The following is a 133,718-nucleotide window of genomic DNA, read 5'->3' as shown; positions in this document are numbered from 1 at the left end:
TAAATATTCTACATTTTATGTGACTCAATCGATTTCAATGAAACTGATTTATTTTATTCCTTTTAACTGTAAGGTTTTTGTTTTAACTCAAACCTCTTGCTTGTAGACTTTTGACCATGCAGTAGGCCTACCCAAACAAGGACGTATGTTTACATGTGCGTGTCGTGTGAATGCTCGCTAAAAAATCGCACGCGGTAAAGGTGACAGACGGCTGGCGCCCTTAACCAGGGACCCGCGTTTGCAGCGCTCTGTGAAAGGGGCTTAAGGGACAAAAAGTACCGAAAAGTTGCACAATTTTTCTTTGTTTTCCTCCACCTTGACTGTAGGAGACTGTGGCAGGACCGTTGGGGATTGTGTCTTCAATTGAAACTGTGGCAATCGAAGTTGGCATAGCTTTAATCGATCACGGAAACGCTTCGGACATAGTAGTTGCTGAGGACAACCTGAGTAAGTGCTTGTTTACATCCTTTATATTTGCATCTATCTGGCAAGGGCAAGTTGGATTTGTGCTCTTTTGTGAAAGGGGCTTTTTTTCAACACATGATGACCCAGCAATCCAGCTCTAGCCGTAGTTGAGCCACAGCCACCAAGATCCAGGTAACTGACCTTGTTTGTTGTCTGTTATTTTCAGATGGAGTTATTGCCTTAAGGGGGAAAGCGGAAGTTAAAGATAGCGGTTACTCAACAACTTTTGACAGTAAAGATGACTCATCTGGAGTGGCGACTGAAATCACTATAGCCAATACCCAGTTTGAAGAAAACGGTGCCATAAAGGCTTTGCCAGGTAAGTGTAAGACTGTTTTCAGTGTTAAGAAATTGTTGGACGAATTTGTGTGCTTTGAGATAGGAATAAAAGACTTCTAGCTAGAAGTCTTTTATTATTTTAGTGAGAAATTACCTCTCTCTCTCAAAAACTACGTTACTTCAGAGGGAGTCGTTTCCCACAATGTTTTATACTATCAACAGCTCTCCAATGCTTGTACCAAGTCAGTTTTTTTAATATTTGTTTTGAGTAATTACCAAACGTGTACCTTCCCTTTAAGTATCTAGAAAATGTCTTCACAAGTATCCAGAAATTCCCTCACAAATATCTACCAAATGCATTCACAAGTATCCTAAATTCCCAGATAAGTATCTAGAAAATGCCTTCCACAAGTATGCAGAAATTCCCTCACAACAATCTAGAAAGTTCCCTCACAACTATCCAGAAATTCCTGGATAAGTATCTAGAAATTTCCCTCACAAACTATCCAGAAATTCCTGGATAATGATCTAGAAAATTCCCTCACAACTATCCAGAAATTCCTGGATATGATCTAGAAAATTCACTCACAAACTATCCAGAAATTCCTGGATAATGATCTAGAAAATTCCCTCACAACTATCCAGAAATTCCTGGATATCTAGAAAATTCCCTCACAAACTATCCAGAATTCCTGGATAATGATCTAGAAAATTCCCTCACAACTATCCAGAAATTCCTGGATATCTAGAACATTCCCTCACAACTATCCAGAAATTCCTCGGTAGGTATATATAAATTCCCTCACACTTATCGGGTGGCACGTTTGGCTTGTGCGTAAAGCGCTTGCCTCTCACCAAGGTGACCCCGGTTCGATTCCTGGTCGGGGCCATATGTGAGTTGAGTTGTGCGTTGGTTCTCTGCTGTGCCACGAGGGTTTTCCAGACTATCCGGTTTTCCTCCCTCGGGAAAAAAATCAAACACTTTCGATCTTGGCTGTGCTCCGTGGTCATAATGGGTTGATGTGGCTGGCAGCTGAATGCACCCTTGCATGCCTGCTTCTCGAACACGTTGTAGCCGCGTCCTTCGCAATTCAGCTCTTAGCTGCGAGTAAGGACGATTAGCCCCCCAAATTATTATTATATTATTATAAAAATTCCCTGGTAAGTATCTTGGAAATGCCTTTACTATCTGGCCTACTAATAACTTCTTTCAAGTATCCAGAAATTCTCTGGTAAGCTGAATTGTTATTTAGTGCAATTTGTTTGTCTGTATTCTTTACAGCGAATAGCAGTTTGGTCGTGGTGGTACTCAAGTTCAACAGCATTGAGGAATTGTTGGTCAAAGAAGATGTTGAGGACCAGACACCGGGAAACAAACGACTCGCTAGCAGTGTTTTGTCAATTCAGGTGGTTGCGGATGGTAAACCTCAGTCGGTACCCCTTTCCTTTAAACTGGGGCATTTAGAGGTGAGCAAGCAGTGTAGTGTATTGCTGAAAAAGTCTAACCTATTAGTAATGTTGTTATTATTATTATTACAGATGAATTGTATATGGCGTCAGTGATCGCCATCTTGGATTACAAACATTGGAAACAAGCACTTTATAAATTTATTATGATGAACACCATTAACCAGTTTACTTTTGGTTTAACAAATCTTTTCCTGCTAACTTTATGGCTTTATTTGTTGTAAAATGTGTGCAAATTTTGGTGAGTCAATCAGCGTTGAATTGCTAGGGGTAGGTGACAAGATATGGGCCCAATCTCATAGAGCTCTAAGCACAAAAATTTACTTAACTTGAAATTTCTTTCTTGATAAAAACAGGACTACCAACCAGATTTTCACCTGATTTTCAGGATAAGCATACAACAGCTGACTACTAGTAACAAGCAATATGCAACATGTATAGAAATTTGGTTGGTAATCTTGTTGTTATCAATTTTATGCTAAGCAATTTTTTGTGCTTAGCAGCTCTATGAATTGGGCCCTGGTGTGCTGCCCACAGTAGCAAGACTGCCCTTGTACTGATGTCCCGCTTGACTAAATAACTGCCAATGGTCTTCTATTTTGAGACTTAAGCCTGGTTCACACTTCCTGCAAATGCGATTGAGAAGCGAATGTTGACGTCACAAAAATCGCAACGAACATTCGCAGCAGTTCAGCTTCATTCAAATCACTTGCGAATATCGCTGCGAAAGGATAGTTGTTACGTCAAATTCACATCAAATTCGCTTCGCATTCGCCAACACTGGCAGATGCGCTGATCTAGCCAGAGCTGTAGCCAACGTTGTCGAAGTGAAGATATGGCTCGCGGCTAACCGTTTGCACTGCCTAAAATGCTCACCGCAACATAGATAGTTTGACTTCCATGGCATGGCCAAGATTTTTCGACGTCAATTGAATTGGGTCAATTCATGATTCTTTTGTAGAACACAAAACACAATGTCCACAGATTTACATCTAACTTGAACAGTTTTAAGATTATGATAGTTGAAAGCTTCCATTAAAAAGTTACTAGCTGAGGTGCTGCAGTTTTTGAGAACTTAATAAAACAAGTTACAAAAAGAAAACTTGTCTTAGGAGACGAAATTTAGCAGGAAAAATGTATTTTTGTGACATTGTTTTACTTATTTCTAAAGCTACAACACCTCAGCTTTCCACCATTATTATCTTCAAACAGTTAAAGTTTAATGTAAATCTGTGTACATTGTGTTTTGTGTTACAAAAATACCCAAATCCTTTTAAATAAAATTCATTATCATACTGTATAATCAAAATATTCTGCTAATTTCTTTAAACAGCCTACAAAAGAGGAAAAACCAAAGTGTAACTTCTGGGAACCGGTACTTTCTTCGTAAGTATAAAAGAATTAGAATAATAATAATAACAATAACTAGAGATGTATGTATAGACTGATCCATATGGCAAGTGCTGCACACCGCGGCTCCATTTCCTTGACACTTGCAACATGTGGTTTTATACACAGAGATAGGTTTCCACGTTTTCTTTTTAACTTTTTATAACAAAACATAACATAACAATTAAAACTTATAAGGCGCTATTCCATCAAGATCATAGCACACTAGAAAGAAATTAACTTGGAAAAAGGTGAATCTTTACGAAAAGGTGACTTTACGAAAAGCAGATAGAGTATTAGATTCCCTAATGGCAGTTGGGAGATCGTTCCAAATCATTGGCTCAGCCACACTGAAAGCCTTTTGATCTAGAATTTTGTTTGCTCGGGGAACATTCAAGCGAGTGATGTCAAGTTTGGACCGAAGAAATCGTGGAGGAGTGTAAAGTGACAGTAAAGTGGTAATATAATGATGTGTAGTTTTGTTAAAGCATTTAAAAACGCGAAGAGCAATCTTAAAATGGATTCGTTGTCTAATTTGTAGCCAATGAAGTTCCCTAAGTGATGGGGTACACTAATATGTTCCCTCAAGGGTGTGGAACATGTTAAACAAGCTGGACTATTTTGTAATCTTTGAACTCTGTCCAATTCATATGACGTTGCACCAAATAAAAGGAGATTGCCATAGTCAATACAAGAGAGGACTAAAGCTCTGACAACATAAAGGAGAGTATCCTTAATATCCAGGTACCGTTTGATTCTTCTTAAAGCTACGTAATTGATAATTTATTGATTGGCAGAGGCTACAAACTTGCTTGCTCATTGTGAATGAGGTTTCTTTGTCAATAATTAACACAACTTCCCTGACAGGCCTGATATAGTGGCAAAATCCACCTAAAAAGACATTCAAGGCGCTTTAGAATGAGCTTCATACATGTAAATGCCGTTTTAATTATTCTTATTTGTCCGCAGTGATGGGGACAGTAGTAAGACTGCCGGGAACTGGAGTGACGCAGGATGTACAAAGGATGCGCTTGCTTCCTCAACCCACGCTACGGTCTGCAACTGTGACCACATGACTAACTTTGGTATTCTGATGTGGCTCGGTGATTCAGTGAGTTTTACACGTACTTTTAAGATTTACTTTTAATACGCTTTGCATTGGCATAAAAATATACAAATAGATAAATGGATCTGGATGTATAAACTGTTTAAACTGTGGATGTATCGCCTTGGGGATACAAAAAGATATATTTTAATAATCTCTGAAAAAAAACCCCAAAAAACTGCCAACCTGGTTGTCTTATAAAATGTGTTGTGCGGCCGTTTTGCAAAAGTCAAAAAGGCAGGACGCTAAACTTGTTATTTTCTTCATTGGCCCAAACACCAAGTTTTATTTGTATTCTGAGTATGTTTAGCCAAATCAATTTGAAGAGCTTAACAATAAATCAAGTCTCATAAGGGGTTGATATGATTGATTCGATTTAATTTGATTTGATTTAATTCGGTAAAGTGGCTTTTGTGCCTTTCAATTTTAATTCTTACCTTTATTTTCTAGTATTGTCATTCAAATTAAATTTCGGCTTCTGGCCACGACTTTTGAAATGTTCTAAAATAATAATTTAATAGTAAATAACAAAGCAATTATGTATTAAACTTTGACCCTTTAGCCACCGAAGGATACCACAGCACTCGACACCATTTCTCAGGTTGGATGCTACGTGTCGATTGCTGCATTGATTGTGGCTCTAGGACTCCTGTTATACCTCAAGTGAGTAATCATAAACACCCGTTTTGTTTGATTCTTATTTATTAATTTTGTTTTTTTACCCATACACCGATGTGTGTTAGCACTGTATACTCGGTACTTCGCCGAGTCTTGTGAAAAACTATCACATGCATTTTTATACTCACTCACTCACTCAGTTGACCCAAGTTGTCGCGTTGCAGCATGTTTGAGTCGGGCTCTATGGCTGACACGCCAAACAACTTTATCCTGCATACAGCTGATTAGCACCTCCTTGTTGCATATAACTCGAGTGGGATTCGAACCCATGACCCTAGCAGCCCCAGAGCAGTGTCTCACCAACTAGACTACCGAGATTGCCCGGTAGCTAAAGGCTTGAAAAATACTTTCATACAAAGCTTAGTAAAAGTCAAGTTGGATTCAAAACTGTGCATGGTGGATAGATATCGAAAAAAGTTTGCAGTAACACCACGTAATGACTCTATCTGAGTGAGTTGGGGGGTGGTTCTGAAAAGAACTGTTGTTTTAACTAGATGTTTCGATCAGTATGCTCTTATCATCTTCTGGAGAAAGCTGGACTCTGATGCTGCATGCGCCTAAGTACTATTGATACGGATTAGCTTGGTTAGTAAAAGTCAACGAACTGCCATTTGAATGACACCCCCCCCCAATGCTTATTTCAATTGAAGTAAACTACATATTTAAAAGTATTTAACCCTTGGTTCTTTCCAGAACCGGCACTACTCAAAAGAACTTTCACATGGTGTTACCGCAAACCTCTGTTAGATATTTTAGAGTTCTTAAAATCCCTGAAAAAAAAATCAAAAGGCAATTTGTCCAGGTTGTTGAGTATTTCTTTTATTGAAAAATAGACAATGAATTGCATTTTCAATGATGTTAGTTACTTTTCTGAAAAAAGGAACATTACAGAATTGTTTTTGCTGGCAAAACAGTCGCTGGCAGTGTAAGCACTTTATGTAATCCATCATATAAACTGACAAACTTGTAAAAGTTTGTAATTGATCGGCCATCTGGCTCACAAGAGAATAGTGACAAACTGGTTTAAAATTTTGCACTGCAGCAATGCCCCAAAAAAAATGAATAAAACGCTCACTGAGCGATAAACTCCAAATTAGATTATTTATTTCTCATTAAGTATGACATTTCAGACAGAAACATTTAAGGGATGTTTGCTACTATCATCATCAATAGACCTTGTTAGTTTTACGTAAATCTGTGATCTTCACGATTTTTGTTTCTTACCAATTCTTTTTATGTGAGCAATACGGCCAAAGGAATTTCCCATGCAGGAACAATAAAGTTGTATTGTAACGTATTGTATTGTAACGTTCCTTTAAACCTATCCTGCACAGGTCGTCATTGTCATCAGAACGCATTATTATCCACATTCACCTTATGAGCGTCACCCTTGTTGCGTTGACCATCTTTGTGCTTGGTATCGGGGCAACTGATAATGAAGTAAGTAAAGATTAATTCTGATAGAGTCATTAACGGTTTATTTATTCAAAAATATTTTTAAAAAATACACTGGCAGTAAAAAAAACTGAATTCCGGTCTTTGTTTACAATTTGTCAGTTAATACAACAAAAAGGCAGTGACATGTAATACAACTTAAAAAGCAAAAAAACATTAAAATGCACAAACGACATAAGACCCCAAAGGTCACAAGGCAAAAGACCCAGAATTGCACAAAAACATCTAAATCACAGAACAGTCCCTAACCAGGTCTGGAAAGCACTGCACATGAACAACTGTAAAAAAAAAAAAAAAAAAAAAAAATGGATTGGGTGGAGAATTAGGTCAACTTTGAGGTTTGATTGAACTCCTGCGTTTGGTATTTATGCTTAATGCAGGCACTGGATATGTTTGGTCATTGTCAAGCAACAGTAGATCACAACATCTGCATAAAATAACAAAATCTGTGATAATGTTGACTTCATTAGTCATCGAAGTTGCAAAAAATTAATGAAAGAAAAAAACACCCTTTTTAAACAAAATTGTGTGCTTAATGATGTATAATTAAAGGCTTCAGGCCCGAAGTCTTTTGATATTTGAGTGACAAATTACCTTTTTCTCAATGACTGCGTTACTTCAGAGGGAGTCAATTCTCTTTACATGTGCCTTCTTCGTTGGGCCAACAACATTCATGTAATCTTTCTTAGTTACTTGGGGAGTAAACCACCCTTGGCTTTTGCGGCGACACTCCAGAGGTTTTTTCATACACAATGTCAACCTTCGTGCATTTAAACCTCTGGGTGAAGAGAAGCAATTTAAAGCATTTTGCTCAAGAACATTAGTGCCGTGACCTGGTGTCAAAGGAGGCAAATGTTTGGACGATAGTTGTTCTTTGTACGTGAAAAGTTGCACGTTGGTGTAGCGTTTCGCATTATGCAAGGGGTCTATTTGCTATCATGTTTTTTTTTTGTGTTTTTTTTCATTCGTTGCAGGTATTGTGCAAGGTGATCACCATCGCCCTTCATTTTTTCTTCATGTCCATGTTCAGCTGGATGCTGGTGGAGGGAATCCACCTCTATCGCCAGGTCATCTCCGTGTTCGAGAGCGAGAAATCACGCTTGTGGGTCTACTTTGCTGTCGGATGGGGTATGTTGATATTCAGTATTTATTTTATTACACACCCAATAGCACAAATAAGTCCGCTATATGTGAGCTATAATAACAATAGGCAGTCCCTCAATGTCAAGGAAGATGTTCTCCACAGTTAAACAAAGTTATTAGGGTTGAGATAGTTGGTGCCTAAGGTGGCTCCGTCGATGACTCAGAAGTCCGATCTGTGAGCCACATACCCTCTAGCAGATGTCACAGGTTGTAGTTAAACGGAGGGTTGGACCATGGAGATGTCTTTCTCATTCCCAATCCTTTCTCAGCTGTCGCTTAGCGGTTGCCTGAGCAAGACGATGTGTTTCAAAGGTAGCAGTGCCTCAGTGCAACTATACGACCTTGTCACATGGGGCCAATTTCATAGAGCCACTTAAGCAAACAATTTGCTTAAGCATGAAAATAGCTCGCTTATTTTACACATGTTACTCGCCAAAATTTCATGACATATACATTGCTTGTGACTGGTATTTAGCTGTTGTTTACTTAGCATAAAAATTTAGTGGAGTCTTGGCCGGTAATCTGATTTTATTATGCCAGGATTTTTTTGCTTAAGCAAAATTTTGTGCTTAAGCAGCTCTATGATCATGAGGCAACTTTTTCTTGCAACTTGGAGGCAACCAACTGCAGTGCATGCAATTGGAACACTTTGGTAGCACAGGAGTAATTATTCAAAACAATGCCTTACAATCCCAAAGAAAAAGATTTGAATATTAAAATGTGAATGCCTTTCCTTCATGGAGATTGTCTGGAACTTATTGTCTGTAAATTGCCTGTGTGACATGGCCCCAAGACTCCAATATTATTATTTTTTATTATAACTAGTGTTGCATGAAAGATGCTCATTCCAAAAACATGATAAATTTGTGCTGCCCATTTAAAGGCACTCTTGACACATTTTTTATTTGTCAAAGACCAGTTATTCTCACTAAGTGTATCCCAACATTATGTATAAAATAACAAACCTGTGAAAATTTGAGCTCAGTTGGTCATTAAGATTGCAAAAAAATAATGAAAAAAAAAACCACCCAAAACTTTGTTGCACAAATTTGTGTGCTTTCAGATGCCTGAGAAAGACTTCAGGCCTGAAGTCTTTCTCAGATTCAAATATTTGAGTGAGAAATTACCTCTTTCTCAAAAATTATGTTACATCAGAGGGAGTCTTTTCTCACAATCTTGTATACTTTCAACAGCTCTCCATTGCTCAATACCAAGTAAATTTGTATGCTAATATAAATTTTGAGTAATTACCGAGCTTGTCCAGTGCCATTTATGCTCTAGTCTGGGGGAGTTGTTCAAAAAAAATTGTTTTCCGTTGATTTTTTTCATTTAGGAATCCCTGTTGTTGTTGTGATTATTGGAACCTCCATCTTCATTTCTGACTACGGAGTAAACACAACGTGAGTACATTTATTATTGGACTCTTACAGTCTTCCGATGAAGGACAGAGTAAACTGGCTGAAACATTCATCTTAGAACCACCAAGAACTTAGTAGAGATCTATCTACATGGTGTCACTGCAAATTGACTGACGTTAAAAAGCCCTCTTCTGGTCACTCACAGGCCGGAGGGGGAATAGACGTGCACTATTTACCGAATTATACCAGTTCATATGTGATTTCTAGCACACCTCGGTCTTAAACGTGAAATAAGAAAAGAAACTTGGAATAGAAAGGAATTTTTGTAGTTGTTGTTTACAGTTCATGTCTAGAGAGGGCGCTGTAACCAGTCAAAAATTAAAAGACTAGTGCCCGCTCGGGCACTTTTCCCGGAAAACATGCGCGCCCGATCACTAGACTATATTAGTTCACCCCACGTGACCTTTTTTCAGCCAATCAGAATACAAAACAAGCAAGAGGTGTTTTATAAATTTGATTAATGACTTGTACAATTACTTGCTTGGTCACAATGTACCGCTTTAATTTGAATTCCTCGGACTATAAAGACAGTTGCTGTGTCAAATGGTTCGGGGCAAGCTTTTTTATGACGACCTCCAGATGAGCAAACCCTGGTACCATTGTGACATACATATCCATTCAGAATCGTGTATGGGTGTTCACCGTCTCTTATATGTTACTAAGCAAAAGCTTGCACCTATACAATCATGTGACAAAGCAACTGTCTCAAACGTCTGAGGAATTCAACCAGTTTCTAAGTTTCAGCGAATGTTGCGAAGAAAGTTATTCACCGTCGATTTTCGTAAGCATCGGTAACATGGTAAAGCATTCGTAAGCGTTGGCAACAATCGTAAAGGCATTGGCAAGCGTTGGTAAGCATTTGTAATATACATGTATTGGTAAGGAGAGGGCCGACTGAGGACGATCGAGGGGTGAGACCGAGATGAGAATATTCACTATCCCGCCGCCATTTTGGACGAACTCAACACGAAATTCAAATATTCATCTTCGCAAGAACATTTGCCACTCTGTGAGAGCAGCATTACGAAGTGCTTCCTATGGGTGTTCACCGTCTCTTATATGTTACTAAGCAAAATCTTGCACCTGTACAATCATGTGACATAGCAACTGTCTCAAATGTCTGAGGAATTCAAATTTAAGTGGTAGAAGCAGTCATTGTACCAGACAATATTCAAATCTATCGCACAATTTGCTTATTGTTATTCCACTATGCAAACCTTCTACTCTTATTTTACATTTATTTATGTCTCTGTAGTGTTATGATGTTTTGAAGTTGGGTTTTTGGGGTCAAAATTTGCTGAGTTGTTGTTCGGCAATTTGTTTGATTTGATGAAGAATATCCTTATGCTACTCTCACACTAGGGAGAATATGCTAGCGAATGTGCTTACGAACGGAAATATTTAACAATCGCTCAAACTTTGCAACATTCGCCGTGTCCTCATGAGTGTTGGTTACAAATTCGGTATGTTCACAAGTCATTGTCCACCTCCTTACGAAGATCGGTCACTTTATGCTGCACTCACAAGGCGAATATGCTTGATAATATGCTAACAGAAGGACATATTTGACAATCGCTCAAACTTCGCAACATTCGCCATGTCTTCGTAAGCGTTGGTAACAAATTCGGAACTTTCACAAATTATTCCCCACCTCCTTACAAAGATCGGTCAATTTAGAAACCGGTTTCTAAGTTTCAGCGAATGTTGCGAAGAAAGTTATTCGCCGTCGATTTTCGTAAGCATCGGTAACATGGTAAAGCATGCATAAGCGTTGGCAACGTTCGTAAAGGCATTGGCAAGCGTTGGTAAGTATTGTAATATATTCGTAAGATATTGGTAAGGAGAGGGCCGACTGAGGACGATCGAGGGGTGAAACCGAGATGAGAATATTCACTATGCCACCGCCATTTTGGACGAACTCAACGCGAAATTCAAATATTCATCTTCGCAAGAACATTCGCCACTCTGTGAGAGCAGCATTACAAAGTGCTTCCTAAATTTCAGCGAATGTTGTGAAGACGGTAATTCGCCATTGATTTTCGTAAGCATTTGGTAAGCCATTGGTACTGTTGGTAAAGCGTGCGTACTATGCGTTAGATATTGGTAAGGAGAAGTTTAAGGACGACCGAGAACATTTCACTATCAAATCGCAACTTTTGGGCGAATTCATAGCGAATTTCAACTATTCATATTCGCAAGAATGCTCGCCCAAGTATGACAGTAGCATTATGTAAGCTGCTTTACCATACTTGCTTTGTCCTTCGGCTGGGACATAAAGCGGTAAGTCTATGTATTTGGATTGGTAGTGCACGAAAAGAACCAAGAACATTTATCATGGAAGAGTATGGGTTAAACCCAGTGTTTCTGGTTCACATATCAAGTACCCTTGTTTACAGGTTGTTTCCTCAGGCTTGGGAGCTACAGTGAAAGAGTATGGGTGAACCCCAGTGTTTGTTTTTTCCTTAGGCTTGGGAGCTACAGTGAAAGAGTATGGGTTAACCCCAGTGTTTGTTGTTTCCTTAGGCTTGGGAGCTACAGTGAAAGAGTAGGGGTGAACCCCAGTGTTTGTTGTTTCCTTAGGCTTGGGATCTACAGTGAAAGAGTAGGGGTGAACCCCAGTGTTTGTTGTTTCCTCAGGCTTGGGAGCTACAGTGAAAGAGTAGGGGTGAACCCCAGTGTTTGTTGTTTCCTCAGGCTTGGGAGCTACAGTGAAAGAGTATGGGTTAACCCCAGTGTTTGTTGTTTCCTTAGGCTTGGGAGCTACAGTGAAAGAGTAGGGGTGAACCCCAGTGTTTGTTGTTTCCTTAGGCTTGGGAGCTACAGTGAAAGAGTAGGGGTGAACCCCAGTGTTTGTTGTTTCCTCAGGCTTGGGAGCTACAGTGAAAGAGTAGGGGTGAACCCCAGTGTTTCTGGTGCACATAGCAGGCACCCTTACTTACAGGTTGTTTCCTTAGGCTTGGGAGCTACAGTGAAAGAGTATGGGTGAACCCCAGTGTTTGTTGTTTCCTCAGGCTTGGGAGCTACAGTGAAAGAGTAGGGGTTAACCCCAGTGTTTGTTGTTTCCTTAGGCTTGGGAGCTACAGTGAAAGAGTAGGGGTGAACCCCAGTGTTTGTTGTTTCCTTAGGCTTGGGAGCTACAGTGAAAGAGTAGGGGTGAACCCCAGTGTTTGTTGTTTCCTCAGGCTTGGGAGCTACAGTGAAAGAGTAGGGGTGAACCCCAGTGTTTGTTGTTTCCTCAGGCTTGGGAGCTACAGTGAAAGAGTAGGGGTGAACCCCAGTGTTTGTTGTTTCCTCAGGCTTGGGAGCTACAGTGAAAAAGTAGGGGTGAACCCCAGTGTTTCTGGTTCACATATCAAGTACCCTTGTTTACAGGTTGTTTCCTTAGGCTTGGGAGCTACAGTAATTATTAGAGAAACACGTTGCCTTGGATCGGCCGAGTTGGTCTTTGAAAAGCGTTTGTAACCGTTTTTTTAAAAATGCATATGGGTAGAAAGATGTTGTAAAAGTAGAATACAATGATCCACACAAACATGCCTCGAAATTGCACCGTTTTCATTTTACCTCGTCGACTAACCCGGTCGCCGGCCATTTATGGGAGCCGATTTTCTACCCTCCGCCAAGGTAGTAGTAAAAAAGCCGGACAGTTCTTTTCGAAACTGAGAAGTCCCGAACAATCCGAAAAATCTGCTTCGTGGTAGTAGAATATATAGCAAGACAGTTCTCTGAAGAACAAACACTACCTGGCAACCCACAAAATAGTAATGTTTTTGTGTTTCTTTTACAGGGCATGCTGGTTGAATCCTGCCGATAGTATCTGGGTTTTCATGGGACCCATAATTCCGACAATTGCGGTGAGTATTTTAAATTTAGAGGGTTGGGTACTATTTGCAGGACGCAAAACACAATGTCCACAGATTTACACTAAACTTATGTGGTTTGAAGATAATAATGGTAGAAAGCCCCTTATTACTTGCTGAGGTGCTGTGGTTTTTGAATAATTAGTAAAATAATGTCACAAAAATAATTTTTTGTTTCAAGGAGACAAATATAATTGTACTTATGTACATGCACCTCAGCAAGTTTTATTTTAAGGGAAGCTTTCTACCATTATTATCTTCAAATCGTGTATGTTTAGTATAAATCTGTGGCCATTGTGTTTTGGTTAATCCTGTATGAATGTAGACTATTTCATATATATACAATAAAACTAACTTGTGGAAATTTTGTTTCAAAAGGGGGTAGCTTTTTTGAGCTATTGATATTTGTCACGGAAACCTGAAGCGGTTATGTCCACCCACCAAGAATAGTCTGTAATTGGAGACTTTCCAACGCTAGGTGGCAGCAGACATACCGGGTAAATTTCCATTGTTTACGTAGTTCTGAACATGCGCATAATTCTGAGAACAATGGATTTACCCGGTAAGTCTGCTGCCCTCTATCGTCCCAGAAAGTCTCCCATTGGAATATGCAATCTGAGAAACAGGTCTACATAGAATGATTCTGAGCATTATTTTAATCCTTTCTCTGTTACAGGATCTATGTACTTTTTGTAGGACAAAAAAACACAATGTCCACAGACTTACACTAAACTTACTCAGTTTGAAGATAATCGTAGTAGAAAGCTTCCCTGAAAATATATTACTTGCTGAGGTGCTGTAGTTTTTGGGAAATGGGTAAAACAATTTCATGAAAATTAGTTTAGCATCTAAAAACGTATTTTCATGACATTGTTTTACTCATTTCTCAAAAACTACAGCACCTCAGCAACTAATATTTTAAGGTACGCTTTCTACTATCATTATCTTCAAACTGTGTAAGTTTAATGCAAATCTGTAGGCATTGTGTTTTGTGTTACAAAAAGTACCAAAATCCTTTAAGGAGAATGGACGATAAAGTGTAGATTCGTGAATAGAATGTACGATCAGAAGGCGAGTACATTGTATCCACGAATCTACACTTTAGAGTCTATTCTCTGGCTTAAACTATTTCCCCCATTGGTTGATAACAGTTTCAATGAATTGGGTTTCTCAGTAGTAACAACACTAGTTAGTCTATCGTATAAGTTAACAAACGATGGTCGGTCACATTTTATAAATATTTTACAACATATAGAGGCATTCTTTAGTGCTTGCAACACTATCTGAGTACAACGTCAGTTTGCTAAGCTAACAATAAATTGTGTTTTTCTAAACTGGAAAAGGTTCTTGTAAATTGAAAGATCACATGTATTCAGCTATAGCCAATGTTTTGTTGCACTTCATCCCATCTTTCAGTTTGGAAAGACAGTAGTTTTCAAGCTGAACTATTGTAATGAAAATACACTCAACTGTAGATTATGTTACGAATCTACGCTTAAGTGTAGATTCGTAACGATCATTATTTTGATCCCTTTCTTTTAGAAGGGAATTGTTTCTCAGAATGCTTTACATTTAGCAGCTGTAGTGCTTTCAACTGTAGATTATGTTACGAATCTACGCTTAAGTGTAGATTCGTAACGATCATTATTTTGATCCCTTTCTTTTAGAAGGGAATTGTTTCTCAGAATGCTTTACATTTAGCAGCTGCAGTGCTTCCTACCAAGAAAGATTCGGAGAAGGTGTTAATCTGGAAGAGCTTTATTTAGGGAAAATAATCAAACACCTCTGATAAATAATTTCCTTACAATTTTGATGTGGTGCTGTTGTCGTATGTCTGAAGTCTTTATTAAAATTTTGCTGTTTTTCTTTTGTTGATATTGCTCTTAATCAATTTGCTCTCATAAATATGTTGTAGTATTAATACAATTTTAAAATTGTGATGTGTTTGTTGTGGCTTGGCACCTCTGAAAAACGGTGTTTAACTGAGAGGTTTCCCCAGGGTAAATAAGAAAAGAAAAAAAAAAACGAAAAAAAAAACGTGTTCTTGCCAAACAACTTTTGAAAGTTCAAAATATGCTGGACCAGTTTTGTGAAATTCTTACAAACAAATTTCAATGAGGATTATTGTACTAAACTTACTAAATTGTATTTTTCCCCTGAAGGTTAACCTTGTGGTGCTGATCATGGTGTCCCGTATTGTGATGTCGGCTTCGAAACTTCAACAAGAAAAACCAGCATTTAATAGTGTCAAGTAAGCCTTTTATATGTCTGAGTGATGTACAGGGTGTCTCAAAAAAAAGTATAGACTTACAAAATAAATGTGATGTGATCAAGCTAGATGAGTCGTATGTCGGCAATATTATTACGGAGAAACAAGTCAAAACAGGACAACAGGGGGTAACATTTTAATTTTTTGTTGTAGATTCAAGTGCCAAAATGTCTCTATTTTACATTGGTGACTTCCTTTCTGATTAACAACATCATCAAGGGGTTAAAATTAGCATAGGAATAAAGTTAGCTGATGTACATTGTGAGAGACAGAAATCAACAAAAGCTTGAAAACAATGTTTGCGAAGGTTTGTTACACGGAAAGTTGTGCACACAAGTTCTCTAAAATTTCCTGTCATCTCAACGGCAAAAATAATTCAAAAGTGATTGAAAACAATCACAACATACCTTTGAAAATGAATACGAGTGTCTCTGTTACCTACAGATAACTTCTGCAACTTAAAATCCTTTTTAAAAATTCAATCACATCACTGTATTCTTTGTTTATAAGATAAGTTTATCACCAAAACCCCTTTCTCTTTGTTTCAGTCACTCATAACTCTTGGTGTTCTCCTTTCACAACTTTTGAACAAAAGGTTGTATGAACATGGAGTTTTCAAAGAAGTAAAGCATACATGTAGCTTTTGCACTTTTCAGATGTATAAACATTTTTTTAAATGACAAGGGTCGACAAACAACTCATCTTGCTTGATCGCATCACGTATGATTCTGGGGAAAAAGGTTTATATGTATGGATAGCTTATGGACTCAACTTTTATATGACACAAAAAAGTTGTGATTGGGTGAGCACTGCTCATTTTTATAAAGGGTATGAAAATTACGTTGCGCAGTAATTAGCCTTCCAATTTGTGAGAGGTAAGTCCTGTGGAGCTTACAAAATTCACTCCAAGATGTCGGCTACTTATTCTTTAGTGAGCAGTGCTCACCCAAGCATTAATTATTTTTCAGACTTTTTGGTGTCATATGAAAGTTGAGTCCATAAACTATCCATACATCTAAACCTTTTCCCCCGAATCATGTATTTTTTATTCGGCAGCCATATCAAAAGTGTTTAGTTTTTTTTGAGGCACAGTATTTTATTATTTTTTTCTTTTTCTGCAGTGAAGGCTGCCCATGCTTTTATCAGCCACAGTCTGGTATAAGAATCTGAGGCTTTGACATTGCAAGAAAGAGTTTGATACGTTATCCTTAATTGTGGCTGTAAATTAATCTAAATAGCCGTGGTATACAAGTAGTTGTAAACACACTCACTTAATCATTTTATAAAAATTTGCAATTCAGTTTGATTGGCACTTTGTGCACCAAGGAACGACTGATTTACGTGTTGTGGCTGAGTGTGTTAGAACACCAGATTCAGACTCTAGTGTTTCTGATCAGCCGAGTTTGGGTTTGAGTCGCTGTCATGACACCTGTGTCCTTGAGCAAGATACTTAACTATTATTGCTGCATCTTTCAGATGGGACAATAAGATGTTTCAAAAGAATTTTTTTAATTTGGTCTACAACCAACTTATTTTGGTGGACAGCATCAACATTTGTGTCCTTAGAAAGACACTTTAGTAAGACACTTTTTACTTGTATTCAGCATTCATAAATACCCCAGACAGTTTCTCCATTTTGATTGGTTGAGAGGACATCACGTGGGGGTGTTTAAACGGATGATATAACCACAGCCAGAAGTGTTTAAACACAGTTAGCCTATGTGTGGTCACTGAATCAGCATAAGGAGTGCACAACTTGGATTACTGACATAATAACCTTGATCATCTCTTTGTACTTTAACCAAGCAGAAAGCTGAATTTATCCCCGAAAGTTTGAGGGTTCTGAAGCTTGGTGGGTTTAAACCACTATTCATAAAAACCGCTGACAGTTTCGCTACTCCTAATTGTATTTTTTAAAACATTTTTTAACAAAAGGGCATTTGTGAATGGGAATAAAAGAGTGGTTACTCATTCTTAAACGTTCGTTTAAAACCTTGCAGGGTCGTTGCCGTGCGCTATCACACGGCAACGACACTGCCGGTTTTAAACGGCCGTTTAAGAACTCGTTGCTACCCTTTTATTCCCATAGTTTAAAACCTCTTCACCACACATTGATTCCCTAGTTGTAAGTCATGCCTGTATGGCTATAATTACTACTGTACTTTTTGTTTCTTCCTAGGGCTGGGTTGCGTAGCTCTTTGCTTCTGCTGCCAATCATGGGAGTCACCTGGATCTTCGGCTACTTTCAGGAGTTAAACGAAGTCTTTCAATATGCATTCGTCACTCTGAATGCTTTTCAGGTATTTATCTGCATTACTAAATGCCGGCTTCATATTTCTGGATCCCTCCCTTAATCCTTTCCCTCTTTTTTTTATATATAAATGGATATGCATTTGTTTGTTCTTGTTTATGCCTCTGAAGAAGATCCGGTTTGGATCGAAAGCTAAGGCCGTCTACCCTACTAATTATATAATAATATTAATAATAGGGGCAACGGGTGATACCACTACACCAACCTGACAGCCCAAATTGTTGTTTGGACTCTGGTTTCACTCAAAATCTTTTGTGAGCGGATCATTGTTGGATTTTTTAAAACAAATTCATAACTGATTGGTGTAATGGACGGAAATGAAAAATCTTATTTGGGAGAAAAAAAGTAAATTGAATTGAATTGTCATGCACGTGTGGGCTATTCTTGTCAGGTAGTTCTTATTGTTGCTAAATTAGTTTTCATACATGTTACAGGCCTTGAACTAATCTAGAAGGAGCACTTTTCCTCGGATAAGGGGCACTTCTATGAGTAAAATGTAAATTTGTATTGGAACCTTGCAGAGGGCACCAACGCAAAAGCACAGGGCCCAATTTCATAGAGCTGCTCAGCACAAAAATTTGCTAAGCATGAAATTTCTTCCCCGATAAAAACAGGATTTCCAGCCAAATTTCCACTTGTTGCATAGTGCTTGTTACTGGTATTCAGCTTTTGTTTGCTTATCCTGAAAATCACATGGAAATTTGGTTGGTAAACCTGTTGTTATCAAGGAAGAAATTTCATGCTAGGCAATTTTTTGTGCTTAGCAGCTCTATGAAATTGGGCCCAGGTCACCGCGGCAATTGCTGTGGGTGCTGAGGGTTATTTCGAAGCCTGCTGTTGTAATAACTCAAGTTATATTTTGTTTAATACTTTTTCAAATTCTGTGTTTTTGTAGGGGTTCTTCATGGCCCTGTTCCACTGCTTCATGAGTACTGAGGTATGTAAAGACAATAGTTGTTAAAGGCAGTGGACACTATTGGTAATTACTCAAAACAATTATCAGCATAAAACCTCACTTGGTGTTGAGTAATGGGGAGAGGTTGATAGTATAAAAAATTGTGAGAAACGGCTCCCTCTGAAGTGACGTAGTATTCGAGAAAGAGGTTATTTTCCACGAATTTGATTTCGAGACCTCAGATTTAGAATTTGAGGTCTCGAAATCAAGCATCTGAAAGCACACAACTTCGTGTGACAAGGGTGTTTTTTTTCTTACATAGTTATCTCGCAACGCCGACGACAAAAAGACACTGGACACCTTTGGTAATTGTCAAAGACCATTCTTCTCACGTGGTGTATCTCAACAAACGCACAAAATAACAAACCTCTGAAATTTCACGAGAATAATGGGAGAAACAGCACCCTTGTCGCACGAAGTTGGGTGCTTTCTGATGCTTGATTTCGAGACCTCAGCTGAGGTCTCCAAATCAAAACAAATACTTTACTGAGAAATTACTTCTTCCTCAAAAACTACATTACTTCAGAGGGAGCCGTTTCTCACACTGTTTTTTTTTGTTATCAACAGCTCACCATTGCTCGTTATCAAGTAGGTTTTTATGCTAAAGGTTATTTTGAGTAATTACCAATAGTGTCCAACGACTTGACCAGGGAGGATCGGACTTTTGAGAAATGACAAGTGCTTTCCATCTTTTGTTTGTGAAGCTATTTCTGCCGAAAGCAAGGCAAGAAATTGTTGTCATTTTACAATTTGTGTCACCCATGTTTCCTCGCACCAAATTATCTAATGCATACATTGAAAATGATTTTGTTGTAGAAAGTACATCACCACATTTTCTTTTAATGCAATTTTACTTTCTGTTGTTATTTTTCAGGAAGAAAGATGCCAAAATACATGTAGAATGAGATATACTTTTTTTTCAATTAAATTCAAAAATGGTTTATTAAAACATGTCTCGCAGTTAAAAACTGAGTTGCACATGTCAACATCATGTTAAAAAAATTACATCAAATAGAAATTACCAAAGAAAAGGATATTAAACAAGATATTAAGTTTGGTTGAGCTGCATGTATAGCACCCGTATTCAAAAATTTGGCAATAAAATCTACACAATCATATTTTTTGAAAGTTTCACCCCTGTTGGCATAATTTGGCTCGTTTCTCTGTACTGATATTTCTGACAAACAACTCACTTAGCTTGATCGAATCACACTAAACTTCTTGTCTTGTCATTTTCTTTGATATTCGCAAGCTTCAGCCATGATGCCAGGTTTGCAAACTTTTTGTGTTGTGGGACCATGCAATATCAAGTTGAACGACCTTTCGACTGTGTTCTTTCTCTGTGACATTTGATACTCCTGACCATCAGCCGTGTCTCGGATCAATGCATAGTGGACAATATTTTGATTTATTCTAGGGGAGATCTGTGCTGGGCGACACAATGTATTTTGCTCAGAGTGCAGGGCTAAAACTTGTGGGTTCCGGCAGGCCAGCCCAGCACACCGCCCACCGTGGCTACAACACTGCTCCAGGGATTATCAAAAGGAGACAAGTCAACATTACAATGTTCCTCCTTAAATTTGGAGCATGGTTTCAGACATTTTAGTAAGCGATCACTCTCACACCTGGAAGGGCATAGCAAAGTACTCCCTTATGCTTTCAGGTGTTAGTGCTTAAATTTGGAGCATGGTTTCAGACATTTTAGTAAGCGATCACTCTCACACCTGGAAGGGCATAGCGAAGTACTCCCTTATGCTTTCAGGTGTTAGTGCTTAAATTTGGAGCATGGTTTCAGACATTTTAGTAAGCGATCACTCTCACACCTGGAAGGGCATAGCGAAGTACTCCCTTATGCTTTCAGGTGTTAGTGCTTAAATTTGGAGCATGGTTTCAGACATTTTAGTAAGCGATCACTCTCACACCTGGAAGGGCATAGCGAAGTACTCCCTTATGCTTTCAGGTGTTAGTGGGGTGCAGTTCTTGTCATGTAGTCGTTGTTAGATACCGTCGAATGATTGTGTCTTTTTTAACAGGTTAACAACGCCCTCAAACAGAAGATCCGACGTGTGAAGGACAGCAGCATGGGTGGCGCCTCATCTGTGGACTCGGTAAGAAATCTCAAATTTTGTTACAGCTTTCCTCCCAAATCATGAATTTCATTTACAGCATCTGATCGGAAAAAAACCCAAATTGAAGTATATATGTCCTTTGAATCCTGACGGCCTTGCTAACACAGGGCTTTTGAACTGACATGGTACGTGAACATAAGCTGGTGAAGCAAAAAAGAAAACAAAGCATGAAAAACAAATAATAACGGGTCCTCATTTTTTATAACCACGTTTCGAGGGGAGCTTGCATTTTTGCGTGGACTTGATTTCTTTTTTCATTTTTGATGTTTAAACAAATGCCATTCCTAACCCCAGCTCCATCCTAAATGCCTCATGACTGCTGACAAAGCCCCACTGTACACGGTTATTTCACCATTGGACATCGGAGATGATCTTCTGTATGACATGAAATAGCTGGGTGAGTGAGTGGTCAGTCTCTGATCAAAATCAAATCCAAAAAAACTCAAAACAAAACAAAATCAGCTAAAATTTCTGGAAGTTTTTTTGACGAAAAACTTGTTGCTGTGTCGGTGTACGTGACAAAATTTCTGGTGGTGCACATTTTTTTAAACACTTCACTACTGTCTTTGTTCACGCCTTCATTCAGCATAATATACATCACCAGCAATTTCACTTGCCATAGTATTTTTTTTAGTAGCGTGGTTTTTTATGTGACACTTACACCAAGCCAAAAAATTACAAATTACGATTTGCTGCAAATCACACTTTTAAACTTGCTTTTTAATTGTTGCTTGAGAAATTCAGTGGTAAAAAAAAAACACACCTACAAATTGTGTATAAAAGCAGAGATTGCATTGAATGCATTTAGCATGGAGGCTGGAGCTAAGGCACACACACTAGCCATGTCTGAAATGGTTGTTGAATGGCTGTGGCTTAAAAGACTGAATTAGTCATCGCGACTTTATTTCTGCCCATGTAGCGTATCGCCAAACATGACCAATTCAGACACGGCTTCTTCTATTCTCCGCTTTATCTCATCTCTGGCACATCCACAATGGGGGCGACGGGTACAGGTGGGGGTCGGGGGACAGGGATGTCTATTTATTATGAGGCTTGCGACCCACAAATATATAAGATTAATATATTTCATCTTTATCCCTTCCCGATCCCCCCCCCCCCTCTAGAAAAACATTTTAAAACAAAAGCAAGAAGGAAGATTTAATGCACACAGAAAGGTGACAGTAGATTTTTAGTGGTCTATCACTAACCAAAATCACAGCTTCATTGAAAAAAAAAAAAAATTTTGAAAACAACAGAAAGAAAGAAGAGTTATTTCACATAGAAATATATCAGTAAATTTTCTAAGTGGTCTATCACAAACAGAAATGAAAACTTCTTTGAGCAACGCCTCTCTGAGCCCCAAAATAATTTCCCTACCCAACTTGCTTCTCTCTGGTTCCTGCAGTCCAAAACAAATTCTTCATGGTGCAGTTGTGTTTGTTACAGCACCAGTCTGAAAACTGAATCTGATGGTCGGACCCCTTGAATATGACACATAAGGATGTGTCCGAAACGAAGACGTCAGCTAAAGCTACGGCTAGATCGTATGTGTCTGCCTATTCTTCAACACAGGCAGATGCACTGAGCGAGCTAGCTGTAGCAGTAGCCGAAGTGGCCGTTTTTGGACACGACCTACATGAAAGCATACACACAGCACCCTCATTGAGGTCAAAAGAAGGCTCATGATTGGTTGGCAGTTGTATCTGGTCCATGTGTCTTAAATCCAAGCAATAAATGTGACTGGCTTTAGCAAAACCCTAAACTTTGACTGAAAAGGGGATTTTTTTTGTATTTATCGTGAAAATTTAAAGTACTACCAAACTACTGCCAGAATCTAGAGAAAAAGCTCTAATGTGGTGACATTCTTTGAATCTGAAATTGGTCCCAGGGGTCTATCTTTGCATGGCTCAAGAGAAGGGAAGTTTGGGGTTTTGTAGAGAGGGGTTTCAAATGGATGTGTCAGGGGTAGCACAATAGGGATTAGTGAATTTGTCTTTGTCCACAAGTTATAGTTCTACGCTTTACAAGTCAGTACGCTTCTTTTGCTTGTTTGTTGTCGATGCTGTTTTGATGTTTAGGAAGCCATTTACAATTATCATCATTTTCAGTAGAACCTTATTATAATGTCAGAAGAGTGAACTCTACTCCAAATGTAAGGGGAAAACTTGATGAGTTGTCTTTTCTCTGATTTCAAAAGTCTGTTGTTTTCTTGTTTGGAAAATTTTGTCTTCTTCTTTTGGGGGGGACATGATTTGATTTATGGTTGAAATCATACTGAGGAGAATTAAGTTTGAATAGCTCTAGAAATAAAAAGAAGTTCTTTGGAAAATTATTTTTAAGGATACTGACCAAAGTGTATGGTTCAATTTTGAAAGTGATGATAACCTTTGAACGGTCTCTTACTCTGTGAGTAGTTACCAGGGGTCGATTTCCCAAAGGGATAGAACCAGTAACTGTTCATACATGTAACTTAGTACTTGTCCTATTTCTTAGCATTGCCTAGGACTAGTCCTAAGTTAAAAATAGTATTTTGAAATCGACCCCAGGGTCACAAATTCGTTTTGAAAAAAACCCATAGCAATATTTCAAAGTATTTTTCTACTTGACCACAGCATGCAGTGGTATAGTTGAACACTTTTCTCTTGAGTAGTAGTTACTGCACAGCAGTAGGGTGTTGAGTAGTACTCGACTGCAAGTACTTGGGCCCTCGACTGTGAGTTGAGGTTACTGAGTACCGGAGTGCCGAGTTATCTGATGGTTGCCCCTTTCATATAGAGAGACCAGGGGTGGATTTCACAAAGAGTAAGGACTAGTCTTATCTTGAGTTAGGACGAGTACTTAAGACTAGCCATGCGTTTTTAACATCTCCTAGGACTAGTCCTAACCTAACTCTTAGTGAAATCGACCCCAGGGACCTATTTCACAAAGATACTGATCCTACCTGTGAATCAATCTTAAATTGCAATGTGTGATGTTACAATACATATTACTATGGTAATGTTGAGAACTCATCTTAAGATGCGTCTTCTTGCTTTGTGAAATCGACCCCAGCTAACCGTATTATTTGTTTTGCTATTTTTGGGGGTCAAGTTTTTGTTTACTATTGTCAAACTGAGCATTGACAAGGGACCATTTTCTTAGCTGGCACAATTTTGCTAACTAGAATAAGGTTACCAGCTAAAATATCATATCACATTCACCCGCCTTGACTGGTTTCCTGCTAAGCAAGAAAATAATTATGCAAAATGTTCTGCTTAACAAGCTTAGTGTGTAATTCAAATTCGTAGCACTGCTAACGTAATTAAGCTGAAGAAAGGCATGCTAACCGTTAAGTGCTGCTTACTGTAAACAAACTGATTGATTTAACAATGCAGAGGCCCTGAAAAAAAATGCAAGCTTGCTGCTTAATTGCTAACCTATGAAACACACTTTCGTTTATCACATTTTCCCGCTTGAATTATCAGACATACATGTATTTGTTAAGAGTTAAACAAAAACAGCTATGCGAAATAGGGTGTTGCCAGTAATTGCCTGTGTGCTGTTCAGAGTGAAAACCAGCAGGAAATTTGTATTGGAACTTTGCAAAGGGCACTACAGCAAAAGCACAGGGCACCACGGCAGTTGTGGGTGACGTGGTGAACAAGGCCGTATCAGAATTGTTGGCTACGGCTAGGGCTATGACTGTTTCTAAGGACGTCCTGTACTCGGCGTGGTGATCCGGCCGTAGCCGTAGCCAAAAATTCAGACACAGCTTGAAGCTACATGTAGGTGACATGAGCTGCATGTGCCGACTACATTGCGCATTATAGTAACCATCAAAATATGATGTCAACATTGCTGCTTATCTCCAAGTCCCTTTTTATAAAATATGTAACTTTTTTATCGCCTGTGCACACTAACAGTACTTGGGCCAATTTCATAGCACTGCTTATTGGTAAGCAACTTTTCGTGCCAACTATAGCAGAAATTTTTGCTTAAGCGTCAGCAATGATATCAATAGAAAATCATAGAAAGCATTATATGATAGCAAGAAAATTAGGCCATTGGCTTTAAAGGCAGTGGACACTATTGGATATTACTCAAAATAATTATTATAAAAGTAAAACCTTTTTTGGTGACGAGTAATGGGGAGAAGTTGGTGGTATAAAACATTGTGAGAAATGGCTCCCTCTGAAGTGCCATAGTTTTCGAGAAAGAAGTAATTTTCCACGAATTTGATTTCGAAACCTCAAGTTTAGAACTTGAGGTCTCGAAATCAACCAAACAAACGCACACAAACTTCGTGTGACAAGGGTATTTTTTCTTTCATTATTATCTCGCAAGTTCGATGACCGATTGGGCTCAAACTTTCACAGGTTTGTTATTTTATGCATATGTTGAGATACACCAACTGTGAAGGCTAGTCTTTGACAATTACCAATAGTGTCCAATGCCTTTAAACAGGTTCACCATGGATTTGCATTGTTATGTCATTCATTTTCATACAGTAAAATCGTCAGAAGGTTAGGCTGTGTCCGAAATGGCAACTTTGGATACAGCTACTAGATCAGCGCGTCTGCCGGTCTTAAAGAATAGGCAGATGTGCTAAGTCGTTAGTGTTTCACTAACGCAGCTCTTTAAAATAACCCTGGTTCGCAACATAAGGGAAGATTGTTGCTGTTGCAAACTGCGCACCAACCAAAATGACCTGTGGTATAAATTAAAAATGTTTTGGCCCTAGAGGTTCCTCATGCCTCTGAGATTGACTCTGCGCTAGGGTTTCTGCATGAAACTAAGGAGCAACAGTGTCTCTTCTTGTCTTTAAGGTGCTTTTTTGTGTTTTTGCCTCTCTCTGCTGTCCTTTATTTGTTGCTGTATTTTTACAGTTATTAAAGGGGGGCACCAAAGTGAAGTTCACAACTTTTTTGTTCATTAGGTCTCGATGAACATGAGAAAAAAAAAAAAAAAAAAAAAAAAATCCGACATTGGAGCTGCTCTTTAAAGATATTGCATTATTGGTTCGGAAAAGATAATTTTGTTCCTAGCCTCTTGTTTTCAACGATCACAATCTGCAACCAAATTTTGAAAACTTTATTAAGCATGGTAGTGATGTATGTCAACGGGGGATTTAAATGTATACACAGCCACTGGGCTTATCATGATTGGAGTTTAAAACAAATAAATCAGGAATTTGGGGGAAAAATTTATATTGTGGTTTTTTGGGGGACAAAGACTTCTCATGACAATTTGTAGTGATGAAAGGTTAATCAATGGAAGGATTTATTGTTATTGCCATTACATACTGCGGGGCCTAATTTAATGGAGCTGCTAAAACAGACAATTTTACTGTCCAGTTTTCAAGCAAAACTTAGCAGGAAGCTAGTCAAAAACGGTGTGTGTGATAGGTTACTTTGGCTGGTAACCTTGTAAGCAATAATTGTTTTGTGCTTAGCTACTTTGTTGTGCATTTAGCAGCTGTATGAAACTGACTGGTTTCCGTCTTAGTTTTTGCTTAGCAGAGAATTGCAAAACAAACTTTGTTGCTTAATCAGGTCTATATGAATAGGGTTGGAACTCACTCTCTTGTTGATGATTCTAATAGTGCACTTTTATTTTGGTTTTTGTTTAGCAATCGCACAAGCCAGCAATGTTTACGAGCGGAATAAGAAAAGTCAAGGTCTCCCCATCACAAACGGACGACACGGATGGTTTCTAATGCACAGGTTTGATGTTTTAAAATAGTTATATAATATATCATATCTAAAGAAGGTCCGGTTTGGATCGAAAAGCTAAGGCCATCTACCCTATTAATTATATATCATATCTAACCGTAAGTAGAATCATATAGGGTACTGTTTATTTTTTCTTGAATAATATAATATATATACTTAAGTAAAGTTGTTGTTTTAAGAAGTATGGTTTTTATTTGAGGAAACACATGAAGTAGTGTTTTGTGATTTGGAGCCATCTTTGATGGAAGGAAGTACATCGTATGGAGTTCTGAATTGAAGCGGTACTCTTCTCTTTTTTTTTACCCCTCAAAAGAGTACGGGCAAAGCTACAGTGCTTTATAATACTCAATTGATAGTTTCCGCTTGATGCCGTGCAGTGTCAATTCAGCCATCTTTAGCAGCGATTTTAGTCATTTTTTTGGAACGCACAACTATGCATTATGGGACTATTCTGCATGCAGCAATCGGCATGCAGGAGTTAGGCCGGATCCGAATTGGCGGCTACGGCCACGGCTACGGCCGGATCGCTGCGTCATCATGCATTTAAGTATAGGACGCCGTTAGGAGCACCCCTGGCAACAGTCGTAGCTGCAGCCGTTGCCACCAATTTGGACACGACCTTAAACTTGTGAAGCCTTGGTTGAAGTACTTGGCGACTTGGACAAGCCGGAACGCTTGACATTGCCCTTGTACAAAATCAAAGATGGCGTCTATCGGGAACTGTATCTATAGACTGAGCTTCACCCTTTCTTGTGTGGCCAGTCACAGCCACAACTGAGCAAATTAAACCTCTAGAGAACATTTATTTCAGTATATGTATCACACATACATGGCTAAAGCTAAACAATTTATACCCATTAGAGGGCGGGGGGGGGGGGGGAGTCAAGCCTGGAATTATACAAAGGCCACAGAGGCCCTGGTCTTAGCCTTGGTACCCCTTCAAAAGTTTCCCATTGACTCTAGGATATTCCAAAGCGCCGTCTTAAAACGAAAACGGCCGCTCAAAGATGATTTGGAATAATTGTCAAGTCAGGACCCAACTTTTGCTTTAACTTCTTTTCGTTTCGTGGAAAAGGGTCAATTTTGTGACTGTTGCAGTAGTCATTTCAGACTTTTATTTTAAAATTCAAAAGACTCGGCCTTTATTTTAAAATTCAAAACCAACCATTCAATATATCAATTTCAAAACCAACCATCCACAATCTTTATATATCAATGTGAAGAACTCCATTAGGTGTACAGCTGTACAGAAAGAGAATTTTAAAGTGTGTGTTATGTTGAGAGGTTTTTAACTCGGATTAGTGCATTTGTTCAGTACTGCAAGGTCCTCTTAATAATTTGTTTGAATTTCATTGAAGTTGGTTCAATATTGCAGAAGGCTTGATGACTTCTTGACAATTTGCTCGATTTTCATGAAGTTAATTCACACATTCCAGAAGGCTTGGTGTAATCTTGACAATTTGTTGGATTTTCATGAAGTTAATTCACACATTCCAGAAGACTTGGTGTAATCTTGACAATTTGTTGGCTTTTCATGAAGTTGGTTGCAGAAGGCTTGGTGAATTCTTGACATATGAGAGAGAAATTTAATTAATATTATTAGTGCGTCCGAACAGGTTGTTTGAAACACATTTCAGAAGGGCTTGGTGAACTCTTGAGAGTTTGTTTAGATATCATCAAGTTGGATCATTATTCATTGCAGAGGGCTTGATGAACTCTTGACGATTTGTTTGAATTTTTTTAAAGTTGGTTCAGGATAGTGTAGAAAGCTTGGTTAATTCTTTACAATTTGTTTGATTTTGATGAAGTTGGTTCAACACATTTCAGAAGACTTGGCGAATTCTTGGCAATTTGTTTGAATTTTATGAAGTTGGTTCTACAACTGCAGAAGACTTGGTGCCTCTTTGATACTTTACTTGAATTTGATGAAGTTGGTTCAACACATTTCAGAAGGCTTTGAGAATTTTTGACAGTTTGTGTGAATTTGCTTAAATTTGAGGAAGTTGGTTCAATCAAAAGGCTTGATGAATTCTTGACAATTTGTTCGAATTTGTTCATGAAGTTGGTTCAACATATTGCAGAAGGCTTGGTGAATTCTTGACAATTGTTTTGAATTTCATGAAGTTTGTTCAACACATTCTTTTATGAATTCTTGACAATCTTTTTTAGTTTCTTGAAGTTAGTTTAACACAGAAGGCAGAAGGCTTGGTGAATTCTTGGCAATTTGTTTGAATTTCATGGATTTGGAGCAACATATTTTAGAAGGCTTGATGAATTGAGTTTGCTTGTGATGTCATTTCAAAGGTAGTTGTTTTGCAAAGATAAACATAACTGCATTTGCGAGATAAGCAATACTGTGCTATTTGATTTTTTAACTTTACCCAGATTTAGAGCCATTGTTTAAAGGAACACGTTGCCTTGGATCGGTCGAGTTGGTCTTTAAAAAGTGTTTGTAACCGTTTGTTATAAAGTGCATATAATTAGAGAGATATTTTAAAAGTAGAATATAATGATCCACACAAGTATCACTCGAAATTGCGTGGCTTTCCTTTTACTTTGCAAAATAAATGGCCGACCGCTGGAAAAGAAAAACCACGCAATTTCAAGGCAGATTTGTGTGGATCATTGTATTCTACTTTTAAAATATCTTTCTAACCATATACATTTTATAACAAACGGTTTCAAACGCTTTTCAAAGACCAACTCGACTGATCCAAGGAAACGTGTTCCTTCAAATGAAATTTTAAATAAGAATCTTACAGTACTGAGTGGACAAGGCATGGTTTCCTCAAACTGCATATAATATTGTAGCTGTTGACTAGAATACTTTGAAACACTGCTTTGCAACAATGTTTCATGTGGATAAAAAATAAGAACGTGAGGCCGTGTCCGAAACGGCGACTTCGGCTACAGCTACGGCTAGATCGCGCGCGTCTGTTGTTCTTCAACACTGGTAGATGCGCTGATCTAGACGTAGCTGTAGCCGAAGTCGTCGTTTCGGACACGGCCTTATTGTAATATACTGGTGCGCAAATATAAACCAAATGTGTGTGGTATTGATGCTTTCATGCTGTTGTTGCTTTTAGATTTATTTAAAGAAAATGTGTGCTCAGTAAACGTTCATAGTTTGTGGTATGGTCTTTGAAAACGTTTTTGAAGCAAACTTATCTGATAGTCAGCAAACCTTTACAGCTTTCAAACAACAAACTTGATTTAATTGCTTATTTGTGAACAAGCTCTGTTTTTTAAATTATCAGAATCTCATAAAAAAAATTAAAAAAACATCTTATGAATTCGGTTCCAAATTCAAACTCTTGAATTATTATTAATAACAATAACAACAATAAAGGAGACTTGCAATGCCATGCCTGTCATATGGTGACACTCCTGGCGCAGAAAACCCTAACTAAGCTTACATCTTGGAACCATATACAAATAAACAGAAGGTGAAACAACTGTTTAGAAGAGATTGGTTTTGAGTTCTTTCTTGAAAGTCAGGTAGGAAGTCTTCACTGGAGCACTTTAGCATTAGGAAGTTTGGGTAAACCCTTCTACGAATGTTGTATACTGATTATCTTGTCAAAAAGTTCAGTGTTTGCGAATTTATTTAATTGCATAAGTATATATTTTTTGCACCGAATGTAAATACACAAACCATATATTTAAATTTAGAAATACCATTAGCCAAAAATTGTCTTAGTCCATTTTAACATTTTACTTGACTTAAAGGCAAAGTATATACCTTTGGTTTTTTTAACCGTTCGATTGTTTAACCTATACACTAAAACTAACATGTGAAAACTTTACTTTCAAAAGGTCTCGTTTTTGAGATGTCCCCAAAAATCTGGAGTGGTTATGTCCACGCAAAAGAAAATCTTCAGTAATGCTTCTCAAATTCAAATATTAGGGGCAAAAAACTGATATCTTTCTACACAATTATTCACCTTACGTTGAAGTGAAATGTTTCTCAAAATTCTCTGTACTATCGAAATCTGCTATAGGCTTTCTAACCAAATGTTTTTATTGCTCTTGGTTCTAAGAGAGATGACCAAAGGTATACCTTTCCTTTTATACTAAAACCAAATCCTTTATTGACACCCATCTTGGGTTTTAGATACTTCAAAACCACCATTTTGTGATTTGTAAACACTTTAACGCAATCGAACAACATGACATGCCAAAATTACACAGTATTGTAAAAAGTCAAATGTTTATTAAGAATATAAATAAAAAAAACGGAAATCTGATTTCATTCAACATGTCTTTGATGTATATATGATCATGTATACCATACAAGACTTTATTTGTATCAACTGTTTGTACTATTGTAAATGCAGTTCAAGCTTTTGGAATTAACAAAGTAATATCTGTAACATTTAGCTAGCTTTAAAAAAAACTTCATGTTAGTATTTTTCAGAGGTTACTTAGTCCTCTCTCAATACATTTTAACCCTATCAACCCCTAAACTCTTCAAAATCCAACGACAGTTACTGTTTTATTTTGTTGGATTGAGGTTAACTAAGTGTGGTTATTATGAGATCAGGCATATACACCATCAACATCCAACCGTTTGGGTGTTTAGCTACCATTATTTGGTGTTGGATTTTGTTAGAGTGAGGAAGGATTGTAATAAATCACTCACGGGATCAGGCATACCTCCATTATCAGAGTCCAACAGTTTGGGTGTTGAGCTACCATTTGGTGTTGGATTTTGTTAGAGTGACGAAGGATCTTAGTAAATCACTCACGGGATCACGTACACCTCCATTATCAGAGTCCAACAGTTTGGGTGTTGAGCTACCATTATTTGGTGTTGGATTTTGTTAGAGTGAGGAAAGATCCTGGTAAATCACTCACGGGATCAGGCTTATACCACATCTGAGTCCAACAGTTTAGGTGTTGAGGTACCATTTTACCATGTTGGATTTTGTTAGAGTGAGGAAGGATTGTAATAAATCACTCACAGGATCAGGCATACCTCCATTATCAGAGTCCAACAGTTTGGGTGTTGATGAGGTACCATTATTTGGTGTTGGATTTTGTTAGAGTGACGAAGGATCTTAGTAAATCACTCACGGGATCAGGCTTATACCACATCTGAGTCCAACAGTTTAGGTGTTGAGGTACCATTTTACCATGTTGGATTTTGTTAGAGTGAGGAAGGATTGTAATAAATCACTCACAGGATCAGGCATACCTCCATTATCAGAGTCCAACAGTTTGGGTGTTGAGGTACCATTATTTGGTGTTGGATTTTGTTAGAGTGACGAAGGATCTTAGTAAATCACTCACGGGATCAGGCTTATACCACATCTGAGTCCAACAGTTTAGGTGTTGAGGTACCATTTTACCATGTTGGATTTTGTTAGAGTGAGGAAGGATTGTAATAAATCACTCACGGGATCAGGCATACCACCATTATCAGAGTCCAACAGTTTGGGTGTTGAGGTACCATTATTTGGTGTTGGATTTTGTTAGAGTGACGAAGGATCTTAGTAAATCACTCACGGGATCAGGCTTATACCACATCTGAGTCCAACAGTTTAGGTGTTGAGGTACCATTTTACCATGTTGGATTTTGTTAGAGTGAGGAAGGATTGTAATAAATCACTCACAGGATCAGGCATACCTCCATTATCAGAGTCCAACAGTTTGGGTGTTGATGAGGTACCATTATTTGGTATTGGATTTTGTTAGAGCGACGAAGGATCTTAGTAAATCACTCATGGGATCAGGCTTATACCACATCTGAGTCCAACAGTTTAGGTGTTGAGGTACCATTTTACCATGTTGGATTTTGTTAGAGTGAGGAAGGATTGTAATAAATCACTCACAGGATCAGGCACACCTCCATTATCAGAGTCCAACAGTTTGGGTGTTAAGGTACTGTAATGGTGTTGGATTGAAATCATTCAAAGTCTAACTGCATGTTTTTGCTTGATTCTTTTTACCAAGGACTGAACTTAATATTATGCTTTACATTAGATCAATGGAGTTGGGGTTGATTTTAGAACTAGAGGGCGTACATATAAACAACCAAAGACCCAAATACCCATTGCACAAGCACTAACTGTTGAACTAGGTGCATGCTGGTCTAGCATGCTGGTCTAGCTAGCGATCAAACTTGATCGCTAGCTAGACCAGCATGCACCTCATTCTACTCCTAACGCATGCGTACCAAGTATTTGCGATAAGGTCTATTAAGTGAAACGACCCAACAGGAAGCATTGTTGGCCATTGAGAAAATGGTGATGACCCATCGTATAACACAAAGTCATGCACTAGTTCACACAACCACCATTTTGTAAGTGGACATCTCTATGGATGCATCCGTTTAGCTTCCCTGGGTCGACCCGGTCTGCCCCAGGTGCGTTCAAATAGCTTTGACGTCATTCCAGGGGCTCACCCGGGTCAGCCCCTAGTGCGCTGCTTGCGGAGTGGGTCACTTGGGGGCTTGCCCCGTCACCACGTGAGCGGTGAGTGATCGTTCGTTTAGCTCTTGTCAGGGGCTCACCCGAGGGAGCACCTCAGGGTCGACCCAGGGAAGCTAATCGAACACACCCCATGTTATTGACCCGTAGGGATTCAGCTTGTGTATTATAGAGTGCCCCCTCTAGTTTTAGTATTTAACTCTATGGGTTAAATTGATCTTGTAAAACAATAATATGAATCCAGCTTTTTGTGCTGTGAGCAAAAAACAAAATACACACATTGTCTGGTTCTCAAATTCAAAGTGAGATCACAGTGCAAAAAAGATGATCAAAACCTGTTGTACATGTAGCTGCTTTATTGAGAGAAGTAATTGTTTGTAATGTGTTGATTTTAATAAATTAATGGATTGATCTTAATTAATTATATTGTATTATGGTAACCCACGCTCTGCTGTCATAAATCTGGAATGTTCATTTACTATTGGTTTAGGTCTCATAATTCAAAGTAGTCCCATAGACATGTACCTACCTTGTAGGAAATACTTTATGTTAAAGCGCCTTGAGCGTCACTGAGTGAGACTCTGCATATTGTCAGTTTCCATAAACATTGTTCAAATATAAAACTCACGCTATAGTATGAAAGAAGAAAATGCAACGAACTGGGTCCAATTTCATGGCTATTGTTAGCAAATTATCAGTGCTTGTAGAAGCAGGGAATTCTGCGCTTATGTGAAGCGCACTTCACAGGTTAGCAAGAAATTTTGGCTTGTGTGTGCGTGTGTACTCCTCATTTACTAGGCATTCTACGCTTACACATCTAGTGCAGAAATTCGGCGCTTGCAAAGTAAGCGAAGAATAGTTATCGTAAGCGCAGAGTTTGACGGTAAGCAGAGCCATAATTTGGGCACTGGTAGATAGTGACTGCAGAGCCGACGGGTTACCTGTTTTTAAATATTTTGTTTTATTATCAAGGTAATCCAATGCGATTTAAACCTTGTTAATTAATGAATTGCCAATCAGTGCCTTTATGATCGAGTAGCAATAATTAATTAATGCACAGTTAATCTTTTTTTCGCACTGTAATTATAAGCTTATGTATCAATCAATGATGAGTCAATGTTGCCATGATGGTAGTAGTTTTTGTATATCATCGGGTATTGAAGTTCTTCTAACCTTTGGTAGAATGCTATCCTTCAACCATGTATTGTGAATATTATTAACTCTTTTAGTAATTGGATATACCAAGCACTCATAGAGGTTTAAAAAAAATTCTATACCCAACCGCTTCATTAAATCCCCATGTATACATTCCATGCTAAATTGCTCCATTGTTCCCAACTATCAAGATTTCTAATCTGATGTACAGCTTATGATTGAAGTAAACTTTGTGGGGTCTGGTTTACCACTGACATTTTACCAAGCTCCCCCCCCCCCCAATTTACCCCAACCAGGCCCGTATGCTTCGGGTTTGACAGAGCAAGGGCACCAAGGCTCCTTTGTGAAGAGCACTCCATGAGAAAATTGTAAATTTCTGCTGGAGCATTTCTAGGGCACCTAGGCAATGACGAGGGGGCAACAAGGCAATCGCCATCAGGCCTGCCCAATACCATTCCATTAAACAATTTTGCATGTACCCTTAGATACCATTCCACTAATCTATCTTTTATACTTACTGATATTGATATATTATAGTACCAAAGTATTTACCCCTTGCATGACATGCATTTCTCCTCCCCACATTGCTTGCCTACCCACAGGGATGTTAAATTTAAGACTTTTATCTGAAACTCAGACTTTTCAAACCAGTCTTGTGAGGAAAATCAGCTGTTATTTTTGTCCACAAGATAAGAATTCCTACTCTTTGAACTACTTTTCTTGTTCCGAGAACATGTTTCTCAGAGTTCTGTGAACCCTGAGCCCCCAGGGGCTACTAAAAGGTAGACATGCCAACATTTCAATATCCGTCTATAATTTGGATGGCACATGAGGCATTTTTTGTCAACAGTGACCTTAACCCCTGTACATGTACATAGGAAGAAGAAAAAGCAGCATAGCTTGGTATTTAATTAGTAAATAAATCAAATCATTGACTGATGCAAAAGCGTCATGTACATCTTTATCACATTTTGCACAACAGTAATAAGTAAAAGAAGAAGAAGAAAAAAAAAGGTAATTTATATACTTATGATAAATGTTGCACATAAAGATGTATTGCTATTGTAAAAAAAAAAAATATGTACACGAGGTTTTGCTTGTAAGAATTTACTGTGTACACTATTGGTATTTGGTATGGCACAATGTATATTATTTTCATTTCGTGCTAAAGGTACTGGACACGTCAGGTTGTTAAAGACCAGTAGTCTCACATGGTGTATCCCAACATATGCAAAAAATAACAGAAGATTTGGGCTGTAGAGATTTGGGCTCAACTAGTCATCGAATTTACAAGATAATAATGAACGAAAAAACACCCTATTTGCATTACTTTGTGTGCTTTCAGATGCATAATAAACGGCTTCATGCCTAACTTGTTTTATTGTTTGAGTGAGGAGAAAAAGAACTAAAAAACACACCTATTTTGAGTAATTAACAATAGTGTGCATGCCTTTAATGAGAATCAGACGAAAATGTTGAAGAGCATTATGAACGTACAAGTCTCGCTCATGTTGAATGTTTTTATTTTAAACAGTGCACTGCTTGGGAATTAATTTAATCGCGCGCGTAAATAAAAGAGCATCACTGTTTGAAAACGCGCGAGATTTGCACAATCCGTTTGTAGTCGGGAACATAAAAGGGAATTATGGTCGTATACGGGCTAGCTGTGGTCAATTTCAACAAACTTACAGACTCAAATTTGCTAAGCACAACACAATTCTGCTCAGTTGAATAGGATAACCGAGTAAAATATAATGACGCATGCAACTGTTCCCTACATGGTGTTTTAGCTGGTAACTGCTTAGCAGGATTATTCTGTGTTAGGCACCAAAGCAAAGACCCTAAAATAACAGGAAGAAGAACTATAGAAACTGACACACAGCCCATTTTATGTAAACATGGGTTAATAAAAGAGGACTAAGCCTACTATAGTATGGACATGAATGTAGTAACTTTATTCTAAATAATTGTAAAGAGTGGCACCTTTCCTAAATATTACAATCTACCAATAGTGTATTCTGTTTAATGCCTTTGTAAAATGGGTCATTAGCACCAAAGTTGGAGACAATAAAAAAGCGCTTCGAGTAAAGCCCAGAGATTAAGGATTTACAGTGTGTTAATTGAACTAGTGCTTAAAGGATCTATGTAACTTTTGTAGGACAAAAATCACAATGTCCACAGATTTACACTAAACTTACACAGTTGGAAGATAATGATAGTAGAAAGCTTCCCTGAAAATACTATGTGCTGAGGTGCTGTAGTTTTGGGGAAATGAGTAAAACAATGTCATGACAATAATGTTCATCTCATGAGACGAAAATTATTTCAACCATTTACAAACGTATTTTCATGACATTGTTTTACTCATTTCTCAAAAACTACAGCACCTCAGTAAGTAAGATTTGAAGGGAAGCTTTCCACTATCATCATCATCAAACCCTGTAAGTTTAATGTAAATCTATGGACATATTGAACAAGTATCCAAATCCAACGAGTGTCGGGAAAGAATTTCACATTGATAGTCTATATTCAGACTGTCAATTTTCCATGTCATTAAGAAATTTGGTGCCATTTTTTTTAAAAAGCAATTACATTTTTGCTAACGTACTCTCTTAATGTTAAAGAGTGAAACAGCACTCTTTGAAGAGAGCCATATGAAAGACAAATCTTTTTCGAGTGGTCTTCCACCCTTTGAGATTGAAGTTTGCATCTTTTTGAGTGATTTTTCACTCACTCCTGGAGTGACACCCCCTCTAAAAGAGTAAATATACCACCACTTTTTATGAAGAGCCATATATGAGGGACAGCTCGAAATGTGAAGAGTGGTGTTTTTCACTATTTTACATTTAGAGAGTATTGCATGAAGTAATACTTTACAGAGACACAAGTCCAGATGGCGAGATTAATTCAACTTTGTTTTAATAAAAGAACTGTTCATCAAAATATATCAAAAGTTAAAAGTACGCCACAAAGACTTTAATTTTAAACCCAATTTTTGATGGAACTCCCTTGATGCTCGCATGGTGATGGTGTACCCCCTATTGTGTAAATCTTTTAGAGGTTTTTAAACAAGATGAAAAGGATGTCTTTATTAACTTTTCTTGTCGGGGGGGGGGGGTAATACACTCTGTCACTTATCGAAGATGGTACATCCATTGAATTAATTTCGCCGTTGCTTACTTCAATAGCCTTGATCAAAATAAATCCCGTTATTTTCTTGAAAACGCATTTACAACTAACGAATTTTGGCAAAAATGTTCACAAGTTAACTACAGATTATTGAAGCAAAATGGTGCGAAGTAAAACAAACACTTGAAGGAAAATTATAGAATTTGATTTTGCCGACACAACAAATATTTTAAGGGATGTTATCTAATATCATCACAGACCGCGTAAGTTTTATAAAAATCTGTGATCTTAAGACGATTTGTTTTCTAAGTGACCAATTCTGTAATGGTCCGAAGTTTCGAACACTTTCCCAACCAACGGCCGCAACTTACATAAAGGCCTTCATTTTACACCATGCCCGATATATGTGGCAGAGGGCCTCCAATTAACGGTAAACACATTCTTCCCCTCTTGTAATGAACCCCGTGAAAAACCAAGAATTCAAAACATTCCTAGAACACAATATAGGCACATTTGAAGGGGAGTTCATCGTGCATGGAGCACCAATCTTCCCATTTAATGTTGGTCTGTAGTTAGACATCATGCTTCATTTTGTTTTGTATTTAAAGCATCTGTTTGGATGAAAGTATCATTACATTCCGTGACAATACAGAGTTATATAACCCTTCCATTCACTGCTCCCCGCGTCACTCTCCTCCCCCAAAATGTTACATTCCACGCTTACGTCACACGACGCCCAACATACGACGTGCAGTGATGTTGTTCGTTTCAGTAAAACTCACACAAACTCAAACAGGCCGCATATATTAGCCACGCCGCCATCTTTTGCTCATGTGGAATTATTGTCGACTGGACCAAACAAGAATGACTAAACCTTCTGCCATGGACAAATTCATGTACTTGTGCGACCAAAGAACGAACTGGAAACAAGGAAAACCGAGGATTATTGTGGATACTGGATGGAATACTAAACTTTATATACGACCGGATTAGGAAAGGCAAGCATGTCGGAAGTTTTTCATCCATGTTACAGTGGACTCCATCCCACCATGGCGGAACGGACCCACCCATATGCAGCGACTGTGAAGGTAGTGTTAAAGTTTTCTTTTGGACGGGGGGCACGTATAAAATAATGTGTCCTTAATGTTCACGGTGAGAATGGTGTTTAGCCTGCATGCAATTTGTGTATAAAAATGTATTAATGCAAAGTAGGGGGTTCTGAGAAATGAGGTTGTATAGGGATTCGCGAGGATGGATAACCTGCAGGTTAAAATTGAATTCTGTAAAATCTTTGAAACATTTTTAGTGTTTACTATCTTTGAATGAAACCAATCTGCTCATAGGCGGCTCAAGTATTATTCGGGTATCATTAACAGTGGTACCACTATAATTAGTGGTGGCTGTAATTGATGCGGTAACAACACTCCATTCGTCATGATGCTTTAAAAAATACAGTATAGGCCTAACGAAACTGTACTTACTGTGATGATGTTGGGCAATTTATTATCATAAAGCTTTTTGCCTTCGTACTAGTATAGCCCCCTCTTTGTTCAAGTTACAAAGCTAACTGTGAAGTTCGTAATGTCGTAAAAATAACATGGCCATAATTTAATATTTAAATATTACATTTAGTATGTTTTTTTTCGGAACCGTTCAGAGTTTTAATTTTCTATAAATGTACATGACGTATACAACAAAACTTCGTTTTAAAAATGGTAGAGTTTGTAAGATATAATGGAGCGGTTTAGTCTTCACAGGAAGAATAATTCATCGATGGAATACACAATCTGAGAAACGTTTCTTACTGGCGTTTCTTAAAATCAATAAAACGGATATCTTTTTCGAGAACCACATTATTTCGGAGTGATATGATTGCTAAAAATGTTTTACACACACAAAAGCTTCAGCTGTACCTTCCAACCATAAGTTTGTATTGCCAATAATTTTAAGGCAAAGATCCATATTCAGAACTGGGCATACGCCCAATGCAATAGTTTTAACTTAAAAGAACCCAGTGACAACACTAAGCCGGATTCGAACACGGGATTCGAACCCATGACCAAGAGTAATTTCCTTGAAGGAACATCAGTTTTACATTTTGATATTATGGGGCTCGGTAGTCCGTTTTTAACTTAGACTTTTTCTACGTTTTTGTCATGCTGATTATGAAGGACCGTTGTCTTAATTATTTTGCCTATCAGATTCAGCCTATACTGCGCACTCAAGAACGTTCATTCTACGTTTACATCCGTCCCTTACCGTCACTTTAATCAGACGTCAGTCTGATAGTATTTAGGTTTTCTTGAAAACTCGTAATATTTAGGTTGCTATACCTAGACGTTGTGCTGACGTGGTGGTTAGGTTCTCTCAATGTGTAACATTTAGGTTGCAAACACGATCTTAGTTATTTGGCCCTATATTCCATGTATAAAAACATGATATGTCTTTATAAAGTTGTCAAAGCCTTGGAAATGCCAAACGAATTGTTCGCAGTCAAATTTATAATATTTGTTTCACCGGTGGTGTTTGATGAGCCCTGTACTGACTCGGTACTGGGTACTGACCCATTAATGCACAGGTGGAAAAAAAAATCAACAACCGTGAAGTGGGATTCGAACCCACGACCAAGAGTATTCCTTGCAGGAACATCAGTTTTACATTTTTTTTATGACATGGGGCAGGGTAGTCCTTCAGTGTCACTATTGAATTTATACTTTTAATTTTGTTGTCATGTTGATTATAAAGGATAAGTGTCTTAAGTTTGTGGTTTGATCCTCTGTTCTTGAAGCCCCGACTATTAGCAAGGCAATGTCGTCAGGAAAGCCTTAATTGGTTTTTGTTTTTGCGGATATTAGTTTGATGTAAAACAATCTCTTGAAACCAAAGAATACATGCGATCGTCATTGAGCATTCTTTATTGGGTTTAGTTGCAGACCAGCTCAAATGTGTGGTGATGTTTCTTGAACCGTTCAGATTAGACTTGTATCATGCATTATACCACCATGCCCCATTAAGATTTGTAAGATAAATCGTCGTCCCTGTTCTCAGTGCTTAACTTCATTGCAGTTTTTCTGCGAGCTGTTGGCATTGTAATATGAAAAAGCTTTTAGTGTAAAGTTGACACACCGAACCTTGGAATTGTCCTTAGTACATAGTTGGTTGGATGTTTCCACATATTTTTGCGTATAATTTATTCGCAAGACATTTATTTATTCGCATTGTTGCCGCTACGCGGCGCTATATGGTTTTTGATTTTTCCGAATATGATTTTTGATTTTTCCGAACCAATAATTTGTGTGATTTTTCATAATGTTCTACTTTTAAAATACATCAAATGACAATGATCTATATGTCGTTGAAAACTGGAATGTTCCATTCAACTCGGCTCCATTCAACTAGACAACAGTTTTGTACTATCGTTTTCGTTTTGAAACAGCATCATTATCGGAATTCGTTCAGAGAAAATATTTGTGAACAAAAAAAGAATCTTTTATTGGAAACCGGGGGCCGTGCAGATTTAATAACTGACGAGTTGTGGTGATTACTTTGCAAGGATATGACGAAAAGAATGAATGCCTTAAAATAGCATTGAATATTATTTAGTAACTACTGCTGATGTAGGTCTATATGAAGACTACAAGAAAGTATCAAAACAAACTCTCAACAAATTATTTAGGTAGATGTAAGAGTACACATTTATTTGAGATGCTTTATCTAATCTTTTCAAGTTCTATTGAACTATTGCAACTTTTAGGTTTCAAAAGTCTTAAACAACGTGTACAATATTGGTAATAACTCAAAATAATTATTACCATAAAACCTTACTTGGTAACGAGTTATGGGGAGAGGTTGCTAGTATAAAACATTGTGAGAAACGGCTCCGAAGTAGTTTCGAGAGAGAAGTAATTTTCCGCAAATTTGATTTCGAGACCTCAGATTTAGAATTTGAGGTCTCGAAATCAAGCATCTAAAAGCACACATCTTCGTGTGACAAGGGTGTTTTTTCTTTCATTCTTATCTCGCAACTTCAACGACTTAATTGAGCTAAAATTTTCACACGTTTGTTATTTTATGCATATGTTGAGATACACCAAGTAAGAAGACTGGCCTTTGACAATGATCAATAGTGTCCAGTGTCTGAACGCCCATCAGCCACCCGGTACCATGTGCCAAAACAGTTTTATATTATCGTTTTCATCTTGAAACAGCATCATTATCGAAATTCGTTCAGAGAAAATATTTTGGACAAACATATTCTTTCATTGAAAATCGGGGGGCCGTGCAGATTTAATAACTGACGAGTTGTGGTGATCTCTTTGCAAGAATATGACGAAAAGAATGCTTGCTTTAAAATAGCATTCATAAATACCTCAGACAGTTTCGCTATTCCTATTGGTGGAGAGCGCGTCACGTGGGTTTGTAGAAACCTTTGTTTATGACCGGTAAAAAGTGTTAATTCATGGGCGTGACACGCGACCTTGCACAGATCTTAAAAGAACAGGTCTGTTCTTTTAAGACAGTTTCTTCATTCCCATTGGTCGAGAGCAACGTCTGAAACAGTTGTGCCACATCACGCGATACGCGCGACGCGCACAGCATTCCCTTATAAGGAGTTGTTTACCCGAGGGCGGCGGAGGGCTTTACCATTTCATAGCTGGAGGGGTGTGGGTTGAACAAATCACATAACAATTAAAATTGTTGTATTTATTTTACTTTTTGACCAAAAAGTGATGATGTTTTTTACCAAAAAGGTATTTATGAAATGGAATCAAAGTGTGTTGAATCGGTTTCATCTAGTGGTTTAAACCCGCCGAGGCCTGGTTCTTTATAATTTACCTTGACTTCGTCTCGGTAAAATTATCAAGAACCAGGCCTCGTTGGGATTAAACCACTAGTTGAAAACCTCTTCACCACACATTGATTCCCTTATTGATCATTCCTCAGTAACTACTGCAGATGTAGGTCTACATGAAAACTACAAGAAAGTATCAAAACAAACTCTCACAAAATTATTTAGGTAGATGTAAAAGTACACATTTATTTGAGATGCTTTATCGAATCTTTTCAAGTTCTATTGAACTATTGCAACTTTTAGGTTTCAGAAGTCTTAAAGCCATTGGACACTTTCGGTAAACAGTATTGTCCAAGGCCCACACTGGGTGTATCACAACTTCTATATCAAATAACAAACCTGTGAAAGTTTAGTCTAAATCGGTCATCGGAGTCGTGAGAAAATAACGGGAAAACCCACCATTGTTTCCGCACGTTTCGCCGTGTCATGACATTTAAAACGTTTTAAAATTGTTTTAAAGTCTTCTCAAAAAGTAAAGCATTTCATGGAATAATATTTCAAGGGAAGTCTTTTACCATTACCTTCTGTAAACCCTGTAAGTTATTTGTAAATCTGTGAACTTTTTGTTTTCTGTTCCGAAAGGGTCCAATGGCTTTAAAGGCAGTGGACACTATTGGTAATTACTCAAAATAATTATTAGCATAAAATCTTACTTGGTAACGAGTAATGGGGAGATGTTGACATTGTGGGAAACGGCTCCCTCTGAAGTAACGTAGTTTTCATAAAAAAAGAAGCAATTTTCCCAAAATGGTGGAAATGGTACTGTAGAAACTTATTTTGAGGAGGTGCTTTCCGCAAATGCTGAATTACCATTTCACTGATAGTGTGCTTTACTGCATTATATATAAGGATGTAGACTAAAAAATTATTTGATACCAACAAATTTTAACTTCAACAAAATGATTATTTACAAAACGAAGTTCATAATTATTTACAGCATGATTTATTTGTTCGTGTGTATTTGTGAAAATCTTGTGTGTAGTATGGTTTGCGGTAATACCATGTGTGTATCTACTTGCCAGGTAGAGTTTGTTCTTAGAGAACTGTCTTTCTTTACTCTACTACCGAGGAGTAGATTGTTCGGGTGTTCGGGAGACTTTTCAGTTCTGAAAAGATCTGTCCTGCTTTTTAACTTTTACCCGGGCGGATGAGGCTGGGACTACTACTTTAGCTTATAGGATCGCAATTAACTGTACTACCGCGGAGTCATTTCTTAAATTGGTCTCTCAAAGTACCATTAAGTTTCTGAACAAAGCTGTACGGCATAATATAGTAGGCAAAGTAGCCAAGTAAAATAACACAATTGTTGTTCAAAAGATGCATTATTATAGGCTGATCATTTTGCGCGCCACTTTTTCGTAACATTGTCTTATGAAGGCCGTTTTATAGTCGGTCGCGCGATGGTCGCGCGACGGAAATCTTGCGCGCAACCCTAAGACTGAGGCCTAAAAACCTCAAAAAAGCCTCAAAAGAGTTGAAAACCGATTGTTACAAAATGCATGATTAGAAAAATGTTTTAAAAGTAGAATATAATGATCCACACAAATATGCCTCGTTTTCCTTATACGTCGTGAATTAAAGGCAGTGGACACTATTGGTAATTACTCAAATTAATTATTAGCATAAAACCTTTCTTGGTGATAAGTAATGGGGAGCTGTTGATAGTATACGACATTGTGTGAAACGGCTCCCTCTGAAAGGCCATAGTTTTCAAGAAAGAAGTAATTTTCCATGAATTTGATTTCGAGATCTCAGATTTAGAACTTGAGGTCTCGAAATCAACCATCTAAACGCACACAACTTCATGTGACTAGGTTTTTTTCTTCTTTTATTATTATCTCGCAAGTTCGATGACCGATTGAGCTCAAATTTTCACACGTTTGTTATTTTATGCATATGTTGAGATAAACCAACTGTGAAGGCTAGTCTTTGACAATTCCCAATAGTGTTCACTGCCTTTAACACGGCACGCCATTTTGTGGAGTCCAAGTTTTTGACTCCATAAAATGGCTGACCGTGTTAGTTCGCAAAGTACAAGGAAAACCACCATAGAGCTATATATATTGACTAGAGCGCTAACTATATATAGCTCTATGAAAACCACGCATCTTCGAGGTTTGTGTTGATCATTATGTTCTACTTGTTAAACATCTTTCTAGAGATCGATTTCATAACAAACGGTTTCAAACGCTTTTCAAGGACCAACTCGACTGATCCAAGGCAACGTGTGGCTCACGCCAAAACAATGTAGAGCTATGTTACATTGAATAATACTATATTTTAAAATTTCATTAAAAAAAACTTATGAGCGACCCCTTTTCGACACTTCACGGATCCGCCATGTGCTTGTGGAGCTTCGACTTCATTTCTATTGTACTTATTAACATGCTTGGATGAAAGTGACAAAATAGAGAAATATATAACATTTTCGATTCCCTGCTGTCCCCAACTCGGGGCTATACACGCAAAAGGACTGCCCGTGCAAAGGACGAATATCGCACTGCCGTTTGTGGCTGGGGGTCGCCCGGTTAAAAAAAATGCTTCATACAAGCAACATGAGTTCCGAAAGTATAATAAGCTGTTTTGTATCATAGACAATTAAATTTCCAAATTTCAAACTCGTCAAAATCCAAGAGAAATGGATCGCTCTAATATAATGGTTAAAAGTTTTCCAAAAGTTCTCGGTAAAAGTCAGATGTTTTTGAAAAACACAAATCAATTCGTATGATAATATTTGAACAAAGTTCAAGAGTATTGTTTTATTGTAGAGCTTCAAGTGTTTAACCGGATTTTCATAGTGCATTTCTTGACTGGAATGTTATCGTTCCACGATGACCAACGCATCCCTCGGACCCGTTGGTCTGCGTGAAACAAACCATTTAAGTTAGAATTGTAACAGGACTTGTACCACCATGCCCCAGCGGTGGTTGCCGCACAGTTCGCATCCGGTTTCCAGTCATTGTCTCTATCTTTAGTAGTGAACATCTTTCCATTGTGAGATATGTAGAGAGAGTCCCCTGCCGTACTCTCCACACTGTACGAGTCAAGATGCAGAGTGAAGTTGTCTCCAGAAATCCGGAACTGTCCGTATTCTGCGAATGCCGTTTTATTTTGCTCGCCTTCTAGATTGACCATCAACCGCCATGAGCCAGACCCATCAGTCAGGGCGCGTAGGTTGTCGTTTCCCAGCCAGAATTCATTAGCCAAGCTCCCAAAGCCAACTTCGTACTCTGTCCAGTTGCGAAAGAAATCCACACTGCCGTCTTGACGCCGTTGGATGACGATCCACCACGCCCCGTCATCGGTGTCCATGTTGCAGTAGACTTTCAGGCCGCTGTCAAACCCGGTCGGGGTGATAGTGTAGATACCACTTGCGTTGTAACCCGCCTGGCGTAGTTCCTCGCAATCCCTTTGCCGGGGCAATGAGGTGAGAGATGATGAAGGATTGGGGTGTACATCTTCGCTCTGGTCTGTAGGCTGCGAGAACAGAAATGTGTCTAAATCAGCATCAAAGTACGCACTCCCGTAACGTGTAACCAAGCCATTAGGACACCGAGCTCTGGTTTTGTTGTTTAACTCACACAAACGACTGTCCATGTTGTAGTTGACGGACTGGCACAGAGGGTCAGCATGGCAGTAACTTACGCAGAGAACATGTGATCGAGTAACCGTTTGTCGATAGGGAACATGTCGTAGTTCTTTATGAATTGCAGATAGAAAGTTTTGATTTCTTGTCCGTGGGTAACATGCGATCGGCGCACCAGCAGTTACTTGATGATGAGTTGAACACTCCAGAACAATCATACACAGTGAGATAGAAGTGATTACGATTTGTAGTGCCATTGTGACGCAAGCTGAATCATGTTCTTCGGAGATACGAAATAAAGTTTACAGAGCCTTTTGATACTAAAATTAAATCAAGATTAGTAGTGACATCATGACGCAGGCTGAAAATTGTTCTTCATAGACACGAAAGAAAGTTCGCAGAGCCTTTTGATGCCGAAAATCATAAAACGTTTTGTAGTGCCATCATGGCGCAAGCTGAATCATGTTCTTATTGGAATGAGGTTTGCAGAACAGAGCCTTTTGATGCTGAAATTCACAGAGTAGAGACTTTATGGACGTGACTGTTGCGTTTCTTAAGTGGAACATGGCCATGGGCTCTTAATATTGCTGAAGGATACTAATATACCATTAGAGCAGCTAGAAATAATTCAATTGCTTCAGGTGGACTGGACACATATTCGCGGCGCTTCGGTATTGACGTATATTATAGGCATCGTCCCTAGAAACGACATTACAATTAAGTTCTATAAAGTGGACTATAAAGTGGCCATGAGGTTGCTGGCTTCATCGAAATTTCTTTTAAAGGCACTTGACACTGTTTGTAAGCACTGTTGGCATAAAAACTTACTTGTTAACGATCAATGGAGAGCTGTTGATAGTATAAAACATTGTGAGAAACGGCTCCCTCTGAAGTAACGTAGTTTTCGAGAAAGAAGTAATTTTCCACTAAGTATATTTGCATTTGATTTCGAGATCTCAGAATTTGATTTTGAGGTCTCGAAATCTAGCATCTGTGAAAGCACATAACTTCGTGTGACAAGGGTGGTTATTATTATCTCGCTCGACGACCAATTGGGTTCAAGTTTGTACAGGTTGGTTACTTTGTGCTTATGTTAAGAAACACCACGTGAGAATACTGGTCTTTGACAATTACCAAAGGTGTCCAGTGTCTTTAACGACAAGTTACTACGTGTGATTTTGTTCGTTACCATATGTAGACCGAGGACAAAGCGGTTAAAGGGAGAGCAAAAGGTATCCATTCTAAAGACTTCATTGGTTGTTCTGTAATAATGACAAGTTTAGGCACGTCACAATGTGCGATGTTATTCGTTACTTTATGTAGACCATGTGTAGACCGAGGACAAAGCAGTAAAGGGAAACAAAGGGTATCAATTCTAAAGACATGAAGTGCTCTGCAAGGAAGTTCGTGTAAAGTTAGTAGGGAGCGAGATTGTCAATTACTGGAACAAAGGAAAGAACAAAAGATGTCCCCACAGTGATGTAAACAATAGAATGTGCGTTATTTTTCTGTGTTTGAATGTAGACCCTAGCAAAAATAAGTTGTCAAATTTGTTATGCATAATCAACATGAGACGTAGCTTGCAGAGTAATCTTAAAATGCCTTATTACTTATGGGAAATTCAAGTTTGATGAAACAACACCGCTACACCAGAAGGATATATAAATATGGGCCATATTGCATTGTAGTCATATCCTATACATTGGACCAACAATCACTATAAAAAAAAAATGGTGTAGTTACGGCACTTTACCTGGCACCCTAGCTGCCAGGTAAAGCACTGTAAATTTCACGGATACTTTTTACAGTGTAACTGCTATATAAAAGGCACAAGATCAGCGCGCATATCCAATAAAAGAATTCGGTTTGACAAGACAAGTGATGTATTTTAAATCATGACGAATACAGACACGAGGAAGTGCACTCTGCGCATTGACTTTATAATTATTTAATTATTTAGTTACGTTATCTTTAATGAGGGCAAACTCCGATCAGCGTCCAGCACTGCTTCCCATGGAGACCCCATGCACAAAGACCGTATTAGTGGAATATGTTATATCCATAGAGCTATATATATTGCTCTATGGTGATATCATACTACATATTACACCATCCAAGTTGTTGGAAAAAAAGAAAGACACCATAGTCTCCTTTAAAAAGAATTTGAGATTGAAAGACACAGATAAATCAAAAGGAAGCAGAGGTATGTTACATATGTATGTATGTTGTATGAACAAAAGGACTTAAACAACTACTAATTTGTGAATTTGAGGTTGAATGTACTCCCTGACATGCTTTGTGAAACACTCAATAATTAGCAAGCTTTTAATGGTAATAGGAGATCACTCCAGCATGTCTTGGCTCCTGGAAGGAACGTTTGGCAATCTCCGTCATTATGGCCGAGTGACCGATATTATTACTGCTATTGGTTCTTGTATTATAAGAATGGGTATTAGTCTTGGATCGTATACCAGTCGACAAAATACTCCCAGAATATTAAAATACCCAGCCCGCTTATATTAAAATACCCAGCCCGCTGGGACAAGCATTATCCCAGTATATAAATAACTCACATGTACATGCAACATAATATCAATCGGTGCCCTGAATTATGTTGAAGATAAAACAATAGTAACAGGATGAGATAATAATGTGAGATAATATGTTGGTTGACAAAAACAACTCAACTGCTTCAACACTTCTGTGGTTGATTTCATTAGTCTTATTTCGAGTAAGGACGAGTTTCTCGTCCCAACTTAGGACTAGCCGTAAGTTTTTAATATCTCCTAGGACTAGTCCTACGATAGGACTAGTCCTTATCTCTTTGTGAAATCGACCCCAAGTCCTTGAGACATTTTGGCAGCACAGTCTTATGAGTATCCCATCTGAGATAATGGTCAAATCACACAACAAGATATCTGAAATTAGTCACATTCTCCAATACATCCTTCTTTATTTTAACATTCAGATTGGTATCTCTTCTAAATATTTGTGAGATGTGCCAAAGGTTTTGGAGGCATTGACAGTTAATTTGTTATTATACATCCATTTACAATTTACAATTTCTTATTTAAAACACAATATGATGTCAGAGTTTGTTTAGCGCTGAAAATTATTGCACTTTCATCAGTGATAACAATCTTACTCTTGACGACTGGACCAATTCTGCACCATTTTGTAATATACAACACAGTTTGAAACATTTCCGTAAACTGCCAACAGTTTTGCCCTCATTTTTACCTAAAAGGGATTTATCGTTTGGGTAGTTTAGATACTAAAATTCATAACGAACTAACATTACTGGCAAGATACGGAACTTTTTGCCATATACTATTGTTCAAAGATAACAAATCTTGAAATTTTGGGAAGCGGCTTAACCATAAAAGATCATTAGGCCTAAAAAATAAAACCTCGTTAGGCCTAATGCCCTTTATTTCACTTAATATATTTTATTGGAAATGGCAATTTGTGACTTTTTATGTTATGAAAGCCCAGTAAACATTGATAATATTAAAATAGCTTCATCCGAAGCTGACATATTTCATTCTTCTGCATATTCGACAGACATCAATATAGTAAATTGTTGTTGTATATACACGGAAGAAGCCGCTTCCGTACATAAATGTATTCAACATATTATAACTTCATATTTTGTCAAAATATTAAATATCTAAAATGTCGTCGAATTCCGACAAAGTTTGATTAAAATTATGTTTAAAATATGTTCAGAAAGTACTAAACACAAATGCAAACGAATTTGTAGTGAAAACAAGTAGGCCTACATTGCCCTACAATCGTGTATAGTATTTAGAAATATTTGTTTAAAGACACTGAGATCTCTCCCGAACATCCGATAAATCTACTCCGCGGTTGTAGACTAAAGAAAGACAGTTCTCTAAAAACAAACTCTACCTTGCAAGTAGATATATACACACATGGTGATACCACAAACCAAATATACAATTTTATATAACACCCAAGCAGATCCTTGCCATTTGATTGGATGATTGTCCGTCACGTGATAGCAAATAAAAGTACCATTGCACGCTGAGTCACTCGCCGTGCTTTTTCGTTCCATCCGAAAAGTACCATTGCACGCTGGCACGCTGCCAGCGTGCAATGGTACTTTTCGGATGGAACGAAAAAGCTGAGTAAAAACATCACTGCGTGCGCGTGTCTTTGGTAACGCAGCAGGTGTTACTGCAAGAAGGCATAGTAAAATTACTAGCATTCGGCTTCTACAGTTGAAATTGTTTGTTTTGAAAGTTGTTTCTTTCAATCAAAATGACAAAGTTCTACTTGGATGTTATATAAAACAAATAATGAATGTTTTTCATTCGTGCAATGGTGCGAATATGTTCATTCGTTGAAAGCTGGAATGTTCCATTCAACTCGGCTCCGCCTCGTTGAATAGAACATTCCATCTTTCAACTCATGAACATATTCGCACCATTGCACTCATAAACATTCATTATGTGTATAATATATTGAGACTGCACTTGGTGCATCTAATGCTACTCTCACACTAGGGAGAATATGCTAGCGAATATGCTTACGAACGGAAATATTTAACAATCGCTCAAATTTCTCAACATTTGCCACAAATTCACTACGTTCACAAGTCATTCTCCACCCCTTACGAAGATCGGTCAGTTTATGATGCTCTCACACGGCGAATATACTAGCGAATATGCTAACGGACATATTTGATAAACGCTCAAACTTCGCAGCATTCGCCGTGTCTTCGTAAGCGTTGGTAACAAATTCGGAACGTTCACAAATTATTCCCCACCTCATAATGAAGATCGGTCAATTTACAAACCGGTTTCTAAATTTCAGCGAATGTTGCGAAGACGGTCATTCGCCGTCGATTTTCGTAAGATTGGTAACGTTGGTAAAGCGTGCGTAAGCGTTGGCAACATTCGTAAAGACATTGGAAAGCGTTGGTAAGCATTCGTAATATATTCGTAAGATATTGGTAAGGAAAAGGCCGACCGAAAGGGCCGAACATTCGCCACTCTGTGAGAGGGGCGATACGAAGCGCTTCCTAATTTTCAGTGAATGGTGTAAAGACGGTAATTCGCCATCGATTTTCATAAGCATTGGTAATAAGCCATTTGTACTGTTGGTAAAGTTTGCGTATTGTGGGCAAAATATTGGTAACTTTTTGGCGACTTCATTGCGAATTTCAAATATCTTATTCTCAAGAATATTCGCCCAAGTGTGAGAGTAGCATCAACAGTGAGCATTTGAACTCAATTGGTTGTGAGATAACAATGGAAGAAAAAACACCCTTGTCATACGAAATCAAAAATGGGAGCTCAAAATCCAATTCTGAGGTTTTGAAATCAAATTCAAATAGCAATATTTTGTACACACACAAATAGTGATCAAATGTACCATACCGATTCCTTGTCACTTGAACTTGATAACATACTCTGGGTATGCCTGGGCATCATGAAATATGACATAAATGCTTGGAGTAGTAATGTTGTCCACCACACTGTCAAAGAGTTCATCATGATTCTGTGGTTTGCGAGGCGGATCACGTATTCCTTTATAGCCTATGGTGTGGTCCCCTACAAGAACCTTGCTCAGTAAAATGTGCCGAGTGCCACATGAATTTGGTTTAGCAAACTGAGGGCACGCCGAATACCCTGCTTGGACGGCAAAATAAGTTCCTTTTCCGTACATTGTCGCTGCAAAAGAAAGGCAGAAAATTGTAAAATTAATAAAGGTGATAATTATAGTAAGGTTTTTTTTACTCCATGCCAAAATATATTTGAGGCACACTATTTGGGAACCACTTGCCCTCATTTTAGAGGCAGAGTATTGAGGAATAAGCTGCCCTGATTTAAAGACAGTATTGGTAATTACTCAAAATAATTATTAGCACAAAACCTTACTTGGTGACGAGTAATGGGGAGAGGTTGGTAGTATAAAACATTGTGATAAACGTGATAAAAGTTGAGTAGTTTTCGAGAAAGAAGTAATTTTCCATGAATTTGATTTCGAGACCTCAGATTTAGAACTTGAGGTATCGAAATCAAGCATCTGAAAGCGCACAACTCCGGGTTTTTTTTTTTTCATTATTATCTCGCAACTTTGTCGACCAATTGAGCTCAATTTTTCACAGGTTTGATATTTTATGCATATGTTGAGATACAGCAAGACTGGTATTTGACAACTACCAATAGTGTCCACTGTCTTTAAGAGGCATAACGTTTAGAAACCACTTGCCCATAATATTTAGGAACCATTTGCCCCTATTCTACAGGCAGCATACTTATAGTAACCACTAATTGCCCTTATTTTGGAGGCAGAATATTAAGGAACCATTTGACCTCATGTTATACAGGAAGAATATTTAGGAACAACCTGCCCAGTCATTTTATAGGCAGCGTTTTTAGGAATCACTTGCCCTAATTTTAGAGGCACAATATTTAGGAATCACGTGCCCTCATTTTAGAGGCAGAATATTTATGAACCACTTGCCTCAATCTTACAGGCACAATATTGAGGAATAATTTGCCCTCATTCGGTCAGCTTTGAGCTTTGCTGAATGGGTTGTGGTGATGGTTATTTCGGTAATGTCGGTTATAAAATTATGTTTTTCTATTTTAAGTTTCCCTGGAAAATGTCAGTAACCACTATAGTAAATATGATAAGTGTACAATCATTTGAAGAGATTGAACACATTATGAGTAGGGCTACATAAATGTAATTTTCTCAAAAACGAGAGTACCCGTTGTTTAAGTTTTACTAACGTCAACATGATGTTTCAAATGACTATTTTAAAGATATTGGACTCTATTGGTAATTGTCTTAAACCAGTCTTCGCACTTGGTGTTACTCAACATTTATGCATAAAATAACAAACCTGGGAAAATTTGAGCTCAATCGGTCGTCGAAGTTGTGTGCTTTCAGATGCTTGATTTCGAGACCTCAAATTCTAAATATGAGGTCTCGAAAACAAATTCGTGAAAAATTACTTCTTTCTCGAAAACTATATGTCACTTCAGAGGGAGCCGTTTCTCACAATGTTTTATGCTATCAACCTCTCCCCATTACTGGTTTACCAAGTAAGGTTTTACGTTAACAATTATTTTTAGTAATTACCAATAGTGTCCACTGCCTTTGAATCTTTACCAACGTCAACATGGCGTTTATTCAAACATCAATGTCACTCAGAAATCAACCCAAGTTCAAACCGTACAGGTGTCGCACTACCATATTTAGGACAAGCCTTACATGACTGGGTTATAATAGATGTTAAATTTGCATCGGGGATAAAGAATATTAATTTTGGTTTTTACCCATACACCGATGTGTGTTAGCACTGTATACTCAGTACTTTCCCGAGTCCTGTGAAAAAATATCACAGGCATGTTACTCGGGTGGGATTCGAACCCACGACCCTTGCAATTCTAGAGCAGTGTCTTACCAACTAGACTACCGAGGTTGCCCGGCAGCTAGAGGCAGTTCGAATCTAGAGCAGTGTCTTACCAACTAGACTACCGAGGTTGCCCGGCAGCTAGAGGCAGTTCGAATGACTGGGTTACTAAATAGAAAATAGTGCAATATTGTCCTCTCAGTCCACCATTGGATCTTATGTCTCGTTTTGTATCAACCAATCAATATTTTTGGAGGTTCACCCAATTTTAATTAATTATTTTTTCATTATCTTCTTTTAAGGACTGTTTGTCTTATATATAGTGTGCTTTCTTGTAAAATTTCGTCTCAGACTGCCTGAGTTTCAATATTGTATTTTTCTTCTTTGTAAATTGCATGTAATTCAGCCTTTGGCTGCAATGTGTTTTTAACAATAAACAAACTAATAAAAAACGATAAGTACTAACCATTCTTGCCACAAAAGCTGCGGTTGAAACCACGCCTGCTGATGTAATTGCAGGTTTGCTCATCCGTCCCATGGAATAGAACCTTCTCAACATCGGACCTTTTTAGGCGAATCTCTAGTGCAGCTTTACGGGCCCGATACTGCAGTAACAAATCTTTATTTTGAACTCTCTGTACCTGCAAACCATTACAAAAACAAAACAACCAGCATTACTATATATTTATTCAGGGATGAGAGTGCAGAAGCGTATTATAAACCTGGTTGGAGAAGAGGTAGGAACTACACTGCAACCCCTTTCTCACCGAAGGTCTGTAGCCAGCCTTTGCCTGTTTTACAGATATTTCCATGCTGGGAAATGTTCCACCAGTCTATCCGACCTTGTTCCTCCTGTCAGTGTGTTTGAGCGCGAGACCAGGCTTTCTGCTTGTTCTCATCCTATATACTGTGGCTGTTCCGAGATGTAGAACAAAGAGCTACTCCAGTAGCTTTTTCCCTCGTACTGCATCTCTTTGGAACTCCTTGCCTGGTGCATGTTTCCATTCATCTTATAATCTTCCATCTTTTAAGAGGAATGTCAATTCCTACCTTCAGCTCAACTGAGTTCCTGCTTGTCTATGTTTTCTTCCTTGTAGCCCTTAACCTAGAGTGGCTTTTAGCCTTGTTTTGGGCGACTTGCATAACAAAAAAACAAAAAAAAGGGAGAAATTTCAGACTTTTGTCTGAATTCAAACTCTAAAGTCTACCTTGTAAAACAAAAAATGCTGTATAGTTTTCTTCAAAGTCATAAATAAGTCATGCTCTTTCTTCTCCTTCTGTATAGCACTGCGGATTCTGTTCTCAAACTTTCCTTTGAATCTATAACTCCAGGGTTTACCAAAAGATAGAAACGCTGTCATTTGAATGTACCTCCTAAGATATTGGTTCCAGTTTCAGACTGTTTTGTCAGCAATGACTCTCACACCTGTATTATGTGTACTTCAGGAGCATTTCATATAGAAAGATGATCTTATTTTCCCTTTGGCTGATAATCTTCGGATCTCATCAAGGGTTCTTCTTTACAAGTTCTCGTCGCGTAACTGATGAATGTCTTATACATTCAAGTAATTTAGTCTTTGGTATCTCAAACATTATTTAACAAATTTACCCAGTTTTCCCTTGTCATTCATTACTTGATATGTGAGGTGAACATTTGAATGGCTTCTGTTTGACTAGCCTCTTTCACTCCACTGCAGGAGTCTTCACTAATTCTCATTTGATTGTTCGGTAAAGATAGAAGCCTACTCACACCACGCTGACAGGGTGTGTTGGCGGAGGCTTTAGCTTGGTCCTGGTTGGCTCTCGATTTCGTATGAGCCTTTGTAGTCATCTTGATGTGTTTCTGACAGGGGTCCAGTTTGTGTGTCCCCCCCCCACTCCAGAGAAATAGCTTCTGGTTTGCACCCAAACAAAGATATTGAATAGGGAGACTGCCAACACAGGGCTAGATAGCTCACATGATATATGAGTAATTTTTTCTTTGTTTAACCCCAAAATAGCCGCCGGAACATGCTATTGACCATGGCGGAACCTTCGGTTCAACTTTGGGCTAGTTGCGTCTCACAACATGCAAACAAAAAACTTAATATATTTTGTGCCAGTAACTCAGTGAGTCTGGCTGTTTCCCGTATATAGCCTTGGATCTTAAAGGTCTTTTGCAGTATTCTGGCTGAATTTGTTACCTTTCTTATTTGGTTTGTAAACATTTATAATATCACCAAGACCATGATGTGATGCAGCCCGTCCCCCCCCCAAAAAAAAAAAAATTAAAAAAATAAGAAAGAAAAGATACTATTCCTCTAAACGCACCAATGAATATGAACAAAGAAAAAAGCACGCTACAAACAATTTGAGACAACAAACCTAAAGTACATTCAGGTTGAAATAAATACCTCAACAATTTGAGAGAAACCTTTAGTCATTGATGATCGAAACTTGGTTTCAACAGCTGTGTACTCCGCAGTTCCTGCAGTCAGCTTTACCATTTCGGTCAATTCCCCTTGATTCATCGGTTTCCAATGAACTGGTTGTTCAAATCTAGTAGCTACAAAATAAAAAAAAACGGGAGTACGGAAAAAAACATTACTTAAAAATATACCGACATTCAGAGTAAAAAGATTGAACAGATTTAGCATGGAATTTTTTCCTCGGTAAAAACAGGATTACCAACCAAATTTTCTGCATATTGCTTGATACTGGTATTCAGCTATTGTTTGCTAAATCCTGAAAATCACCTGGAAATTTGGTTGGTAATCCTGTTTTGAAGGAGGACATTTCATGCTAAGCAAATGTTTGTGCTTACAGGCTTTATGAAATTGGGCCTAGGTCCGTAACTTGTTCATCTTAATCAGCCATACCTGATAGAGTGCTGTTATTCAAATCAAAGGCAAAGGGCTGTTGAGTGATCTCCTCTCCTCTAAGGCGTTGTTCTGTATTGAAACATTGATGATACAAATTAACTATGTTTAGAGGCACTGGACACTATTGGTAATCACTCAAAAGTAATTGTAAGCATAAAAACATACTTGATAACGAGCAATGGCGAGCTGCTGATAGTATAAATTGTGAGAAACGGCACCCTGTGAAGTAACGTAGTTTTTTGAGGAAAGGAAATTTCTCACTTAAATAGTAATAAAATACTTTACTAGGAAGCCTTTAAAAGGTATCTGAAAGCACACACATTGTGCATCAAAGGATTTTCTTTGATGATTTTTTCTTGCAACTTTGATGACCAATTCAGTCCAAACTTTCACAGGTTTTGTTTTTTTATGGCGTTGAATACCTTTGGTATTTGTCAAAGGCCAGTCTTCTCACTTGGTGTATCTCTATACATCCATAAAATAACAAATCTGTAAAAAATTTGGACTCAATTGGTCGCCGAAGCTGCGAGAGAGTATGAAAGAAAAAACACCCTTGTTCACAACTTTGTGTGCTTTCAGAAATAATTATCTTTCTCAAAAGTTCGGGTTCCCATTGGTTTTAATGGCACTGCACACTATTGGTAATCATTCACAATAATGGTTAGCATAAAAAACTTACTGCGTAACGAGCTAGGGCGATCAGTTGGTATTATACATGACACTTTGTGAGAAACGGCTCCCTCTGAAGTAATGTAGTTTTTGGGAAAGAGGTTGTTTCTCACTCAAATGATAAAATAATTAAGGCCTGAAGCCTTTTTAAGGTATCTGAAAAAAAAACAAATTTTTGTGCAACAAAGTTTTTTTCTTTCGTTCCTTGCAACGTTGTTGACCAATTTAGTCAAAATTGTCACAGGTTTTATACTTAATGTGTATGTTTGGATGCACCAAGTGAGAATACTGGTCTCTGAAATTTACCAAATGTATACGACGGTGCCTTTAATAAAACAGTGATGTTTTTAAAAAGTGATATTTATCATGAGCGAGTCTGGCGGATCGAGCGTATAAAATAATAAGATATCTGTTTTTGACTTTGGTGAAAAATACCATAGAAACTGGAACACAAAAAATTACAAAAAGGTCCGACGAATTATTAAGACTACCTGTTGGTAATTTCTGTCTGGTCATTTTAAGTTTCTTGTTTGTCTTTCCTGTGACTCTGCCAGTGGCACCTCCAATGGTAACAGAGGATGTTGGATTAAGACGTTGAATTTCATCCTCAAATCGCTGAAAACAATAAAATAGGTTCAGTCATTATCATTTAGGGTGTATTTACTTTAGTCCTAACAATATACAACGAAGTATATTGCTCAGGTGGGATTCGAACTCACGACCTTTGCAGCACACACAGTGCTAACACACACAGGTTTGTTTAAGCAGCTCTATGAAATTGGCCCCAGATGACACCATCCGTGTCTTCACTGTACGGAGATCTTCTGGGGCTTGAATTTTGAAAATTTTGACTGACTAAACATTCCTTCTGTGATATGGATGTAAACAAACCATTTGGTGTTGAAATCCATTGATGTCGTGTTTCAAATTGCGTACACATATTAATGACCCAACAATTCCTGGCAAAAATGTACAGACCCAGCCACACCAGAATGATTATGAATCTGCATCGACTTTTATTTGTCCATTTTCTTTTATACTGTGATTGCGGTTCGATTACCAGCTAAGGCCAAACTTGAGTAGAGTATGCAAGGATGTGATAGACCTTGGGTACGGGTCGTTTCACAAAGAACTTAGACTAGTCCTATTTTTAGGACTAGTCCTAGGAGTTATTAAAAACTTAAGGCTAGTCCAAGTTACGACGAGTAATTCGCCCTAACTCGAGATGAGACTAGTCTTAACTCTTTGACATCCAACCCTGAACAATGAGCTTGAAAGCTTGCGCGCGCGAAAGCATGCGGGTACGAAGCCTGCTTACAAACATTTATCGTTGAAAGTCCTGCTCTGCAATTTGGTGGTTGTTGATAATGGTTTCATCGGGTGGGTATTAAAAAAAAAAAAAAACGGACTTCCAGTTAATAACAGAGCAATCAAATCCTTGAGTATGGTTATCCGTTGGTTCAGTCAAAAGTAGTTGTGTAATCTTCGAACATGTTGATATAGGGCAAGGACATTTTCAATTTGCAAAGGGTAGGGCCGTTTTCATTTTGGAACGGGCAAGGCCATTTTCATTTTGCAGAGGACACTTCCATTGGAAAATCTTTAAGTCAATGGGAACCTTTTGAAGGGCACCAAGGCCATGACCAGGGTCCACGGAGGCCATATGACCTCCGTAGCTTGCGTGTAATTACAGGCTTGCCCATGGAGATGACATTAACAATGTTATACCTTGATAGTTGTCATGTCTTTGTCATACACAACAAAGCGCACATCTTTCAGTGATCCATTTGGATGTTGGCTGCTGAATTCAAAAGCTGCCTCATACATGCAGCGAGCAGTGACAGCGGGTGGATAATTCAGTCTACCCGTTCCGAGTGCAGGGATTGCCATTGAGGTCATGCCATCACTACAGGCAGAGATCATAAGGTTTACCACTAGCTGCTTTAGTAACTGTAGAAGCATAAGAATTAAAATTGAAACTTAAAGCACCTACTTGTATTTTTGTTTAAAGATACTGGACACTATTGGTAATTGTCAAAGACCAGTCTTCTCACTTGGTGTATCTCAACAAATGCACAAAATAACAAACCTGCGAAAATTCGAGCTCAATTGGTCGTCGAAGTTGCAAGATAACTATGAAAGAAGAAAAAAACATCCTTGTCACACAAAGTTGTGTGCTTTCAGACGTTTGATTTCGAGACTTCAAATTCTAAATCTGAGGTCTCGAAGTCAAATTCGTGGAAAATTACTTCTTTCTCGAAAACTACATCACTTCAGAGGGAGCCGTTTCTCACAATGTTTTATACTATCAAACTCTCCCAATTACTCGTTACCAATTAAGGTTTTATGCTAAAATTTATTTTGAGTATTTACCAATAGTGTCCACTGCCTTTAAATATTCTTATCCAGTAAAAGGGGACTTAAATCGTTTTATTAGGGTACAACGTGTGGCATAGCTCATTTATCTGTTGTTTCAAGGTACTATAACTTATTCTATGACATCATGTAATGGTTACTTTAACCTTTTCGGGACCTCCAAGTACTCCCCTCCTCTTCGTATTGTCACAGCTTGAACATGTAGGGTTACTTTTTGGGTACCCTGTCAGCGTACATAAAGGAGTTAATTTTGACTATTATAGGCTGTGTATAAGACCTCTTTTTTAAATTTGTGTATGCATGGCAATAATATAAAGACTGCCTGGTGTAAATATTGTGCGTATTCAACCAATGGGACCCTTTAACGCGCGGGAGATTATTGTTCCCTTCATGTTTTAAAGCAATGTTTTAAAGTTTTGCGAGATTAAAATGGGGAGGAGGTCTCTTAAAAGCAAGCTTGTTGGACGGAGACCCCCGAATTTATGTACATAGTCACGGTCTATAACGACTTTTAAATCACGCCCTTTAGTTAAAACACTGGACACTATTGGTAATTGTCAAAGACCAGTCTTTTCACTTGGTATATCTCAACATTATATGCATAAAATAACAAACCTGGGAAAATTTGAGCTCAATCGGTTGTGAAATAATAATGGAAGAAAAAACACCCTTGGTCACAAAGTTCTGTGATTTTAGATAGTTGATTTTCGAGACCTCAAAATCTAATTCCGAGGTCTCGAAATCAAATTCGTTGAAAAAATTACTTCTTTCTCGAAAACTACGTCACTTCAGAGGGAGCCGTTTCTCACAATGTTTTATACTATCAACCTCTCCCCATTGGTCGTTACCAAGTAAGGTTTTATACTAATAATTATTTTGAATAATTACCAATAGTGTCCGCTGCCTTTAACGTCTCACCTGTTCAGACTTGAATTGTTTATATTCTTCACATACACAATGATAGATCTTCTGGCAGTTAAGACGACCTGGTCTTGTTTCTATAAATGACCACTGTGCTACACTACCTAGAGCATCTTTCAAAAAATCGCATTCTTGCTGGAGGGTGGGCCCGGCTGCTTGGAATATTGCCTGAGATACCATCCCATTTTTCATGTTCAAATCGCTCCCTGTTGTGTTCACGATAGCATCAACCTACACCAGATACACAGAATATGACAAATTAGAATTAACAGGGTTAGATATGTATGAATGAAGCATAATATACTTTGATCTGAGTGGCCAATGACTCCTTGGATCATCAACTTTCTTTCCTGTTTTGACAAAGTTAGATAGGCTATTAAACACAGGTTTCCCACAAGGTTGCGTGTTGTTCCATGTACAGTTCTTCTGAAAACAGACAAACTTGTCATGTTTGGACTTGTCCTTATGTTGCCACGCCAAGTTACTGGGTACTTTTAACAACTAAACAATGCTACCCCACAATTTGTTTTTATCAAGTGGTAGGCCCATTCCCACAGAGAATTTTCTTTAGAAAGGAGGAGCAACAATGGAAACACGAGGAAACTGTCCTTATTGTCATAGAGTGCACTTGTGGGGTTCTTTTACACATTGGAACATCGGTCCCCACATTAGGAACTCTTTGTTCAACCTCGACCCCAAAATAATTTTTTTAAGAAAAAGACATAGTAGAACAGCAATAGCAGGACCCCACAATTACATGTGCGTGCGGGTGAGTAGGTATACACATTCAAAACGAGGACATTTATAACAAAAGAGGACTGCAATAGAATCCACGGTTTGGGGGAAAGGTCCACAGTTGGAAAACGTGTACAAAACCAATAGGAGCTGTTGCAACAAAGTACAAACAAAAGAGGGACAATAGGAGGTCCACGGTTGCAGGTGTATACAAGCTGGGGTGCGTGTGTGTGTGGGTGCAAATGATGACTCAAGAAGAACTTGGCATATACTTATTGAAAGAAACAACTTGAGGGTACAATAGATGTACACATAGATTACCGTTTCCATAGCAATGCTTCCCTTGGTCAATTTGATGGCAAGTCCTTCATTAGTTACCACGTTCAGTCCGGAAACGGTGTTAGTTACACCTGGAACACTGTGGTCACAAGTGGCACTTTCACACAAACCAGCAGCAGATGTTGATGGGGTCCGAGCTTGGTGAGGATTATTGGGCGAGAAAGAATTACCTGGAAGGTTATTTGCTGGGGTGAAGGGGAGTGTCTGCTCCGGCATGTCAATTTGGTCAGGTGAAAAACTAATGGGGTAAAATCCTTGAATTTGGTCATCCTGCTTGCCTCCAAGGAAAGGGCGAACGAACATCCCCCCAACGAGCTGGTTTTTAATAGGTTGATTGGGAAAAAGGCGTTGGGTGTTTTCCTTTCTACTGCTCTGTGTAGGACATGGATATCCCTTGAAACCCGATGGAAAGTTTGTGTCCGTGGTACTTCCCTGGGGTGTCGAGATACCAGATACAGTTCCTTGTGTTTGATGTGGGGCTCGTGGGAAGAAACCAAAGTGGCCAGACAAACTTGGATCCTGTGTATGAAAAAAACTCCAAATTTTGAGGAATGACGATTCAATTGGTAATTTTTATAAAATGTCTCCCTTTATCAAGTCATACATTATCAACATATACTTTATAACCAATCAGACAGTTCAGAAAGGTACCAGAGAGGGTCTGAAAAAGAAAATCGAGAATAGCCAGTGCTACTCTTGACACTACACTCTAAAAACTGAAGAGTTGAATCCATTACTTGCACGACTTCGGTGAGTGACTACACTTTGAAAGTGTTGGATCCAGCGTTTTGCTGGTTAAATCTAGCATTCAATTCAACATTTCTCAAAAAAAAAATCTTTGAGTTGTTGGATCAGCTTTTTAAACGTTAAACTGACACTTAAATTACTGACCGAATACTTTAAAATGCTGGATTTAACATTATAAAATGCGGGATTCAACACTTTCAAAGTGTAGTCACTCACCGAACTCATGCAAGTGTTGGATTCAACTCATTAGGTTTTAGAGTGTAGATTCTAGTTGACGGCATATAAAGGGATACCATGACTATATATTTTAAGTTATAATATCTTATCTCCATTTTGTCGAGATACAGCCGTCGATTTTACCAAACTCTTCACAACTTAGTATTAATCTTAGGACTTAGTTGGGACTATATGACTCACATATTTGGGGCCTATACATAAAACTTGCACGGTCTAATGATGATGATAGTAGAAAACAACCCTCGAAATATTTCTGTCTGAAAAGTCATAGTTGATGGGAAATAAATAAGTGAGGGTTTTCTTCTCTTTTTGTTTGAATCGATGTTATGCAAAATGTATAACCGTTTTCTGTGCTATGTTCTCGTGACCCAGTAGCCGATCGATCTCAGACTTCTACCAGGTTTGTCAGTTTACATAAAGTGCTTTACTGCACTGCCAGCAACTGTTTTCTAAGCAAAAACAAATTCTGTCTTGTTATGTTCCTTTAAAATCTTATGCTAACTCACCTGGCGGAAATGGACAAAGGAGAAATGATCGTCATGATCTGAAGGCACCTCTGAAGATGAAGACATTGAAGTACCAGGGGGTGCTTGGCTCGTTTGAATTTTGAATGCAATCTTGATTCCATCGACGACTATCGCATGATCAGGCCTTGATAGCACATTCCCAACACCTGTGTAGTTAAGAGATTTTACAAGTTATTGTGGGGAGCTCCTGCAAACAGTTTAAGTTCAATGTCCTCAAATAAGTCACCATGGTCAAGTGGTTAGACTGCAGGACTTGCAATCACATGGTTGAGGGTTTGAATCCCCATGCTAACCAAGTATTGTCGTCTAGTTACTGAATAACAGTTTCTCGATTTTATGTGCAATTTATAATCATAGACGTTTGAAACCAATGTTTTGTGATGGGAGAGATTGGCTGTTGCAAGCTTGGTGTTCGAATCCCCTTGTGGGAGTTTGTTGAGTTCCCATGATGGGAACTGCAAACGTTACATCATCACATAAATTATCGTTCAAAATGCAGCGAGAGAAAATCATCCGTGCATCACCTGGACTGTAATATGTTATCGTGGGTTGAAATTAAGTTTGCTCTTAGAATATCCCTTTTTAATTTTTTTTTTATTGGTAACAATTATTAAAGCAGAACATGGCAGCTTCAGAAGTTGAAGTTCCGTTTCAAAGGTATTTGTACTCGGCTATAACCCATACCCAAAGTCAATTCTCAATGCTCTTAAGACACTGGACACTGGTAAATGTCAAAGACCAGTCTTCTCATTTTGGTGTATCTCAACATGCATAAAATAACAAACCTGTGAAAATTTGAGCTCAATCGGTCATCGAAGTTGCGAGATAATAATGAAAGACAAAACACCCTTGTCACACGAAGTTGTGCACATTCGGATGCTTGATTTCGAGAACTCAAATTCTAAATCTTGGTCTCGAAATCAAATTCGATGAAAATGGCTTCTTTCTCGAAAACTACGTCACTTCAGAGGGAGCCGTTTCTCACAATGTTTTTCACTATCAACCTCTCCCCATTACTCCTCTCCTTACCAAGTAAGGTTTTATTACCAATAGTGTCCACTGCCTTTAAAAACAAACCTTAACTCGAACTTATGGGGAAGAAGAACTGAAAGCATTTGCTTCTCCTTATTTGTACAAACGCGTTACATTATTATATATTTATTGTTCATTTTAACTGGACCAAGTTTTCATGATTTTGTACAAGTTATTATGTTTTCTGGGCACTATTATCTCACTGTATTGATTTATGTTGGCATGAAATAAATGCATCATGTATGAAGACAACACTCGACTTAAATGTACACGTGGACAAAACCAGAATACAACTTTCTGTTAATTAAAGTTCAACTTACCAGACTGTTCATTAAAGACAACTCTATACAACGAGCAATAGGCATCTCCCCCAAATAGACGAATGCACTCCACTTCGCAGTAGCATCCCCATTTAGACCGAAAATAAGTGACCAACTTATCCTTGATCTCTTGAATCTTGTCATCATTGGGCACAATGAGAGGGAGACTCACGATAACTTCTTGACGATTTTGATTCCGATTAGCCTCCATGATAAAATCATCTGCTTCTTCCGCCGGCGACCTCCTGCACAAACGTACCTTGACCACTGAAGCCACTCAGTACAGACGAAGTGTCTGTCTATACATGTATGTGACGTATGCCTGGTAATAAACTCTGCTACACTGGCATGCCAAGCAAACACTTTGAATCCAAGAATATACAAACTAAAAGAGCCGATTGTAAGTTTACTGGAGCTACCTAATTCTTTTCACGATTTACTGTGGCATTGGTTGGAGAGCAAAACTGTATACTCGCCGTCGATGAATGCGGAAATTGCTGTGGTTGATGTATTTCTCTCTTGTTCATGCATGGTTCGTGCACAGAGAATATGTCACACGTACATGTACATAAAGCAAGGGTCACATTCGTACGTTCGATCCCATAACTATGAAGCTATTAATAGCCACCATGAAACGCAACCTGTTGTGCAATGCGGGGATTCCCCCTTCGCACGCAATCACGTCGCTGATCGGTCCAATTCATCCCGTGATTATACACAGAATCGAACGAGTCACATAAACAATGGGAGACTTTCTGGGACGATAGAGGGCAGCAGACTTACCGGGTAAATCCATTGTTCTCAGAATTATGCGCATGTTCAGAACTACGTAAACAATGGAAATTTACCCGGTATGTCTGCTGCCACCTAGCGTTGGAAAGTCTCCTATTGTTCCGATTGAATGAGACAGCCTTGAAAAATACCCTGTTTATTTATGCCAAGTACAATGTGCGAGGTGCCAAAATATTGTATGGCTAGCCTGCTGCCGTACAAAAAAACCTAAAAAAACTTGGGGCATAGACTGACCCCGCTGTTCAATGGGCACATATAGCAGCCGGTTTAAAAAAAAATGCGCCTATGTTTCTCGTGAAATCCGCTGCTGATCCTAGCCTTCTGGACGTATAGTGTCTTCTCATTAGTAAATATGGACAACAAATGGCACATTCTTCACACATTGAATACCAGATGTGAACATCTCATTATTGGTATTTGTGTTAATATAGCGAGGTTTACCTGCACGTTACGCGAGCAAATACGTTACGTGAACGTCAACAGTGGCTGATTGCATGTTCAAGTATGAAGTCTGCGCGCACGTACGTATCTGACATTAAAAAAAATGGTATCTTCACGTATGCTAAAAACGTGAGATTGTAACGGCACAATTTTCTGACGTATACGCGGAACGTGCAACTAAACCTCCCTAATATTAGGGAGGTTTAGCTGCGCGTTACGCAAGCAAAAACGTGAACGTGAAAATGGCAAAATTTTGTTGTAAACATCTCACGTTTTAAGCACACGTGAAGTTACCATATTTCACTTCAGGTACGTACGTGCAGACGTCATACGTGAGCATGAAATACGCCCAAAGTGGTGACGTCACCTAGAAACTACACAATATGTTGACGTTCACGTTCACTCACGTGTTCGCTCTCGTAAACGCGCAGCTAAACCTCCTTATATTGATTGCCAGATCTCATTCTTGGTATTTTTGTATTAATGATTGCCCAAACTAAATCACTATCTTGTTGATCATATTGTACTAAAATGAAATGGACAGAACATTGACCATGTAGCTACTTCTGTTTCCATTTTCCACTGACAATGTTTATTATTTACTCCACTCTAAGTTTCTTATCTGTTAATGATTTGAGTATTTTTTTTCTTTAACCGATAATCACCCTATTTTAATTACAAAAGTTATGAGTGTTAGGAGCCAGAATGTTTTTTAAACGAATGTGCAATGTCATCATCTGTAATCTGTTTTTTACCAAATGGTAATGTTGCATTTTTTGTAGTTACCCATGATAAATAAACACAACATATATAACGAAATACATAGTGTAACACATAGGTAGGTTTAATTGTCTAGCATAAAATGATTGGTGGGCACAACAGACTTCCTGTGCCCAATTTCATAGAGCTGCTAAGCACACAAATTTGCTTAGCATGAAATTTCTGCCTCGATAAACAAAAAAGATTACCAACCATATTTCCACTTGATTTTACAGGATGGGCAAGCAACAGCTGAATACCAGCCAAAAAGCAATGTGCAACAAATGGTAATCCTGTTTTTATCAAGGAAGAAATCTCATGCTAAGCAGATTGTTGTGCTTAGCAGCTCTATGAAATTGGGCCCAGTACAATATACTTAAGATGCTTCACTTAATTCTGTACTTCGAAAATGTTTAAAAGACAAACAATTCACATGTTTTTCAATTTATCAAACTTTTTCAGTCACGGTTGTAACTCTTTATAATACATAGAGCTCAAAAGGTCAAATATTTACCCCCAAAACTCAAATAATATCAAATTATGAATATATTGTGTCATTTGTAATTTACTGTCTGTTTTTGAAAATTTTAAAAGAGTTTCTGCGTAAAATATGGATAAAGATCAAGTGGAATACGATTTACATTGAGTGTGTTATACATGTATTCTGAATACAAATAAAATGTATACAAACAATACATTTTCTATGCAAACGACCTTCATCAGTGTTCAGGTTAACATTTTATACATAATTGATTTTTATCCTACCAAACTTGAGTTGCCTAATTTTCTATAAACATAAACTAAAATAGTGATATATTACTCACTCATTAGCATTCTACTGGTGAATATAAAATGTCTTTCACAACATGAAACTTAAGTTTAAAGGCACTGGACACCTTTTTGATATTTGTCAAAAACTAGTCATCTAACTTAGTGTATAACATGTGCATAAAATAACAAACCTGTAAAAACTTGAGCTCAATTGGTCGTCGAAGTTGCGAGATAATAATGAAAGAATAAACACCCTTGTCACACAAAGTTGTGTGCTTTCAGATGCTTGATTTCGGGACCTCAAAAAACCAATTATGAGGTTTCGAAATAAAATACAAATATTTTAGTGAGAAAAACTTCTCGAAAATGACGTTACTTCAGAGGGTGCCGTTTCTCACATTGTTTATACTATCAACAGCTCTCCATTACTTGTTACCAATTAAGTGTTTTTGTTAACGATTTTAAGTAATTACCAATAGTGTCCAGTGCCTTTAAGTTTTTAAGGCCCTGGATGGTAATTGTCAAAGACCAATGTTCTTACTTGGTGTGTTCCAACACTAAAACAGTTAATAACATTTTGTACAAATTTGGGCTCAATTGGTCATCGAATTAGCCACAGAAAAAAGAAAAAAAACACCCTTGTTGCAAAAACTGTTCTTTCAGATACCTGAATAACTTTCTTTCAGTATCAAATATTTTATTGAGAAATTACCTCTCCATTGAAACTAAGTCCTTGAGGCGAGATTTTGTTTTGAAAAAATGGCCCTATATGTAAGGGTTTTATAGTAACAGTTGCACTAATTTACACACCAATTAGATTTTTTGTAGACTACATTTACACCCCAATTTACACCCCAATTAGATTTTTATGTTTAGACTACATGCATTTTCATTGCAAAAATATGACAAATTCTGAAAAAATTGGTATTTGCTCATAATGAAGCACCAATCAATGATACAGCATGATTGCTCTATTTACAGGATTACAATTTTCAAAACCAAGCATCAGTCGTACTTCATTGTGGCATTTTTCAAGGAAAACATAACAATCTCAATACATTTCAAAATGAAGCGAAATCATGGAATTTGATGAGATACTCTGGGTATGCCTGTGCATCATGAAAGATGACATAAATGCCAGGAGCATGTATGTTGTCTACAACACTGTCAAACAGTTCAGCAGGATTATGTGGTTTGGGAGGTGGAGTGATCATTCCTTGGCTGCCTCTGACGAAATCTCCAACGAGAACATTTGTGACGAATACATGCTTTGTGCCATTTGCATTTGGTTTAGCATATTGAGCATGTGCAGAGTAGCTTGCTGCAACACCAAAATAGGTGCCATTTCCATATGCAGTTGCTGAGGAAAAGAGAAAATAAATACCTATTGAGGTGTTTTACCAAAAGGGTAGCAAAAGTCCAAACCAATCAGAAGCGATGGGGGTCAGCGGGTCAGCATTCATTAATGCACATTTCAATTTGCACGTTATCGCAAATACATTGTTAAAAAATTTCGAAACTCACAAACCACATGTTGGGTTTTTACCATAACTTTTATTGGCTTTAACTGTCCCGCTTTTTTTCTGGATGCATTCCCTAAATCCCTTTCCCCTCCCTTTTTCTATAAACGGATATTTATTTGTTTGCACTTGTGTATGCTTCTGAAACAGGTCCGGTTTGGATCGAAGGCTAAGGCCATTAACCATAAAAGCTTTACAGTGATTAAGTTTTACAGGTGACTATTTTAAGTGCGTGCTTAACCCAACATTGAACCAGCTAAAATCTAAGCTGATCCGTATGTATTATGAAACTATTTGTAAATTATACATGAAATGAACTTACCATTCTTCCCACAAAAGCTGCGGTTGAATCCCTGTGTACTGATTTTTTTAGAGGTTTGCTCATCTGTTCCATGGTAGAGAACCATCTCAATCTGATAAGTTCTATTCAGGCGATTCTCTAGTGCAGCTCTACGGGCTTGATACTGCATCATCAAATCTTGACTTTGAATTCTCTCTATCTACAAGTCATACAAAAAAAGTATGGTCGAACTACGTTTCAAATGTACTACGCAAATATTTTCCAATTACTTTCACACGGGTACAGTTAAATCCACCACAACTTTTGACACCAAAACACACAGTGAATATAAATAATAATAATAATAATAATAATAGTGGCTTCTTATACAGCGCTCAGGTCCGTCACGTCACGTAGTGACGCTCATGGGGCATCAACATTATTACCCCTGGTCGCCCTGGTCACAGGGCCTTAAATCATTCCTTAAACCATCTCAACCCTCTGGGGAGTATACAGCCTGTGCCGCCAAGTACGTAGCGCCCTAAGCTAATCAATCACAAGAACCAACTCTGCCCTCACAGGTACCCATTTAACCCTGGGTGGAGAGAAGCTTATGGTGAAGTGTCTTGCTCATATGGCTGTCAAAATAGCACAACAAAAATTATTTCTGGTGATGATGTTAGGTGAATTTGGTCAATATATGAAAGTAATAAATACCTCGACAATATTGTTGAAAGGACTCATAGATGCCCGAAACTTGGTTTCTACCGCTGTGTACTCATCAGATCCTGCAGTCAGCTTTACCATTTTGGTTGACTCCCCTTTCATCATCGGTATCCAGTTACTTGGTGGTTCAAATCTGGCAGCTGCAGATAAAATGCACAATGAATTTAAACTGCAGTTTTAACCGACATGAAACTTAAGTTTGTATGTAACAACTCCTAGTAAATTCAGTAGGTTTAATCTGGGGCTCAATCTCATTGCTCTGCTCGCCATGGAGCGATCAGAACAAAAATCACTTTGTCCACTTACAATCAGTCCAGTGTTAGAGGTCTCAAGGCCGATCTCGAGGCCGAATATGGATGGTTTTGGCCTTGGCCTCGTGCTGTGACACAGTCTTGGCCTCGCAGACCCATGACTCGGACTCGGCCTCGAAGGTCACGGACTCGACTACAACACTGCTTTACAATGTAGCAGTTGCAGGAGCTGCATTTATAAGCTAAGAATGGTTAAGTAAGTGCACACAAGCATTTGTTCTTTATTTCCTGTGAAATGTCCAAAAAGTTAATTGTGGATTTTCCTGCTACCCTTAGCACCAGCTTTTCCAAGATTGTCAGTGCCATAGAATTTGGTCAATGATTGATTGGGATGATGCAAAAATTCTTGCAATCGGCTTGGTATATAAAAAAAAGAAATTTTGAAGTGCTTCCCATTAAACCTTCTTTGACCTTTTTATAGTTCAGAGTATTTTACAAACACTACGCCAGGTTGGCTGGCCTGGGTGTTTAATACATTGTATTTTTTTCATATTTTTTACCCTGAATTACCAAATATTCACAATTGACGTGGCTCAAGTATGAATATCACTATTACCTTGATATTTCAAACGAGTCATTTGTTTACAAAATAATAAACAAAAACAACCAGTTGCAAATTTTTACCACTTTTCAGGTCGACACGATGGACATTAATCACTCTTCGATTATATCTTTCCTGCATCTGTTGGAAGTCGATGACTGCTCTTCCTTCTTCCAGATCAAGTGTTAAATTTAGCTTTTTCTTCTGGTAAGCGTCCTCTAGGAGGGCATTAACCTCTTCATCATAGTCCTCCACACCTGATGTAGTGCTGTACTTCCACTTGACCTGCAGTTAAATCAAAAATTACTTAGTTTAGTTTAATCAAATTTGAAGGAGCCCTTCGTCAACTTGCACTGCCTTGAATTTACATGTATTCTGATTTTGTTCATGTTGTGAATAGCAATGTCACACTCAATGAATTGTCAAAGCACAACAGACATTCTTGTGTAAATTTTTTAACAGTAAGTGTTAGGCACAAAGTATGCATCTGATCTTTCTGACAATTCAAAACTTTATTTGTTGGGCCATCCAACAAGGGAAACCTCTATGTGATTTCAATGAATTTTGTTCTTGTTAAACATTAGAATACATTTTTGCTACTGCAAATGGCCACTGCATGGTAAGACTATGCAACCATTTAATGGAATCCTGCAAGCACTCATTGACACTATCCACAAATCGCTTACATATTTTTGAAGTCAAGATACAACAAAACCCTTTTTTAAATTCATATTAATGTGTGCACTCACTTCTTTTGCGAGTTCCATCTTTAATTGCTTCTCTGTCTCCTCCTTTTGAATTCTTGTGAACTGTGAAATGTCCAGTAAGGCATCCTTGACATTGTATTTACATCCCTCCACATGGATGAACTTGGCCCGACCTTTAGAAGGTTCCACAGTCACCTAGGGTTGATAGTTAGGTAATCAAACAAAAATATGGTGTGAAAAAAATGTAATTTTTTAAATGTTGAGGACGCAATTAATACACAAGCTCTTATGCGACATACAGCGACATATGGTGCGTACACAGGCAACTGTTTCATAAAGTTGCACTAGTGTATGGTTCAGTGGAACAGGCACTTCAAATCATGAATGGATTAAGTTTATAATGGACTCGTGTCTAATGCCTTTTCCTTTGGTGATGTTGTCAAGTATAACTAGGGTTATAAACTGAGTTTTATCGACAACAAATAAATAAGTATTAATAAGTTGCCTTTTACTGTGTTTAGCACCACAGTACACGTGAACAGAACTTTTAATGTACAAGCAACTGGTTGAAAAGGTTACTTTAGAGCAGTACGTTCACACAGTAAGGAAACAATACTTGTATGTAAATACATGTAAAGTTGAACCTACCTCATTGTTAACTTTTAAGTAGTTTTTGTCAATTACCTTACCAAACTAGATTTCACGGCCATTGCTATTACTGTATCGCACCAACTATGCTGATTTTGCTGATCTTTAATGAAGCTCTGTACATTTTCAATTAATTTGTTGTTACTTTCAGGACAGACAAACCACACTTTTATAATTTGAGTTTAAAAAAGGTATAACATTATATACTAACATCACGTTTCCTTCCGATTTGCTTAAGCTGAGCTTTGTGTTCTGTTGTCATTTTGTAAAGCAATCCCATCACATCTGGAAAATCCTATGTCGGATACAAAATCAAATATGACATTGTTACTTTTTAATATAAAATATAATATTATGTACAAAATAAAAAACACATCTGCACTATCAAATTGTACCATTTACTGAAGGCTTACATATGAACCTCATTTAGTTTATGAAGTTGTTAGGTTCTCTTTGATCAAGGATTGTACTTGTTAACAAAAACTGCTTTCGATTGGGATCAGGCAAATTACTACCACTTATTAAGAGTTCACCATTTAGTATTGCAGTATTGGACTTGAGTAACTAACTTTGAGAATCTACACATACTTCAGATAGAAATTCCTCTTCTTGAAATGTATCAAGTGTGTATGAAGCCTTCATCAAGGAGTTCATATCCATGGCACTGAGCTGTAGAATGACCGTTTCTTTAAGCTCTTCTTCTTTCTTGTCATCTTCAACACCTTCAGCACCGTATACAGCAGAATTAACTCTCTTAGTTAGAAATTCTGTTGAGGAAACATCAAATTGTGGTTTTTAGACTGCTACCTGGGCAGAATGTAGAAAATCGGCCGGAACTACTACATCGAGGGGAATTCTCATTCACATTTTGACATGTCATAGTAAAAAATTCTTTGAATTCCGACGGCAAAAGTCAATCTAACTTGGGCAAAGTGGAACAAGAAAGCAGCTTATTTGAATCGCAGTTTTTGCACCGTCCTACAATCTAAACTCTCAGCCATGGGCCCCAACCCTTGTTCAATGTTGGCTCTCATTGTGCGGTCTGCACTCCTGCATGGGTAAACAACATTGAGTGGAGGAGCAGGGGAATGGGGAAGGGAATTGTCATGTGGCTCAAGCCTTTTGGCCAGGACTGTAGGTATAACAAAATGCGAAGACAATCTGTGTTGAGGAAAATTATGTTAATGAATCAAAACGTAAGCTTTGAAATCAAAACTCACTCATCATAAGTTTTTGTTTGTTTGTTGTTTTTTTGATGTGGAGTTTATTACTCCGTTTATTCAACATTCATCAGCAAAAGCATACATCAAATAAACACACTAAAGACATAAAGACATTAGAAGCAGTTCCCTGAACTGCTGAATCATTGGAATTCCAACTGGTTTACAAATAAACTGATTGTTCGTTTTGATTATTTTGTTTCTGTCCAAATTGACTCTACTTACTTATGGTTTAAATAACATTTTGTTATTAATGCTACTCACCTGGTGCAGCCGTTTTCATGTGGTAGTTAGTACTTGCAGCTTTGTCATCACTCTCCTCGTTACAATCGGTGGTAATCACACAATGAAATTCTCTCTCGACAGACTCCAAGAATTTCTTGCCTTTCTCTTCACGGAACAGTCTAGCCATGCACGTCTTGGATACAGGATACTGTTTCTCTTTTACCGCTTGTACAAGTGAAGTGACCAGTTTGCGGACTGCATCTAAACCCTCCTCGTTGCCTTGGATGACAAATCCTCTGTTCCTTCCACTCATCTGTGGCTGGATAGCTACAAGATTTTGTCGATGTTGTTGTCTTACTTTTTCCAACTCATGACCATGGTATGTGGTAATGAGGCGTATTTTGCTCTTATTTGAGGGAATGGTGCTTTTAATGATGACATTTTTCTTGAGAAAATCCAAGATGTTTTTTTTTGTTTCTTCAAAATTTCTCTTAAATCCTGCAAGTTTAATAAACTTGACACCTGCAAATAAACATAACATCAATTCATGACATGTAAATGCTTGCGGCTAGCTAAAACAGGTAGATATTTTTTAAATGTTCCTTAAAATTGCAAATGTGGAAAAATAAAACAGTTGGCCCTATCCTCACTTGATTTCAACACATTTCAAATCAATGAATGTTTAGCTTACATTTTCTGCAATAATACCTTTCGCTGTTTATTAATAACTGGTAGTTGGCATTTCTGAAAAATTTGTAACACTTAGGTCAGGCCAATATTTGTATAATGTACATGTATCTTAACATTGCAGCTGCTTTTTCAATTAGCTGCCATATTAACCAATGACTCAGCTGTACATCAGGGAGTAGGGTAAAAGATTATTTAAAGGGTGGCTGCAGTTTTTTGTTTCTTTCATTTAAATGATTAAACATGACTTTTTAAAACTTAAGCACTTTTTTATATTTTTTATGAAATGCGCAAATATTAAAAAAATGGTTTTCAAGAGATTAGGGGAACCCACCCTGTCCCTAAAATGGAGCCTTCATTTGCATAAACGTGACGTCATGTCGGTAACCCGAGCCGCCGGCCCCCCTGGCTGTGTGCATATAGAGACGAGTGCACTGTGTGGCCTGGTACCTAGGCGCGTGAAGTTAGGGACCAGACTCTTTTTGCCGACGATATGTTTGAATTCCCGACGTGACGTCGATGGTAGGGGCGGTAACAATCCAAAAAAGGAGGGGGCATGACTTATTCGCTAATTACGCAAGTCAGATATGTCGGGAGTAAACAAAACACATTTTATTGATGTTCAATACATATATCAGAAATAAATGACAGCAAAATTAACTTTTTTTTTTAATTCACTGCAGCATCCCTTTAAAAGTGTTTTTTTTTACTATTGCGATGAATAAAACTGAAACAGCTCTCAATAATTTCTTCCGAATTAGTAATCAAGAGAGATTAAAAGATGTTTAATTGTTGTTATTAGTATTAAAAGCTTTTTTGAATGGAGAACTGACAAATACCTGGTTCATGGCTGATGCCTGCCATGACGAACTTTTGCTTGTTGATCAAATCCAAAAGTCTCTTCCCATCGTGGCCTTGTAAGACAGCTAAAGCAGACTGTCCTTTGATTGCAATGGTATCTTCATCTATTTCATATTCGATGTATGCTTTAGCCTCCTTGACATCTCTGGTAGTAGCACCGTGTATTGTGATCTTACCATCATCTGATCCACTGCATACTGCATGAATATTCTGTGACCCTAGAATTTCATGAATTTTGTCCCGAACAAGCTGAACAAATCGTACCTTGGTACTCCCGGCTTTGAACTCTGTCTTTTCTAATTTTTCCACCATCCTCCTTATCTTTAGCTCCACGTCTTTGATGGTTTTTCTTTTTCCATCTAGAGTGATGCCAGTTTTACCATATGAGCTGAAAACTGTAATCTTCAGAGCTGGAAAACGCTTTTCGATCTCCTGTTTAATCCCACACAAGGTAAAGAGCTGCAGCTTCTCCGAATCCCAGTTGATTTCTTCTTTTGTTTGCTCAGCATCATAGTCAGCCTCCTTCTGTAACTTCTTGATGATGTCATTGATTGTTGCTTCAGTGACATCAACATCTCGTTGTTCTCCGACCAGTATCACTTCATGAAGTCGAGTATCTGTGAACATCAAGCAAGCTGTAGTCATCTTCTTGAGTGCATCAGCAGCACCCTTCCACAGTGTTTGCGGAAATGGAACTCTGGCTGTTTTGAGTCGTCTCATGAAGTCGGTCAGAACATCAACAGCTTCCTTTTTCCAGTTCAACCATGATATTTGGTGCTGGGAGTCATCTTCTACTGGTTCTAGCTTAGCTTGAGACTTCTGAGAACCATCCGGCCACAGCAGATTGGCTTTCACCTTGGCCAAGTCTTTCAGCAACTTCTTCTTGGTGTTCTCACCTTTCCCATAGAGGTATTCCATAATAGATTCCTGTACTTCAATCGACACTGGTTTAGGGTACTGTGGAGTTGGGGCATCAAGTGGGCTCAGGCTTCCCAGGAAGTCATGATATGATTCAACCCGCAGTTCTTTACGACCGAGCTTATGATGACTCTTTCTTACAACATCCTCAACCACTGCAGGAATGAAAACAAAGGATTCATAAATACCCCAGACAGTTTCTCTACTCCTATTGGTGGAGAGCGCGTCACGTGGGGGTGTTTAAACCTTTGATAATGACCAGCTGGAGCTGTTTATAACAAGCTGGCTTCCCCGTGTTGGGCGCGCAACATTATCACGACGAACGCAATTCATAGCTATAGTAACAGTGCGTAATCTTAGCGCGTGCACGTAATCTAAGCGCACACATACACACAACCCACGCGCATTGAACAGATTCTTCACAAAGTTTGGGGAAAAAATATTTCCAACCTCGAATTTTCAATTGTTAAAGGGTCTATAATCGTATTTTTTAACAAAAGGGCATTAATGAATGGGAATAAAAGAGTAGTGACTCGTTCCTAAATGTCCGTTTAAAACCTTGCAGGGTCCTTGCCTTTATCACACGGACGCCAACCCTGCTGGCTTTAAACGACTGTTGAAGAACTCGTCGCTATCCTTTTATTCCCTTAATTAAATATGATTATGGTTAATTTAAGAGCAAAACTTATGGTCCACTAAGTTGAATAACACAAACTTAGAAATAAATTGACAAGCTGACAGCAGTGTTTCCACGAGGAAAATGTCATTTATGAGCTTTTTCTTTGACTTCATACTTTGGATGTAAATGGAGTCCTTGCCCTTTCAGACATGCAAATTTCTGAAGAAAAAAAAACAAAAAACGAGGAATTGTCCGATCCACTTAATTTCTTTTTACAGTGTTTTCCAATTTTCTATGGCAGTTTGGAAAAGTTAAAGAGAAAATCAGCTGAACAGTTGCATGCCTGTCCATTCGGGTGAGCACCGTCTTCAGTTTGCAGAGACTGCGTCAGTTTAGTTTTGATCACCCATTACAAATGTATCACCCTCGCTCAGCACAGAGCAGATTCAAAGTGATTTCTTGTGGAGAATTAGTTTTCCAGTGTTGGTTTTTGGAGAGGCTAAATTATTTTTAGCATCAGTGTCAGTCAAGCTCAAGAGCCCCCCCAAAAGACTTAGGCCTAAATGTTTGAGACTCCATACAAGATTCAGTGACCCTTGAATCAGAGAATAATTATGATCGATCAAATTAAAAGCAGAAGAATTTAGAAGTAATATGACAACTCAATTTAGTTTGTGATATACATACCCTTCCAGTCTTCAAAGTAGACGATTGCCTGTCCATCCATGGGTCCTGGTTGTACCTCTCTCACTCCACCGCCTCCACTCCTCTTCTTGCTATCAAAATACAACTCAACAATGTCCAAATCTAGTCGAGCTCCTTAAATGGTGCAGATAAAAAAAATCAAATCTAGGATTACAAATTTTAGATCAAAATTTAGTATGTTTCAAAAGATTTGAGTAATCTATTGGCATTAATAGTGGTTTTGTCTATTAAGACAATCGAATATCACTCATTAACATTAAAGACATTAATTAAAACAAGAAATGTGAAATTTGTTCCAAGCAGATATTGATGTTTAGCAACAGCCCTGATGTGGTCTCATGGATGCTGTGGTCTTGGTCCCCTTGAAATGTTTTCAAATTAAATTAAAATGTTGTACAACTTTGTAAAATGAAAATGGCCCTGCTCTTTTAAAGATGAACTTCCAGGCCTTGAGTTATACCAAGAATTATTGCAGAGGAGTATTGAGTTAAAAATATGTTTCAGAAAAAGTGTACATTTAGAAAAAGTATCCTAAATGGATTTTTTATAAGTTGACAACAATCTGGCACTAAGTATTAGCTTTTAAATTTCTACCAAATGAATCCTCAGATGTTCCGCATGAGTGAACACTACCTAATTACCTTTGTCAGATTTTAATCGGCTTGCACACAAAGGTGAAAGGGTTAAAACAGAAAAAAACACCAGAGTCAGTAAAGTGAGGTATGTGCTTTGTTGCTCACAAACTTGCTTCGAAACTGGATCAACCTTCAGTCCTCCATAAGTCTACCAAGTTGGGACGCATTTTAAATGGAAATCGTTTGTACTTGCACGATTCAGTCTTCAACATAGCCTTCAACTCTTTGCACACATACTTCTGCCCTCCTCCGCATGTCATAAACAGCGCGACTAAATTGTGGCATCCTACAATTTTCTGAAAACTGTTGGAAAGCGAACGTTTGGCTACTCTTGGTGGAATCCTTGAAGCACTGAAGAGACACTGTTAGTATGCTGAAAAGTATCTCTTTTGTGGTGTGTACTGAGGTAGACCATGTTGTACTCAATTGCGTGCATAAATACAGGAACGTACAGAGATGACCATCAGTTTTATACCAAGCACATAGCCGCACCATCTCTATTTACATGTTTGATTCTGTTTTAAACCTTTCACCTTTGTACGCAACACAATTAAAATCCATTAAATGAAGTAGTGTTTACTCATGCGGAACAATTGAAGATTGATTTGGTAGAAATTAAAAAGCTACGACCTTGATCCATTAATACTTAGTGCCAGATTTTTGTCAACTTATAACAAATCCGTTTCGATTACGTTTTTCTAAATGTATACTTTTTTTAGCACCCGATAGTGTAAGCTAATTAAGACTCTGGTTGTGAGCACAGTTTGCTAAGGAAAACTACAAAACAATTTGGCCATGGTTAAGATAATTAAAAAAAAATATATCACAATTAGCTATCAAACCTTGCACTAAGATTGCGTCAGAATAGGGCACTTTCTCTGCCTTCAATGGAGTATCTTTGAGTTTTCTTCGAGAAACTTTTCGGATAGCATCCTCCAGGTCTATGTAATACAAGAAGGGGTTTAACACGACTTAAACATTGAACGAACTCATTAAATGAACAAAACATGGCTAATTTACACAAAAATAGTGAGCACATAGAGATAAAATTTGGCCATAAGCACTATAAGAACTGTGTATCATCCTTATTGCATTTTTTCAACTAGAGAAATAAGATGAAGGGTGTACCTACTAATGTAACAGATGTAGAAGGTAAAGTGATTCAAAAATCCCCAGCGTAGGTAAATTTTAAGTTTTTAAAAAGTTTTTACACTTGCAATTTGAAAGTTTGGTTGGAAAAGAACCATTTCACCTGGGATATCACGTGAGAATGTACATATAGCTGTTCCAGGCTTCTCTCCATATTGGATGGTTGGTTCCTCATCCATGGATGCTCTATTTTCAATAAAGAGCTTCACATTCTCAGAGGAACATCCATCTGGTATCCCTTCTAGAAACAGACATCGGGCATTGATCTGAAGTGGGCGACGTTTCTTCTTGGTGACAAGCTTGACGTTTAGTGCATCGCCTGATAGTGTGTGCTTTTTCCCAGCCACTATAGAAGTAACTGGAAAATTGATACCCCAAAAAATTGAAAATATTTTAAAATAATAATAATAATATTATTATTAATATCGAAGACTTATAAAGCGCACGTATCTACCAAACAAGGTACTCAAGGCACAGAGTAGCCTATGTACAAACTTTCAGGGATAGGTTATTGCAGTGATGAATTCTGAGACCCAATTATTTAGCACCTTATATAAGGGTTTACAAGGTGTTACAGAGCAGACAGCACCCAAAGCCAGGAACACCGAGGCGAACCACTTCTCTTTTCAAGAAGTGCACTGGGTTCCTTTACATGCGTTACATAACACATGGGACCAACAGCTTAACATCCCATCCGAAGGACGAAGCAATGCGGTCTTGCTTAAGGACACAAGTGTCATGGCTGGGGATTCGATCCACACTCTGCTGATCAGAAACACCAGAGTTTGAATTTGGTGCTCTTAACAGCTCGGCCATGACTCTTCCAAGAATTTAATATAGCTTTAATGGATTACCTTTTGGTTTTCACTTATCTGCGAGTTGAACGCTTTTATTGTTTACAAGCTTACACTAACCTGATTGGTCCTTGAAGGTAATGCTGATTACACCAGTCTTAGATTCCCTCTCAAACGCTTCTATTTCACCTCCTCCAGATTTGCTTGGATTCTCAAAATAGAGCTTCAGGACCCCGATATCTGTTGAATGGTTCAGACCAGTCACTACAATCAGTTGCTCATCTGCGTCTGGCTCATCTTCTTCTGGTTTATCTGGTAAGTGTTCCTGTCCAAAAATAGGTGGCATAGGTTTTTATAATTTATACATCAAAATCTCAGTCGTGTAGATGCGGTGTTATGTGTAGGTTTGTTTGCTATCTGTTGTCCACCTGTTGCCCCATTCTGCATATTCATAGTGCCAGAACTCAGACTTGGACCTAGTATTGTAGGTTAAGTCTAAAACGATAACATCAAAATATACAACAAAATGCCCTCAAAGAATACAAACAATAAAAAACAGAGAGAAACAGTGGAAAGAGTAGATAGAAAGCAGATCACAAGGGACATGCTGATGATGGACCACATGCAATAAATGTATTGCCTATGCTGGTTCACAGAGAAAATATTAGTTTCTACTCAAGCTGAAGCAGCTTCACTCGGTTCCTGCGTATTCAGCAGTCAGCACAAGGACTGAATTTTCATTTGGAATCTATGATATTATAGAAGTCTACATCACTCTAATTTCCTTTAGAGCAACTACACAGTTGTGTACTACACACTTGCATACTTCATATTGCATATACACAATTGCGCCCCCTGTTGACTCCCCCATGAGGCCCCGCGGCATGGAAAGCACCTGTTTACATAATAAAAAGGTGTTGTATTTATACACATAATTTGAGAATGAAAAGACTAGTACTAGGAGAATAGGTGGCTAGGAATGTTCATTAGACAAGAACAGTAGTTAATGATTTTATATTATACACATAATGAATGTTTATGAGTGCAATGGTGCGAATATGTTCATGAGTTGAAAGATGGAATGTTCTATTCAACGAGGCGGAGCCGAGTTGAATGGAACATTCCAGCTTTCAACGAATGAACATATTCGCACCATTGCACGAATGAAAAACATTCATTATTTGTTTTATATAACATCCAAGTAGAACTTTGTCATTTTGATTGAAAGAAACAACTTTCAAAACAAACAATTTCAACTGTAGAAGCCGAATGCTAGTAATTTTACAATGCCTTCTTGCAGTAACACCTGCTGCGTTACCAAAGACACGCGCACGCATTGATGTTTTTACTCAGCTTTTTCGTTCCATCCGAAAAGTACCATTGCACGCTGGCAGCGTGCCAGCGTGCAATGGTACTTTTCGGATGGAACGAAAAAGCACGGCGAGTGACTCAGCGTGCAATGGTACTTTTATTTGCTATCACGTGACGGACAATCCTCCAATCAAATGGCAAGGATCTGCTTGGGTGTTATATAAAATACACTATTAAATATTATAAAATTACAAACTTTAAAAATAGGTCTAACCTAAGTGACATGTTTCTGGGTTTTTTGGCCAGAGCTCACCAAATGATCTGCTGATGTTCAAGTTGTTTTATGCTCTTTTTATGGATTAACTACTTAATACTGAAAACATGTGTTACTATACATGTATCCTTAACCTAAAAAATTACCTCTTTGGTGTCACTGTCACCTTCTGCTTTAAAAGAAGAAGCATTCTTGGACTTCTTCTGTAACTCCATGATGATGTCATTTATTGTTGCTTCAGCGACATCAACATCTCGTTGCTCTCCGACAAGTATCACTTCATGAAGTTGAGTATCTGGGACCATCGAGCAAGCTGTAGTCATCTTCTGCAATTTATCAGCAGCATCCTTCCACAGTGTTTGCGGAACTGGAACTCTGGCTGTTTTGTGTCCTCTCATGAAGTCAGTCAGAACATCGACAGCTTTCTTTCCCCAGTTCAACCATGATTGGTGCTGGGATTTGTCAATTACTGGTTCTAGTTTAGCTTGAGACTTCTGAGAACCATCTGGCCACAGCAGATTGGCTTTCATCTTGGCCAAGTCTTTCAGCAACTTCTTCTTAGTATTCGCACCTTTCCCATATAGGAAATCCATAATAGATTCCTGTACTTCTACCGACACTGGTTTGGGGATATGTGAAGTTGGGGCATCAAGCGGGCTAAGTCCTCCCAAGAAGTCATGATACGGTTCAATCCGCAAATCTTTACCACCAAGCTTATGACGACCCTTTGTTAAAACATCCTGAACCACTGCAGGAATATAAAATAAATGAACAACTGCTTAGGTTGAGCTTTTACTTTATTTAAAAGCAAAATGTACGGTCCAACACTTTGAATAATAATACAGTGTATTAAGAAATAAATTTACCTGCTAACAGCAGTGTTTTCCCTGTCGTTAAATGGAAGGGCCGGGTTCACTTTGCTAGTTCCAGTGACTAGCTACACCTTGTTCATGATTCACAAAATGCCACCTCTCTTTAAACATTTGCCATGGTGAAAAAAAAACTAGTTTCCCTTTTGTTTGAGTGATTGCTGTATTCCAATGTTGTGACTCGACTCAAACTCGAGTCCACCTTGTACTTTTGGTGACTTGGACTTGACTCTAGTCAGTTTGGCAAGAGACTAGGACTTCATGACTCGGTCTTGATCTTGAAGACTCATGACTTTCCAGTCACAAACTTTCACAACCTCCTTTATTTGTTTAGTTTAAAAACATTCTGATGGTTTGGCCATATACAGCTCATGTGTGTTAAATTCGAATAATACCACTGGGACATAATTCTGTAAAAACATTACACAGCAGGATTCCAATGTTACGCTGATATTCTGTCACCTAAAGTGACACCTCGCTCATTTCATCACCTAAGGGAAACAATTGCTAACCTAGAAGATGTCTTGTGGACAATTTCCATACCAAATTTTCAGCATTACTGTTAGTCAGGCCAAAGAGCCAAATGATAGACTTTGATCTAGACCTCAAAGTTTCAAGATAGCCTAGCCAGACTGAGTAGTGCACTTATTAAGTGCACCCCAGTCAATGTCGATAACCCTGTGAGACCATCCCGTGCATGTTTAAGATTTAAGATTATAGCCAGCCCCTTTAGACTGCCTAGTGCACCTTTAGTACCTGATTCTGTTAGTGAGCCCTGCCAGACTCTCTTTAGCACTGCACCATTAGTATCTTTATTACCTGATTATGTTAGTCAGCCCTGCCAGACTTTCTATAACACTGCACCTTTAGTACCTGCAATTATAGGCAGCCCCTTTCTAGTGCACCTTCTGATTCCGTTAGTCAGCCCTGGCAGACTCTCTTTAGCACTGCACCTTTAGTACCTGAGATTATGGCCAGCCCCTTTAGTCTGCCCAGTGCACCTTTAGTACCCGACTCTGGCAGTCAGCCCTGCCAAACTCTCTATAGCACTGCAACTTGAGTACCTGAAATTTCAGGCAGCCCCTTTAGACTGTCTAGTACACCTTTTGTACCTGATTTTGTTAGTGAGCCCTGCCAGACTTTCTATAGCACTGCACCTTTATTACCTGAAATTATAGGCAACCCCTTTGGACTGCCTAGTGTACCTTTAGTACCTGATTTTGTTTGTTAGTCAGCCCTTCCAGACTCTGTTTAGCACTGCACCTTTAGTATCTGGCCAGCCCCTTTAGACTGTCTAGTGCACCTTTAGTACCTGATTCTGTTGGTCAGCTCTGCTAGACTCTCTATATCACTGCACCTTTAGTACCTGAGATTATAGCCAGCCCCTTTAGACTTCCTAGTGCACATTTAGTACCTGATTCTTTTTGTTAGTCAGCCCTGTCAGACTCTCTTTAGCACTGCACCCTTAGTAACTGAGATTATGGCCAGCCCCTTTAGACTGTATAGTGCACCTTCTAGTACCCGATTCTGTTAGTCAGCCCTGCCAGACTCTCTATAGCACTGCACCTTTAGTACCTGAGATTATGGCCAGCCCCTTTAGACTGTCTAGTGCACCTTTAGTACCTGATTCTGTTGATCAGCTCTGCCAGAAACTCTTTAGCACTGCACCTTTTGTACCTGAGATTAAAACCACAGCCCCCCCAGACTGTCTAATGCAGTCTGAGTCAATCTAGATTTACAAGATTCTGTGACCAGACTCGGTATGGCTGGTCAAGTAACAGGCAGCAGAATAAATACCAAAATTATGGCCAGCCCCTTCAGACTGTCAAGTGCACCTTTAGAACCTGATTCTGTTAGTCAGCCTTGCCAGACTCTCTATAGCACTGCACCCGTACCTGAGTTTATAGCCAGCCGCTTTAGACTTCCTAGTGCACATTTAGTACCTGATTCTGTTTGTTAGTCAGCCCTGCCAGACTCTCTATAGCACTGCACCTTTAGTACCCGAGAATATGGCCAGCCCCTTTAGACTGTCTAGTGCACCTTAAGTACCTGATTCTGTTAGTCAGCCCTGTCAGACACTCTTTAGCACTGCACCTTTAGTACCAGAGATTATAGCCACAGCCCCCCCCCCCCCCCCCCCCGACTAATGCAGTCTGAGTTGATCTAGATTTACAAGATTCTGTGACCAGACTCGGTATGGCTGGTCAAATAACAGGCAGCAAAATTAATACAAAAAATTTGTTTTGTTGTATCTATGTACAGAAGAATTTAGAAGTAATATGACAACTGAATTTAGTTTTGTGATGTACATACCCTTCCAGTCTTCAAAGTAGACAATTGCCTGTCCATCCATGGGTCCTGGTTGTACGTCTCTCACTCCACTGCTGCCACTCTTCTTTGGGTAGTCAAAATACAACTCAACTATTTCCAAGTCTTTTGGAACTCCTTAAATGGTGCAAATAAAAAAAACTTTAGTGATCTGTATTTTAATTGCACTTTATCAAGTTTTTAACAAATTGCCACAGACAAAACCTATGATTACAAATTGAAAATATGTTGGTATTATATAGTCATTGAGACAATATCTCTAACGAGCAAAGTGAACAGCGACTCTCATGACCCTCCCCCTAAGGTAATTTGGTTTTGCCATTCACTATACGTTTTGCGAGTGCAAGTGCACAACTGTGCCAGCAAATGTTACATGCCTAATTGATAACAAGACTCATGTTTGCCCTGGTCTTGGGTCCCCCTAAAACAAATTTCCCATTTTAAGTAAAATGCTTTCCGTTTGCAACGCAAGTATTCTTTGAAAAATTGCCTTGCCCTTTGACAGATGAACTTCCAGGCCTGTTTAGTTATAGTTAGGATTATAACCTAGTAGCAAGGAGTATGCAAAATGTGTTTCGGGACTCATCATCTACTCTCCTGTCATTAGTGTAAGCTAAGTTTTGGTTGCGAGCGCAGAAAAACTTGCCAAGCGACATACTGCCATTGCGCACAAGTTCACAAATTAAAAAAGAATTTGGGGTTGAACAAAGGAAGAATTACTTGAGCATGACTTGAACCCACAACCTCTGGATTGAATGTGCTGGTCCTCCACCAACTGAGCCATCAAGCCCTAGTTTGGCAGTATCCCTATGTTGTCCCCAATATCTTTGTTCAGGGGTTGCTGTCATACGTCTGCAGGTAGCCCAAATTTACGACAGAACCTGGGAAGCTGCAGCCAGAGATCACCTTCAGGAGATGCAACTTTATATTTTAGATTTTAAATAATAAATCACAATTTTCATTTGTTCAACCAACCGCAAAGGAAACTTACTGGGTAAACTTTTAAAAAAGTTTACCCAGTCATTTTCCCTTGTGGTTTATGTTTAAAAAATAAAACAAATAACTATCCAACCTTGAGGTAAAATGGATCACACTAAAATGTTGCGACTTTTTGTTTCAGATTTCAAAAAAAATAAACCACAATTTTCCCTTTTTCAATCCCAAATCATTTCAAAGTTAACAAAGCCAGTTTCCCTTTTAGTCTAATATACAAGATGATTAAAGATTTAAGAAAAACTCAAACCTTGCACTAAGATGGCGTCAGAATGATGAACCTTCTCTGCCTTCAATGAAGCACCTTTCAGTTTCCTTCCACAAATTTTTCTGATAACATCCTTCAGGTCTATGTTATACAAGCATAAGCAAATAATAATTAAGTTTCAGAAGGGGACACAATAAAGCACTATATAAAAACTGCATATCATCATTTTTACATTTCTTTCAACGATAGTAAACAGACTAAGGGTGTACCTACTGGACGCCAAGTACATTGTACTTACAAATGGTTCAAAAGCTCTTTAAGACACTGGACACTATTGGCAATTGTCTAAGACCAGTCTTCTCACTTGGAGTATCTCAACATATGCATAAAACAACAAACCTGTGAAAGTGTGAGCTTAATCGGTCGTCAAAGTTGCGAGATAATAACGAAAGAAAAATCACCCTTGTCACACGAAGCTGTGTGCTTTCAGATGCTTGATTTCGAGACCTCAAATTCTAAATGCGAGTCCCCATTACTTGTTACCAAGTAAGGTTTTATGGAAATAATTATTTTGAGAAACAACCAGTAGTGTCCACTGCCTTTAATGTGATTGCTGTCGATGATTTTCCATTAGATTAAAATATTTTGAAATTATTAAAACATCAAAGTGGAAATTTTGTTTAAAAAAAACATACCTGGTATATCACGTGAGAAAGTACAAATAGCTGTCCCAGGCTTCTCTCCATATCGGATTGTGGGTTCCTCGTCTACGGCTACTTTATTCTCAATGAAGAGCGTCACATGCTCAGAGGAGCATCCATCTGGTATCCCTTCTAGAAACAGACATCGTGTATTGATCGGAAGTGGACGACGTTTCTTCTTGGTGACAAGCTTGACGTTCAGTGTGGCGCCTGATAGCATGTGTTTTTTCCCAGCCACTATTGGGGTAACTGAAATTCAATAATTGAACAGACACAAACTGATAAAATTTATAAACTGAATGGATTACCTTGAGTTTTTCACTCCTCTTCGCGTTAAAAGCTTTCATTATTTACAAGTTTAACACTAACCTGATTGGTCCTTGAAGGTAATGCTGATGACTCCAGTCTTAGGTTCTCTCTCAAACGTTTCTATTTCACCTCCTCCAGATTTGCGTGGATTCTCAAAATATAGCTTAAGGGTCTCTATGGGTGTTGAATGTTTCAGACCAGTCACTTCAATCAGTCTTTCATCTTCCTCTGGTTTATCTGAGTTTTCCTAAGTGACATAAGAGATTGATAACAATTAATATTTTGTATTAATTTGTGTTCATGTGTACATCATCTTCTCCAAATCTCAGCTTAAGTTATTGATGTAGTCTACTTCACTCATACCGGTAGATTCAAATTACTAATTTGCATATTGCCTATGCCACGAGGCAAAAATGCTAAGACTTTCACACACAATAGCGCCCTCCACCGTCCTACCCATAACGCCCAGCGACAAGCCCGTCACGAAGTCGTCCTCTTTTCTCTTAGCCGCGAGTGGGTGAGGTTGTGTTTTAAATTTGTTCCACAGTTCAACCGTTGTCTAAACCTTATCCTCGCTAAGAGTGCTTAAAAAGACTAGAAAAATTGTAGAGTTTTAGTTGTTGTTGTAGTGAGTTGTGAAATAAACTATAGTTTGATTTCGTTGATAAAATAATGAGTAGCGTAAAGAAACTGGGGAGGGCTTCGGCTGTCACTACTGGGGTTACGTCCGTTTCCCCGGGACAGTCGGAGCTCTCGGGGGGCTGCGTCGGCGACACTCCGTCGCCCTGCTTGCAGTCCTCCAGCCGGCCTACGCAGCCTCTGTCGGCTGCGTCGGCCGGAAAACCCGCCGATCAAAGAGGGGTTGCTTCTCGCTCCCCCTCCTCTGTCAGTGTGCTTGGGTTAACCCAGTCGAAGGTCAAACGCCCCGGCAAGGCCAAGAAAGCCAGTGCCGGTGAAAGCCGGTGAAAGGTGGCTCTGGTCCGGAGCGCACCGCCCACTCTCACAGCACCGCCTCGGGATCTCTGAAGCCGGAGCGCATCCCCCCTCCGCACGGCTCAGAATACCCGCGCCGCACCGTCACCGTGGATTCCCCCACGACGGTTTGTGACGGCCTTTTGCGAGGTTTTTAGACCCACAAGGCACCCGCCCACGCCATAGGCTGTGGGGCGCTGGCCATGGGGAGAAGGATTATGGGTGCGGAGTCGGGTACCTGGGACTCCCCCGGGATACCCGACTCACAGGGCCCGCCCTCGTCTTCGTGTTTCACCCGTTGTTCGGGCATCCCTGTCACTCAGGTCTCCTCAGAGAGAGCCTCGGATTCGTCCCGTGAGCGGGTATCGAACAAGCGGCAGAAGACCAGAAAAGACCGTCATCTTCGGTCGTCTGAGGACTCCTCACCTGACGGCCATAGGAAACATCAACGGGGTAGCGAGCCGCTATCCTGAGACGAATTCCTCACCGCTTTCCAGACCTTAGCGGCCTCAATATTCGGCCGGCGCGAGGTTCAGGAATTTTCCAAGTTTGCCGGACTGTACACCCAGCCCGACCAGTCCGGTCATGGCTGGGTGCGTCAGGATCGAGGCGGCGTACCGTGCACGGTCAGCCGGCCACCGGCCTCCCCTCCCAGCCACCGTCCCACAATCACCACGCAGGAGGTTGCATGGGGTGTGATGGATCAGGGTGATGTGCGGTCACGCACGGGTGCACGTCCACAATCCCAGACGGGGATTAGCATACACCCCTCGGGATCCTTTGTATCCGATCGGGATGCAGAGCACCATGATTTGTTAGGCACAGCCCTACCTTTGGGTGAACAATCAGTGAGTGTATCCGACCCACCCGTGTCCAGCGACTTGTCCCCGAAAGAGGACGAGTTGGCCAGGGCAGTTCAACGGCTTTCAATTGCCGAAACTGAATTGCGCCTTGTCCAAAGGGACATGGCCCGGGTGTTGGATCTCCCCGCCGAGGAAGCGGGGGACGCCCCTGCTGAATGGCGGTCTTTTAAGAGGAGGACTGGCCCCGCTCCGAGGAGTGGGAGTATTTTCCAAGCTATGCCACTCGACCGGGTATGCACTGACCGCATTGAGGGCATTATGTCGGCATCCTCTTGGACGGCATACCCCAAGCGGGCGGATTTATATTACCGATTTCCCCCCGGGGATTTCGATAAATATTTTTCGACCCCGGCCCTACCGGACAAGCTGACCGCAGACAGGGGGTCAACCTTATCCAGACTTCCCTTCACCGACAAAGCGCGGGTGAAGATGGAGGAAGTAGCCAGGAAGATAGACTCAGCATCGCGCTTTGGCATGCGTACATCGTCTTTTTTGCTTCTCTTGTCCGAGTACCTCACGCTTGCCGGCGATGAGGACTCGGCAATCCCAGCGGACATGATGGTGGCGGCCCTCCATTGCCTGGATAATGGCCTGCGCACTGTCCTGGATCAATTTACGAGAGTATCCACCCTAGCAACATCTGCCCGTAGGGCAAACGTCCTAGACGCTCTGTTCCTCCCGTCCGTCGGGGCTCGCAAAAGACTTGATGCGCTCCCCCTAACGGGACGAGACCTGTTTGCAGGGAAATTCCAGGAGTCTATGGAGGCCAAAGCCAGGCGCCTCAAGGCCACAGAGAAAATCAACTTAAGGAAGCCGCGGACCTCCGTACCGGCGGCAGGGAAAGGCAAGCAAGCCTCCTTTGTGATTTCACGTAGGCGCCCACAGAGACCCACCCATGGCGGTTTTCGTGGGAACCAAGGACCACTGAACGCACGCACGCCAGCCCAAGGCCAACAGCGGACCCAGTCGGGCCGTGGTTTTCGTGCGTCCGCCCCCCGGTATCCCGGGGCGTGGCGGAAGTGACTTCCCGGTCTCCAGGCGACCTCCCGCCGACGGACCCGTGGGGGGCCGCCTTCAGGAATTTTTGGGGTCCTGGGCTCAGATCACGTCCGACAGATGGTCCTTGAGACGATCGAGTGCGGCTACGCACTCAAGTTCGCGAGGACCCCCCCCCGTCAGACATGCTGGTACGGCCCACGCCCACCCTGTCCGGCCCTCTCAAGTGCCGTGCCCTCAAAGGGGAGATCAGTTCCCTTCCCCTCAAACGGGCAATACGCGTTGTCCCCGACCAGGGGACACGAACGGGGTTCATGTCCACTTTCTTCTTAGTTCCCAAGAAGGAGGCGGACACTTGGCGACCGATCCTCAATTTAAAGCCCCTAAATCGATTTATCCGCCCAAAGCGCTTCCGCATGGACACGCTGCGGGCAATCCTCGAATCAATCGATACGCCTGCATGGGGGGCGAGCCTGGACCTTCAGGACGCTTACCTCCACGTCCCCATCAGGGCCGAACACCGCAAATTTCTGCGCTTCCTCTACAACGGAATGCTATACGAATTTGTGGTACTCCCCTTTGGACTGTCAACCTCCCCTCGGGTTTTCACCCGAGTTGTACGGGCGATCGGGACAGCACTTCGGAGACGAGGACTGCTGATTTTCCAATACCTCGACGATTGGCTGATTGTGGGCCGATCACGGGAGGCAGTGGACGCGGCGCTGACACTTACTTGGCGCATCACGTCCAGCCTGGGGTTCCTCATCAACACCGTGAAATCGCACCCGATCCCCTCTCAGGTGCCCAACTTTCTTGGTGCGGCTCTCGACCTTCAGAGGGGGCTAGCCCGCCCTTCGGCGGAACGGGTACAGAACCTACGTCGGTGCGTGGCCCTTTTCTGGGGGCTACGGTGGCGCCGGCGGTAGCCTGGCTCAAGTTACTTGGTCTCATGGCCAGCATGGTAGACCTAGTAGATTTCTGCAGGCTGAGGATGAGACCTATCCAGCTCCATCTCCTCTCCTACTTTCGGCCCAGCCGTCATTCGGTCAACCTCCCGGTGCCTACCACGCCTTTGCTGACCCCCCACCTTCAATGGTGGGTTGAGGCATCAACCTCACACGTGGTCGAGTGTTCCGCCCGCCACGACCGTCAGCGACCGTCGTCACCGATGCGTCTCTGTACAGCTGGGGGGCGACCCTCGACCCCCAGCAGATAGCGGGGGTGTGGGGCCCGGAACACCACTCGACCCACATCAACATCCTGGAAATGCTGGCGGTCCGGAATGCCCTCCAGTACTTCCGGGCACAGTTAGTGGGGCAGAGTGGTAGAGTGGTTCCTCCGCCCATGGGTGGCCCAGTCGCTCTTCCTGCTTATCGACCGACCTCATGTGGATCTGTTCGCCTCTCGGACGAACAATCAACTGCCGATCTACTGCGCCAGGGGTCCGGACCCCGGGGCATGGTGGATCGACGCTCTGACTATGCGATGGGAGGGGCTGTTGGCATACGCCTACCCGCCCATCTCCCTCATTCCACGGTGCTGACAAAGATCGAGCAGGATCATTGCAAAGTTCTCTTGATTGCCCCTTTTTGGCCCCGACAGCCCTAGTTCCCTCGGCTGGTCAGGCTCCTGATGCACAGGCCGGTGGTTCTCCCACAACGCCCGGACCTCATATACCAGCGCGGGTCCGGAGTGGTTCATCCGACTCCGAGGGACCTGCACCTGACGTGCTGGGTGCTGTCACAAGATCCCTCAGAGCAGCGGGCCTTTCGAGATGGGCTGCGGAAGTTGCCGCCCAGTCCCGAAGGCCCTCAACCCAAAGAGTTTATGACTGCCCACTACGCCATTTCTTTAAATGGCGTAGGCGGCGAGCTATTCATCCCGCCGATAGTTTAGATGCAGCTTAATAATAATATAAGTTATCACACAAGCGCGAGTGGAATACAGACAAATTTAGAGCTTCTGCGTCCCATATCCAACGAGGCCGAAGCCCAAGTTGGATATGGGACGCAGATGCGCTATATTTTACGTATTTCCACCAGCGCGCATGTGATAACATAAATTATTTTCAAGCAAACTTGGTGAGTGACATAAAACACACGAGACGCATGGTAGTGATATTAGCCGTGCAATATAGCTTTTTATCACCACATTCTGCGAATCTGATTGGAGGATTAGCCCGTACTTGAAGATAACACTATATATCATACATTTATAAAGGGCCAACTTCATCTATAAAATTGCTCCCAGGTGTTTTACAAAATAATTTAATTAAAAGGAAGAAAATAGTGTTATAGAGTAAGTTGTTCTTGCTCATGCTATATGGGCACCACCTGATACCGATCGCCTGTTCTGTTTTAGCACCTTTTAGAACCTGATTCTGTTTTCGACCTTGCCAGACTGCCCTGTGCACACACCAGAGTCAAAGACCAGCCACACCAGACTATCTCGTGTATTTTTAGAGCTCAAGTCTTTAGACAAGTTGTCCTATCAAGCTGTCTAATGCATCTTTAGTACGCGAGATTATGTCCAGCCCTGCGACACTGTCTTATGCAGCTTTAGTATGCCAGTCTATGGCCATGTCCTATTAAGCTGTCTAATGCACCTTTAGTACCTGGGATTATGGCCAGTCCTGCCACACTGTCTTATTCAGCTTTAGTATGCCAGTCTAGGGCCATGTCCTATCAAGCTGTCTAATGTACCTTGAGTACCTGAGATTATGGCCAGCCCTGCCCCACTGTCTTATGCAGCTTTAGTATGCCAGTCTATGGCCATGTCCTATCAAGCTGTCTAATGTACCTTGAGTACCTGGGATTATGGCCAGCCCTGCCACACTGTCTTATGCAGCTTTAGTATGCCAGTCTATGGCCATGTCCTATTAAGCTGTCTAATGCACCTTTAGTACCTGGGATTATGGCCAGCCCTGCCACACTGTCTTATGCATCTTTAGTATGCCAGTCTACGGCCATGTCCTATCAAGCTGTCTAACGCACCTTTAGATCCTGATTCTGTAGGCCAGTCTCTCCAGACTGTCTTTTGCCTTGCTAGTAAAATAGTAGTCTATGATCAGTCACCTCAGATTGTTCACTGCACCTTTAGCACCTGAGTATTTCTAGTCCCGCCAGACTGACTAGTGCACCTTTAGTATCTTAGTGTGTTTGCAACTTAATGGCCTTCCTAGCCAAACTGTCTTTGCATCTTTAGTAGCCGAGTCTACTACCAGTTCTGTCAGACTGATATCTAGTGCACCTTCAGAACCATTATTTAAGACCAGCCCAGCTAGACTGCAGTGCACCTTTTGCGGCCAAATCTACAGCAGGCCCTAACCTAGCTCACCCAAGTCTGTTTGACAGTCCCTCAAGCTTAGCTAGTGCACTATTAATACCTGAATCCAAGGCCAGTCCTGCAAGACTGTCTAGGGCGTACTTTTGGTACCCTAGTCTACGGCCAGTCCTACCATACTGTCAGTGCACCTTCAGTATAAGGCCACCCTGCCAGACTATCTGGTGCACTGTTAATACCCTTATACTAGCCCAACTAGACTGTTGTGAAACCGAGTCTACTGTCTGTTACACAGTTCCTCAAGCTTAGCTTAGTGCACTATTAGTACCTGAGTCCAAGGCCAGTCCTGCGAGACCCAGTCCTGCCAGACTGTCGAGTGCACCTTTAGTAACCAAGTCTTTGGCAGGCCCTGCAAGACTATCTGTTGTAGCTTTAAGTACCCGAGTCTGTTGGACAGTCCCTCCAGACTGTGTAGTGCACCTTTAGAGTACCCGAGTATTTGGCCAGTCTAATGCACCTTCAGTACCCAAGTCTGCTGGACAGTCCCTCCAAACTGTCTATTGCACTGTAGTACCCAATCTTTGTGCCATCAAACCTACCAGGCTGTCAGTTGCACACTTGGTACCCAAGTTGTTGGCCAGTCCTGCCAGACTGTTTAACTAGTGCACCTTTAGTACCCGAGTCAATGGCAGGCCTTTGGAGACTCTCCATAAAACACATTTAGTACCTAACTATGTTGTATGGCAGGCCCTGCTAGACTCTCTAGTGCACCTTTTGTATCTGACTATGTTGTGAGTCTGTTGTCGAGTCCCTGTAGAATGTGTATAGTGTGCCTTTAGCACCCGAGTCTGATGGCACACCTTATGCAGCATAATAGCCACACTTTCTATTGCACCTTTAGTACCCATGGTCTATTGCGCAATCCCTCCAGACTGTATAGTGCCGTTATCGCAAGACTGATGTCTAGTGCACTTTTAGTACCCCATGTCCTGTGGCCACCAAACCTACCAGACTGTCTAGTGTACCTTTTCTACCCAAGTCTGATGGCTAAGCCCTGCCAGACTGTCCAGTGCTTCAAAATAGTCGTTAAGTGTTTGATTGGTAAGTGAAAATCACAGAGCACTGTCTTCAGGAGAGTTGCATAAATTGTATGTCAAGCTAAAATGTTTTGTCTCACTGAGACAATAATTGCGTAGAATTCAATTTACTAGTTTCTGAAAAGCTACAGCACCTCTGAATGTATTTCTGTGTTTTGAATCATAGAAAAATTTCACAAACACTTATAAGATCAACAGAATCTATAGGTACCTCTGAAGATGCAGACTCTGAAGTATCAGGGGGTGGTGCTGAGTAGCCTCGCACTTCTAGGCGAATCTTGATTCCATCTACGACCATCTCATGATCAGGCCTTGATAACACTTTACTAACACCTGTGTAGATATTAGTAGGTGAAAGTACACATTAAAGGGTTGAAATAAAGTTTGCTCACAATCTACTCTAAAAACCCATAACACAAAAACAGGAGCAGCTTAAACAAGTTAAGTAACATTATTATTATTACTAAGCGCAGGTCTCGCTAGAGTTCCATGCTGTGGCCAGTTTCACAAAGCACTGATGACTGATCTTAACTGTGTATCAATCTTAATTGCTTAGCAAAGTGTGATGTAACACTTTTTTTACTACAATTTAACACTGATATAATTTAAGTAAAACAAAAACGAACATGCCATGTTTATTTAAACACAGTTTAACGATCATGGAATTGTTCCCTACATTGTTTTACTGTATTAACAGGGAAATTGCAAATTTAAAACCGCAATTAATATTTTATTTTTTTTTACTGCCAGTGTCTTTTTAAAATATTTTTTAAGAAATAAACCATAATAGTAGACATGCGCAAAAGTCGCTGTATATAGCGACATCCAACACATGAACAAATTTTTATTAAGGTACATTTTATTTCACAGTTGTCATTTCCCCTTGTTCCGAATAATACGGCTGATAACGAATTTGGTAGAAAAAACATGGTTGAATTATTTTTTTTGTGCAAAGTCAATATGAGCTAATATCGACTTTACACCCTAAATCCATTTTATATTTGTATTTTAAAATATTTTTGATATTGCACTTAACATAATTTGGCTAGCCCCACTAGTTTGCTATAGTTTTTGACAACCAGGTTGTTGAAATATGAACTATAGGAATCACCTCTTATTTATTTATACTTTTGATGCATTTGAGTACCATGTAGCAGCATGAACAACTTGTTGAACTTTGGATGTTCCTAGCCAAGGCTGGATTTTCTGTTGCATTCTGAAAATGGGGACCGGTCTGTCACCACTCAGATTTGCCTGAAATTCATTCTAAATACTGACAAATTTTTTTTTGCCAACTCCAGGTCATTTCAGAATTAAGGGCCCTCATATAAGGGGCGTGGCAACCTCTTCAAGTGCGCACGGTTCACGCCGTTGAATGTTTCGCAGTTGTAATTAGTTTTATAGAACACCTTTAAAAAAATAACATACTATTAAGTTGTAACTGATGGTACCTATGGTATAACTCCAATCTGGCCTTAAAACAAGTATCCACATTTCTTTCTACTGGCTGGTTATTATTCTTATTATTTTTTTTACTGTGTTAACATTATAAACACACAAAACAAAATCAATTTTCAGACCCCCCCTCCTTTTACTTACTTGTAATAATCAGAAAAGTTTGATTTTGCATGAAGGTACATTTGGTAGTCCCCGATCAATGATAGAGCCCATTGATTTAATAACAAATTTACAAAGCCCAAAAACTTAGTCGACAGAATATAACAAAAAACAGACATTCTATGGTGACCTTTGACCTTGGAAACAGTTATCCACCAACTTTAAACTTCACAACCTGGGGTCGATTTCACAAACAGTTAGGACTAGTCCTAACTTAGGACTAGTCCTAAGAGATATCAAAAACATACAGCTAGTCCCAAGTTAGGACTAGTAACTCGTCCTAACTCGAGATAAGACGAGTCCTAACTCTTTGTGAAATCCACCCCAGGACATACAAAGCCCAATCTTTATCTGGACCAAATCTCGTTTAGGAAGCTCATCTCCTGCATGGTTAGGCAACGATGTAATGGCTATCTTTTAATAACATCGGGCTCTCGTCCCATTCACAGCATGGCGACTGTGATTAAACTGTTAACAGCTCAACAATTAAGGAAGGTGGGCTAAGGGTTGCCTGTTCGGACTACAACTCTCTACGGTAACATCTATGAAATATAGGGCCGATCATTCGAACTATTGATTAAGAAAGTACAACTCACCAGACTGTTCAACAAAAGCAACTTTATACCAAGAGCCATCGGCATCTTCCCCCATTAAACGTATGCTGTCTACGTTGCAGTTACCTCCCTCCTCGTTGGACTGAAAATAAGTGCACAACTTATCCTCCACTTGTGTGTATGCAATGGGTGCAGGTAGAGAAAGCTTCACACGAACTGCATAACATTCACGTCGCTTTGGATCCATCGTACGATATTTCGCTGACGATCTCTTTCTCCAAACAGGCTATAGCGTTAGTGTCATGCACTGCCAAGGTAACTAATGTGGACGAACGCAAGAGAACATCATAAATCAGTTGAAGTTTGCTTGCTTTCCCACGGCTTAATAACTCTCTACAACAACTTACTACTCTCTTCGTTGTTCCTACGTAGTGTCATACTCGATCCGACGATCACGCACACACAATATATGGAGAGACAGTTTGCGTGCGAGGGGGGAATCCCCGTTTTGCTGATTGAATCATTGATTGGTTGAACGATCGTCACGTGACTCCGGATAATAGAGTCGGGTCATTTCGTGTCAAATCAACAGTTGCCGCGACGGCGGTAATAAAAGAACAATATGTGTGTTGTGATAGGCTTACCTGTCGAAGGCTTACCTGTCGAAGGCTTACCTGTTTGCATGATGTGATCAATTGTGTTTATAGTTTATTCAAAAAGACTGTGTAAGTTTCAGCTAGGCGTATTCGAAATGCCAAATAATCCAATTCCAACTAGACCTGACTCCGCGGTGGTGCAGTAGTTATAATGATCCATAAGCTAAAGTATAGTAGTCCAAGCCGACTTTTCATACCTTCCGCCCAGGGTAAGAAGCAGGACAGTTCTTTTCAGAACTGAAAAGTCTCCCGAACAATACATTTCTCTATAAAGAACAAACTCTACCTGGCAATTGTAGATACACACATAAATAAGTGGTGTTTTTCAAACCAAATATCAGCATGCAATGCCACAAATCCTATACATGTATATGTTGAGCTACGTGTACGCGATCCTGTTTCTTCAAATATTTTACCCTGTGGCGTAACAACCAACTATTAGACCACAGTAAATAACTAGCATCACAAAAATTAATATATCATAAATATATCAAGAAAGCGAGAGAATAACAAATGAAACCCCACTTCAGGTCACTTAAAAAATTAAGAATTTTATGATGTTATTATTATAAAACCTTCTTGGTCGCAATGGACATGATTGGCAAATGGGTTTTCTAAAAAACAAGCAACCTCGTGGCAAGTTTGAGTTTTGTTTCGATATTGAACGACTCATGATTACACATGTGATTAGTTCTTATAGAGTTTATAAGACTGACTGTAAACTGCACTAGAGTTTTGACATTCGATCTTTAAGACACTGGACACCTTTGGTTATTGTCTAAGACCAGTCTTCTTACTTGGTGTATCTAAACATATGCATAAAACAACAAACCTGTGAAAATGTTAGCTCAATCGGTCGTCGAAGTTGCGGAATAATAATGAAATAAAAAACACCATTAGCACACGAAGCTGTGTGCTTTCAGATGCTTGATTTCGAGACCTCAACTTTAAATCAAGTTCGTGGAAAATTACTGCTTTCTTGAAAACTACGTCACTTCAGACGGAACCGTTTCTCACAATGTTTTATACTGTCAACCTCTCCCATTACTCGTTACCAAGTAGGGTTTTATGCTAATATTTGAGAAGTTACAAATAGTGTCCACTGTCTTAAATCACAATTTGTGGTGTTTTCTCTTGCTCTGCTATTTTGCTCTTGGGAAATGTAGTATATCCCTTTTTGAAGTTGAGAGATATTTAAAAAAAAAAAATAAATAAATCGCTGATTACTATCGCACCCTCTCCCAATCCTCAGGTTTAAAGGAACCGTTGGTTATGAAATGCATATGGCCAATGGTCAGAAAGATATTTTAGAGGTAGAATCTAACGATCCACACAAATTATGTCTTGAAATTGCATGGTTTTGCTTATACGTCGTGAACTAACACGGCGCGCCATTTTGTGGAGTCAAGTTTTTTACTCCACAAAATGGCCGCCAAATCATGCTCATCAAATTTCTTGAATTTGAACAAGTGGTTGCTGGGTAGTAAAGCAACTTGATGGGTGTTTTATATACAAATCACATGTCTATGCTGTTTCTTTCCATTCATAAATGAGTAATTCGGAAATGTTGATCTCCAGATGAGAATCATCAAGTTTTAATGTTTGATGTAAATCTGTGACCTTAGACGAGTTTCTTTCTTACCAAATGTTCCTTTAAAGCAACGCGCAACATCGGTAAACAGTGTTGTCCAAAGGCCCACACTTTGTGTACCACAACTTATAATAAAATAACAAACCTGTGAAAATTTAGGCTCAATTGGTTATCGGAGTCGGGAGAAAATAACGGGAAAACCCACCCTTGTTTCCGCACGTTTCGCCGTGCCATGACATGTGTTTAAAATAAATCCGGTGTTTTCGATATCGAGAATTGATAATTGTTTTAATGTTTTCTCAAAAAGTAAAGCATTTCACGGAATAATATTTCAAGGGAAGTCCTTCACCATTACCTTCTGTAAACCCTGTAAGTGATTTGTAAATCTGTGAACTTTAAATTTTTGTTCTGTTCAGAAAATGTCCAATGTCTTTACGTTTTTTCACAAGTCCTAAGTACAGGACTATCTTTGTGATAAGTCAATGGTCCAATTGAACACTGCCTTGGGGTGTGCCTGATGAGGAAACTGTGGACCAGTCATCAAGAGCAAGGTAGAACTTATACTTTGCCATGGCTTCCATGCAGCCAGTGTTGACGGAATTGGGCATTGAAACATTTTGTTTACCACAGTTCAGGGTTCCGCACTTACAGTAAATATCAATTGGTATATAAGTTTGTGGAGATGTTGAACGTACGAGAGTCGCGGCCAAAGAGTACTGTCACAATTACTCGCCATCACCCTCTTTACCCAATTCTCCGGCTTACCCTCTTTACCCAATTCTTCGGCTTACCCTCTTTACCCATCGGCTCTTTCGGGATGTACTGGCTAATATGGATGTACTATTTCGGATTCTGAGTGATACGTCAGGTACAAAGGCCTACGTGCAGACGTCATACGAGAGCATGAAATACGCCCAAAGTGGTGACGTCACCTAGAAACTACATAATGTTTGAACGTTCACGTTTACGTGTTCGCTCTCGTACGCGCAGCTAAACTTCCTTTTATTGATTGCGAGATGTGAACATCTCATTCTTGGTTTTTTGGGAATTAATGATTGCCCAAACTATCTTGTTGATCATATTGTACTAAAATGAAATGGATACAACAAATTGACCATGTAGCTACTTCTGTTTCCATTTTCCACAGACAATGTTTATTATATACTCCACTCTAGTTTTCTTATCAGTTCAATGATTTGAGTATTTATTTTCCTTACCCGATAATCACCCCATTTTAATTACAAATGTTATGAGTGTTAGACACCAGAAAGTTTTTTAAACGAATGTGCAATGTCATAATCTGTAATCTGTTTTTTACCATTGCATTTTTGTAGTTACCCATGATAAACAAACACAAAATATATAAAGAAATAAATGACTGTGTTCATTCACAAAGCAATGTTTTACCCGAAAGTAAAAAAGAAAAAAAAAATAAGAAAAGGGTTTTCTGATGTTATATAGAAATCCATAGTGCGGCACATAGTTACGTTTAATTGTCTAGCATAAAATGATTGGTGGGCACAACAGACTACCAGGGCCCAATTTCATAGAGCTGCTAAGCACACAAATTTGCTTAGCATAAAATGTCTGCCTCGATAAAAAAAAATTACCAACCATATTTTCACATGATTTACAGGATGGGCAAGCAACAGCTGAATACCTTCCAAAAAGCAATGTGCAACAAATGGAAACTTGGTCGGTAACCCTGTTTTTATCAAGGAAGAAATCTCATGCTAAGCAGATTCTTGTGCTTAGCAGCACTATGAAATTGGGCCCAATACAATATACTTAAACTATTATCACGTATCATTAAGATGCTTCACTTAATTCTGTACTTTGAAAATGTTTACAAGACAAAAAAGTTCACATGTTTTTCAATTTATCAAACTTTTCCAGTCACGGTTGTAACTCTTTATAATATTTACCCCAAAAACTCAAATAATATCAAATTATGAATGTGTATTATTTGTAATTCACTGCCTGTTTTGGAAAACTTAAAACAAATCTTCCCTTTACCTGCTGAAAGGAAACATATTCAACTAATAGTCAGAAAATATTGTTGGTGTCGGCTATGATTTTAAGTTCACTAAGCTCCACATTATTTCAGTTCAGTTCAGTTCTTTTCCCCCATTCACACACCAATCAAGTTGTACAATAATAGCTATATAGCATACTTTTTTATAAAGATTAGATATAGCAATACCAAGGTAGAAGACAATTAAATTAAAACATGTAATAATATTGTAAACAAATACATGCATGTAGATGGAGGACATCAAAAAACATTGCTTGTCTGGAAATGACCCCCAGGAAAATACAACAACTTTCAGGAAACTAGTTTGTTGACACAAACTTATTGAATAATATGTACAAAAACAACGTACATGACACAGTCCAAATCAAATCCAAAAGGCAGTTAAATCTAGTATAGGTATGTACTCAAGAAGGAGTCCCTTGGTTACGTTTAAAGGAAATAAGAGTGGGGCAGTTTTAATAATAGAGTCTAGTGAAAACCATACCCTAGGACCTTCATGCCTGACAGTTCTATGAGAAAGTTTTGTACGTGCAAATGATTGGTGAAATTCTTTACAATGTCTTGTAAAATTACTGTAGACACATGATTTGTTTGTAAATAAAGAGCAAATAGAATTAGGAAGAATATTATTAATGAGTTTAAACATAATCACCCCAAGCCGAAGAGATATATGTCATTACAATATTGATATCCATCTTACCAAACTGGAGCTGTGAATATAAAATGTCTTACACAAAATACAATCTAAAACAACTGAGGTTTAAGTTTACAATCCTATCTAGAGTTAGGACGAGTAACCCGTGCTAACTTAAGATGAGTTCAATGCGTCCTACGTATTTGGATACGGAACTGAACCCGTCCTACCTCCTAAGATCAATCCTAAGTTAGGAAGAGTTTGTTGAAATCGACGGCTGGACACGTTTGGTAATGGTCAAACACCAGAGTGTTCTTACTTGGTGTGACCAAACATATACATGTACATAAAATAACAACCTGTGAATATTTGGGCTCGATTGTCAAATTTGCAAGAGAATAATGAAAGATAAACATCCTTGTTGCATATATTGATATGCGCTTTCAGATACCTACAAAACACTTCAGGGCTGAAATTTGTAAATTTGAGAAACAAATTGCCTCTTTTTCCAAAACTACATTACATGTATACTTCAGTGGGTGATCGCTACCAAGTGTGTTTTATGCTAACAATTACTTTGAGTGATTACCAATAGAGTCCAGTGCCTTTAAAGGCAAAGGCACTGGACACGTTTGACTGTTAAAATATTTTTAATTAGTGTATCTCGATATATGCACAAAATAACAACTTAATCTGTGAAAATTTGGGCTCACTTAGTCATCGAAGTTACAAGAAAAAAACACCATTGTTGCAAAATTTGTGCATTCAGATGCCTTAATTTTGTTTTGTTTTAGAATGAAATATTTTAGTGAGAAGTTACCGTTTTCCAGAGGGAGTCCTATTGAGGCGAGATGTTGTAAAAAAACAAAAACAATAGCCTGTATGTACATGTAAGGTTATAGTAACAGATTTCTTTTTTTTTTTAAAGACAGTGGACACTATTGGTAATTGTCAAAGAGTAGTCTTCACAGTTGGTGTATCTCAACATATGCATAAAATAACAAACCTGTGAAAGTTTGAGCTCAACCGGTCGTTGCGAGATAATAATGAAAGAAAAAACACACTTGTCGTACGAAGTTGTGTGCTTTCTGATGCTTGATTTCGAGACCTCAAATTCTAAACTTGAGGTCTCGAAATCAAATTCGTGGAAATTAACATCTTTCTCGAAAACTATGTCACTTCAGAGGCAGCTGTTTCTCACAATGTTTTATACTTTATCAACCTCTCCCCATTACTCGTAATCAAGACAGGTTTTATGATGATAATTAGTTTGAGTAATTATCAATAGTGTCCACTGCCTTTAAACTACAGAGATTGTCATTATACAAAGATTAGTATCTGCTCATTAATGAAGCATCCATCAATGAAACAACATGATTGCTTTATAATAGATGTTTAATTTGCATCTCGGGAGTGAAGAATATGAATTTTGTTTTGTTTTACCCATACACACATGATTGCTTTATTTACAGGTTTACAAACTTTAAAACCAAGCATAAACAGTACTTGGTATTTTAAAAGTCATGTTGTTTTGTTTCATCATCGCATTTTTCATGAAGTCATAACCTGGAAAATTTCTAAAATGAGGGAAAATTTATGAAAAAGCCTGAATTTAGGTTATGCAACTGGGTTCTTTGTTACTGGAATTTGATGAGATACTCTGGGTATGCCTGTGCATCATGAAATATAACATATATGCCTGGAGAATTCATGTTGTCTACAACACTGTCAAACATTTCACCAGGACTCTGTGGTTTGGGAGGTGGAGTGATCATTCCTTGGCTGCCTCTGACGAAATCTCCAACGAGAACTTTTGTCACGAATACATGCTTTGTGCCATTTGCATCTGGTTTAGCATATTGAGCTTGTGCAGAGTAGCTTGCTGAGACAGCGAAATAGGTGCCAATTCCGTAAACAGACGCTAAAAAGGGACAAGGATGTAATATTTATTAATTGAGGTTTTAACTTCACAGTGTAGCACACTTGTGTAGCATCTCCTGATGATTGATATAAAAGTATTAAAGTATACAATTTCTTATTTTAAAGTTCTCCTTTGTGGCCAAAGATCATAAAATGCAGCCCAAGTTTACTTTGCTTTTGCTTTTTGTTCTAAACATATTTACTTGCGACAGTATTGGCCCTTATTTTCTCGATTTGATAAAATTTGTAATGTTTTTAACACGCGATGACATCATCATGACGTAAAACTATTCTTTAGGATCTACAAACTAGTTTTAAGTTGACACGAGCTTCGCAACAATTCACTGCGGAGGAGACCACTAAAAGAAGAAGGAAAACTATAATAAAAACACGAAAACCGAAAACAAATAATAGTTGTTCGGGCCTGCTGTGGCTCGAACACCTTATAATCACCATCCAAGTGGCTACTTAAAGACCTGCTTGAACGAATATGTAAAGTCGTGAACTTTGCTGAATTTCACTTAAAACGTTTTCCATAAATAGGGATATCGAGTCATATGATTATAAATAGATTCAATAGTGTAAAAAAAATTCCCTTATCCAGCGCTTTTCAGTGAGATTTGCGAAAACCCCGTTACGTAATCACTCTCTGCAGCTTGGAGGTATAACAAAGCAAACTCCCAGACCTGACATCATCGGCACTGTCCTTTGACGCGCGCCGTCAACGACAGAAGTGTTTTTAGTTTTTCAAAACCTTTACGTTGGGGCCTGATTTTTTAATCTATAATTACGAAAAATTCAGAAGTGTACACATATCAAAATTACATTTAAATTATGAACAAGTGCATTATAAACAAGTTAAAATACCATTTCCGTTGAAAACATTCCGCTCAGGTAGCTGTTTAAGTAAGAAGTGAGCCCGATTTCTGGACTCAACTCCTTCAAAATTGGTAGTTGAAAAAAGATTAAAACCACTCGCCATGCCTTTTTTCGTACGTTCATCAATACGTTTGATTTCTTTTCAGTGGTTTTAAAAATATTTGTAGTGTTTTTATTAAAATATATTTAGTGTTTGATCCAATATTTCACCAGCAAGAAAAACCACCAAATCTAACACAGTATTGATTGAGAAACTGTTTGTACATTATACGTTTAACCATAACCTACACACATCGGTGTGTAGAAACAATACTATATTGTTTATCCCCGGTGCAAATTTGACATCTATACTATTAAAAGCGTAACCCGCGCCATCTTGGATTGAAAATTAGAAGGTCCAGTGGCATGGCATCCTTGTGGAATCCAACACGGTTGTATCGTTACAGACGTCGGGTTGCAAGTCTACAAAACCCTGAACCGAACTCACTCTTACGAGTTGTCTGATTGGCTGGAGTCACGAGCGATATCTCCTTACATGTGTGGTTGTCTGGTTTTGATATGGGCCACCTGTTGGTCGAAGGGGGAAGCCGTAGGCTGCACACAGAGTCACCTCCGTGGTTGTCTGGTTTTGATATGGGCCACCTGTTGGTCTAAGGGGGGGGGGGGAGCTGTAGGCTGCACACAGAGCCACCTCTTTAGGTTTGAAGTGGGTGGCAAACTCGGACTCCCATTAACATTCCAGAGTGACTCATTGATGTTTCGCAGAGGGGTAAATGGCATTGTGTATATACCATTTTGTACAGGGGGTTTAATTTCGCGTGTTAAATAAAAAACCATTAGGCTTTAATACATGCATCTGTTACATATGTGTTTATTACAATTAAGTCACTCACGTAGGCCTACACAACTTTCCAGCATTTTTTAAACGCATCAAACAGCAACCCATTGTTGTAGAAACTTTATTTGTTCCATTTAACTCTGCACCATTAGTGGTACAGTCCATATGTCATCCCCCACACACAGATAACGTATACACGCAAAAGTTGAAACATTTTCAAAAAGAAAGTAAATGCATTACTGATTCTTTTCATATACATTGTATAGGTTTTGCCAGTTAAACCTACAAAAGAGTACATGAAATCACCGTTTAAGAATAGTATGCTTTCATAGTTACGAACTTTGTGAAACATCAACGGCTGTTTTGAAGCTGTAAACGAACATTCCATTCAAAGTTCTGAAGCAACAAAATTGTTAGAACGCAGCCTGGTCAGGACTCAGGATGTAGATTTTGCCAAATCCTTTTTGTATTAAGCAATCGGCCGTCGGGTTTTGTTATCGAAAGAGCCCTCACGTGCAGCTGAATCGGGTACTTTTTACGAATTTCTCCATACAAAATTAAACAAACTGGCCTACAAACCTTTATAACAACAAGGCAAATGTTTTCAGAAAGTGAATTAAGTGAGAGGATGTAGGGGTAGTTATTAAAGACCAATACAATTACCGTTTCTATTATTTTAGTTTGTATAGGGTTCCACAGATAATTATGATAACATAATAAAATTGGATGTTTTATCAGGGGACGTCGTCACGCGGGGTGCGCGCCCCGGCGGATGTTGACCAGAAAGTTTACATGAGAATTAATTGATATGACAATAAACTAAAAATTAATGAGGCCGACGCTCTGTTACTCCCAAAAGCGGTGGTAAAAACAGTAGATTAGATGTTGCACAGCATGTTCCGAAAACTCGCTAAGTGCTCAGACAACTTTGTATGCGTCGTTGGACGTACGCTCAATAAATCACGATGAATGGGGCCTTATATTCTAAAATCGTGTGCACGTCATTGGAAACAAAGCAAAAATCCTTCAACAGTTATAGCAACCAATCATTAAATATATTTATTTTCAATACAATTTGCAGAAATTGACTTTGTCATTAAAGTCCATACCAACTGGCGCGTTTTTTTTGTATCTGCTGTATACCAGAACTTCTTCGAAGCTTCCTTTTCAGTCAGATAAACTCCGCGGCTATTATAGTGGCTGCGATTATGCGTTTTTTTTAAAAGAGGGTACCACTTTCATACAAGCCTTTTTAGTCGGATTTCTCCTGTGCTATTAGCAGCGGTGATTATTGTTGAGGGGGGGGGGGGACCAGACTTAGACCACTCAAATCCGTGTAACTGAATTATACCAAATGTGCTCAACACAATAAAATAAGTGTGTCATTGGAGCAGTGTACGTGCTATATTTTTAGTCGACTAAGCATTATTACCCTTACAGTCATCTTAGCTGGGAAATACTCAGTGCAGTGGATAAAATTGACACAATGACAACAGCCGATTGAATTAAAACTATGCGTAAATGAGGCGAAACATAATCCACATTACGGATAATGCGTTGGCCCGCTCGATCAACACAAAAATATTACGAAATACCCTACATATCATGCCAAATACCATCATTGCCAAGTATACCCATCCCCAATATTAAAGCTCAACTCCAGAAACGAACACCAATTCCTTGAGTTGGAGAACGCAAGAGAGAAGGTGAGGAGGGGAGGCGACGCGTCGCGACGTTTCACAACTAAGTTGTGCACGCTCAACAATTAATTTTTATCAAAATACAACATTAATGACAAATTTCCATACCGATCATAAATACAATTTCTTATCCAATCCTACGAAATGATTATTACCTGAGAATACCTCCCTTGCCCCCACATTACCTTTTACAACATTTTGTATACTAGAATCCTCCTCATCTAGCGGGGTGCCGCGCGAAGCGCGGCATCCCGCTAGTCTATTATAAAACCTACTTACCATTCTTCCCACAAAAACTGCGGTTGAAACCATGACTTCTGATTTGTTTCGAGGTTTGCTCATCTGTTCCATGGTAGAGAACATTTTCAACTGTAGTTCTATTCAGACGATACACTAGTGCTGCTCTACGGGCTTGATACGTCATCATCAAATCGCGATTTTGAATTCTCTCTATCTACAAAGTGAATAAAAACAAAAAGTACCGATGAAAAATGCTTCAAATGTACTACGCAAATATTTTCAAAATTTTAAAACACCAGATTAGTTTTACAGGGGTACAGTGAAACTAGAAATACACTTTTGTTAGTGTTCTACCTTAGCAAAGTGTTTGTAATTGACGTCATAAAATGACGATGTCATAAAAATGTTGATCTTTCAACCAGCTTAATTATCTTTCAATTCTCGGTTTGGACCCAAAGACAACGTTAAATAGGGGTAATATATAAAGCGTGACACTTTGGTTCGTTTTCCAAAGCATTTTCGGACAATACGTTTAGATTGTAAAACTCAAATAATTCGATCAGAAGTGTTTTTTTTGTTGGTATATTGACTTTTTGATGTAATGGAATTTCGATGAGTGTAACAGTGAAGTTCAGGTTTCTTTTTGAGTCTATAAAGAAGAGTTTGAAAGCGGAAACAACATGTAACCGGTCATGCTAAAAAACAACTTATTTATGAGTCAATGGTGTAATGTTGTTCAAGAAACTTTGAACTTTAAAATAATTATAAAGGTTTATTTGACACCATATGGCGTCATCGTGATGTCATTATTCAGGTGCTGTCTCCATAATTACTAAGGGAATAAAAGTGTAGCGACGACATCTTTCACGGCCGTTTAAAACAGGCAGGGTCATTGTGATAAAGGCCCGAGCCTTTATCACACGGCAACGACCCTGCAAGGTTGTAAACGGCCGTTGAAGAACGAGTCACTTCTCTTTTATTCCCATTCATAAATATTTTTCTTCAGCCGCGCCACGCATCTGGAACTCTCTACCACTTAATCTTCGATCTTGTCTTTGTACTGCAAAATTCAAGTCTCTTCTCAAAACTTATCTTATGTCACAGGTTTTCAATGACTAATTTTGTTGTGTCTGTTTTTCTTAGTGTTGTGTTTTGTTTTTGTTTTGTTTTGGGTTTTACTGCGCCTTGAACACCCAGCAGGGTGGATATGTGCGCATTACAAGTCTTATTATTATTATTATTATTATTATTATTATTATTGTTATTATTATTATTATTATTATTATTGTTATTATTATAATTATTATCCCTTTTTGGTTAAAAGGCGTAATAAAGTAAGAAAATCTGTAAAACTTATCCGTTTCCGACGTGCTTGAGCTCTGTATTTACATGTACGACGTCCGTGTGTTGCATTGTTATGGCTGAGTCGCCTATTTCCGACAGTTTCCGGTTACGTTCGTGCGCGTATAGTCTACGTTCTCGTTTTCCTTTCACACACAACGCGGCCAACTTATCGACAGCGCCCGCATCGCCCGTAACAAGAAACGTCTTGCACTAAGACTAGCGCGGAGTATCCGCTCACAACCGGTTATAAGCACTGGTCATTATCAAAGGGACACCCCCACGTGACGCGCTCTCAACCAATAGGAATAGCGAAACTGTCTGAGGTATTCATAAATAAAGTTTAATTGTCTGTTGATTTTAAAGGTTCCTGTGAGTTAAATTTCAATGCTATATAAGTTGGTAATTAGATCAGAGTGTTTAGACTTAAATGGCTTTTAACACACCGCAATACACAGTAACACACCGTGAATGTGACTAAAGACAAAATTTCTACCTATTGTGTCGGATGAAATCAGGTGAACTTGGTCAACATATGAAAGTAATGAATACCTTAATAATTGTGACAGCAGAACCCACAGATGCCCGAAACTTGGTTTCTACAGCTGTGTACTCGGTAGATCCCGCACTCAGCTTTACCATTTTGGTAAACTCCCTTTGTTCCATTAGTGTCCAGTTACTTGGTGGCTCAAATCTGGCAGCTACAGATAAAAATGTACACAATGATGTTAAATTAAGATGTTATTCGACCTGAAGCTTCAGGTAGTACATTATGTAATGTACCACATGTACACAACAAACATTTTGAGTAGGTTTAATCTACTGTGACTCTTTGATGTTCTCATCACAATGCTTTACAAACAATTAATGCTTTTATTTTGAAGGACAAACAAGACAATTTCTCTGATTGCCTAACAAATTGTATGGATAATTAGTGGATAATTCTGGTATCCCCCTGGCGCCATTTTGGGTTTGCAGAGTTATGAATTAAAAGTATTTCATACAAAGGTTTGTCCAGTGTGATAAAATAATTGTTTGTTTTGCATAATTTAATCTTTAACTCCAAGTTAGAAAATATTCAGAATATTTGATAACTCTATAATGAGTCATGTTAAAAATTACTAAACGACCAGTTCCAATATTTTACCACTTTTCAGGTCGACACGATGGACATTTAGAACGCTTCGTTTACATCTTCCCTGCATCTGTTGGAAGTCAATGACTGCTCTTCCGTCTTCCATATCAAATGTGATAGTTGGATTTTTCTTCTGGTAAGCATCCTCTATGAGGGCATTTAATCCTTCATCATAGTCTGCCATGCCTGATGAAGTGCTGTACTTCCATTTGACCTGTAGTTTAAAGACACTTGTCCCTATTGGTAATTGTCAAAGACCATCATCGATTTCACAAAACTCTTCCTAACTTAGGATTAATCTGATGACTTAAGACGAGTCCCAACCCTGCACTGTAGCATGCAGACCTTAAGATTAATCCGAAGTTAGGACGTGTTACTCGTCCTAACTCGAGGTAAGACGAGTCCTAACTCTTTGTGAAATCGACACTTTTCGTAATTGTCAAAGATCAGTCTTATCACTTGGTGTATCTAAAAATATGCATAAAATAACAAACCTGTGAAAATTTGAACTCAAATGGTCGTCGAAGTTGTGAGATAATAATGCAAGAAAAAAGACCCTTGTCACACCAAGTTGTGTTCTTTCAGATGCTTGATTTTGGGACCTCAAAATCTAATTCTGAGGTCTTGAAATCAAATTCAAATATTTTAGTGGAATATTACTTCTTTCTCAAAAACTACGTTACTTCAGAGGGAGTCGTTTCTCACAATTTTTTTATACTGTCAACAGCTCTCTCGTGCTCATTAAGGAAAGTTTTTAGGCTAGCATTTATTTTGAGTAGTAACAAGTAGTGTCCAGTGCCTTTAAACAAAAGTGAAAATATTGATAAAGAGCTGTTTGTCAACTTGTAGTGTTGAAACAACTTGTTATTCTGATCCTGTTCTCACCATTGACAAAACACAATCGATTAATAGTCAAAGCACCACATACATTCGTTTGTGAACAATTTAACTGTAATATGCCTCCTATGCCCCTTTATATGCACAAAATTGTTAATGTTTTTGGCGAGCTGCGAAGCAGTGCGAGCCTATGTAATACCAATTTCCGTCCGGCGTCCGTCCGCGTTCAGTGGAAATGTTAAAGTTTTTGTTTTAAGTGAGTTAATTATTTTTTTTTCCAACTATGTTTTCCAACAATGTTAAAGTTTTTGAACAAAAAAGGCTCAGACATTGCCTCTTGATTTTAAAGAACCAAACGCAAACTGAAATCTTAAAGTTTTGAAGTCATTTCTTTAAAGTCACCTGGAAGTGGTATTTTGTCAAAATAAAGCTTTTGTCAATGAATTTTTGTCAGTATGAATATTCAGTTAACTGAGGTTCTAAAAAACTTGTTTCCATGTTATTTACAAATTTTAAAGTTGGCCCAACCCGAGAGGGCGCTGTTCGTGGCGTCAATCGAGGCGCGATATTTGACAGAAAAATTAGTAGTCTGGCCCCGTACACTACGTCTGGCTACCTGATCGGTATGATGCTTACGTACAGAACTACGGTCACGGAGCAGACTGCACGCACTGTATGGCTGCTGTGCGGACGGTCCACTCGGATAACCCAGCACGGTTAATCGCATGTAGTGCCAACACAAGATATTGACGCTTGGCGCAAGCTAAAAACATGCCCTCAAAGTTGAAACAATGTCCGATTTTTTCACGCTAGGCAAATGCTCCTTTAGGTTCGTCACGTCTTTCAGGTACCTTCTTCGATATAACAAAATTATAATATTTTAATTGCATTTGTTTGTTGCCAAGATGCAAAACAATATCTAAATTGTCTGCACTCACTTCTTTAGCGAGGTCTTTGATCTTTAGTTGCTTCTCAGTCTCCTCCTTTTGAATTCTTGTAAACATCTTTAAAATGTCCAGTGAGGCATCCTTGACGTTGAATTTACATCCCTCCACACGGATGATTTTGCCTCGGCGTTCGCGACACACGGTCACCTGGGGTTGATAGATTAAGCATCGAACATTGAAGTAGTTTCTTACGGTAAACTTAACTTCACTATGTTGCTTTCACTACAGGGCCCCAACTATATGCTGAATTTGGTGACACCATTTCAAAGTAGTACCAGTCAAAAACAGACCAGACCACATTAATACAACTTGCTTTAAGAAGGTCTACGATTGGTAAGTACTCTTTACATTAATGAACTTAACAACTTTTGTTTGGTTACTGTAGACCCTATAGTATAAAGAATTTTGATATTTTCTTTAATGGAATGTGGTATCATAAACATATATATAAGTTTTTATTAAAACAAATGCCAAAAAAAAAAAAAAAAAACATCTGAGAAGCGTTAGCGTGGTAAGGTTTCTCAGATTATGAATTCCTTAAAGGGTTTCTTCTTCCTGTGTGGTACATTCGCTTTGAAATGAAACTTGTACAGGTTAACTTTAAAAACTTTAAATAACAACACTTTAAAAACATCGATCTGTTCCAAAAAACAAAGGTAAACTTTGCCTTGAAATAAATAAAACGTACACAAACATCACATTTCCGTTCAATTTGTATAATCTCAGATTTGTGTTTCGATGTCATTTTGTCAATCCTTCCATTCAAATCTGGAAAATCCTGTGTCAGATAAAAAAGAAAGACAAAAATGGTTAACGGCATTGGACACTATTGGTTATTACTCAAAGTAACTACAAGCATAAAAACCTACTTGGTTACGAGGAATGGGGAGCTGTTGATAGTATACAACATTGGGAGAAACGGCTCCCTCCGAAGTAACAAAGTTTTCGAGAAAGAAGTAATTTTCCACGATTTTGATTTCGAGACCTCAGATTTAGAATCTGAGGTCTCGAAATCAAGCATCTGAAAGCACACAACTTCGTGTGACAAGGGTGTTTTGTCTTTCATTATTATCTTGCAACTTCGATGGCCGATTGAGCTCAAATTTTCACAGGTTTGTTATTTTATGCATATTCTGGTGAGATACAGCAAGTGAGAAGACTGGTTTTTGACAATTACCAATAGTGTCCAGTGTCTTTAATATTGTTTTTATGATTGAAAATTACTGAAAAGACTTTAGATTTCTATTAAATTACTTTACAAAACCATTATTGGTAATAATAAGCTTTGACTGAGGCTAATAAACCGCTTTCCATCGGATTGAGGCATTTACAACATTACACAATTCTTTCGTTTTGGTACAGTTTACATATTGCATTATTGGACCATTTAAAAAGTCTAGGTACTTTTTTGTAGAACAAAAACACAATGTCAACAGATTTACACTAAACTTACACAGTTTGAAGATAATGATAGTAGAAAGCTTCCCTGAAAATATTACTCGCTGACGTGCTGTAGTTGTTGAGAAATGAGTAAAGCAATGTAAATAATTTTCGTCTCACTGATCATGAGACGAAAATTATTTTAGCATGTAAAAACGTATTTTCGTTACATTGTTCTACTCATTTTTATAAAACTACTACAGCACCTCAGCAACTAATACTTTAAGGTACGCTTTCTACTATAATTATCTTCAAACGGTGTTAGTTAAATGTAAATCTGTGGACATTGTATTATGTGTTACAAAAAGTACCAAAATCCTTTAACTAGCGCTAGCAAGAAAGAATATTTACACATACCTCAATAAGAAACTCCTCATCTTGAAATGTATCTAGTTTGTCTGAAGCCTTCACCAGGGATTTCATATCCATGGCACTGAGCTGTAGAATGACAGTTCCTCCAAGCTTTGTTTCTTTCTTGTCTTTTTTAACAACTTTGTACATAGCAGCGCTAACTTTCCCGGCCAAAATGTCTGTTAAGGAAATACCACCATGTTAATACCCAACCTGCATTCTACACCAGTCTCACAGTGAAAAATGAAACAAGGTCCGTGTTAAATTCTGTCCAAAGGGATGAATTTGATCATTGAAACAAATTGATGTCACCCATAATTATCAAGTTATAAAATATTATTGTCAAAAACAAATGTCATGCATGAAAGTACTTATTGAAGAATGCTGCACATCACATCAAATTACATACTTTAGAGGGCACTGTAGCAAAGTAGACTTGTGGACAAGTCGTTTTAAAAATGTCTGTCGCAGTATTACATGCAAAACTGCTCCCTTGCAACTAACTTGTGACACTAATGCACTGCGCGAGACTACTACTACTCAGACGATGCTCTCGTTGAATGAGAGCAATGCTGTCATCTCGCGCAGAGCAGTGTTCTCGCGAGATATAGTTGTGAAGAGACGTTTCACCATCAGGGACAGTGAGTCTTTAAGCAAAGCCATGAAATTACGTTCTGCATGAACATCGACAGTGACTGGGTAGATGTTTTGAAACTCCTTACTATATCTTAGCTGGACAACCTTTGGTTGAAACAAATCATTGATGGTAAATGCATCTTTGACAGGCGATCCATTCACCAGTTTTCCATAAACACACAATACAAACAACTTTATGCAAGTTTATAAAATTTAAAAACAAGATTGTTTGATACAGTTTAATTTTTTCTGATGTCCTTTTATGGCTGCAAGCCTGTAGAAACTGAGCCATGTAAAACTTTGCTATAAAACCATGCAGTGATAATTAAACTATAATATATGAACCCATGATACTCACCCGGTGCAGCAAAGGTAGAATCAAAATCAGTGTCTGCAGCTTGGTCATCCAGAGCGCTAGAAAATCTGGTCGCAACAGCTTGTTTGAAAACAGCACAAGTTGTCTGATCATGGTTGGTCAGGTTTATATCTGTGATGCTAGAATATTGTGTTGTCCAAACAAATTGACCCACTGCATCCAAGAATTGCTCTGCAGCAAGCTGAACAGGAAAGCCGTTCACTCCTGTGCTTATTGCAGGTATTGCAATGGACTGAAAATTTAGTTCAGATGCAAGCAGGAGGCAGTTTAAAACAGCATCAAACAGCTGATGCTCTTCTGTTGTGACGGCACCACCGTTTGTCCTTTCCAAAGTTTGCCATTTGGGTCCAGCAACATGGATCACCTTCTTGCATGGTAGGCTGCCACTGGAAGTTGAAACTGCTTCACCTACACGTAATTGACGCCCTTTCTGTTTCATGATGATGTCATCACTTTCAGTCTGTATGACATTTCCACCTAAGATGTAAAATGTATTGAAGTTCATTCATAAATAACTGGAAGTAGTTTAGCTGGACCAAAAACCTCACTTTAATTCTTGGACAATAAGTATACTGATGAAACAGATAAGATGTTTAAAAACACGTGGCATTATTGTACACAGAGCAACCGGATCACACCATTTATTTTACAGTATATACTTGAATTATTATAACATGGGCTTATTGGGGGTAGATAAGTGTTTCAACTTGAAAGGATCGAAGGAGACATGACTTAATAAGAAGGCAGGAATGAGCACTGACCAAGTATGAAGTGAAAAACTACAACAGCCTTCTCAAAATGTAACCTTTGGAATTGTCTACTGTCTTTATCTAAATTACAAACCTGCTTTACGAACTGCTTTAGCTAATCCTACAATATGCTGGAGTCCAACATTTGCCGCATTCACAATGCAGTCTACTCGCTGCTTCGTCAAGTCTCCATGAACCACTCTTAACCTGCAGGCGCTGTGTGGTAGAGTAACACTATAAAGAATCTGGCCGGCTGTTGATGCACACTCTTCCTGTTCATCACCATCATCATCATCATCATCATCATCATCATCATCATCATCATCACTCTCCTCGTTGCAATCGGTGGTAATCACACAATGAAATTCTCTCTCGACAGACTCCAAGAATTTCTTGCCTTTCTCTTCACGGAACAGTCTAGCCATGCCCGTCTTGGATACAGGATAATGTTTCTCTTTTACTGCTTGTACTAATGAAGTGACCAGTTTGCGGACTGCATCTAAACCCTCCTCATTGCCCTGGATGATAAATCCTCTGTTCCTTCCACTCATCTGTGGCTGGATGGCTACAAGATTGTGTTGATGTTGTTGTCTCAAGTTGTCCAAGTCCTGACTACGATATGTGGTAATGAGGCGTACTTTGATCTCGCTTGAGGGAATGATGCTTCTGCTGGTGATATTTTTCTTGAGAAAGTTCATGATGTGTTTTTTTGTTTCATCCAAATTTCTCTTAAATCCTGCAAGTCTAATAGTTAACGTGGCACCTGAAAAAAAACATCAATTCATAACATGTAAATTCTTGCAGCTAGCCACACGTGTAAACTTTTTAAAAATGTTCCTTAAAATTGCAAATTGTGAAAAATAAAACAGTTGCCTTTATCCTCCCTTGGTGTTATCACATTTCAGATACACAAGTAAATCAATAAATGTTTAGTTTACATTTTCTACAATACCTTCCGTTGTTTATTTCTCAATTTGTAACACTTAATGCCATTGGACACTTTCGGAACAGAATTTTTTTTTTAAGTTCACAGATGTACAAACAACTTACAGGGTTTACAGAAGGTAATGGTGAATTACGATATCGAGAATTACGGATTTATTTTAAACACATGTCATGACACGGCGAAACGTGCGGAAACAAGGGTGGGTTTTTCCGTCATTTTCTCCCGACTCCGATGAGCAATTGAGCCTAAATTTTCACATTTTGTTGTTGTTTATATACACGTTGTGATACACGAAGTGTAGGCCTTGGACAATACTGTTTACCGAAAGTGTCCAATGGCTTTAAGTCGGGCCAAGATTTGTATAATATATACTCTACCTATGTTATCATCCTGAATGTTTTTTTTTTTCAAATTTATTTGCCGTATTTGAACCAATGACCTTAAAAGATTACTCATCTTAACATCAAGGAATACGTTTAAAGATTATTTCAAATAGTTTTTTAATTTTATTATTGCGATGAATAAATTTGAAACGGCTCTCAATTACCTCTTCTAGATTTTGTAATCAAGAGCGATTAAAAAATGTTTTATGGTTAGTTATTACAAGCTTTTTTGAATGAAGAACTGATAAATACCCGTTTCCTGGCTGATGCCTGCCATGACGAACTTTTGATTGTTGATCGATTCCAACAGTTTCTTCCCCTTGTGGCCTTGTACAACAGCTAATGCAGAACCTTTGATGAGAATCACATCTTCTTCTATTTCATTGTCGATGTATGCTTTAGCCTTCCTGATATCTCTGCTTGTAGCACCGTGTATTGTGATCTTCCCATCATCTGATCCACTGCATGCTGCATGAACATTCCGTGACCCTAAAACATCATGAATTGTGTCCGTAACATGCTGAATAAATTGTACCTTGATACTCCCAGCTTTGAACTCTGTCTTTTTCAAACTGTCCATCATCCTCCTTATCTTTAGCTCCACGTCTTTGATGGTTTTCCTTATTCCATCAAGTGTGATGCCAGTTTTACCATAATATTGGCTGGAAACTGTGATCTTCAGAGCTGGAAAGGACTTTTCGATCTCCTGTTCAATCCCACACATAGTAAACAGGTGTAGCTTCTCTGTATCCCAGTTGATTTCTTCTGTTGTTTGCTCAGCATCATAGTCAGCCTCCTTCTGTAACTTCTTGATGATGTCATTGATTGTTGCTTCAGTGACATCAACATCTCGTTTCGCTCCGACCAGTATCACTTCATGAAGTTGAGTATCTGTGACCATCGAGCAAGTTGTAGTAATCTTCTTGAGTGCATCAGCTACATCCTTCCACAGTGACTGTGAAACCTGAACTCTGGCTGTTTTGCATCCTCTCATGAAGTCAGTGAGAACATCGACAGCTTCCTTTTCCCAGTTCAACCATGACGATTGTTGCTGGAAGTCATCTTCTACTGGTTCCAGTTTAGCTTGAGACTTCTGAGAACCATCGGGCCACAGCAAATTGGCTTTCACATTTGCCAAGTCTTTCAGCAAATTCTTCTTAGTATTCGCACCTTTCCCATATAGGAATTCCATAACTGGTTCCTGTACTTCTACCAACACTGGTTTAGGGTGTGGAGTTGGGGCATCAAGCGGGCTCAGTCTTCCCAGGAAGTCATGATATGATTCAATCTGCAAATCTTTACCACCGAGCTTATGAGGAATGGTTAAAACATCCTGAACCACTGCAGGAATTAAAAGATATGAATGAAACATGATGCTTAAGTTCAACTTGTGCTTATAGAGTAATACTTACGGAGCTTTAAAGGGGACAAATGTGAACAGACTAGGAACCTTTCCCGAAATCATGGACTATATTGTCCTCTTTTGTTTTACCTACTCACACAGAATACAGCAAGGGACTCATGGTCTTAAAGCTTTAGTATTAAAAGAAATGTAAATTAACTAAAAGAAAAGGGTATTAACTAAAGAACAAATCATAAACAGTTATTATACATCATTTCCATATGGAATACCAGTCTTTGAATGTTAACTGCGTTTTTTTTGTTTGTATTTTTATAAAAAGTTGACATTAAAATTTGTGATGTACATACCCTTCCAGTCTTCAAAGTAAACGATTGCCTGTCCATCCATGGGTCCTGGTTGTACCTCTCTCACTCCACCGCCTCCACTCTTCTTGTTGTCAAAATACAACTCAATCATTTCTAAGTCTGGTGGAACTCCTGAAATGGGGCAGATAATACAAGCTTACAGGGACATGAATTTCCAAGAAGACACTAAATCAAGTTTAACAAACCGAAATCCCTCAAAATTTTAACATGTAGATCCCTTTTCCGTTCAAGAGATTTGGGTAATCTATATATCTCCCGTGGAAGAATTGAACATTAATTTTCATTTCAATTTTAGTTTCAATTTCAATTTCAATTCAATTTCAAACAGGTGTTTGAAATAAGTTACGACCACACTCCTCACTGACCCTCTCCCCACTGACCCTCTCCCCCAACCAAAACTGGTATTGCCATTCACTATAAGTTTACTACAAAGGCATTCGGAACAATGCACTTGAAACATCAACGTTGGTGCAAGCAGGTATTGTATTGCATAGCAACAGGCCTCCCGATTAAAAGCCGCTCAAGGTTGACCTTGGCTCAAGCCCCTTTTAAAACAAATTTCCCCATTAAAATTAAACGTTTCCCACTCCATTGGGAGTGCCCTTTGAAAAAAAAAACCGATTATGGCCTTGCCCTCTGAAAGATAAATTTCCAGGCCTGTAGTTCCTACGACCATATGTAGGAGTAGCGAGTATTAAAAATACATCTCAAAAATCAACATTTTTACAGTGTGGTACGTAAGCTGATATTTTGGCTTTGATCACAGAATAATTTGCAAAGGAACACCATGATACATTTGTGCATGGTTAAAAAAAAAAAAAAAAAAAAAAAAAAAACTTATCTATACTACTAGCGGGATGCCGCGCTTCGCGCAGACAACACTCCTAACAGACAAACTCCTAAAAATGTACCCCATTCAGCCGCATCGGAGGGCTCTTTTAATAACATTATCTATCGATTGCTAAAGTAGGCTACAAAATGGATTTGGCAAAATGTACATTCGTTTTGCTCCACAACTTTGACCAAATGCAAAGTTCTTTTTTTTACAGCTTCAAAACAGCCTTTGACGTACGTGTATAAGTTTCACAAACTTCCGTGATGGGGTAAACTCTGAAACATGAACAAACTGTATTCTAAAACGGTGTTCACGTACTAACAAGAATGTATACACTCTCTTCTTGTAAATAGTTTGTTCTATAAAAATAGTGTCCATAGTTTAAAAACAGCAAGATACGTTTTGCATCAATAGTGCAATTTCTGTATGGAGATTTATTGTAAGTCCGAGGTCGCCACCCACTTTCAACCTAAAGTGGTCCCACGGCGACCTCCTTCACCAAGCAACAGGTGGCCTGTCTCAAAACCAGACAACACACCACTCACAATACACTGACCAGAATGTAAGGAGGTTGGGCTCGATTTCACATGATTACTTTATTTGTGTAAGCTCCCGCCCCCAACCCAAAATGTTATTAATAGACACCTTTCAGGCTCCTTCCAACCTATAGCCCTACCCAATGTTTCCAAATTATAAAGCTTCCGTTTGATCCAATTCGGAGAACCGTGCTTATATAGTACAACACGAAAGTAATCCGACCAAAAAGGGCGGATCGAATGGCAGGTGGGCGGGCAAGGGGCAATGAGTGAACCAATCCGGAGAACCATCTGCGAAACACTGTCCAATGAGTCACCTGTCAGAAAGATTTCTAGGAAGTCTGGTATTACAACATCGATCAGTGGTTGACACACGGTCGCCGCCCAAACTTCCTCCAATCAGATGACTCTAAGTGGGAGTTTGGGTCAGGGTTTTGTAGACTAAATTGCAACCCGACGTCTGAAAAGACACAAACGTGTTGAATTCCACTCACACAACCGTGTTGATTTCCACAAGGATGCCATGCTACTGGACCTTCTAATTTCAATCCAAGATGGCGCGGGTTACGCTTTTAATAGTATAGATTAAAAGCATAACCCGCGCCATCTTGGATTGAAAATTAGAAGGTCCAGTGGCATGGCATCCTTGTTGAATCCAACACGGTTGTATCGTTACAGACGTCGGGTTGCAAGTCTACAAAACCCTGAACCGAACTCCCTCTTACGAGTTGTCTGATTGGCTGGAGTCACGAGCGATATCTCCTTACATGTGTGGTTGTCTGGTTTTGATATGGACCACCTGTTGGTCGAAGGGGGAAGCCGTAGGCTGCACACAGAGTCACCTCTGTGGTTGTCTGGTTTTGATATGGGCCACCGGTTGGTTTAAGGGGGGGGGAGCTGTAGGCTGCACACAGAGCCACCTCTTTAGGTTTGAAGTGGGTGGCAACCTCGGACTCCCATTAACATTCCAGAGTGACTCATTGATGTTTCGCAGAGGGGTAAATGGCATTGTGTATATGGGTCATTCCATGTCAGACCAACGCACTTTTTTACCTCATGTCTTCCGATTTTGATAAAAATTGCTGTGATTGTAGGTCCTTATGAGCAACATATGTCATCCCCCACACACAGAACGTATACACGCAAAAGTTGAAACATTTTCAAAAAGAAAGTAAATACATTACTGATTCTTTTTATATACATTGTACAGGTTTTGCCAGTTAAACCTACAACAGAGTACATGAAATCACCGTTTAAGAATAGTATGCTTTCATAGTTGCGAACTTTGTGAAACATCAACGGCTGTTTTGAAGCTGTAAACGAACATTCCATTCAAAGTTCTGAAGCAACAAAATTGTTAGAACGCAGTTTGGTCCGGACTCAGGATGTAGATTTTGCCAAATCCGTTTTGTATTAAGCAATCGGCCGTCAGGTTTTGTTATCGAAAGAGCCCTCATGTGCAGCTGAATCGGGTACTTTTTACGAATTTCTCCATACAAAATTAAACAAACTGGCCTACAAACCCTGAAAACACCAAGGCAAATGTTTTCTGAAAGTGAATTAAGTGAGAGGATGTAGGGGTAGCTGGCATACAAACCCTCAAAATAACTAGGCAAATGTTTTCTGAAAGTGATTTAAGTGAGAGAATGTAGGAGTAGTTATTAAAGACCAATAACATTACCGTTTCTATTATTTTAGTTTGTATAGGGTTCCACAGATAATTATGATAACATATATAATTTGATGTTTTATCAGGGGACTTCGTCACGCAGGGCGCGCGCCCCGGCGGATGTTGACCAGAAAGTTTACATGAGAATTAATTGATATGAGAACAAACTAAAAATTAATGAGGCCGACGCTCGGTTACTCCCAAAAGCGGTGGTAAAAACAGTAGATAAGATGTTGCACAGCATGTTCCGAAAACTCGCTTTATTTGGTGCTCAGACAACTTTGTATGTGTCGTTGGACGCACGCTCTATAAATCACGATGAATGGGGCCTTAGATTCTAAAATCGTGTACACGTCATTGGAAACAAAGCAAAAATCATTCAACAGTTATAGCAACCAATCATTAAATATATTTGTTTTCAATACAATATTGCAGAAATTGACTTAAAAGTCAATACGTTAAAGTCCATACCAACTGGCGCGTTTTGTTTTATCTGCTGTATACCGGAACTTCTTCGAATCTTCCTTTTCAGTCAGATAAACTCCGCGGCTATTAGTGGCTGTGATTATGAGTTTGTTTTAAAACAGGGTACCACTTTCATACAAGCCTTTTTAGTCGGATTTCTCCTCTGCTATTAGCAGCGGTGATAATTGATGGGGGGGGGGAGACCAGACTTAGACCACTCAAATCCGTGGCTATCGGTGACTATGGATTTGTTGCTAAGGGAACCAACTATCACTGCTGATTCCAAATTCAGCGTGTTATACATTTTCCGATTGGCCCGTCTCCATATAAATTAACAAAACTAGACGTACAGACCTTCGAAATAACAAGACAAATGTTTCACAAAGTTCGTAACTATAATGAAAGCAGTTTGAGCGGGACTCAGGATGTACATTTTGCCAAGTGTAACTGAATTATTTTTACCTGTAAGAATACCTCCCTTGCCCCCACATTACCTTTTACAACATTTGTATACTAGAATCCTCCTCATCTAGCGGGGTGCCGCGCGAAGCGCGGCATCCCGCTAGTAATTATTAAGAACAATCAAACCTTGAACTAAGATGGCGTCAGCATGATGAACTTTCTTTGCCGTCAATGAAGCACCTTTCATTTTTGCCAGATATATTTTTCTTATAACATTCTCCAGGTCTATATAATAAAAGACAATGTCAAATTACACAGATTAACCGTCTTCAAGTTTCAATAGGAGACTTTCCAACGCTAGGCGGCAGCAGACATACCGGGTAAATTTCCATTGTTTACGTAGTTCTGAACATGCGCATAATTCTGAGAACAATGGATTTACCCGGTAAGTCTGCTGCCCTCTATCGTCCCAGAAAGACTCCCATTAGGGTTGTTTTTTAGAAAAAAAGATATGCAAATTAACTTTTCTTTTAGTTTCAGAAGGGGTTCGAAACTCAAATTTAAATTAACAACAATGGCTTTGCCAAATATAGGAACTCTTGTACTCAATTGAAATATTTTGAACTTAAAAAAGTTTTATTTATTCATTTGTTAGAAAAGAACCATCTTACATGGGATATCACTTGAGAATGTACAAATAGCTGTTCCAGGCTTCTCTCCATATTGGATTGTTGGTTCCTCATCCATGGATGCTCTATCGCCAATAAAGAGCTTCACATGCTCAGATGAGCAGCCATCTGGTATCCCTTCTAGAAACAGACATCGTGCATTGACTGGAAGTGGACGATGTTTCTTCTTGGTAATCAGTTTGACCTTCAGCTTGGCGCCATTTATTTTGTGCCACCTCTTCTCCACGTCAACAGTAACTTTGTTTAAAGTAAATATTTCGAGAGAAAAAGACCATGACAAAAGTCTGAGGTAAAATCTACTGTGATCAGTCTAGGTTACCATGAGCATATAAGTAACCATAGCCACAAAGTACAACCAATCAAAATCCATCTGCGTCTGTTGGACTGACGTTGTAACACCCATAAATGTAATAAAAAACATAAATGTAATATCAACCATAAATGTAATAAAAATCCACCATAAATGTAATATCAACCATAAATGTAATAAAAATCAACCATAAATGTAATAAACCGATCAACCATAAATGTAATAAAAATCAACCATAAATGTAATAAAACCCGGTACAAACAAAAATCTTCAATAATCATTCAAATAGCCTAAATTTCCTCGGATTCAACAAAAAACCAAACACGAAAGCATTAAAACGTCTGTAATTTCATTGCACTTTACACTGATTCAGGTAAACCACAACAAATCAGAGATTTGTCGAGAGACCCTAAGAGAATCAGAGACCCTAAGCCGTATAACTGCGGAGCAGTGGGCCGGCCGGCTTTGCCACAATTCTCTCCGGACTGCAGATTTCTATGGGAAAATACCTTGGCTGTTTAGGTTGATTTTCACCTGGCAAGCTTTTATGGCTTTTAATAAGACAACACTCACCTGATTGGTCCTTGAAGGTAATTCTTACGGCACCCGTCTTAGAATCTTTCTTCAGTGTTTTTATTTCACCTCCTCCAGATTTGCGACTATTTTCAAAATGAAGCTTCAGGACCTCATTTTCTGTGGACGGTTTGAAGCCAGTCACTTCAATCAGTTGATCATACTCTTCCTCGTGGTCATTCTGGAGCATTTCATGTGTATCAACAACCCAAGGTCAAGAAAAATACGAATTTTATCATTATCGAAGTACGGCTGTTGATTCATCTATAGGTAATTTGACAAGCTTCATAACGTGATCTAGGGAGTTTAAAAATTGACCCTGCAAAATAGATGGTTTTATATTGTTATCTCCTTGGAATTGTACCTGGACTCTTCGGCCTACTTGTGGTTTCTTCGTCTCTACTTTCTGGCCAGTCTCTTGTGCTTCAGCTCCCTTGATGCTTGATGCTACATTACCGGTACCTCTTTTCACCTTTTCAGGCCTTGTCTTGCCAGAGATGTCAGAGACGGACGCCTGATCACCATGGCTCAGCTTCCCAAGACGTTCTCGATAAATTTCAACTTGTACCTCTTTCCGACCAATCCTGTGGGTGTCTTTACACAACACTTCTTTTACAACTGGATGATAATAATTGATATAAAAAGATGTCACACAAATTATTATCAAAATGTAATGTTTTTAAATGAACAAGAAGTTTTGTCATTATTTCCTGTCCAAACACAAATGGGAACAATTTATATACTTGCTGGGCCCTACTAATGTATATACTGAAATAAGATTTTAAAAAAAACCTTGATTTTTTTTAATATTTTTGTATATATATATATATTTTTTTTATAGATATTACCACTTTATGTCTTATTGGCTCTAAATAGAATTGCGTTTGCTTTTCTAAGGGAAGTAAGTTTCTGAATCGTTTGGATTGTTAAGTAAGATGGTCATAATTCAAAATAATTTGTTTGGACACATACCATTCCAGTCTTTAAAGTAGACTACTACGTTTCCATTCTTAGGTCCTGGTTGTACGTATGTCACTCCACCACCTCCACTCTTCTTCTTGTTGTCAAAATAACACTCGATGACGTCCAGACTTACATCTTTTGAAAATCCTTTTTTAGAAAAATACGTAAATAAACAAGCACTCAGTATAAATGTCAAACTTTGTCATTAAGGAAGTAAAGATAACACATAAAACAATGTTGTTTCTTTTTTTTTTCCCCTCAAAGTTTGAAAATAAATGCAATGTTGGGAGAACTTGACTATGGCCATAATAATACAACGAATAATCTGAAAGGTAAATTATTTAAAAACAAATATTTTACCTGTCACTAAGATTGCATCAGCTTCACGAACTTTATCTGCCGTTAATACAACGCCTTGCAGTTTCTTCTTAGAAATATTGGCTACAGCTGCATTCAAATCTGAAGGATTTAAGAGAAAGGCCTAGTCATTAAATGGTGTAACCGCAAACCTTTCCATCAAAAACTTGTAAAAAAATTATTACATTTTACATTTTTATATGCAATATAAATTCACATAGGCCTCAATGTCAATGACATTTGAAGATTGGGAAGCACTTCTATCTTGGTAGAAAATCCTATCCTTCAATATCCTAAGGTATTTTTGTTCAGTTACAAACTGATACTTGTAGTTTGCTTCAGTAAATTCAAAGTTAAACAAATCTTTCTTATAAATAAACACTCAGTTTCTTCTCAGAAATAAGGGAATAAAAGGGTAGCGACGAGTTCTTTAACGGCCGTTTAAAACCGGCAGGGTCGTTGCCGTGTGATAAAGGCCCGAGCCAAATTCATAAATGCCCTTTTGTTGAAAAACGTAAAAAAATACAATTATTGACACTTTGACAATTGAAAATTCGAGGTTTGAAGTATTTGAGGTTTTTTCAAAAACTTTGTGAAGAATCTGTTTGATGCGCGTGGGTTGTGTGTACGCGCGCGCGCTTAGCAATAGATTAGGCGCGCGCGCTTAGAAATAGATTACGCGCTGTTACTAATGCTAGTCGTACATCATACAAATCAAAATTGCGTCATTTTCAGAGCGTGACAATATTGGCGTACGCGCGAGCCCGACACGCGGAAGCCAGCCGGTTATAAACAGCTCCAGCTGGTCATTATCAACCGTTTAAACACCCCACGTGACGCGCTCTCCACCAATAGCAGAAGCGAAACTGTCTGGGTATTTATGAATAATGATTTATACACTGTTAAACATTTAAAGCAGTATAAAGAGTATTTACTATCAATCTCATTCCTTTGTACTTTAGCAAACTGAAAAGATAACAAGACATCCAGTTTTTGTTCGTGAGTGATGTCATCAAAATGTGATTTGAAAGAATCGATGAGGATGTTTCGCCTGGTTCAGGGGGTAGATTTTTTAAAATAAAAAATTCACTTTCCGGTTAGAACTGCCTAGGTCAAACAGTTTAGTTAGCCCTTTCAGATTTTTCAACCGATTAAAGTCGAGTTCACATCATTGGCAAATCCGTATTCTTCATGATCAAGCTAATAAAGAGTGTCAAAATTTAAAACAACTTTTGAAGTCGTTTACTTTGCATGCTAATCACAACTTCCCAAACAAAAATAGCTAGTTTAATGTGAGACTGCCTCATTACCTGGGATATCACTTGAGAATGTACATAAAGCTGTCCCAGGCTTTTCTCCATATTGGATTGTGGGTTCCTCATCCATGGATGATCTATACTCAATAAAGAGCTTAATATGCTCAGATAAGCAGCCATCTGGTATTCCTTCTAGAAACAGACATCGTGCGTTGATCGGAAGTTGACAATGTTTCTTCTTCGTGATCAGTTTAACCTTCAGAGTGGCACCGGCTAGCTTGTGCCTTTTCCCAGCCACTTTAGAAGTAACTGGTATTCAAGACAAAACAGAAACAAACAGTTTGATATTATTATTAAACTGAATGACCTACAATGGTTTGTCTAATATCTTCACATACAAGGATTCAATGCTTTACACGCTAACATTAACCTGATTGGTCCTTGAAGGTAATGCTGATGGCACCAGTCTTAGATTCCCTCTCAAACGCTTCTATTTCACCTCCTCCAGATTTGCTTGGATTCTCAAAGTAGAGCTTCAGCAACTCAGTATCTGTTGAACGTTTCACACCAGTCACTACAATCAGTTGCTCATATTCCTCCGGTTCATCTTCCTCCAATTCAACTTCCTCTGGATTATCTGGTAAGTTTTCCTGCCATAAAGGTGGTTTGAGAGAGTGACATCATCTTTTCCAAAATATCAGTTATCGGTAAAGTAAATGATGCAGCCTAATAAAAATAACAGTAGTAATTATATCATACAAATTTTACACTGCCCATTGTTAGTTGCATCCTGGTGCAGCTTACTCTCTAATCCTGACCTTTCATGTTTGCCGGCATTGTTATATTGTTTAAGCAGATTCTAAAGCAGAATTCAAGCGGATTTTTAAGCATGTTTTTAAGCAGATGTTAGCAGATTTTAATAAAGATTTTAAGCACATTTTAGAGCAGGTTTTTAGGCAGAAATTTAAGCAGTTTTTTAAGCAGATTTTCAATCAGGTTTATAGCTGATTGCTTAGAAGATTGCTCAGCAGGTTTCCAAGCCGATTGCTAAGCAGCCTAAAACGTTGTCTAAAATCTGCTTAAAAATCTGCTTTAAAACCAAATTAAAAGTCTGCTTAAACATCTGTTTTTAGAAACTGTCTAGTCCACCTTTAGTACCCCAGTCTGTTGGCCATTCCCTCCATACTGTGTAGTGCATCTTTATCAATATCTGAGTCTGTTGGCACAACCCGCCAAACTGTCTAGTGCACCTTACGTACCTGAGTTTGTTGGCCAGTCCCTCCATACTGTATAGTGCATCTTCATCAGTATCTGAGTCTGTTGGCACAACTTGCCAACCTGTCTTGTACACCTTTAGTACCCGAGTCTGTTGGCCAGTTCCTCCATACTGTATATTGCATCTTCATCAGTACCTGAGTCTGTTGGCACAACCCGCCAATCTGTCTAGTGCACATTTAGTACCCGAGTCTGTTGGCCAGTTACTCCATACTGTATAGTGCATCTTTATCAGTATCTGAGTCTGTTGGCACAACCCGCCAAACTGTCTATACTAGTGCACCTTACGTACCTGAGTTTGTTGGCCAGTTCCTCAATACTGTATATTGCATCTTCATCAGTATCTGAGTCTTTTGGCACCAACTTGCCAAACTATCTAGTGCACTTTTAGTACCCAAGTCTGTTGGCCACTTCTTCCATACTGTATAGTGCATCTTCATCATTACCTGAGTCTGTTGGCACAACTCGCCAAACTGTCTAGTGCACCTTTAGTACCCAAGTCTGTTGGCCAGTTCCTCCATACTGTATAGTATAGTATCTGAGTCTGTTGGCACAACTCGTCAAACTGTCTAGTGCACCTTTAGTACCCAAGTCTGTTGGCCAGTTCCTCCATACTGTATAGTGCATCTACATCAGTATCTGAGTCTGTTGGCACAACTCGTCAAACTGTCTAGTGCACCTTAAGTACCCAAGTATGTTGGTAAGTCCCTCCATACTCTATATTGCATCTTCATCATTACCTGAGTCTGTTGGCACAACTCGCCAAACTGTCTAGTGCACCTTTAATACCCAAGTCTGTTGGCCAGTTCCTCCATACTGTATAGTGCATCTACATCAGTATCTGAGTCTGTTGGCACAACTCGTCAAACTGTCTAGTGCACCTTAAGTACCCAAGTCTGTTGGCCAGTCCCTCCATACTCTATATTGCATCTTCATAAGTACCTGAGTACGTTGGCACAACTCGCCAAACTGTCTAGGTGCACCTTCAGTAACCCTGCCTATTGTTTTATGATAAACATATTTCCTTAAACATAAAATACAGATACAAAGAGTAAATTTTACAATATACCTTTGCACCACCTGTTTCCCCATCCATTTCACTCTCAATTTGAATGGCTGCAGCTGTCAGGTTAGGACTTTCTGAAGCAGCGTTAGAAAGAAGAGGGCGTCGTTTTGTTGGTATCTGAACATATAAAATCAAACTAATTTAGGCTTTGATGCGATACAAAACATTATGATAACAAGAAAATCCTAAAAAACATTCAAGGGAAAGAAAGAAAGAAGGAGAGAGGTGAAAGATTGGTAAGCAGATTACAAGCTGGACAATCGCAATGATCATTTGTTTTTCGGTTAACTGTAAAAAGCCACACTACCCAAGACGGTTTTATTACTTTGCAGTGACAACCCACAAATTATGCATTTGGCATTTCAAGGTGGACAGAATTTTTTTCACGACGTTTAATGAAAACCATGCAATTTCGGGGCATGTTTGTGTGGATCATTTTATTCTACTTTTAAACATCTTTCTAACCATCTCATTTTAATAACAAACGGTTTCAAACGCTTTTCATGGACCATAGAGCTAAGACCAACTCGACCGATCCAAGGCAACTTGTCCCTTTTTAAGATCAACCGAATCTTCAGGTACCTCTGAAGATGAAAACACTGTAGTACTAGGGGGTGCTTGGCTGTCTTGAACTTGTAGGGAAATAGTTTGTCCATCAATGACTATCTCAAGAAGAGGCCTTGCTAACACATAACTAACACCTGTGTAGAAGATACAAATTTGTGGGTTGAAAATAAGTTTGCTCAAGAATACACCATTACAAAAAACTCCACACAAACACAGTACCAGCTTAAACTTAAATTGACACATTGATTGCACATTGAGAGACTGAACAGTTTAGTAAATAAATTGCTTTAAATATGTGACTCCAAGATTGTACTAATCATACATTTGTTGACAACAAGTTGCTCAATAATATCCTCTTTAAATAACTCCACATTGGATGATGAGACTTGAGGAACTGCATGATGTGACATATCACTATATATGTTGGTTTGTGGTAACTCACCATGTGTATATCTACTTGCCAGGTAGAGTTTTTTATTTAGAGAAATGTATTGCTGTTTGCATTATTGTTACTAAATGCATGATATATAGGTAGGCCTCCATTGTAACGGGAAACCATCTGTACAAATTTGTGATGCATATGATCATAATTTGAACTCTGGACTGTAACCATTTCACTCAGCGCAATATTGCATTGTTATCTTTGTTTCAGAGGCCTATAACTCATACATATAGACCCATGTTATTTGACAGTTGTCATAGTATTGTATATTCCTCATTCCTAACCGCCTGAGCACAGCTTGGGTAAATCAACAGATTTTCAGACTATAGGTTTCTAGTGCCCCCCCCCCCCCTCGCCACCACCAATAGGGATAGTGCTGACAAAAATTAAAATACACAAAAAGAGAGAGAAAAAAAAGGGAAGACAATATTCTGTACAATGGTTTTTTTTAAACATTGTAGGCCTAGCTAGTGAATAATATCAATCGCCATCGGCCACAAATGCCAAAAGCGGAAATGTTTCTTTATTATTTGTCACGGTGCACTCACCCTCTCCGGTACGTCGCTCTTTAATAGATTTGTACAAACAAGAATATAGAACTTTAAAGGCAGTGGACACTATTGGTAGTTACTCAATAATATAATTCAATGGCTCAATGGATAATTATCAGCATAAAATGTTACGGTTATGGTGACGGAGATCATTCCATTGAAATCAACCTTGACCATGCTGAGGCATCTTGCGGAGTCTTAAAGGCAGTTGACACTATTGGTAACTACTCACTCATATTTATTAGCATAAAACCTCACTTGGTAACGAGTAATGGGGAGAGAATGATAATATAAAACATTGTGAGAAACGGCTCCCTAAAATCTAAAAGCACACAACTTCGTGTGACAAGGGTGTTTTTCTTTCATAGTTATCTCGCAACTCAGACGACCAATCGAGCTCAAATGTTTACAGGTTTGTTATTTTATGCATTTGTTGATATACACGAAGTGAGAAGACTGGTCTTTGACAATTACCAATAGTGTCCACTGTCTTTAATGCATTAGGCCTAAACTGAGCGCAATTTCCCCGTTTGGACTATAATCATTATATGTATGGACAACTTGCCCCCGATCTCTAAGGTAAACAGCTATGAAATGGGGCCTATCATTCACTATAAATTATTTAATTATTTAGAAAGCACAACTTACCAGACTGTTCAACAAAAGCAACTTTATACCAAGAGCCATCAGCATCTGTCCCCAATAAACGAATGCTGTCTACGTCGCAGTTGCCTCCCTGTTTGGACTGAAAATAAATGCAAAACTTATACTTTATTTCTTTTACACCATTGCTTGTATACACCATAGCGAAACTCTGTTGCTCTTGTCGTTGTGTCACGCTGATCATGCACAAAACGGAGGGTATTGCGTGTACAAGGGGGAACTCCCTTTTGCTGATTGAATCACCGGTTATGTTGAAATGTTTCGTGACTTTGAACCGGGGTCATTCCGTGTCAAAGGGTAACAAAAGTTACGACACGAATTGTGCGGATCTCATTAAAAATAGACTACAGCAAAGTCTAGGTTTTCAAAGATACATAGTTCCAAGTTAGTCCAAGTTCTATTTCTTCAAACACTTTAGTTTAATGGTTAAACTAATAGGAAATGGCTTTAGACATACCACATAGTATGCTGGGTGGAAGGGGGGGGGGACTAGTCATACATGAAGTAGATTAAATTTAACATCTCAACAAAGGAAGCCAGAGAACAACACTTGACCCTCATTTCCGGTTACCTACTTTAACAATTTAAGAATGTTGCCCAAACTGATGTTCATGTTATATTGAACCCATCCATGGTCCCACGAATACGGGCATGATTGGCAAAATGGGGTTTCTAAATAATAAGCAGCCTCGTCCCAGAAGTTTGTTTCGATATTGAAAAACTACAAGTGTGATTAGTTCTTGCAGTTTTAAGAGTGGTGTACACCAACGTTTGCGTGTATAAGTTTCGACTAGAGATCTCAAATCAAAATTTTGTTTTAATAGTGCGTGTTCCTTGCTCTTTTTTAAACTTATTGATTGTCCACCATTGAATAAAATGGTATCACGGTATAATCCTTTAAAGTCACCTGGAAATAGAATTGTTTTTCTTTCAAACACAAGAGTTTATGCTTATGAACACTAAAACAATTGTTTTAGTGATTGTTTGTCACGATTTATATGTTTAAAAATTTGAAGTGGCAACCTTCATTTCCATTCGTTCTACATTGTTTAAGTACAATCCGTGATGCTCACCTTCGATTCTCTCCACGGTCATATTAAGTTTTTGGTACACAGATTCCAAACTGGTAAACCGCGGTTCCGAAATAGGTCATAACCATAACTCGCAGAAAGAGTGAATTAGAGGAGAGACCTATATGCTAGAAATACATCCCAACATCCTGTTCGTTCGTTTGAGAAGTAATGTTGACTGTCTCGTGTCAGGCGATTATTAATATTAACAATAACACAGCTTGGCTGTTATTTTCCCGCTTCTTTCTGGATCCTTCCCTTAATCCCTCTCCCCTCCCTCTTTCTATAAATGGATATGTATTTGTTTATACAATTGTTTTATGCCTTTGAAGAAGGTCTGGTTTGAATCGAAAGCTAAAGGCCATCTACCCTATTTATTAATAATAATAACACAGCGATATTTTGTTTCACATCACAACTTGAAGTTTGGATACAAAGGACACGCAGGGTGCTTTTTACTATAAGTTATCCTTGATTCAGTGGGATTCAAACGAATTTTGTTGGAAAACACAATTGATGCTATCCAAGTCCCTTTGAAGAACCGATATACTTTGTATCACTCAAAACTTGAAGATTAACATAAATCAATTGGTATAAAAAGGACGAGCAGGGGTTTTACTCATGATGTTTGATTTAGTGAGATCCAAATGCGCTTTGTGAGATAACACCATTCGGATACGTGCTTTCCAAGCCCCTTTATCTTTATCTCGAGTGAGAACGAGTTTTACTCGTCCTAACTTATGACTAGCCTTATAAGGGAACTTTACATTAGTGGTTTTTTGTTAAGTTGCTTGCAGTGTAAGCACTTTATGTAATCCACCATATTACATAAACTTCAGTTTGTATACCTCATGTATAGAATCCTCTAATCTGATTGGTTAAAAATGGAGTCATGGAAATAGCTATGCCCCCTTTTTCTACTAAGATGACGTCATAGTGACTATGCCCGGGGCATAGTCAACTGACTATGCCCGCTCTGAAAATAACGCAACTATGATAATGTATAATTTACGACTATACGTTACGTGTCACGGCGCGACCTTTCTTCGCAGACGACCTTTCACCATAAAGTCAGAGTGTTGTTGATTAGAAGAATCTTTACTCGGTGTATACAAGAAATATTGACTGCTTAATAATCGGGAAACAGTTAAAATTATAGGCCCTCGGTGATGTCAAAACCATGGCTATGCCCTCAGCTTCGCTTCGGGCATAGTCATGGTTTTCGCTGAGGGCATAGCCATGGTTTTGACATCACCTTGGGCCTATAATTTTATCTGTGCCCCTCATAGCAGTCAATATACAATAGTGAAAACCCGATTACACCCTTTTTTTGCATGACATCGATTTAAAAAAAAATGAATAAAACGCTCACTGGGAGATAAACTCCAAGAGGGAAATTAGTGTCATATTTTGTTTCTCATCAAATATTAAATTTCAGTCTGAAATATTTCAAGGGATATGTTTTCTACTATCATCATCATTAGACCGTGTAATGTTTGGTGTAAATCTGTGATCTTAGACAAGTTTTGTCATATCAATTCTGTAATGTTCCTTTAAGTTGTTTATAAGTCCTAAAAAGTATAGGACTGTCTTTGTTATATCGACAGGCAAGTCATTGGTCCAAAACACTGCCTTGGGGTATGCCTAATGGACCGGTCATTTCCGAGGTACCCATCTATCAAAGGTCATCTTCTTTGTCGATGAACGCAACTTTGGAACGTTTTCGAATCTTGAACAGTCCAAAACGGAACCGGGTCGTCATTCATCCATGGAACCATTCTACACATCAAATTGGTAACGTTCAGTGGTATGAAGTAATGTTTGAGATGGCCCTTGTATCTCCACGCAAAGTACTCATTGTACTTGTCGTCATTTCTGTCAAGGTATCGAATGTATTCAACAAGTTTCTCACTGGATTCGAAGTCAGAGATGTGGATAAAGGAGTTTGGTGGTGCCAAGCGTTCGTACGCTCTCTTTTTATCGCCATAGATTATCGGCACTGAACCTGCCAAAAGTGCGCTGTCCCAGAATTTTTCCGTAATATACTCGTCACATTCCGTGTTTTCAAGAGCAAGGTAGAACTTATACTTTGCCATTGCTTCCATACAGCCAGTATTGGCGGAATAAGGCATTGAAACATTTTGGTTTACCACAATACAGGGTTCCGCACTTACCGTAAATATCAATTGGTATAAGTTTGTGGAGGTGTTGAACGTACGAGAGTCGCGGCAAAAGAGTATTGTCACAGTTACTCGCCATCCACGCCACAAGCTTCGTTTTACCCTCTTCGGCTCGCTATTCATCGGCTCGTTCGGGATGTACTGGCTGAAAGGATGGACTATTTCGGATTCGCATTAAAATCTGCTACAAAAGGGTCTTAAAGTCGGGGAGATACAACTGGTACCTGGCTGCAGCTTCAGATGCAAAGAGGAACCACTTGGTTCTGTTAGTCATCACTTCAAGCGCAGCCTTCTGGTACGGTTCGTACATGGTTAAGGTAATCCATGTTGAGAATTACCCCGTCGCATTGTTTTAACACATCAGGTTCGAGTGTTTCAATAGGTTCAATGGCACATTGATGCTCTGGGCAAAAGAAACGAGCTGTGACTGGTTTCTCCGATGGATTCCTTCTTCTAGCCTCGTCCATGCGATCGCAGAGATCTTTGAATTCTATCCAGACTTTAGAGACAGGATTTGCCTTGAAGATTGCAATCCTTTTCGTACACGGTTTATCCGGAACAGGTGGATCTTTTGAGGTCTGATTGTTTCCAGTTTGCTCTTTCAGTTTAGTCACCATTCTAATAGGTCCATGGCTACCTTCGTTTACTACAGTTTTTGTTGTTGAACTGTATAGAAGGTCAAAACAGCAATAAGAGAGCAGGAGTGTTTCAAGAAGCAGGAGCCAAACAAACCACATGGGTGGCCTGGGTACCTGAAAACAATACAAAATTATGTCATTATTAAAGGCAGTGGACACTCATGGTAATTACTCAAAATAATTATTAGTATAAAAACTAATTTGGTAATGAGGGGACTAGAGAGC

General features: G+C 39.0%; 6 protein-coding genes across 6 annotated transcripts in view; 1 reads left to right on the top strand and 5 right to left on the bottom strand.

Moving 5' to 3' along the window:
• Positions 1-26,615, top strand: part of LOC117294719 (adhesion G-protein coupled receptor D1-like) — a 27,342-nt gene extending 727 nt beyond the window's left edge. The window contains exons 2-17 of the mRNA XM_033777231.1: positions 327-447; positions 632-784; positions 2,027-2,211; positions 3,545-3,597; positions 4,570-4,711; positions 5,268-5,368; positions 6,718-6,823; positions 7,813-7,966; positions 9,315-9,381; positions 13,184-13,250; positions 15,419-15,507; positions 17,705-17,825; positions 18,732-18,773; positions 20,825-20,899; positions 21,215-21,317; positions 26,529-26,615. Of these exons, the coding sequence (XP_033633122.1) occupies positions 327-447; positions 632-784; positions 2,027-2,211; positions 3,545-3,597; positions 4,570-4,711; positions 5,268-5,368; positions 6,718-6,823; positions 7,813-7,966; positions 9,315-9,381; positions 13,184-13,250; positions 15,419-15,507; positions 17,705-17,825; positions 18,732-18,773; positions 20,825-20,899; positions 21,215-21,313 (1,575 nt within the window). The 3' untranslated portion in view covers positions 21,314-21,317; positions 26,529-26,615. The remainder of the gene's footprint in view (positions 1-326; positions 448-631; positions 785-2,026; positions 2,212-3,544; positions 3,598-4,569; positions 4,712-5,267; positions 5,369-6,717; positions 6,824-7,812; positions 7,967-9,314; positions 9,382-13,183; positions 13,251-15,418; positions 15,508-17,704; positions 17,826-18,731; positions 18,774-20,824; positions 20,900-21,214; positions 21,318-26,528) is intronic.
• An 18,355-nt stretch (positions 26,616-44,970) lies between these two features.
• On the bottom strand, positions 44,971-46,041 carry LOC117294718 (ficolin-3-like). The gene has a single exon (XM_033777230.1). It carries the CDS (start codon positions 46,039-46,041, stop codon positions 44,971-44,973), a length of 1,071 nt encoding a protein of 356 aa, XP_033633121.1.
• Positions 46,042-51,069: 5,028 nt separating this feature from the next.
• LOC117295090 (protein mono-ADP-ribosyltransferase PARP14-like) lies at positions 51,070-64,474 on the bottom strand. Its single transcript, XM_033777658.1, has 10 exons — positions 63,942-64,474; positions 62,569-62,735; positions 61,061-61,597; positions 60,002-60,235; positions 58,436-58,657; positions 57,199-57,322; positions 56,036-56,107; positions 55,571-55,722; positions 53,644-53,818; positions 51,070-51,483 (listed from the first exon to the last, which is right to left on the bottom strand). The coding sequence occupies exons 1-10, from the start codon at positions 64,150-64,152 to the stop codon at positions 51,200-51,202; spliced, it is 2,178 nt and encodes a 725-aa protein (XP_033633549.1). The 5' UTR covers positions 64,153-64,474; the 3' UTR covers positions 51,070-51,199.
• Positions 64,475-67,178: 2,704 nt separating this feature from the next.
• Positions 67,179-96,042, bottom strand: LOC117294599. Its single transcript, XM_033777085.1, has 20 exons — positions 95,667-96,042; positions 93,665-93,786; positions 86,304-86,490; positions 85,929-86,183; positions 85,276-85,374; positions 84,018-84,149; positions 80,982-81,583; positions 79,371-79,575; positions 78,560-78,814; positions 78,150-78,248; positions 76,655-76,786; positions 74,409-75,503; positions 72,922-73,404; positions 72,026-72,204; positions 71,649-71,732; positions 70,832-70,984; positions 70,166-70,367; positions 69,222-69,370; positions 68,547-68,724; positions 67,179-68,064 (listed from the first exon to the last, which is right to left on the bottom strand). The coding sequence occupies exons 1-20, from the start codon at positions 95,869-95,871 to the stop codon at positions 67,766-67,768; spliced, it is 5,115 nt and encodes a 1,704-aa protein (XP_033632976.1). The 5' UTR covers positions 95,872-96,042; the 3' UTR covers positions 67,179-67,765.
• Positions 96,043-101,773: 5,731 nt separating this feature from the next.
• On the bottom strand, positions 101,774-113,651 carry LOC117294795 (protein mono-ADP-ribosyltransferase PARP14-like). Its single transcript, XM_033777319.1, has 8 exons — positions 113,163-113,651; positions 112,175-112,347; positions 111,066-111,155; positions 110,369-110,524; positions 108,606-108,807; positions 108,011-108,159; positions 106,157-106,331; positions 101,774-102,461 (listed from the first exon to the last, which is right to left on the bottom strand). Exons 1-8 carry the CDS (start codon positions 113,617-113,619, stop codon positions 102,178-102,180), a joined length of 1,686 nt encoding a protein of 561 aa, XP_033633210.1. The 5' UTR covers positions 113,620-113,651; the 3' UTR covers positions 101,774-102,177.
• A 364-nt stretch (positions 113,652-114,015) lies between these two features.
• Positions 114,016-129,727, bottom strand: LOC117294716 (protein mono-ADP-ribosyltransferase PARP14-like). The gene is made up of 14 exons (XM_033777228.1): positions 129,591-129,727; positions 127,965-128,083; positions 127,386-127,499; positions 125,472-125,691; positions 125,096-125,350; positions 123,789-123,887; positions 123,438-123,575; positions 122,830-123,083; positions 122,466-122,646; positions 121,565-121,819; positions 121,080-121,178; positions 116,969-117,097; positions 115,511-116,599; positions 114,016-114,692 (listed from the first exon to the last, which is right to left on the bottom strand). The coding sequence occupies exons 3-14, from the start codon at positions 127,410-127,412 to the stop codon at positions 114,016-114,018; spliced, it is 3,423 nt and encodes a 1,140-aa protein (XP_033633119.1). The 5' UTR covers positions 127,413-127,499; positions 127,965-128,083; positions 129,591-129,727.
• Positions 129,728-133,718: the final 3,991 nt, after the last annotated feature.

This window comes from Asterias rubens, chromosome 9 (assembly GCF_902459465.1).
Source record: "Asterias rubens chromosome 9, eAstRub1.3, whole genome shotgun sequence".
NCBI classification, from domain to species: domain Eukaryota; kingdom Metazoa; phylum Echinodermata; class Asteroidea; order Forcipulatida; family Asteriidae; genus Asterias; species Asterias rubens.
The sequence above is the reverse complement of the archived record's forward strand: the minus strand, read 5'-3'. Positions and strand labels throughout refer to the sequence as shown.

Bases quoted from the DNA above. Each gene is read 5' to 3' on its own strand.
- LOC117294718 (XM_033777230.1), bottom strand. From the start codon at position 46,041: ATGGCACTACAAATCGTAATCACTTCTATCTCACTGTGTATGATTGTT.
- LOC117295090 (XM_033777658.1), bottom strand. From the start codon at position 64,152: ATGGAGGCTAATCGGAATCAAAATCGTCAAGAAGTTATCGTGAGTCTC. The intron at 62,736-63,941 runs GTAAGTTGAACT...TTAACTACACAG, and splicing joins TGTCTTTAATGAACAGTCTG to GTGTTGGGAATGTGCTATCA. The intron at 53,819-55,570 runs GTATTTATTTCA...AATGGTTTGCAG, and splicing joins GTTTCTCTCAAATTGTTGAG to GTACAGAGAGTTCAAAATAA.
- LOC117294599 (XM_033777085.1), bottom strand. From the start codon at position 95,871: ATGGATCCAAAGCGACGTGAATGTTATGCAGTTCGTGTGAAGCTTTCT. The intron at 81,584-84,017 runs GTATGTACATCA...ATATTCCTGCAG, and splicing joins CTACTTTGAAGACTGGAAGG to TGGTTCAGGATGTTTTAACA. The intron at 68,725-69,221 runs GTATTTATTACT...TATGACTTGTAG, and splicing joins CTTTCAACAATATTGTCGAG to ATAGAGAGAATTCAAAGTCA.
- LOC117294795 (XM_033777319.1), bottom strand. From the start codon at position 113,619: ATGAAACAGAAAGGGCGTCAATTACGTGTAGGTGAAGCAGTTTCAACT. The intron at 110,525-111,065 runs GTACGTTTTATT...TATCAACCCCAG, and splicing joins AACGGAAATGTGATGTTTGT to GTGACCGTGTGTCGCGAACG. The intron at 102,462-106,156 runs GTAAGTAGGTTT...GTCCCTTTTTAG, and splicing joins CAGTTTTTGTGGGAAGAATG to CGTCTGTTTACGGAATTGGC.
- LOC117294716 (XM_033777228.1), bottom strand. From the start codon at position 127,412: ATGGATGGGGAAACAGGTGGTGCAAAG. The intron at 117,098-121,079 runs GTTTGATTGTTC...GCCCCATTTCAG, and splicing joins TGACGCCATCTTAGTTCAAG to GAGTTCCACCAGACTTAGAA. The intron at 116,600-116,968 runs GTATGTACATCA...TAATTCCTGCAG, and splicing joins TTACTTTGAAGACTGGAAGG to TGGTTCAGGATGTTTTAACC.